At 51.1% G+C, this 139,741-nt stretch overlaps 7 protein-coding genes across 10 annotated transcripts in view; 2 read left to right on the top strand and 5 right to left on the bottom strand.

Moving 5' to 3' along the window:
* NUP214 (nucleoporin 214) overlaps positions 1–15,161 on the bottom strand; it is a 41,144-nt gene extending 25,983 nt beyond the window's left edge. For 2 of the 3 annotated variants that reach the window (XM_042830553.1, XM_042830554.1), the window contains exons 1-18: positions 14,530–15,161; positions 12,737–12,932; positions 12,005–12,156; positions 11,317–11,521; positions 10,642–10,712; positions 10,245–10,308; positions 9,429–9,532; positions 9,137–9,243; positions 8,681–8,747; positions 7,949–8,072; positions 6,419–6,580; positions 5,210–5,346; positions 4,899–5,086; positions 3,356–3,531; positions 2,655–2,746; positions 1,975–2,064; positions 1,478–1,627; positions 1,092–1,250 (exon numbers count right to left, since the gene is read on the bottom strand). In XM_042830553.1, the coding sequence (XP_042686487.1) occupies positions 1,092–1,250; positions 1,478–1,627; positions 1,975–2,064; positions 2,655–2,746; positions 3,356–3,531; positions 4,899–5,086; positions 5,210–5,346; positions 6,419–6,580; positions 7,949–8,072; positions 8,681–8,747; positions 9,137–9,243; positions 9,429–9,532; positions 10,245–10,308; positions 10,642–10,712; positions 11,317–11,521; positions 12,005–12,156; positions 12,737–12,932; positions 14,530–14,571 (2,286 nt within the window). In that variant the 5' untranslated portion in view covers positions 14,572–15,161. Of the gene's footprint in view, positions 1–1,091; positions 1,251–1,477; positions 1,628–1,974; positions 2,065–2,654; positions 2,747–3,355; positions 3,532–4,898; positions 5,347–6,418; positions 6,581–7,948; positions 8,073–8,680; positions 8,748–9,136; positions 9,244–9,428; positions 9,533–10,244; positions 10,309–10,641; positions 10,713–11,316; positions 11,522–12,004; positions 12,157–12,736; positions 12,933–14,529 lie in introns of all 3 variants that reach the window. The other variant, XM_042830552.1, reaches the window with a different exon arrangement.
* Positions 15,162–15,260: 99 nt separating this feature from the next.
* Positions 15,261–27,135, bottom strand: AIF1L (allograft inflammatory factor 1 like). The gene is made up of 5 exons (XM_042830555.1): positions 27,055–27,135; positions 23,104–23,170; positions 19,884–19,925; positions 18,603–18,765; positions 15,261–17,234 (listed from the first exon to the last, which is right to left on the bottom strand). Exons 1-5 carry the CDS (start codon positions 27,130–27,132, stop codon positions 17,147–17,149), a joined length of 438 nt encoding a protein of 145 aa, XP_042686489.1. The 5' UTR covers positions 27,133–27,135; the 3' UTR covers positions 15,261–17,146.
* A 1,539-nt stretch (positions 27,136–28,674) lies between these two features.
* On the bottom strand, positions 28,675–42,700 carry LAMC3 (laminin subunit gamma 3). Its single transcript, XM_042830854.1, has 29 exons — positions 42,337–42,700; positions 39,612–39,745; positions 39,222–39,392; positions 38,716–38,846; positions 38,045–38,211; positions 37,704–37,892; positions 37,328–37,445; positions 37,152–37,250; positions 36,881–37,017; positions 35,583–35,696; positions 35,259–35,457; positions 35,004–35,116; positions 34,639–34,857; positions 33,465–33,653; positions 33,151–33,396; positions 32,801–32,954; positions 32,580–32,722; positions 32,326–32,504; positions 32,113–32,251; positions 31,543–31,748; positions 31,374–31,450; positions 31,081–31,215; positions 30,713–30,857; positions 30,442–30,603; positions 30,172–30,274; positions 29,892–30,091; positions 29,659–29,805; positions 29,397–29,496; positions 28,675–28,925 (listed from the first exon to the last, which is right to left on the bottom strand). The coding sequence occupies exons 1-29, from the start codon at positions 42,698–42,700 to the stop codon at positions 28,675–28,677; spliced, it is 4,731 nt and encodes a 1,576-aa protein (XP_042686788.1).
* Positions 42,701–50,969: 8,269 nt separating this feature from the next.
* Positions 50,970–61,835, top strand: FIBCD1 (fibrinogen C domain containing 1). Its single transcript, XM_042830963.1, has 7 exons — positions 50,970–51,341; positions 55,316–55,792; positions 56,552–56,711; positions 57,384–57,520; positions 60,644–60,740; positions 61,189–61,368; positions 61,576–61,835. The coding sequence occupies exons 1-7, from the start codon at positions 50,970–50,972 to the stop codon at positions 61,833–61,835; spliced, it is 1,683 nt and encodes a 560-aa protein (XP_042686897.1).
* A 3,404-nt stretch (positions 61,836–65,239) lies between these two features.
* Positions 65,240–65,680, top strand: LOC122166893 (pyroglutamylated RFamide peptide). Its single transcript, XM_042831013.1, has one exon. The coding sequence runs from the start codon at positions 65,240–65,242 to the stop codon at positions 65,678–65,680; it is 441 nt and encodes a 146-aa protein (XP_042686947.1).
* A 2,846-nt stretch (positions 65,681–68,526) lies between these two features.
* ABL1 (ABL proto-oncogene 1, non-receptor tyrosine kinase) lies at positions 68,527–133,926 on the bottom strand. 2 transcript variants are annotated; one of them, XM_042830527.1, is made up of 11 exons: positions 133,259–133,926; positions 91,030–91,203; positions 90,020–90,315; positions 84,818–85,090; positions 80,994–81,078; positions 80,453–80,630; positions 77,950–78,134; positions 75,764–75,916; positions 75,091–75,180; positions 74,685–74,849; positions 68,527–72,183 (listed from the first exon to the last, which is right to left on the bottom strand). In XM_042830527.1, exons 1-11 carry the CDS (start codon positions 133,392–133,394, stop codon positions 70,484–70,486), a joined length of 3,435 nt encoding a protein of 1,144 aa, XP_042686461.1. In that variant the 5' UTR covers positions 133,395–133,926; the 3' UTR covers positions 68,527–70,483. The 2 variants fall into 2 exon arrangements, with proteins under 2 accessions (XP_042686461.1, XP_042686462.1); XM_042830528.1 differs by lacking the exon at positions 133,259–133,926 and adding an exon at positions 98,057–98,337.
* Positions 133,927–137,584: 3,658 nt separating this feature from the next.
* EXOSC2 (exosome component 2) overlaps positions 137,585–139,741 on the bottom strand; it is a 4,417-nt gene continuing 2,260 nt past the window's right edge. Inside the window, exons 7-9 of the mRNA XM_042830962.1 lie at positions 139,105–139,281; positions 138,789–138,917; positions 137,585–138,389 (exon numbers count right to left, since the gene is read on the bottom strand). Of these exons, the coding sequence (XP_042686896.1) occupies positions 138,309–138,389; positions 138,789–138,917; positions 139,105–139,281 (387 nt within the window). The 3' untranslated portion in view covers positions 137,585–138,308. The remainder of the gene's footprint in view (positions 138,390–138,788; positions 138,918–139,104; positions 139,282–139,741) is intronic.

Raw genomic sequence — 139,741 nt, 5'->3', positions numbered from 1 at the left:
TCAGCATGAACACCCCTTTAATTTGCATTTCATAAAATGGAAACGAAAACCACATTTTGTTTCAGCTCATCTCAAGAGAATGTTCACTGAAGCACAGAGATGAACCAGCCAAGTAATGTTGTTTGGCAAGGATTCCACTGCAAAGGTTTTCAAGATACAGCATGAAATTCTAACGTATCAAAGCCAACCTGAAACCAAACCCAGCACTACTGCAAGCTCTGCGTTACACATAACAAGGCGCTCATTTCCTCTCTTGCAATTACAAGCATTATGTGTTGACAATAGAGTCAATGCTGAGCAGCCAATCAATATGCCTGGACATCACAAAAGCCTCTGGGTTGTTTGGGTTTTTTTTTAAAGCTTCATTAAAAACTAGTATGAGAAGCCAACCAAGTGTTCATCCAGGTGAACAAGGGCGATGCAAACTGAACAAAAACTAACTCAGTAAAGCTGCCCTTCTAGCAAACTTCCAGGTCAGCTTCCTGAAGGCTCTCTCTTACACACCAAACCACTTCTCTCCCACTCTTGTGATCCTTTCAGCATCAGTGAAACATGCATTTCAAGGTTATCATCTCTTGAAGTAGCAAGTGTAACCTTTTCACAGAGAAATACAAGACATCAAAGAAGGCATAAAATTCAGACTGTGAATCAATCCACCAATCCAGGTGAAAATTAGAGATGAGACCTAAAAAAGTTACTCTGGATCAGCTGATTCCTCCTAGCACTATCTAATAGCCATTGCAACAAAGATGACGCTCAGTTATGCCTTCAGCCTGCCAGTCAAACCTCTTGAGAGGAATTTATCAGTGCACAAAAGTAGATTTTTGCAGGGCACATTCACTCTATTTTTCTCAGGGTTAACTAGCGTTCTCATCACCAGAACTGTAACAAAGAGTGCAGAAATTTTGACTCATCACTGCTAACTGCATGCAGTGCAAACTTGGGGAAACAAAACTAATCACACTTACACTACACTGCGTGGAAGGAGCCAATACTGAGGGCAGAACAAAACCACTGGCAACCTGCACACACAAGTCCCACTTCTCATATTTAAAGCTGTAGATTTTAAGCTGGTTACTCATGCTTCATACCTGAAGTTGAGCTTCACTCTTGGGATCCAAAGGTTTCTTATAAAGTAAGTGCAAATACCCCAAGCTACGATTCCGCTCATTCTGCTCTCTGGCCTCTTCTACCCCTGCAAATCCTTCCAGCAAGGTTGTTTTCAGAGTACTAATATCTCCATGCAGTGACTGCAAATAGAACAGATGGGATAAGGGTATAAGCAACATTTTTCCACTGCCATCTCTTAGACGAAAGCTTCTGCAAATGTTCATCTCAAAGAGCAAATGCATATGTTGCATGCTTAAGAGGTTCAATCTACATCTGTTCAACCTAGCAGGTTAAGTGGAAACATCAGGTGACAACAGTCATTTCTGAGGAGTTAAACAGCTTGAAGATACTCAGTCACACTTCTCACCTCGGTTGTTTCTTTAATTTCCAAGAGGAAGGTGTGGAGATCATCTGACTCAGTTCGCAACATTTTCATTTCCTCTGGAGTACCCACTTGGAAACAGGCTTTGGAAGTCCTGGCCTTCAGCTCCTCCATTTCCTTTTGAAAATGTGCAATCTGCAAAGTAAAGAAGTAAACGCAGCCACAAACCAACAGCACAGTCTGGAACAAAGCTCACAGATGTTTCTACAAAACCACCAACACGTCTCACTTCATAATCAAACCAAGAAATTCTTCTTGCAAAGTAATAGGAAAGAATACCCAACTTTTCCAGCACAGGGATTGAAATTAAAGATGACTGAACAAGACAAACAAACAGCATTATCACCTTCTGAAAATCTTCCATTCTGGTTCCTGAACTACTGAAAGACATCATCAAAATGCTTGCAAGTTGAAAATAAATGCTTCAGCTTCTAAACTAAAGAAAATTGCTTCGAAAAAAAAAAAAAAAAAACAAACCTCACCTCCTCTCTGATTCCTGCTATGACAGGGTCTGAATCCTTCCACTGGTGGGCAGGTTTGTCTAAAGCAGTGCTGGAGAGTGCTGATTTGCCCTGAAGAAATAAACAAACAAACAACCCCACACACAATATTAAGTATGCAGTACTAGCAGGAGGGAGCTTTGAATATTAAAAAGGCTGCTGTTAGAACTCCAGACACTGGTGACCTGGAGGACAGCTGCCATCATCATAACCATTTGTTCCATCCTAATATAAAGGCACATGCACGTTCAAAGTAGTACTGCAGACAGGTGGCTAAAGCTTTGTGAAAGCAAGGGAAACCTTTATGAGCTGCTCTGTATTACATTTTGATTTTGTTATCTAGAATTGGGGTCTCAAGATATCCTCAAAGCAACTCTTGGCAGCTGATTGGCTGGAAGAGCTGTTAATTGCTCATTTCCATAACAACAGTACGAAACAGTTTCTACAACTCTGATCATGGCAATATACTGTGAAGTTTTGTTTTTCAAAAGTCATGCAAGGAACACAACTGTGGTCCCACTGACTTGCAATTTTTATTTATGTCATGTCTAAAGCAAGCCAGTTCTTTGACCTAAGGTTATTCAATTAGTCTAAGGAACTCAAAGCAATTCAAGGGCTATGAAAGCATTCACCCACTAAGAATCCACTCAAGTTCTCATTACCGGAGTAGAGCCTGGTTTTGCTGCAGAAGGGGTGATTTTGGCTGTCTTCTGGAGTAAAGAAGCTGCAGGCACGTTTTGAGCAGGACGCACCACTGGAATTTAAGAACAGAGGGACAGTAATTTATTAATCTATACTGAGCATGAGAAAACAGGTTGTGATTAGACAGCCACAATCACCAATGTCAAATCCAACAGCAATGGGCACCTCTGAAAAAAAAGAAAACATCTTTAGGTGCAGTTTTATTGCCTTCAATTTCTCTGTTAATAGCAACAGCCCTACTCTCCATTACCTGGCCGTTCCATCCCTGAAGGAACCCAAGACCCCCAGTCACACAATATTTCAGAGGAGGAATATTATTCTGTCAACAAATGAACATCATCTAATTTAAACTCACTTTTCAACATCTTGAACTCTGGACACTCCATTTGCAAAACAGAGTCAAGATTCGCATGACTGCCCAGAAATACTCTGTAATCATAGCAGTGTCAGAGAGCACTGAAAGCATCAGAACTTCTGGATAAGTTTAAAAAAACTGAACATATTATTTCAATGCAGAAAGTTGTTTCTGTGAGGAACAAACGACAGAAATGGAAAAACTTCACACTTTCAATATTAAGTCCATGACAGCATTACAGTGTGCAGATCAGGACAACTGCTGCAGGAGTCAAAGCAACAGTTACGCATCAGCGGTGCAACCTACTTGCAGCAGGTGCCAGGGTTGAAGTCTTCAGTGGTGTGGTGGGAGAGGCTGAGAGAGTCATGGGCTGACTCAGAGGACCTCCAGAAACAGTTTTTGAAGTGGTTGAGAATGAAAACATGGTGGAACTGGTAGGACCGCTGCTGGTAGCCGGAGATGAGGTGTCTACAGCAGTGAACCTGCAGAAGAAAGCAGAGCGTTTGAGTTCTGAGCTGCTCCAAGCTGCTTCACTCCATCTAAAAGAAACCATTAAGCTCTAACAAACAAACAACCTCTGGAATCAGCAATGACTTAAGCTCCAGACCCAAAATTTCACGTGTAGCTTTTGGAGATGGTGGAAAGATACCATCAGGGATATTTTGGACTATCTGGAACCATAAAGTCTGCTATCATAGACCACCAGAGAAGAAAAACCAAACGACAGTCCTGCCCTGTTTCAAAATGTACTTCTTCATTTTGCACAAAAGCACCAACTATAGCAAGTCTGAGCCACTCCTCAGTACCAGCCTCACAACAAAGCTCAAAGAGAAACTCCGCAAGAAAATATGAACTTCCATTCATCTTCAAACTTGGGCCCTCAAGGCAGCAAAGTTGAATATTCAGCCATTTCACAAGCGTATCATTTGCTTTATACACAAAATATGAAATTTAAAAAGCCCTAAGAGCTGCCAACAGATCTCAGTGTGGCAAAGATTATTCTAATTACAAAATAATCATTTGAATGGTCAGAAAATTCCTAAAAAACATTTACGCAAAAATTGCTCTCCACGAAAAGCAACTCCAATTAACACAGCTCTGTTTCAAATCTCTCCTTCTGAAAATGGGAGCAAGCCTCAGGAGCTGGAGGGAAGAACAAGTACATGAAATCGAAGAACTTGCATCATTCAAATCTATTTTGCCTAGTTCATAAACAGTACCAGCTCTCCTTCAGCTGCCATGAATGGCTCAGCACGAACAGGCTTTGAAGATTTCAGGCCCTATGTCCACTGAGCAAGCATCCAGTTAAAAACCATGTTGTAATGGCATCTCCTCCATCCAACACAGTGGAAAAGAAATTTATCACCTATGGATATAGCCTCCTCCAGCTCTGCAAATTACTCTTCAGGTTGGAGATAAGGAACCTTCACAAACAGTAAAAAAAACTTGTGCTACCACCGCTACACTAAAAGAGCTACAAAAGTTTTCAAGTCCCACTGTTTCCCAAGAGTCTTTAACACGACTTATCTCAAACCACAGCATGGAATTATTGTTTCATAACATGCCTACAAACTAAAGACATGAGAAAGCTAGGACTCTGGCATCTTCCCCAACTAACAATCTGCCCATGAACATCATCTCTAGCATGAGAAGCGCTGAGGCTTCTCACAGCCAAGACAGTCTTAGATAAGAGGAGCTTCCTCAAAGCTTTTTTGGGAGTATGGAGAACAGCTGTCAGGGCAAAAAGCCAAAAACCATTGTGTGATGTTCCAGAACCACCACACATTGTCCACACCTGGACTGTTTTAACAACTATCCAGCCACTGCACTGCAGCATCTTTTTACTTACTTCTCATTGAGATTCACTTTAACTGAAGAAGCCGAAGGGGCAAAAGAGGACTTCTGTGCAGCAGGAGCTGTGGAGTGTGGCAGCCCAGGTGAACTTTCTGCAGATGGTTTCAAGTTCATGGATCCGAAGGAGAAGGAGGTGGCTGTGGCTGCAGTGGTGCCCACAGAAGGAGCAGGTGTTATGGATGCCTTAGGAGAAGCAGAGGAGAAAGAGAATGTTGCTGCTCCTGTCAGACTTGGAGCCAAGACTTCCTTGGAGGTATCAGTGGCAAAGGGGTAAAGTGGAAGTTCACTGTCTGTAGAGCCAGGCACCTTTGCATTTGAAGGTATAAAGGAAAATGCAGCTGCTCCATCGCCTGCAGAAGGCTGACTTGGGGCAGGAGAAACAGCTGGTACTGCATCAGGCTTTAAAGAAGTTGGTGGAGTGGTCGGAGCCGAGACAGTGCTACCTGCAGAAACAGAAATAGGTAGAGTCTCATTTGGTTGCACTAATGGCAGAAGGTACTGCAAGGCCAAATAGTATTTCATGGAACAGTTAGGTACAACCTCATTCACTAGGCAGACAGTACAGTGAAGAAAAGTGAGGAGGGAAGAGGGCTTCTAGTCCTCACCTCCAGCACATGAGTGCACAAAGCCCAAACTGTGATCAATACTGCAGTTTACTTGCATCTAACTAGGTTAATATTGCCTGGAATTCCCAGTGAAGAGGTTTCACATTTCTCCATTGCTTTTGATGATGTTCCTGCTATGTCACATAAAAAAGGCTGTCAGCACACAAGACAGCCAGCACTGCAGAGAGGCAGGTTGCCAAACAGATGCATTCTGTTTGGAGAACAAGAAGCAAATGCAGGAAAGAAAATGGTGGCTTTGCAATTATTACTGCACACATACAGAGGAGCAGAACAACCAACTAACCTGTCTACCCCAGAATAAGAAACTGTCAACTTCACATTGTATATGGTACTCAATATACAGTCAGATAAAACTACTGCTTTTCATCTCCTGATACTGTTTTCACAGTGCTGAAGAAAGCTGTAACTTAAGTAAGCTCTCTCTGCAGCCAAACATGCTAGTTTTGCCATGGGAGGCCACGATAAGAACACAGAGAGGAAAACCATCACCCCTGGGAAGCATATCGACCCTGCTCCAGGTCTGCACAGCATCTGATCCTCGTCCCCAGGTGGAGCCTGCAGTCACTGCTGCAGTTCCAGTGGACAAAAGGCCTCCTAGAATTGCCCTGGCCCTATTCCCCAAAGGCTGACTGCATAGAGAGGTTTAAATGCACTGTCTGAAAACGGCCTGAGACTCCTTGGATGAACAGGACTATATTATTTCATCTGGATGTACAAGAGATGGAGAACTGACTGGTGAGCACAGAACACCCAAGAGCTGTTCCCACTATCATTATAAATAAAAGCAAACAATGTTTCCTGTGACTGCAAGTCTATCTGAACAACAAACAGACGAAGATGACAAAGATCCACAAACGCAAGTCTTTCCTTAACCCACTGCAGCACTCACCTGGTGATTTCGGTGCTCTCTCTCCTGCTGTTGGCAACGGCTCCGGGGTCACAAGAAGTGATCTGACCCCTGGATTTTGATTGATCATGTAAAATGGGCACAGCACACCATCCGTAGAGAGCAAGATGAGAACTGGTGCTGGAGGAAGGGTCTTCTCATCACCTGCCAGGGACCAGATGCATAAGCCCAGCAACCAAGGTTTCTCCTCCTGTCCCTACTCTCATCGGCACCATCTTGAGCTAGAGCCTGCTTCAGTTCAAGTATGCTCAGCACAGTTAAAGGCCCCAAATATTCCTAAAGTATTTTCTATGAAGATTAAACTCTACTCAATATAAAAAAAGAGCAAATATAGAACGAAAAGAAATTCATTTAAATATTAGCATTTTTTTCATTGGTTGCTGCAGTGAAAGGCCACATGCCTCTAATACTGGCTCTGTTTGGGGAAGGAAAACTCCACATGGAAATGTGTTCTAGGACAATTATACTTCCTTTCTGATCCAAACTTGCTGCAAAACTGTAAAGTCAAATGATGTGCGGTCAAAAATGAACTGACTGCACTCAGTGAGAACAGAGTTATCAAAAAGCTTCTCCAAAAACCTTTATTGAAAATCAGAGGCAGCACAACCTGGGCTTAACGAGGCTGCTCAGACAGATTCCTTAAGCCAGTAAATGTATAGGTTAACAGAGAAAATGCTTCAAATTCAATTTTGCATTAAAGCTTGACCTCAATTCCCTACTGTGGGTTGTCGTTCAGGTAAAGGCTGTTGCAGTTCCCAGATAATCGGCACCCTCCTGTGCTCTTCAGGAACACAACTACACTACCTTCCACTCTGCCTGAAGGCATCTATACTTTAATGTCTCTTAGTTGCAAGAGAGAGCTTTCAGAATTCACTGAGGTACAGCACAATAGCTCAGATGTATCTTCCACTTCAGCCTCTGACAGTGTGCTTTGAAGAGCCTTCAGGCAGCACAGGAGGTGCACCAGCAACGTAACCAGGTAGATGCAAAGCACAGCAGGGTTCAGTTAGCACAGGCCCTGTGCTTTAATGCAGAATTAAAACCTACAAAATCACCTCAACGATCCTTGCTTCTTCATGCTTTGTAACCAATCCTTTATTTCCCCTTTAGACCACTGCAAACATACTTAATAAAAAGTTCTACAAAATGACAGAAGCTACAAGCATCATGAAAACCACATAGGCAGTGTGAAATTCCTAATAGAATATGACTCTTAAGCTCATTATTACCCCAGTTCTGTGAAATGCAAACCTAAATGAGATGCTTTCCCTTCCAAAGCTGTTACTGCAGCATCCCAGCCTGCTGCAAGCTTTCAGGAAGAACTGCATCTAATATCTGAATCCTTACAGAGATGTAGGTGTGCTGTGGACTTCCTATAAAACTGTAGGACTGATAATGTATCAGTCCCACTTTCAGAATAATCTGCCAGGCCCCTAAAGCACTGGACTGCTTCTCAAGAGTATCTCATATACTGCTACTATTGGGCTACTTTAGAAGACTAACAAGACTTACTGATCGGGATAGGCATGTTATTGGTGTAGTCTACAGCAACACCAACAGGCAAAGTATCATCACTTTTATCTGTCACAGGAAGTTCTGCTCTGCTGGAGTCCTCCAAAATCCACGATTCCCAGTTCTGAAAAAAAAAACAAAAAAAAAACCAAAAAACCCAACACCTAAATTATTATTCTGGCTATTTTCCTCTGTTCAGCCTTCTTCAATACGTTAGTGTAGTACAACTAAAAGATCAGACTGCAAAAAGTCTGGAGAGCATCTACCTGAACTTGTCAGATAAATAAACAGAAGAGAACTGGCTGTCATTTCTTCCATGGCACTGTGTGTCAGATCTGAACTCAGACTCAAGGGCAGATGCACTTCATGTTCTACTTCAACTGATGACCATGAGCCACTTTTTATTACAGTGAATTTGACCACATTTTTAGACTAAGTAAATCATGAAAAATGGACTTGTGGTACTCGGTTCACAACGTACAGTCTTTCTGTTTATCCTTTGTGTCATTCAGATCTCTTCTTCTAAAGTTTACATTTGTCTTCATCTTTTGCACGACCTGAACGCTTTGGATTTTGTTTGATTGGTTTTGGTGTTTGTCTGTTTGGTTTGCTTCTTAAAAGCATACCATGCTGTCATGTTGCAATTATCTAACTTACAGAAGTTTTACTTGCTTACATTTTCAAGAAAAAGGAGGTACATATACATAAATGCAGCAGGAAGAAAAGCCTTACCTGATCTCCTTGCCTGGCAAGAATGCTGACTTCTGTGGAAGCGGCCGAAGCTGCCAGAATTAGATCCCTGTAAGGATGGACACCAGTAGGTTATGACACGTGTGACAATCCATGCAAGGTTTAGCCCTGCAAATCATTATCATCTATCCAAATTCATAATTAACAAAGAAGTTACAACAGTATGAAGCAGACTATTCCTCCCAAGACGAAGGAAACACCATTGGCTCCATCTCTGTACAATGTTTGCCTTTTTTTCCTTTAAAATTAGTCAGCGTACATTGTCATGAAAACAAAGGAGAAACTAGCCATGCTTTCATAAAGCATTTTCAAAGTGGCAACTTCATTTGGCTCATGTTCAGGTCTTACGTAGTTTACAGGAGGGAGAAATACTACAAGAAGCACAGACTGCTCAGACATGCACAAGGGCAAAGCTTTGTCATGATTCTCACAACCCACCATTCCTCAACATAGTTGAGGTAGTAATGATGTTGCCTTTCAGCACAGCTTCCATAACAAGGTTCCATGAAATTCACAAACTTTTCTGGTCGCTTCTCTTCCTTTTTCTGCAAGACCAACATTAACAATTTACTGCCCAACACAGAAATTAATAACATAAATATGACTTCATGGAGCTACAGTAAACTCAAATTCCAAATGACATCCACAATAAAAGCAGGTTGCCACTGTCATAAACCGATAAAGAACAAGCAAGAAACTTCTCTGTAGCTGTGGCTTGTTGGTAACTCACAGGCAACAGTGCTACAACCACTTCTGGAGGAGTTTCCAGTGTCCCATCAGCAGCTGCATACACAATAGCAAAGACATATGTGCCAATCCACAGCACATCCAAAACTAAAAGAGAAGGAAACAAATACCTCAAGTCAGATACACTTCAAAATACTTTCTTGTAGGGCAATTTTAACTGTGCACAAAACACACAAGTAATGTGACACTGCTAGCAGATAAGGAATCACTAACTGCTAAACTACAAAGATGAAGAACTGTAATGATCTGTCTGCACAGCATCAGTCATACTAGCAGGAAAACTATTTATTTCCCAGAAGTTCCAAATACAAAACCAAAGCAAATGTTTGATTTGCCTGCTGACAACGCAGGCCAAACAGCACCAAGTGTTTCTAAAAATGGATGACAGTCTGGCACACCCAAATGGAGGGTTTCTGCTTTCTGAACAATCAAATGTCAAAGCAGTAACAGAATCATAATGAAGAGATGAAGCCCACACCAAGAAATACAGTGGATTAATATCCAGAAATCTCTGTGTTGAAGGCAGATTGCTGTCACAGTATTATCACATCAGTAAGCACAAAACTAATATTTCAGATGTGTATTTACAACATTTTAGAAACAGATCAACACTCTGGCCTACAGTTAGTTTTCCTATGTGACCCAGGGATAAAACACGTAACTCTTCTCCCAAATGATTAAAAAAATGATACTGTCATTATGTAAGCAGGCTACAGGATGTAACTAACAATAACAGTGGATGAATGAGTAGAAATATTTTAAAGGAGGAAGCAAGTTAAAAATAAACAGAAAGATTTACCTTTAACAGGATTGTCTGCCTGATAAAAGGGAGGATAAGGGATTACCTTCTTCTCTTGCAGATTCTGCAAATAAAAATCCTTTTAAGTACTAAGAAAAAAAAAAAACCACCAAACCAACTAAACTGTAAGCTTTGGAGAAACTGCAAAGAATTGTTTTGTAGTGACTCGCTCTCTTGTTAACACTCATCACATGCCACGATGAAGTCACTACATTTAAGTGGCAGGTGCACACCTTAAACTAAACCCAGCACTGGTCTAAGATACTTTCATATTGCTGAAGTGCTTGGGCACGGCTCACTACACGCCACCCAACTCAAATTCTGTAACTGAAATGCAAAAAAAATCAAAGCACATTGCAAACTAGCAAGCAGGTGTCTTAATGGCAACAACACTTACAGGCAGATACTGCACCACAGTGCCATTTTGCCTCCCCACAGCCAGTTGTTTTCCCTTTGGGCTCCAACACACTAAACAGAAAAGAGAGCTTCATCAGCATTAAGGAAGTGTAGAGTTACAAGGTCCCATAAAGCAGGACCAATAAATTAAAGCTGCTTTTTTTTCCTCTGCAAAACCCTTTGAATCTGAATACAACTCCTGTGAATATCACAGTCTTGCCTTTTAGATTACAGACTGACAGAAGAGCTGAAATTCTTAATCCTCACACTAACTAAGCTGCAAACAAGTTTAAACTTCACTCCCATGTCCCTCTGTACAGCTTTATATTGCCCTATAGTGGAATATATCCAGTTACATTTCAAACATACACTTCAGTTGACTCAAATATATGGGGACAAGTTAAAATCACAGCCAGAGGCCTAAGAATTATATTAGAGCAGTCAGAAAGATGCACCATTGTGCTAAATTTGGGAGAGAGGAATACAGTCAGGGGTAATTATCAGTGTGATTATATTAGCAGTTTTTTTCCATAGTCTTAGGGAGTTTAAACCCTTCTGTTCATGACCTGTTTTAATTTTTTAAGAACCTTCTTCCTGAGACACAAAGCTTGTCTTCTTCCACTTGTGTTTCCCCTTCTGTCCTTAATTATCCAACATCACCTTACCCCAAACTCACCAGAGGTAACAGCCACTGAGGGAGGCAATGTGGCATACACTTTCACAGAGTCTGTGACCTGCAGGACAGAGATGCTGCCATCGGACAGACAGACAGCCACCATGGTGGGACTAGCAGGGTTCCACTTCAGGTCATTGACCATTGCTGCACTTCCTGAGTCCTTGGCCAGCTTGTGATAAGCAAACATACGCTTCTGCTGTTTTGCCTTTTAGGAAAGGAAAACGTTTGAGACAGTCCATGCTGAGCTCAAAACACATTTCTCATAAAGTCATAATCCAAACCAGTTTTGGCTTACCTATAAATTAACAGCTGACAGAAATAAGTGAGGCTTTAAACTAAAGAGGGTAGATTTAGATCAGATATTAGGAGGAAATTATTTACCTAGAGGTTGGTAAGGCATTGGAACAGGTTGACAAGAGAAGTGTTGGATGCACCTTGAAGTGTTCAAGGCCAAGCTGATGGGGCCTGGAGGAGCCTGCTCTAGTGTAAGGCTGGAACTAGATGATTTTTAACATTCCTCCTAACCCAAACCATTCTATAATGCTAAGAAGCAGATTTTGAGTTTAATAAAAAACTTCTTTACAAGATAACTCCCACAGGGGCAGAAAACACCACTCAAGGCATGACAATCCCCCTGATGTAGTTTAGGGAAGTAAAACAAAACACTTTGTGTGTGTGTACAGCTTACCTGATTAAAGAGTGTACGGACATCAAAAAAGCCAATGAAGGAACCAATGTCACTGGACATCATACAGACAGACAAGGTGAGATTATCACAGCTGAGAGCCAAGTGCTGCACTGGAAACTTCATGGGAACTGAAGTACTTTGGACATTCTCCACTTAAAAGACAAAAGATGAGGAGGAGAGGATGAAGTATGGATTTAAACAGCAAAAATTTTTAAAACAATGAAGTTAGAAGTTTATGCAAAAGACATTAAGCATACAGTATTATAAACAGTAGCTATCAGAATGGATGTAGAAAAATTCACTGAGTGAAAGCAAAGCCCTTCATCACTAGCAATATAGTCTTAAAAGTCTCAAATTTTTTATAAGAGAAAATGGCACTTTCATTCCTCTGTAGCATGGAGGAAAAATAAGTGGACACTTTCCAGGTTTTACTCGTGGTACATACACAGGGATACTTCAAGTAGCACCGTTACCAGTGACAACATGAGAATGAAAACCAAGCAGTTTTTATTGCCAACAAGTTTTTTTTGCCATTAAATGCACTTAGGTAGTGAGGTGGCAGAAAGCCATCACTTCCTCTCCTGTAGGACAGTCCAAGTCCAAGCTTATTTGGGATGAGAACCCTGCCCTCTCTCCTGTCACAAACATCTCAGATATACACGTAGTTTCGTGGTTAGAGACAGGTCTCTAACAGCACATACAAAGACCAGGACATATATAAATGTGTCTTACCAATGCTATTGGGATCTTCTCCAAGCTGATTTTGCATGAGAAGATCTCTAGTGTGGAAGATCTGCAGGCTGCTTCCTCCACCAGCAAAGACCAGGCCGTATTTGTTAGACACTACAAGGAGGCTGCACCGCTCTTTGGGAAGATCATCAGGAGGATCAAAGATGCGGACCTTCTTCAGAGCTCTGAACTGAAAATCCTGTTGGAAGAGAGTTCAAAAGTAGCTTTATGTATGCTAGTGAACATAAATGGCTTACTTCGGTTTCAGCTTCAGCTGAAAAGTCTCTCCCATACTCATGCTATTGCTGGACATTTTATCACATTTTCTGTTCTGCCTACAAAAAAAAAAAAGACTGAGATCACAGCTTTGCTGTTATTGGAAGCACTGGTTGAAGCTCTGTTCTACACAGCAGCCTGCTTTCATAAAACTTGTAGGAGCTGAATCTGTTTCAGACATTTAACTCCTCTCAGAAACACACCTGAAACAGGGAGAAGAAAGAGAAAGGAACAAAAAACCTTGTTGCCTAAAAGTTACAAAACACACAACTACTTGGCTCATCTTTGCTAGCTACTGTAGTTTATCATACACAGAACAGATACAGTTCTTCCACCCACCACCAGCAATTACTCAGTACAGACTTATTTTGTGCACTCACTCATCTCATAACTTATACTGTCTTTATGTAAAAGGAGAAAAAGAAGAGAAGGTGAGAAAAAATAGAAAAGAGAAGGTGAGAAATACAACTGTAAAAACATGGCTTTAGAAACAGTACCTGCACTATTACTAATGCAAAACTGTGCTTACATCAAGAATGAGCATCTCTTCTCTAACCACTGACCACAGCACTGTACTTAACATCGTTAACTCAAACCAAGCACGTGATTCTTATTTCTTTTCGCCAAAGCACAGAAAAACTGCATTTCTGCAATCTGAGGAACTGCAGGAACTCAGAATCTTCTGCAAAACAAACAACCCAAATCTTTAGTTTTGAAAGTATCTGTGCACAGAGACTCAGAGGGCTGGAGGAACGTGTGCTGACAGCCTTGTTCTGCTCACACAGCCTCACAGCAACGCTCTGGAACCACACGGGTGGGCCTGGCTGGCAGCACGCAACAAGACTCCAACTGACAGCAAACACAGAATCACAGAATTGTAGGGGTTGGAAGGGACCTCCAGAGATCATCGAGTCCAATCCCCCCTGCCAAAGCAGGTTCCCAACACCAGGTAACAACCAGGTAAACCTACACCAGGTAAACAACCACACCTGCTCAGGTCTGTTGTTCTCTCAAGCATGTGCTCCCCAAAACAAGGCTCACAGCCAGGAGGGCTCCAAAATGTATCACTCCTCTGTCTAGGTGAGCTCCTTATACCCCTCCCTCCAGCTCTCCCAGTGTTTCAAGAAAACATATGGAGCCTAAAGCCTCCCCACATACTCCAACTTTACCAGGACACCTCTCCACTGCGCCCCGAGCCAATCCATCCCTCTTCCACTCCACAGCCTTGTCCAGACGCTGCCGAGAAGCACTCAAACGCACCCCAAACCGTGCAGAGGATCCCCAACAACCCCCCCAACACCACGAACCACACACAGCCCCCTCCCCAGCCTGTTAGGCCCCAGTGACCAAACCCCCCCCGGCCTACCACCCTCACAGCCCATACCAAACAGCCAGAACCGCGCTCCGCTAAGGGCCCTCACAGCCCCACAGGCTCTGTCACCCTCCTCACGGCCGGGGTCGACCCACGAGTACCAAAGCCCGAGCCCGCCGGTCTGCCACCCCCTCAGAGCCGAACCCACCTTCATCTCCCGCTCGGGGACCAAGTCTCCATCCTCCCCCATGCTGGCAGTGCCGCAGCCGCGGACCCGCCCTCACAACAGCGCACAATCGCGGAACTCCGCACACCACCGAGGAGCCCCGCGCGACGCTGCGCTCACTTCCGCTTCCGTCGGGGCCGCTCTAGACACAGCCTCTCTATGGTCGGTGGCGACCGGAAGTGCCCCGCAGTCCTCCACCGGGCGTAGTGTGTGCCGATCTTGGCGCCGAGCCCGCCCTCGCAGTTTAATAAAGCCTTTATTCCTTGCGTCACGAAGCTGGGGAATGCCTCGGCTGCTTCTCCTACAGCACAGCGCCGGTTGGCTTTGCTGCCCCAGGAAGAACCGCTCTCCATTTTGATAACCCACATCAGATAACCTCAGGCAATTGCTTTAAGAGCAGAGAGGATGAAAAAGTAATCTCACAGGGAAAGAGCTGCACGTGTCTGCTCCCCATAAACACTCATTGGAACAAGCACTGCCACCTGTTTTCTTTATAGAAGGTCAGGCTGGCTTTCAGGTGGTGCCCTCTGTATTTTGTAACGTGAACTCAGAGGCACTGGGTCAGTTCTTAGTGATAAAAATCAGTCCAAACCCACCTCTGGGATCTGCTGGAGGGGTTTATATTAACCAACATGGAAAACAGCTCAGCTAATCTGCAACCAATCATTTGGACCAAACTTCGGAAAAACTGAACTAAACACACTGACACGGCGTGGCTTCAGGAGATTTATTTTCAGTCTTTAAAGGAGACTGGTGCTGCTCTTACAATTTTTCTCTCCATTACAGTTTTGGTTATCATGCGGACAGTAGTGAGAATGTTTTTTCTTTAAAAGTGCAGCCTTTGGCAGGAACAATAAGCCTAGGCAAGTTAATCATCTGTGTTTTCCTTTAAAAACTATTCAACCGATTTTAAAAAGTTCAAAGCTGCCAAGAACATTTAAGAAAAACGGGGAAAGGGCAAAGAGCAAACATCTGGATTCCAGAAGTTGTGCGAAGAGCAAGATTCACTGCAGTAACCAGAGTGTGGGCAGCACAGTCCCTGCACTTAGTCCACACAGTCATCATTAGTGGGTAAGCTTTGGGGTTTATACATCAGGGAAGTGTGTCTGGTAGTCCCACAGGACCAAGCTGAAACACATACAGAGCAGTCTGCAAAGTCAAAGAAAGCAGCTGCATGAAGAAAGATCTTCATCCACAGCTGGTTTGGAAAAGCTCACAGGGCTCACAGTTTGGGCACCTCTAGCTTCCTTCTAATTTCCTCCAAAGCGTTCCTGACGGGCTGCAAAGGCATAACAGCAGGCCTGTTTCTACACTTGGACAGTGAAGTTGTTCAGCAATTATGCTCCTGGTCTGATCCAAGTAGTTTTATCAGAAAGAGGATCATAAAGTCGCTTTAATCATCCCCACTTGCTGGTGTCAGACTTCTCCCTTCCGAGAACAGGACTGCAGCTTGGCCTTTTGCAGATTAGCTCTGTGACTCTCTGCTTGCCTCTTTTGCTACGGTTGATCAACAAGTCTCATAGGCCGAGAAAAGCAGAACAAACCCTAAACCAGGAAGGGGCAGGGGGAAGGACCTAAAGCTAAAAAGAGCAATGCACCAGTGGCTTTTCCTCAGATGAAACAGACTTTGCAGAACTTATTCCTGTAGTCATGGCTCAGTTGGATTTATGCATCAGGGTTGCAGAGACAGCCCTGAGTTTGTCTGCATTTTGTTCACAGCTCCCATAGTGAGTTCTTGCCTTTGCCTTGTAGCCAGCCATTAATACAATGGACACAATTTCTAATCTCATTTCTAGTAGGAGCTAGCAGGACACTGTCTGCATGGTTACTCACAGAGCATGTTCCTGCTGACAGGTTAGCTCTGATCCTGTCCCTAAGGCAAACCACAGAGGAAGGACCCAGAAAATTGGCCTGAGAACAGAAGGGCACCGTGGCCCTACTGCCTTTGAGGGAGGTGGGGACTTCAGGCAGTGACTTCTGAAAACGTGAACACCTGTGATAAGCACTTTGTTCAAGGTGAAGCCCAATGAATGTCCTTTAGCTGCTAAATTCAATGAGAAGTGTTCCCTTACAACATCGCAGCCTCAGCAGCTGACAAAGGTCTTCCAAAAGTAGAGAACACAGGCACATCAGGGACATCCCATGCTGATTGTGTAGAACTTGCTCCTGGAGCTGAGGAGGACACAGATCCAGGACTAGGGTCTAGACTCCGGTCAGGAAGCATAGGACAGAACAGAAGGCACTTATTTGCACCCATGAAGCTGCTATCTGATAGCAAGTCTCTTCAGGAACCTGCTGTGACAAGCACAGCTCTGAATCCATCAGGACATCATCAAGAAGGGCAGGGGAAAGAGTTAAGATCACAGGACTTTTTTTTGGTCTCACATTATACTTGGTGCTACAGCTTCTGTCTAGGAAATCAAGTTAGCTAGGGGATACTGCAGAAAGATGCGAGCTGGGGTTACCAGCTTCCCTTGCTGTTCCTCTAAGGCAGGTTAGTTGAAAACTAGGACTGTTCACAGTAAAGAGTAACAAAGCACAGGTAACCTCCGTTACAGACCAGCAAAGCAAACAGTGCCAATTTTCCAGCCTGTTCTCTTCAAGGGAGGCTGGCTATATCTCTCTCCGGAGGTGGACCGGAAGGTTTTGGGTTGCTTTCATTGGCTTTTCCTTCAAACATCATGACCCTGAAAAACACAGTAGATAATACATATTAAAAAAAGCAGGTGCATTTTCACTCATCATTGAGACTGGGATTATCTTACCTTCTATGCAATGGCCATCTGATAATTACAGAGGACAGAAGCCAACAGAGGGCAGTGCTGCCAGCTGAGCCGGCAGCTTTGCTTTCCCAGCAGCTTCAGGAAGCGAGTTCCCAAAGCCTCTGCTGGTTTTCCTCTCAGAGCCCAGAGGATTAGCACGTTTTACTTAGCCACTTCCCAAATGCCCTGGGTGCACACTGCATGCTAAGTGCTCCTAAGCACCATCCCTGGCCCACCTTGTGCATAACCATCCAGTAGAACATTCAAAAGTCAAGCCAAACAACAGCAATTACAACCAGAAATAGGACAGATACAAGGAGCAAGGCAGTAGCTAGAAGAATCCCAAGCATTTTGCAACAACCAGTGCTGTCTTCCTCCCTAAGGACTGCAGCTACGCTGGGAATGCCAGCTGCCAGGCTGGATCAAAGGAGTGCACTGCTCTTGGGACGAGTTTTACATTTCTGCTCCTGCTCTAAACACTGCTCAACACACAATGGGGCATCTGTTTGTTAGCAAAAGAAGGGACCCATCTGTGAAAGCTGCCGAAGTTGGAAGAATAGATGATATTGGGCTGGCAGCAGGCTCAGCCTGCTTCAATGAAGAGAGGAACAGAGTTGTCAGAAGAGCGTGTGCTTGGAAAAGGAGCATCCTGATATGCACTGAGGGGGAGAGAAGAGATTGCCAAAAGAATGTAGCAGCTCAGAGAGACGTCCTTCCTCCCAACCTGCCCAGAAAGCTGGCTGCCTTTTTAAAGCTCTTTTCAGAAAGGGGCAGGGGGCATGGAGAGGAGCGGCTCCTATTCATGGCGGGCAGACAAAAGCAGGATCAGCCTCTGTGGCTGAGAAAGGAAAAGACAGGCTTCAATGGGGTGGAGACAGAGCCAAGAAAACCCACCCTGATACCAGAGGGAGCCAAGTGAGCGGTGGGAAGCCATTTGTTACAGCAGGACTTTGAGAGCCCTGTTGAGAGGGCAGAGGAGGCCGTGGGAGGCGAGTGCTGGCAGCTGGTAGCACAGCAAACCTCCCTCAGCACAAGCCAGCCGTCCCAAGCTGGTGTCTTCTCTCCACCTACCAGCTCAAGTTTCAAAAAAATCAGGCAGGGAGGGAGCATTCTGTGGGTTATAGGAGCCAGCAAGACCATCGTTTGCTGCTCACGTCCTCCTTCCTGTTGCACAAGGGTTCTCCTCTCTCCCCGCACCACCCAACAGGCACAGCTCCAGCTCTGCCAGGCAGGAGAAATTTCTCTTCCCAGCTCCCCCAGCACCTCCCCCATCCCTTCCTGGATGGCACTCACAGTTTAAGTACAGCAGAGCGTTTGCCAAGCATCACGTTAACGAAGTCCTGGTAGGAGATGGTCTCGCTAACCCCTCCGGTCACCTCAGAGATCATCTTCTTCAGCTCTAGATGGGTCTTCGGAACACCCATCTTCTCCATCATCCTTTTGACAGACATCAAATCTGCAAGAGTGAGGCATCAGCACTATTGAAAGATAACTACACTGCACCCGGACCAACCTGGAGGCACAGGCTGGAGCTCGCAGCTCACCTCTTCACTAGGGCTGATGGCACGAAGCTGTCAGCTGAAAGCAGAGAGAAGCCCTCAGTGCAGCCCCATTGCTGTATGGGCAGCAAGGAACAGCACTTCCTATTCATGCAGCTCGAGAATAAAAGAAAAACATACTGTTGCAGAAGAACAGTGCTTAAGAGGCACGTAGGGACACCGCTATCGAGCTCAGAAAGCAGTGCCAAGAATCACAAGGATGCGGAGGGAAGAAAGCAACACTGAGGTTAAAGCTGGAGACAAAGAGGCTCTGGGAACAAGCACTCCTGCCTGGCACTGCAGGTCGTTTCCTTCCATTGCTCTCACCAGGCCAGAGTCCTGCAGCCCCTTCCCACCCGGAAGGGCAGCACAGCAGGGCCAAGCTCCTCTAGCTCCCTGGGCTGATTTCAAGGGCTGATGGAGGAGGGGAGCCAGGAAGGAGCCTCCTGCAAGGGTTAAATGCAAGCACTTGCCCTCAGGTGTCTGCTCCAGACATGGAAAAACCTGCATCTTTACTTTACTTCTGCTTTCCAGCCCCAAGGCCCTCTTTGCTCAGCCACACAGCCACTTCCTCTCCTTCCCTCCACCTCCACCCCAGCAAACAAGTGCTTCTCCACACCACAAATGCTCGTGGTTTGACACAGCTTCCTCCTCCAGGCAGGCAAAGCCCAGGGAGAGCCCGAGCCCTGCAGCTTCCCTGCTCAGGAGATGCTGAGGATTGAAAACAAAAAGGCCTGAATGGAGAAACAGAATGAATCATTAAGAGCAGAGACACTAAACAAAGCATTAGGAGGAGATCAGCACTGAGAAAACTGAGATCACAAAACAGGCAAAAGATTGAGAGAGCCAAGAGCAGAGCCTGCAGAGCCAGGAAGCCTCCAGCTGGGCTCCAGGAGCTGAGCAAGGCTCGTCCCAAGAGCAGCCCATGATCTTCCTCCCCAGAATCACAATTGCAGAGGGGAGCAGCAGTCAGCAGCAGACACCCTCCCAGCAGGCTGCTGCTTTTCCAGCCCAGTAATGTCCTCGTGTCACTCACCAATCTCGCCTTGGTTGTTCAGGTCAAACTCCATGTACTTCTCTGGAAGAGACATAAAAGCAAGTTAATGGGTCAGAGCTGCTCTGGCAGGGAGACCCAGAGCAGGGGACAGCAGGGCTTTGGAGCAGTGCCTGCTTAGAGCAGTTAAAACAGGAGGTTTGAGCATAGACTGATGCAGGTCAGAGAGGGAAATGATCTCAAGACCCAGTTTTAGCACCCTTATCTCGAGTCCAGCGCTCAAGAGTTAAGCATTCTTTAATTATGGCCGCTTTTGTTTGAGCTAGAAGAAAACACTGGCACAAGAACAAGGTATCAGCTAGCCATGGGTAGCCTCAAAAGGCTTCCAGCCAGAAAAAACAAAGCTCCAGGACAACCTCCCAGAAGGAGTAGCAAGAAAAGCAAAACCCTGAGCACTCCCAAGACAAATCTTGATCGGATTAGGAGGGGATTAAGTGACGTCGTTTCCTGCAATAGCAAGGGACAAACTGCATGGCCCTCTGACACCATGCTGCTCTCCAGAGCAGCACCTGCCAGCAGAGATGCTCAAGGACCACATGAAGAGGGCAAAGCCAAAATCATGCTTAGGAGCAGAGACACTGGAACTGCTGCTTGCCCTTCCAGCCTGGTGTCAAACTTCCCCACATCAGGCAGCTCCAGTGTCCTCAGAGAAGTGCAGCCTGCAGACAGCAGCCTGGACAGCTCTGCAGGAAGAAAGCTGGCATGCCACAAAACAGCACTGAGCTAAGCCAGGAAAGGAGGATTTCAGTCCTGTGCTGCTTCTGATCTTTGCAGAGGCACACCTATGTTTCTTACCCCTCCTCTCCCTTGCTAGTTGTTGCCCATTTAGACTGTAAGCTTTTCAGGCAAGGATCTGTCCATCTTTCAGACCTTACAGCTCCTTGCACTGCAGGGCTCCTTGCCTTCATCACCTCAATTCCGCTAAATGAAAGAGCAAGATGCCTGCTGCCATCATCCATCCATGCACAGCTGGAAAGATCTCCACCTGCCCTCCGGTTAGCACTCAGCCCCCAGAAGAGCCTCTGAGGACTCAAATTAGTTGAGAGCTCCCAGGCTGCTCCACTCCCCAAAGGAAGAATCCCTTTGCCTTGGTTCCAGGGACACCAGCAAGCAGATGAGCGTGAACTGAGAAGCAGCATGCTAATTTAGGGAGCCGAAGGGAAGCAGGGATATTTCACACATTGGAGAATGCCCCAGGACTTGTGCTGGGTGAACCAGGCTGGTGTGCAGCCCCAGGCAGGAGGCAGAGGAGCTGCTAGGCATAGTTTCACATGGTGGACTGCTGTCATGAGCTCAGCAGAACAGGTCTATAGGAGTACAGGAGCTAAGCAAAGCAGTGTATGCTTCGGACAGAAACACACGCCTCTCTTTGAGCACTAAGCAGCTCATTCTAGATGAAACTGGGCTGTCACACACATGTTCTGGGGGCCAAAGCAGCTCTTTGTGCCCTCCCCCCACGCGCCCCCAGCAATGGCCCTGTGCAAATGAACTGTCACCCACAGGCAGGGGTCAGTGCTTGGGAACACAACCCCTGCTCTGCAATCTCAGTGCTCAGCACATGTTTTCCTTTCTCCTCAGCTGACACTGAGCCAAAGGCATGGAGAACAGAGGAGCTTTACATCACCATGCGTTAAGCCTCAGCTCACACATTTGTTTTTCCCCTCTCACCCCAGCTGCAGGGATTTGGTGGGGCAAAGCTGTCCTGCAGTACCTCCTCCTCATTTACACAAACACCAAGTGCAAGTGCAGTTACAGAGCGCAGAGGCTCCCAAGGCTCCTGCTGGGGAGGGGAGCAGAAGAACTGCAGAGAAATGCTCCCCCCTCACACAATGAGCCATTGTTGGAGGAGATGGAGGCGGTGTTGCAGAGCAGGACAGCCACAGAGGCAAACTTAGGAGGCAGCAGGAGGAGATGCCAAGGGCTCCTGTTACAGGGAATTCTGTGCTCATGACCTAGGGCTGTAATGCCTGAAGAGCCCCAGTTGTGAATGAAAAACACAGTAGGGCTGCAGCCTTGGTTGGGTTTACACGGTAAAGCTTTGGTACCAGAGGGGCCACATCCTCCTGAAGATCTCATCAGATCAGAGCCAGCTCCATAAGGGACACATTGCTGGACCAGAGCTGAGTCGCCAGTAATGCTGGTTGCACTCTGAGTATATTTAAGAAAGGGAAAAAGCTGTGCAACAGCAGCTGAGAGCCCACAATGGAGCAGGCAGTCCCTCTGCAGCCCACACAGAGCAGATCTCTGTGTGCAGTCCATGGAGGAGCCCACAGTGCAGCAGGTGGATGTGGTCTGAAGCCATCTTACAGCAAAAGAGCCAGACGGCAACACAAAGGATGGAGAGCACAGGAGGTTCCAGCAGGGCAAGACAAAACTCCAGCCAGCTTTGCTTTCTCCATGTTAGAATTTCTAGCCAAAATTCACAAGGAAATAGCAGACAATGCCTGAAATGGAAGGAAGGTCAGGCTTGGATTGGCTGGAACCAGCCTGAGGACAAACCTGGAGGGCACTGACACAGAAGGCATGTTTTCTCAGAGGCCGTGGGGGAAATGACTGCCTCAGCCACTGCTTAGGAACAAACTGGCTGCACTCAGAACAGCCAGATTTTGTCCTTGACATACTCAGGGGTACAAACTCCAGAGGACACCCAGCAGAACCAGGCTTTTGAGCTGTTCTTCCAGCCCCGAGCCCAGCAGACATCCAAACCTAAGCCCCACACTTGCTGAAAATGGACCTGGACACGCTTTGGGCAGGACTGGATTAGTGCTGTTGGTTCCAGTACTGATGCCTTGGAAAGAACTAGAGCAGACTGAAGAAACTTTGAGGGAGAAAAACGCTCATTCAGGATGCAGGGAAGAAGTCCTCCCACCAGCTACTGCCTCGTCCATGACAGCAGCCAGCTTGACTCAATACTGAGGCAGCAGCTTTCCTCTGGGGGCTCTCCCACGCCGTAGGTTGTGCAGCAGCAGCCGCCTGCAGGCAGGATGTCTGCATAGTGACATGGCCCTGCCCTGAGAGAGCAAGTGGGGGAAGCACAAGGACTCTGGTGGGAACAGCACCTCCAGGAAGCTTCACTGCATCCCAGTGATACGGGGGAGGTTTCCATCTCGGCTCAGTCCCTTCTGTTACTCAGCAGAAAATCTCAGGCTGAAGAAAAGGATCTGTTCAGAGCAAAATGGGAGAAAAGAAAACCAGTTCTCACCTTTGAACACTGCCAGCTTCTCCTCCAGATCTTCCTCATCACTGAACTTTGGGTCACAGAGAAATTCCTGGAACAGTTAAAAGAGTAACCCCAAGGTTAGTGAAAGGAAAATAGCCTGGAGGGCATGCCTGCACACAGTGCTGCCCAGCAGACCTACACAGCTCTCAGACAGCCACATCTGAGCAACTGTGCCAGGAGGGTTAAAAATTAGTCTAACCCCTCTGTACCTTGCCATTAACTGCCTCCAGTGCCTCTGACTTCTCACCTGCACGACACCCCTCATACTCCTTCATGTTCATCCAAAATTTCAGCTCCCAGCATCTCTGCTCAAAGCATGCGCAGCACAAGGACTGGGATCCTATTCTGAACAAGGACTCCTGTTCCTGGCTGAAAGCACTCATCTCAGAGTTTAAACTCTTGGGTCAACACTGGGGGCTAGCAGATAGAACATGCAGAGCCTGCAGACTACCATGCACCCAAGAGGGCAGGAATTGAGAGGGTAGGAACAGGGCTCCATTTATCTGTCTACTCATTTTTCCCTGTTACGCTGCTCAGTGTGGATGGGAAATCCCAGGTCAGCTCTGGTTGCTCATCCCAACCCAACCCCTGAAAGTTCCAGGTGCCTGAGAGCACAGAGCAGAGCATGCCCTGCCGGCCCCACCACCGTGCCCCATCAGCATCATGGTCCTGCTCCTGCCCTCCCACACCGCCCCGCTCCAGCTACTTAATGACTCGATCTGTGTTCAGAAACAACACTGCATTCTTCAGAGCAGAAGTCATTAACATCTGCACAGCTCATGCACTGCTCGTCCAGCACAGAACTCCTCCAGAGGCTCGAGTGGAGAGAGCTGAGGCTGTTCCCTGCTCTGTGCATGTTACTCACCAGTTACCCATGAGGGCAGGATGGGGTGGTCCCTATGAGACAACAGGTAGCAGCCAGTGCTGGTAGTACTGGGACAGCATCACACCATCACCGTGAACCCAGACAGATGTCTCTGCTACCTTGCAGATTCCCAAAGTGACAGCAGGGACCCTGGTAACTAAACCCGTGAGACACAGGCTCTCTTGCACACCGTGGGCATCAGCTCAAGCTGAAAGCTGTAGGGAATAGCAGTGTTCCCAGTTCCTTCTTTCATTCTCTTCAGCCAACTTGCTTTTATTGATTTCAGCTTTTTCTACCCAGGGATATCATGTGCCTGCCCAGCACAAAGGGACAATTGGGCTTTGAGACCTGGGTTCAGCCCAATGAAGTCACCGGAGAGCAGAGTCGTGTTACCCACTGAACAGCTTCTGCAAGAGGGCATTGCCAAACCTCCCCGAGAACCAAAATGGAGCCAGAGCATCACCAGGTCACAGCTCCCTCCTGCCCTGTAGGAGCTGCACACATGGGCAGAATAGGGGATAGGAGAGGAGAGTAGGGGAAGGCAGGACAACTGCATCCCAGTGGGTTGAGGGAAATGCACCTGAGGTGTCACAGCAGGTACAGCGCAGGATGGGGGACACCAGGCACACCTGGCACCCAGACTCCATTCATTTCACTCACAGGGGAACTTCAGCTGTTCCAGCTCAAAGGGAGCAGTATAGTTCAAAGGCATTCCAGCCAGCATATTGTATACAAGCTGCCCCACCACACTGATAAGGCCAGAGCTCACAACAGTGCACGGGAATTCAGTCCCCAGGGCCGGTGACTCAATCACAGCCCAAGCAGCCGAAGTTCCTCCCAGAGCCCTTTGCTAACATGCCCATTTTAGGGGGCTTGTTCTATTAATAAGAACTGCTTAAAAATAAGCCCAGCCACTCCCGAGCTCCTGCTCTTTCATGGAGAAAGAGACATATCCAGGTAAGGAAATCCAGCCACACAAATCTCAGCTACTTGCAAAACAATCTGTGCGATGCCAGATCCTTCTTCACTCCTCAGAAAGGCTCCAGTCAGCAAGCCAGGCTCTCCTGTGGCTGTTTCCCTGCCTCCAGAAGCTGGAAAGGGGCTGATGGATGCTTGTGCCTGTCCTGGAGCAGCAGGCACCTGCTCCCCACCAGGCTGAGCTCCCCGCAGCCCAAAGCATTAGGAGGTGAAACCAGGTTGCAACTAATCTGTGCTGGGATTAGGCTTGCCACCTTGATGCACAAGGCAGAATAACGTGATTGCCATTCCCAGGAAGACGGAACAGCCAGCAGGGGATCCCAGAGGAGCTGTTGAGAAGAGCTGCTGGAAGGAAGAGTCCAATGCTGGGCTCAGCTGGCTTTCAGCAGCACGTGTGCACTCCAGACACTGCCTGCCTCCAGACCCTTAACTGAGTGAGAACTCTGGGGTAGAAATCAGCCAGGAAAACAGGGCTGGGTGGGAGCTGTTTGTTGGGATGAGACAATGAGATTACGCCCGATAGAAATGTGGAAATCATTTCTATGAGGAGTAACTCTCCTGGTCTGCAGCCCTGGGATGGGGCTTGGAAAGCCCCCTCCTTGACTACAGCCACAGTCAGCCAGCTCTGCAGCTGGGTGCTCCATGCAGGAGCTGTTCCTCTGCATGGCTGCTCACAGCAGCCCCCACCACCAGCATGCAGAGTCCAGTGCATCCCTGTGGGGTTTTCTGCAGTGACTGCTTGGGGTCTGAGGGCAGCTGCTCCAGTCCCCTCTCCCAGCACCAAGACAACACACAGGACAGCAAGGACACAAACAAGTAGATCCCATCTACAAGAACAGGGAAGTTATGTAGCTTGTTTCATTTTTTGTCATCCAGACCTCGCCAAGAGGAACAGCCTGCCAGAAGCAATGGCTGCTTTGAGAGAACTAGAAGCTTATGCCCTGCATGAGAGGAATAGAAGCTTCCAGGGCACAGCCCTGGGCATTATTCTGCAGTGTGCACTGCACTGCACCTCATCCCCACAGATACTGCGTGCGGGAGGATCCTACACCCACCCCAAACCAGGCTGCAGGACAGCCTTGAAGCAGCAGAACTGCAGTGATGGGCACAGCAGCCTTCCTCCCAATCCAAGTGGGCAGCATCCCCTATGGGAATGCTTGCAGACCACCTGCCCCTGTGCTGGGGCACCTCACCCACTTCAAGCAGTCTGTTACAAAGGCTCTATTTTAGCCAAGTGCTCCTATTACCCTGCAGCACCTCCTGGGTTGTAATCACCTAATTCCCTCCCCAGTGACCTACATAACCTCCACCTCAGCTCTCAGCCCTGCTGGGAGGAACACACTAGCACTTCTCCTTGTCCAGTTAACACAAGGGCAAAGCAAAGCAAGCCCACTGCCGCCTCTGGGCTCCCAGCTGGTGCAGCTCTGATTTCCCCACCTCTAACACAAAGAAGGCACTGCCTGCATCAGCAAGGCATCATCAGCCTCACTTAAAAGTGACCCTAAGCGATCTTGTTTCAAGGTTAAAACCTTCTTTTCACCCTCAGAATGGCTCTCAGCCAGAAGGGACACCATAAGCCATGGCAAGGCAGAGGTGTGGCAAACCCCCAGCTCAAGGAAGGGACTCCACCAGAGCCCGCTGCCCAGGGCACACAGCTCAGCACACTTTGCCCTGATCCAGGAGCTCCGTTCCCACTGCCCAAGGCCTGAGAATCACTCAGCAACTTCACGTTCCCCTCACTGTGATTAAAGAGTTAAGAACCTTGGAGCAGCTCTTCGGAACAGCCAAGAGAGGAATTAAAAGCACCTTATGCAGGGAGGGGAGATTGAGGAACAACAGCTCCCATGGCTGCTGGGCTGCTTTCCCAAAGGGAACTTCACAGCATGCAGCACAGAGCACCCATGGGATGGGTGAAGAGCAGCCGGCTCGGAGGGCAACCTCATAGACAGAGGGGAAGGAGAACCACAGCACGCAGCGCTCCCACCCCGCTCCGTCCATTTCCTCCGGGGGGACACCTGCCGCAAGTCGGGGGCAGCTGGGAGCGGCTCCACCTGCCTCCTCCCGACCCTCCCGCAGCCCCCCGCCCGCACCTTATTGATCTCCTCCAGCCGCCCATCCTGCGGGGCACGCCGCGGTCCCCCTCCGCTCGGCCGTCGCGGAGCCGCCATCGCGCGGAGCCGCCCCGTCCCCCGCCGCCGCCTTAAGTAGGGGCGGGCCGGGCCGGGCTGTAGGGCCCCCGCCCCCGCTGTTAACCCCTTCCCCGCTCCACGGGGAACGCGAGCCCGGTGTCCGCGGGATGGAAATCCGCAGGGAAGTACAAATTTCAAGAAAGAAAAAGTGAGGAAACGGCAGAGCGGCACCCACTCCGCTCGCGGTACTCCCCGACGGGCGGGACGTGACCGAGGAGGGTCGGGAAGACGGGAAAAGGACGGGATGGGGACGAGAAGGGGACAGTCTCCCCCTAGCGCACAGCCCGGGGGTGCCGGGGGCATTGCTCCGGCCGCAGAGCTCCGAGCTGCTATCTGGGAGCAGCTGTGCAAAGTACGTCGGTGCGCGTTGCACCTCGCGCAGGAGCGCATCGATGTGTGTCCCGGCCGGGATCTAACAGGAGGCGGCCTTCAGCCCATCGCATCCCCGGCAATCTCAGCGAGACATCGTTTTTCTAAGTGCTGCATTAAAGCGTCCTTAGCAGGAGGCGGCGAGCAGCGTCCTGCACCTCCCCGCAGCTGCGTTAAACCCCAGGGGCATCCCTGCAAAAAGCAGCAGCAGCACATGTACAGTGTGTGCTCGTCCTGCTGCCTTGCACCCGGGGTGGACGGGCAGCTCCGTGTTACACGAAGAACTTTTAATGGATACAGCTGTAGGCAAGTGTCACCGGCTAAAAAAACAGTGCCAGGAAGAGCAGGAGGGAGGGTGAACCACATCTCCAGCCATGCACACAAGGCAGGAGCTCGATGTTTCTGTATCAGCAAGCTGGTGTGCTAAGTAGAGACATGTAACTGTCTTCTCAGGGAGACAGCAGTGCCTGTGACTCCTTGCCTCCCAGCCGAGCCGCATCACGCTGTGCTCGCACTGCTGCATGGCTTTGCTTTTGCTGAGCACGGAGCCCCTGCCATTATGCTCCTTGGGCGGAAGGAGGAGATGGGTTTGCTCAGGGCATGAAAATGCTGTGCCCTTTACAGACCTTTGGACCAGCAGAAGATGGAGGTGGGGGAATCCAAGGTCTGGGGCAATGGTTTTACAATTAGCATCACATCAGACTTCAGCAAACCTGAGTTCCTGTGCTGTGAGCAAAGGAACACAGGTAAAGCAGGTTAATGAGTGAATTGGGCTCCAGCCTGTAATGGACCTCTGTGCTGCAGTGGGGAAGGAGGGACGGAGGGTTGTGTCCAGTGGGGAAGATTGGTGACAGTTCTTTGTTCTCTGCCTGGTGAAAGCAATGCTGTGACAGCTCTGTCCACACCTCATGCATCCCTTTGGCTGCTTTGTCTCCTGGCCTGAGGGGTGGAGCTGGTGGCTGAAGCTATGCACAGGGCACTTGGGATGCTAAGTAGAACCAGTGTGGGTAAGGACCTGAGTGCAATACTGTATGGAGGGCATTGTAAAGAGCAGAGCAGCAGGAGGGATGATGCTGGTAAAGTGGGTGTCCTTCACTCTGCTGGTCACCGTTGAGGGCAATGGGAGGTGTTGGGGCAGCAGCCAGGGACCCATCACTGCCACTTGGAGCAGCCTTCAGGGAGGCTCCGCAAAATGTCCTCCAGGTTCTGTTTGTCGGCCAAGATCTCCACCAAGTCGCTCTCAAATGCCCGGATCCTATCCTGCTGCAGCTCTGCCTCCTGCTGCAGCTGCCTGAGCCGCGTGGCCAGGGCTCCTGGAGCACTGAGCCGCAGCCGCAGCCGCTCCAGCTGCAGCCGCCCGGCACCCAGCACCACCTCTGCCTGCATGCCTGACTCCAGGCCTCCTGGGTGAGGTGAAAAAGTGAGGGTGAGAGACAGGAGCAGGGCAGGATGCAGCCATGCTCTGAGCATCAGCACCAGCTGACTGGGAGGGAGCCGGTACAGCAGGGCATGGAGGCAGGGCAGCGATCGCAGATAAGCAAATACCCATGGCCTGCGCACATCTTTCTCTTACGTATGGATGATGATTTCTAGCCCTTACCTCAGTCTGCTCCTCTTGGAGATGACAAGGAAAAGCACTGTCCACACACCAGGCACGAGCACATGCTCTGCACACCCCAATTCATCCTACACAACGGCTTTCCCTGACACACAGCCCCCCAGAAGCTTTGTGGGTCCCAGAGCCACCTCTGGTGCAGGGCATCCAGCTGAGCCTGGACAGTGCTAATCCCATCCCCAACCCCATAACTGGCACATCCCTTCCCCCACACCCCCCAGCACACCCTAGGCCCAATACCCAGGGCCTCAACTCTCACCCAGGCTGTGCAGCAGATCATTCAGGGTCTCGATGTCTGCCATCAGTGAACCCCGGGCTTCCTGCAGGCTTTTTGCCATCTTGCTCACCTCCATCCCCACCTTGGAACACAGAGACACCTGGATCAGGGACACTGGTGACCCTTGGCTGGATCAGACAAGGAACAGCCCCAAGGCATTCCCTATTCTGTGCTGCTCCTGATGCTCTGTGCTGCAGACAAAGCTCCTGGACAGGATACAGCCACACGAGGGGACCTGACTCACCTGCTCTGCCTCCTCCAGGCTCCCCCTGAGCTCCTCAGCCACGCGCTGCTGCTGGGACAGCTGCTGCTGGGTCTCGTTGACACGTGTGGTGAGTGTCCTGGTGTGCTTGCGAGCCTGCTTGCTGCCCTGCAGCACAGCCTGGGCCCTCTGCCAATGACAGAGGTGGGGACAGTCACCCCAGCAGACAGCAGCGGGGGGTCCTGCTCCCTGCACCCCAATCCCTCTGCTCAGACCTTACTGCTCTCTGCAGCAAAACGCTCAGCCTCCCCTGCCTTCTTCCTGGCTGCGCTGGAGACAGACAAGGAGTTTCCCAGCATTTTCTCTGCCTGTTTAATCTTCTTCTGGGCCTCCACCATCGTTCTGTCCCGCACTTGTGCCATTCTCCTTCTCAGGGCAGCGCGACCCTTCCGATGCCCCAGCACCTTCCTCATGCCTGCAGGGACAGCCAACCTTTGGGCACCCAGTGCAGGCACCCAGGCTGTGAGCAGAAATGTTCTGCCCAGAGACTTTTACCTTCCAAGCTGCCCAGGAGGGACTCTGCACCAGAGATCACTGCTTTCGCCTGTGAGACTGCTGAGGTGGACAGATTATGAGCAAAGCCGGCCCGGTCTTGGAGCTGGGGATGGGAGGGCAGGAGTGAGGCTGGGGAGAGGGCAAAGAGCTGCTGGAGCCCCAGCTCTGTGCCTTGGATGGGATGCAGGAGAAGGATGCACCCAATATGCCCACATCTCCAGCTGGCACAGGGCTTCCCCATCATTTATTCTGTGGCTAAGCAGTGATTACCTGTACAAAGCTTTGAGTGCCCTGCAGGTCCCGGCGCAGCTCAGCTGCCATGCTGAGAGATGCTGTGATGCTCTGCCAAGCTGCTGGCTCCTGCGCCTGCGCTGTCTGCTCCAGTGCTGCCACCTCCTGTGCCAGGGCCCCAGCTTGCACCAGCAGCACCTGCTGTAGGGAGAGAGCTACCAACAACTCCAGGAGGGCATCTCCCAGCACAGGAGAGAGCAACACTGATGGGTACAGTATGGGATGCAAACAGGAGCTGGATGCTGCTCACCTGCCCTGGAGCAGTCACCTGCTGAAGCTTCTCGGCCATGCCTACATTTGCCTCCTGGATGGCTGTGAGAGCTCTCCTGGCTTCCACTGCCACCTCTTCCATGCCAGCACCCAGCTCCTTCCATGCCCACTGAATTTCCTCATACCTATGTGGACAGGATGCCATGGGCACCCAGAGCCAAGCAGTGCTTCAAAGCACAAGTGGCAGCTTGGGACATGCGAAGGAGTCTGAAACACTCCCAGCATGGAGCCCCCTGGCTCTCCACTTTGCAGTGCTGCTGTGCAATGAGTTTGTCGGGACTCTGTCATATCCCCAGGCCTGGGGGAAGGGAATCCATTGCCCCACTCCCCCCACTGCCAGCTCCTCACCCAGCCTCCAGCTCCTTCTGTGCCTCATGAGCCACTCTCCCCTCCAGCAGTGTCCTCAGGAGCTCATGGCTGGTGTTGGAGGCACCCAGCGCTCTCTTCACTGCCGCCTCCACCTGTGCTGCAATATCCCCATGCCTGCAGGGACAAGGGGACATGGGGAGGTGTCACTGGGACTGGTCTCTGTATACTGGCATCAGACAGGGTCTGGGATTCCCTGTTTCCACCACCACCAACCATGAGTGTATGCCAGGAAGGTCCCAGCACAGCAGTTGTCCCTGTCGTGCCCAACATACCTCTCTGCCAGCACCCGTGCCTCCATTGCCAAGCGGCTCCAGTTGGTGGGAAGCAGGGGGATCTCCAGGGGAATATCCTTGCAATACAAAAAACCAGCAGTGAGACCCCAGTGCCATACCCACGTGGATCTGCTGCCCCAAGACAGCCAGTACCCTCAGGAGCCCGCACCGTGGCAGCCAGAGTGTTGGTAGCATGCAGGATTTCCCTCTGTGCTGACTGCAGCACAGCCCTGATCTCTGACAGCAGTGTGCAGGTCTTGGTGGGTCCCTGGCTGGAGCAACCACTAGCCCTGATGGCATTGCTGAGATGGCCCCCTGCAGTGTTCAGCATCTCTGACAGCCGTCCCACCTGTGCTGAGAGCATGGCATGGGCACCTGTGGGCATATAAACAGCTGCTTAGTGCAACTCCTGGCTGTGCTGGCCCCCATGGGTGCTTGGGGTTGAAGCACCTGCAGGATGGATGCTCAGCCCACAGTGAAGCCCATCACCAGCTGCCCCACAATAGCTGTGAGGTTCATCCCTGCCCTTCAAAGTGCACCAATCTGCACCTGGAATTGGCCTGCAGCACCCCACAGTGTTCTGTGCCATTGCCCTCCCAGGCTGTCCTCCCCATCTTCGTCATCCCATTGCTGACACAGGATCCCCTTGCATCCACCCAGTCACATCATGGCACCCAGCTTCCCTGCAGGGATGACACAAGGCTTTCTGCTTCCCAGCCCCAGTGGGGCTGCCTCTTACCTTGCAGGAGGTGTTGTGTGCTCAGCCCATCTCCCCGGCTTGCATCTCCCATCTCAAGGGGTTGCCCCAGGTGGAGCTCACAGCCCGGTTCTTGCAGCCATTCCTCCACCTCCTGCAGCTTCACCCTGAGCCGCTCCACCTGCAAGTGAGACATGGGGGCATGGTAATGCAGCACGGAAGCACCACACCACCTGGGCAGGGCATAGGGCATACCCCATCCTTCACCAGCCCATAGCAGGTGGGACACAGCTGGCAGCTGGAGCTCGGTGGGTCAGGAAAGAAGTTGGCCTGGCAGCGGTCGCACTTATAGCCCACAAAACCGGGGCGGCAGAGGCAGGTGCTGTTCTCATGGCACTGCGTGCTGGCGGAGCCCAGCAGGGAGCAGTTGCATGCTACAACGGGGGCAAGAAGGTGTCACACCACAACTGCCAGCCCCATGCTTAGGGCCGAGCTGCCCTCCCCGGTACCTCGGCAGCCCCTGGCTGAGAAGCCGAAGAAGCCGTGCTCGCATCTGTCGCAGCGCAGCCCTGTGACACCCGGCTGGCAGGAGCACTGCCCCGTCACCGCATGGCACCCACTGTCCTGGGACCCCACCGGGTGGCACTCACAGCTGTGCACCAAGGAGCAGAGAGTGCAGTGAGCAGGCACTAAGGAGTGAGGCACAGAGCACCCGCTGTGCCCCACTCACCTCTTGCAGCCCACGGCAGCCTGCAGCCCATAGTAGCCGTGCTGGCACAGCTCACAGGTTCTGCCCAACACGTGTGGGAGGCAGTGGCATTGCCCCGTGCCTGGATCGCAGCCCTCCAGCCCCAAGGCTGAGCCATCAGGGTTGCAGTTGCACGCTATGAAGACAAAATGCTGCTTGCACCCCAGCATGAAGCAGTGCAGAGAGGGGGCAGAAACACACTACTGAGATTTCATGGCTAACACAGCCCGTTGCTCAGCCTCTAAACCCAGTGGGTATCCCTTCTGCCCGCCCCATTGGGAGGGCCTGGGCTGGGGTGGGGGCAGCAGGGCCAGTCCTGGCCATATACATACGTGCACACTTCCCAGCAGGGCTGGGGGCCAACGCATCCCCATAGAACCCTGGCTGACACTGGTGGCACTGCTCTCCTGTTGTGTTGTGCAGGCAGCGCAGGCAGCGCCCGGTCAAGGAATCGCAGTTCCCCACGGCATTGAGGTCCACGTTCCCATGACACTGACAGGGGATGCAGGGATGCACGGGACCTCTCTGCCCCAAGGGGTCCCCAAAAAATCCATCATCGCACAGCTCGCAGCGCTTCCCTGCAAAGCAAAAAGTGTGCAGAGGGGTCCAGCTGAACCGCAGCCCCCTCCCCACATCCCAACCTCACCTCTCTGCCCTGGAGGGCAGTGGGTGCACACCACCTCCCCACTGCTGGGCAGCTGAGTGCAGGGTGAACCATCAGGGCACGGGCATGGCTTGCAGTCATCGGGTTGCCCGGTGAAGGGGTTGCCATAAAACCCGGGGCTGCAGCGCTCACAGGAGGGGCCCTCTGTGTTGTGCAAGCAGTGGCAGCGCCCTGTGAGATGAGAAATGGAGACGTGGTGCCAGGAGGGATTTGCAGCTCCTATCAAGGAGCCACGCTGTTTGCATGTTCCCAGAGCAGCCAGTCACACTTTCCCCCCCTCCCCTCCCCTTGCCCAGCTCTTGTTTGGAGGAGGAGGATGTTGTGCAGGCGTGAGGTGGGTGCAGGCAGCCACAGCATCGTGCCCTAAGTCTGCCGGCGCCTGCAGTAATGGACAACACATTTCCCAGCGCCGAGCTGCCGTGCTCTCAGCCTGGGATGGAAAACACAAGCGGGCGGCTGCGACCCAGCGGGGAGCGAGCGTCTCCTCGAGCCGAGCTGGTGAGTCACAGCCGTCCGCAGTCAGCTGGGAACTGGAGCAGGAGGAGGAAGGATGCTCAAGGACCTCCGCCTCCACACAGATGCTTTGCTGATGGAGAGGGGTCGGAGGGGTTCAGGTGACAGCAGGCAGGTTGTGCAAGAGGGAATGGGCATGTTTCCTTTTTTCCCACAGTTAGACAGGGACGGTCAACTGTGAGCAAAGGAAAAGCAGGTGGCAGAAAGGAGGGAAAAAAACAGCAGAAGGAAACAACACAGGGGCCAGGACATCAAAGCTCCCAGGGCTCAACCCTGTCCCAGCAAGATGCAGGCTGTCTGCAGCCCGGTGTTGTGTATTGCTGGCAGAGCAGAGGCACACACTGAACAAAATGTTTCTTCCAGCCTTTCTCATCCTGCCCATAAAGTTCTGTTGTTCCTTTCCACGTGCCCGGGGTCCCATCCGGGTACTGCACACATCACCTCATCTGCATCTCTTCCCAGCACCGATCTGTGCTGTTGCTTGCTGTAGGGATGCACAGGAAGCCAGGCAGCATCTTTGAGCCTCTGCTCTGTGTTTCCCTGACCTCCAGGATGGCTTCCAGCATTCCTCAGAATAAGCAAAGACACAGATGTGCTCCCCATGCACACTGTGATCCAGCAAGCAGAGGGACCGGGTGCGCACCTGAGAGCGGCTCGCAGTCCCCATGCTGGTTGCAGGTGCAGGGCACACAGGTGACAAAGGGGCCACCGAAGGGGATGTCCCGCTTGAAGCCAGGTGCACAGGATTCGCAGAAGGACCCGGTGTAGCCAGAGGGACACGTGCACTCCTCCACCCATCCTGCCCACATGCCTGCACCTCGGCGAGCCGATGTGAGCTGCACCCGGCTCAGCCATAGCCTGCCTGCAAGGGGGGAGAGCAGCGTGGGGATGGGGGCATGCACAATGGTCCCAGCTCTCTGTTCTGCCTGGAAATGCTCCATAAAGCCACGGGTTTAACTGCTGTTCTCCTGTTCCCAGCTCTATGGGACGCTGCCCACAGCCACCCACCTGGCCCAGGGCCATGGCTCACACTGAGGCGAAGGGCAGTGAGGTTGGAGAGCAGGCGCTGGAAGCTGAAGGCTGACAGCAAAGGCTCTGTGCCCTCCTCTGCCTCATGCAGCCTGTTGGAGGAGGAGTGTGGGAGGAAGGCTTCAGTTCAGCTACCAAACTGTGACCTGGGCACACAGAGCAATCCGCGGTATCTCAACCCCCACCATGGAGCTTCAGTGTCCCAAAGTCACCCCAAGGAGCACCACGGCACACCTGAAGGTGACAGTCTGCTTCCCATCCTGTGCCTGGCTCTCACTGCTGGACATGGTGACCTCCAGCCCCTCACCCTCCAGCACCAGCTGGACCCCAAGCAGAAACATCCCACTTTCTGCCCTGGTTCCATTCCCCTCCGTTCTCAGCAGCAGGGACAGGGGCTGCCCGTAGCTCAGACGCTGGTTCTGCAGAAACTTCTCTGTGGGAGGAAAGGGAAAGAAAATCTGAAGGACATGGATGTACCACTCTTATGGGGCCTCTGGTCCCACTTTAGCAGTGGGATGTCACACATAGCGGAACAGACCCCAGGAGCCCAGCACATACCCGGTGCACGGAGGTTCAATGGCTCTTCTTTTTCCCACTCAGTGCCAATCTCCCCATCAGCCCAGTGCAGAGGCACTGCCACATCCCCCACAGCTGCAGCCCAGCCTTCCAACCCTATGGGACAGCACAAAGGAGAGCAGTGAGCCCCCATACCCCCAGCACCCCAGTGCTGCTTTTGGGGCTCCACCCCTGCCCATGAACTCCTCTGGTCTCTTGCCAGGAGCCAGCACTTTGCATCGCCCAGCTTCACCCTGGCTCTGTGCTCTCCCAGTGGCCCTGGCTGCCTCCATCCCCCCATCCTCATCTGTTTATTTGCTTAGAGTTGGAGGAAATTGTTATCTTTAAACTTTTGCCCCCCTGCTTGTGCTGCGGCACCGTGGGCTGGAATGTGCAGGAAGCACAGCAAGGGACGGGGTGTAATTGCATTACGGTTGGTTTCCTTTGGAAATCAGTGAAACTCTCCCCCGCTCTCAACAGTTATTTATTTCTTCCAGCCCTGCATGCCCTCCCTAACAGAGCAGTCCCAAACTGGCGAGACCACAGGAAGGAAGGGGAAAAGACACTGCATGAAGCCTGGTTTCCTTTCCAGGCTGTGCAAGACAGGACAGCAATTGGCAGCGGGGCTTAAATGCCAGCAGGATAAATGCTGGCTATGTGTATTCAGCTCTGTCTGTGCTTCAGGGTGCAGGCAATGCAGAGCTGGACATGAGTACCCCTCATGTCTACATGGTTACCCATGATGGGTGCCCATACCGTGCCCCTGCTGCACAGCAGATGGCATGCTTTCCCCGAGCATCCCACATCCACACACATCCCTGGATGCCAATGGGGAGATCCCTCAGCCCACCTCCTGCCCTGCCCTAGTCCAGCCACAGGTGGGGAGAGGAGGGAGGTGAACTTCCCTCCACCATTTTTGTTTGTAACATTCTGACCCTTCTTTTAGTGCTCTGGCAGTCCTTGGTGTGTCCAGCCCTGCAGTGCTCCCCAAGCCATGGACAGAACACAGAGGGATGGAGGGATGCCCTGAGGGAGAGCCTGCCCCTTGTGGAGCTGGGGGCAAAAACAGAGATTTGACAGCAAAATAGAGAAAAAGCAGATAAATCCCCCTCCCAACCATCAGCATCGGTGACTCCCAGGCAGGGTACCCAGCTCCAAGGAGGAGGGATGCTCAGCTCCGAAGAGGAGGGATGCTCTGTCCCAAGGAGGAGGGGATGCTCAACCCCAGCCTTTCCTAACCTTCCTGGTTTCCTGGCCCAAGCCCATATCTTCCACCTCATCCGGGGCCAGGAATTCCATACCTTCCCTGAAGTCAGAGTGGATATGTGTCACCTCGTAGCCATTTGCTGCCATGCAGACGGCGGAGTGGCCATAGCAAAAACAGCTGGTGCAGCCAGTGGGGTTGTGGGGCTGTAGGTTGAACCAGCCGGGCTGGCACCTGGTATAGGCATGAAACAAGATCACATGGCTTCACACGGGGCAGGCAGAGCTGCAGGGAACCATACAGCATCCCGGGGGCTGATCCCAGGCTGGAAAGGAGCCACAGCTCCATCCTCATCCCGCAGTGCTTACCTGTTGCACAGGTGCCCCTCCACCCTCTCCTTGCAGGTGCAATGCCCAGTGTTGGGGTCACAGGTGCCCACGCTGCCCGCAGGGTCACAGGCACAGGGTCTGGCCGGGCCAAGATGTGGGTGTAGGATGAGCCCTGGTCCCATCCCATGTCCCAGCACGGCCAGGGCCCCCCTCACCTGCAGCCACCCTCGCTCAGGCTGTGGTAGCCATCCTTGCAGCGCTCGCACTTCCAACCTGTCACGTTGGCTTTGCAGGTGCAGGTCCCTGATCTGTCACACTGGGGCCGCAGGGAACCTGCAAGGACACGGCCAACCTGAGCTGCCCACAGGTGGGCAGGTGACGGGAGGACCCTGTGCTCGAGGCCAGGGCCAGGAACTGTGCCATGGCAAGGAGCCCACCCCAAGCAGGGCGAACCCAACCCCCTGCATAAGCCTTTTCCCAAATTCCAATAGACGAGCTTGGCAAAACACAGTGGTGCAGCAGCCCAATGGCACAACCCAAGGTTGGGGAGCACAGGAACGAGCCCTCCCCTCCTGCCCACACCCCACACACCTGCGGGATGGCAGTGGCAGGGCTGGCAGGCAGCCTGCTGCTCCCAGCGGTAGTGGTTCTGCCGGCACTGCTCGCAGCGGGGCCCGGCCGTGTTGTCGCGACAGTTGCGACAGTGCCCCCCGTGGCCGGTGCGGCGGAACAGTTCCGCGTCGTAGAAGCATTCCTCCGAGCGGCCGCTGCAGTTGCAAGCTAGGGGGGGAGCCAGGAGGGGCGGTTGGGGCCCGTGGGGCTCGGATGAGGATCCTTGGGGTGATGCTGTGGATGTGGTGCTCCCCAGCCAGAGCAGCCTTGCTGGATGTGTTCCTCACCACCACCACGAGCCCAAGGTGGGTGCTACTCACGGAGGCACTCGTTGGCAGCCTCGGCGGTGCCACGCGCCCACGGCCGGTCCTGGTAGAAGGGCTGGCAGTGCTGGCAGTCGGTGCCGGCCGTGTTGTGCTGGCACACGCACACCAGCCGTCCTGCCTCATCCGGCGCGCACTCGCCGGCGTGACCATTGCATTTACACCTGCAGGAAACCCGAGCTGCTCTGAGCGCTGCTGAACCGGGATGGTGCTCGAACTGTTGTGCTGGGGTGGCCGTGTCCCCGAGGCGATCCCGTATGGGAGGTCACACGCTGAGGGTGGCCCATGAGGAGCATTAAGCAGCTCCAGCTGCTGCAGCCCAGAGGGCTCAGACAGAAACGGTGCTCCGCCCAGCCCCTGTGCCCAGGGGCAGGCAGCTCTCAGTGGGGTGGAGTGTGATGTCTTGCGGCTGGTTTCCTACCTCCCTGCTTGGGGAAGGGCACAGCACAACCCCAGAGCAGCACTGCTGATGTCTGTGCCCCACATCGGCCCCCAATCCCACTGTGGGCTGCTTCAGCTTCTGAGGCTGCAGCCTGTGTCAACCCCTCCACAGCGCTAGGGTCCCATCTGAGTGGTTTGCTCCTCAAAATGCAATTCAAGCTCTGGAGCTGTCTCAAGCCACATGCATGGTCCCAGGACTCTCCCTGCAGCCCCATCCCAGCCCTCACCTGCCGCCAACAGAGAAGTCGGAGATGGCATAGTAGTACGACTGCAGCACCTTGGGGTCCTTGAAGATGTCATCCCCAAAGGTATTGAGGCGGTTCAGGGAGATGAGCAGGTCGGTGACGGTCACCCACTCCTGCAGGGGACATGGGGAAGGTGCCCTGCAGATAGGACTGGGCCACCAGTACCAACCCCGATCAGGGCACATCCCGCTCCCTTCCTGCCTGCAGGGCAGCACAGGGGCTTTTCATGGCATCATAGTCTTTAAGTTTGGAAAAGATCTCTCAGATCCCCAAGCCCAACCCACCCCACTGTGCCCACTGACGCATCCCTCAGTGCCACATCTGCATGGTTCTGGAACACCTCCAGGGACGGTGACTCCACGGCTCCCTGGGCAGCCTGTGCCAACTCCTGACCACTCTTTTGGAGATGAATTTTTTCCTAATATCCCAACTATTTCACCCTGGTCCCAGGGCTCCACGTTGTCACTCCTCTCCCACCCCACTGGTACCTGCAGCGTGGGACTCCCATCGAAATTGTAGGCACTGGGACGGCCCTCAAGGGTGGAGAAAGCCACGTTGCCACCACTCAGTGGGGAGATGTCACTGAACTCGTCGGTGCAGAAGGCCACCTGCTCGTCCTCACCTGGCCGCAGGTACTGCCTCTGCCGCTTCCCGTAGGTCTTAGAACCATAGAATCATAGAAACACTGAGTTTGGAGAAGACCTCTGAGCTCCTCAAGCCCGAGCCCAGCCCATCCCACCATGCCCACTGGCACATCCCTCAGTACCACATCTCCACCGTTCTGGAACTGCTCCAGGGGCAGCGACTCCACCGCTCCCTGGGCAGCCCATACCGATACCTGACCTCTCCTTCAGAGAAGGAATTTCCTAGTATCCAACCTTCTCACAGGACGCGCTGTAGAACTGGAAGGGCACCCAGGGGCCACCGGAATGGCTGCGCTTGTAAATGGCGAAGCTCTCGGGGCGACTGGTGTGGAACTTCAGGCGCACGTAGGTGATCTCGTAGGACTTTCCTGGGGACACAGCCACCATGATGCCTTCCTCTCTCATCCCAGCTGGGACAGTGGCCAACAGCACCGGGGCCAAAATCATCCCAGTGCTACATCCCACGTGGCTGCTGGCATTTTCCCAGGGTGGGCAGAACTCGCCATCCATCCACCTGGATGCCACTCCCCAAACCCTGCCCAGCCCCAAATCAGCTCTTGACTCTACTGCAACCTTTGCATGAAGGCAGCGGGTAGGTGGTGTGGGCCAGGAGCTGGTGCAAAGCCAGGGACTAAGCAGCAGCTGGGAACAATCAGGTCTTGGTGCTCATCATCATCCCCCATGCAATGGGGAGAGGGTCAAGGGCAGCCCAGGGAGCTGCACGCCAGGACCCGGCCTTGCTGCTGCCTTTATTGGGCTGAAGACAAACAGAGGACATCGATCCCTGGGGTGGCCAACGCAGCTCTGAAATATCTTGAAAGAACCGCTACAAAGAGGGAGGGAAACTACACCAAAGTGAACATCAGAACTGCCTAATTGCCACAGATGAAGGACCGGCTCAAAGAGCGGATTGCTCCATCGCAGCACCGCTCCTGACTGCGCAAAACAATTAGCTGTGAGGTTTTGGCTTTATTTGAAAAGATAATGAGTTGGGAATGTTAGAGGGGTTATTCCAGGACTAGGAAAACAAGCCTTTAATTGGGCCCATATGAATACCGTCGCATATGTGCTGCGACTTTGCTGCGGGGGAGCTGAGCCCAGCCTGGCTACCGGCACTGGGGACACGGAGACTGGGCCACCCGCCCTGAGGTAAGCGTGGATGGGAAGGTGCTGTGACAGCACGGCTGGGCTGCTCCAGGATTACCTCTCCCCAAAGCCCCCAGGACATGGCTGCACCGATGCTGGTGGGATGCCCCTGTCCCAGCCCCACAGGCGCCCGTTCCCAGACAGCGTGGCCCCGGGGGACCCTTGGCCAAGCAAAGGGGTCGGGAGAGGGCTGGAGCTGTGAGCTGTGTCAATAAACAGCCCCTGCCCCAGGGGACCCTACTGCAAGGAGGAGGTCAGGGGGCCCACGTGGGGGCTGCGGCAGAGAAAGCGCGCTGCGGTTATCCCAAGTGATGCGTGCTTTTTTCCAGACAGTCCCTTTTGTTGGCCAAATTGTGTTCTCTTCCTTCAAAGAAACCCAGAGTGCAGCCTACGATGTCTCCCTGGCAGGGAGCAGGGCTGGCACACTGCTGGGTGGGGACATCAGGGACAGGAGTGTGGGTGGCAACAGGGGGGGATGGTGACCAGGGCTCCCAGCTCCCCAGGGAACTCCGGTGCCTTTTGCTTTTCCAAATGTATGGGTATGGTGGGTTCCTCCCTGATGCCAAGGCCAATGCAACCATTCTAGGGGGTTAGTGATCCTCTCCAAGTCCTGCAGACTGTAATGCACAGCTGAAGACTTATTGAGAAGTGAGATTCAAGGGAGGATAATCTAATTAATGCCGATCAACAGCATACAGGTAAACACAGGTCTCGTCCAGCTCACCCTGTACCCCATTTAATAAGCTCCCCAGGCAGCTCCCCTACACAGCCTCATGAGTGAGCTGATGGGGGCTCAATGTGTAGGGTCACAGGCCCATCACTGCAGGCGTGGGACTCATTTGGGGCCACATCCCAGGGGCTGCAGGGTTGGCCTCAGCACCAATATTTGGGTTTTTCCTCTGTAACCCATACGTAAGCATTAAAACATTAAAAATTGTCTGCAGCTGGGGCTAAAAATGGGGCCCAGAGGCAATGGAAAAGGTCAGGCAGCGATGTGCCAGGCACTTTTTAGTGTAGCAAGATATATGGGGCACATAGAAACAAGGAGCCCGGGTACACGTGCAGAGGGAAGCACTGGCTCTGGAAGGGATGCAGGGAGCTTGGTGCCGTATTACAGCCTTGAATGGGGCTGCTCCAGCATCGCTTCTCATGTGCAGGGGGAGCTCGGAGCAGACGTCTGCCTGCTTGCAGGGGGCTGGGAACACAGCGATCCTGCAGGGCACACACCGACCCACTGCCTGTCTGTGCCACAGCCCCTCACTGCCTCCCTGCAGCACGCCGACGGCAGGAGACAGCAGAGAACCAAGGTTTTATAGTGCTGGCCAATAGCCAAGATAGTTTAGATGGCAGCAAAACGCAGGAAAAAAAAAGATCCTTTTTAACATGCTAGGCATGATCCCACAGGCTGTACGCACCCTGCAAGCACAGTATTTAAAACAGAGGGTCGGCTCACAGCTGGGGAACCCTGCCAGGATTGCGTGGCATTTACAGGGCTGTGAGTCCCCTAAAATATACATGGCATCCTCGGCACTGTGTGGGGATGAATGGGGACGGGGATCCGCACCCGCAGCCTGCAGGGCTCCTGCTTGCCTCCTTCCCTGTAAACCCACATCAGCTTTGCAAAGAGGAGCTGGGGAGCACACAGTGCACACGCACGGGCACCGCTGTCCTCTCCTTGCAATGGACCAGGAGATGCTCTTAGCAATGAGCTCTCAGCAAAGAGCACCCTCCCTCCTTGCACCCCACAGCCTGCACTGGGCACGGCGCACCTCCTTCCATCCCAGCGCCCCACGTTCCCCTCTCCCACACCTACCCAGGTGGAGCGTGATGTTGACGGAGTTGGGATGCTGGATGCCGAAGGCCATGGACTGGCTCTGCCACCAGGTGCTCTCCTCCTGGCTGTGGAAGTCGGTGAGGAAAGAGGCGTTGTGGTGCAGCAGCGGGTCGGCGGCATCGCAGCGCTGGCAAAGCTGGCTGGCATCGCGTGCGCCCATCTGCAGGCAGTAATCCTCCGGCGGTGAGCCGCACGTGTTGGTGACCAGCGGAACGCGGCCGAAAGCGGCGTTCTCGAAGACGGGCACGCAGCGGCGGGGCTGCCCCCGGGGGTCGTAGCAGGGGGACGAGCTCACAGCGGCCAGCACCGTCCCCAGCAGGGCCAGCGCCCTGAGCCGGGCCATGGCGAGGATCGGCTCGCTGCGCGCTGAGCCTCCTCCGGCTGGCACGACGAGATGGGATGGGTTGGGATGCGATGCAATGCGATGGGATGGGACAGGCCCCCAGCCCGGCGCCTCCTCTCGCTCCGAGGTCCATCTGCTGGATGCTGCTGGGAATGTCAAACGCTCCCTGCGCGGTGCCGGCAGTGGGGCTGGAGCTCCCCCCAAGGCCACGCTGAGCCCCACAGGTGGGGCTGAGCAAGCTGCAACCTCCCCAGCTGGTGCATCCCAGCCCCATCACTTCGGGAATGCATGGGTTTGGGTCTTTGGCCTCTGAGCATCTCCACTCCTCAGCAGCAGAGATGAGCCTGTAGCAATTCCCCACCTGTTCACCGTCCCCTCAAATTCATGGAGGCTGCCGATTTTCTCACAGCCTGAAAAGCAAGGAGAAAGTGTGAAAGGCTTTAAAGCACCACTCCAGTGCCCTTTTCTCCTCCCACCTCACTGCTCTCCACTCTCAGCAACCTTCTTGGGACATGGCTCTGTGATCCTCCACACCAGCACCCGCAGGTGGGGGTCCCAACCTTGATCTGCCATGGCGACAGCCCAGTCCTCTGAGTCAAAATATGCCTCCATAGGTGGGGAAATCTGACCCCCATATGCTCCTCAAATCCCTTCAGAAGGGGATGCTCATTGCACACAGCCTGTGCCAGGACTGCGGCACTCTCCAAACTGCACGTGTTGGACCCAGGCAGACAGGACAGCAACTGCAAAGGGTCCCAGGCAGGCAGGGATGGTGCCATGCCTCACCCTTCCCCCCAGCCCCGCTCTGTGGTGTTGGTTTTGCAGAATTTGGGTGATGGAGGAGCCCCACATCTCCCCAAGCTCCGCTAAACTGCACTGCCCACAGAAACCCGGGAAATTTAGCCCTCATCTATAATTTAAGCTCCTTTCCTCTCCCTTCTCCTCTTATTTATTTTATTCTCCTCTGTGCACAGTGCAGGGAGAAAGCACCAGAGGGAAGCTGTGAATCAGAGGTCCTCAGCAGCAGCTCCCGCAGCAGCGCCGCTTCAAAGCCCCATTACCATATATTGACCCAGTGCTGACAGCCTGATCAGCTCTGCTGGGAACGGCCAATTTCCCACTGCCGAGAGCTGAGCTCCATCTGCCTGAGAGCCAACAGCCAGCGGCAAAGGTTTGGGGGGAAAGAGGAGGGTTTCCAGCTCAGTATTCACCCCTAGAGTCTGTAGGGCCAGTTTCAAGGAGGGAATCTGTGTCTTGCATGGTCGAGGCTTGTTGGGTGTTTTGCTGCCCTGCTCAAACAGGTAGAGCACCTCCAAGGGGACCCCCAGACACTAAGTGCAGCCAGATGATTTCCCCACCATTCATCCTCTCCTGCAGAGGGCTTTGGGATGGAGTTGTGATGCTGTGCAGTCAGGGCTGGAGGCAGATCCAGGGATGCATGCATTCATGCAGTGTACAGGAGCACCCAGACCCACAGCGGTCTGTGAGGCCATCACCCAGATGTCACACTCCTGTATCCACATATGTCCAAATATATCCAAATATTTCCTGCACCAGATCACTCCCTTTTCTTTGAGAACAAGATGATGGAGGCATCTTCTCTCCCACCTCTGGGCAGTGACTTCACGTGAGAGCTCTCATGTCACCTTGCCATGGGCAAGCATCACCTTGTCAAGAAAAATAGCTAAAATTGGTTATGGGAATCCCTCATTCTTCAGGGCATGGAAGAGCTGGAACAAGGGAATCCAAAGGAGCCATCAGAGCTTGGGTTTGTCCCTGTCATCTCAGCACAGCAAGACCCAAACTCTGCATACAGAGCTGTGGTCTGAGCATGGTGAGGATGTGGGGACCACGCACTGCCCCAGTGCCACCACCCCAACATCACTGCCCCACACCAACCTGGCACCTCACAAAGGTTAAGAGCGGTGGAGGCGGTGAGGAGCAAACGTTCTTCTGATTTGCTTAATGAACGTTAATTAAGAAGACAGAAGACAGCAGATTCCTTCAGGGGAGAGATGAAAGGCCCCGTTAATTAAATCCGGAGAGTGCGCACGGGGCCGAGTGATCCGGCTTCTGATGGGAGCTGACAACGCAGCACCGGGGCAGCAGAGAGGTGTGTGAGAGCCACAGTTCTGACCCTCCCACGGCCCCATACAAAGGCAGGGATACAGGGACAAGGCAGTAAGAGCACAGCATGGGGACTGGCTCAGTGGCCCCATCCCGCAGGGCTGGGATCCCATCCTTGGTGAAGACGTTGCCAAGCAGCGCAGCGTAAATAACTGTGGAGCGTCTCTTCATTGCACTGGCTTAATTTGTAAACCTGAACTTTGCAAAATGTCACAAAAACAGAGAAATGGGAGGCCTGGGATGAGTAAATCGCTGTTGGGAGTTCCCCAGGATGGTGGCAGTCGTGTTCCTGCTCAGTGATGGCACACAGCGGCCCCAGCTCAGAGTGTGGGGTCATACATGGCACTGATTGCAGAAAGTATTTAATTAGTATGGCCATAAATATAGCCCAAGCAATGCCAACCAGGATGCTGCAGCATCGCAGGAAGCTTTGCCAAGGCAGCAGATGAGGGAGGACAGAGGCAAAGCACAGCACTCAGTCCTGCTTTGCCCCCACCTCACCATGCGTTTGGCATTGGAACAATCTGGAAATACCTTTCCGGAGGCAACCATGCCCAAATTCTCTCCCTGCTCATCACATAGTGGGCAGGAACATCCCAGCTCCCTCACACCATGAGCTCACCACATCCTGCACGGGGCCCTGGGACACAGGGTGACACCAAGCTGATGCTGTCCCAGGACTTACCTCACACATCTCACGTTCCCCAAGGAGCCCAGCAGTGCAGGACCAGCCCCTTCCAGGCACAGCCAAAAAAGCCTTTTCCCTGCCTGAGCTCATCAGTATCTTAATGACACCAGTAGAGAAGCTTCAGAGTCCCTAATCGCTCATCACATTACGGCTGCTCACAAGTGAGGCCAACCGCTGCAAACCTCCTCTCAGCCTTTCTAATTAACGAGCAGGAGCTTAGGCTCTCCCAGCCCAAAAGCAGCATCTCAGATAAAGTCAGCAGCCTCCCTTGATAAACCCTATTAATGGGCTTGTTAGCATCACCTGAAACCGCCTCATTTGCCAGCGAGGCTCAGCTGTCTGTTCTGCTCTGCCTCCTTTTTCTAGTCCGTCCGTCCATCCATCCATCCATCCATCTATCTATCTGTCTGTCCGTTCATCCATCTGTCCATCCATCCATTCACTGACACAGGAGGTGGCGGAGTCCCCATCCCTGGAGTTGTTCCAGAGCCCATGGAAATGTGGCATGGAGGGACGTGTCCATGGGCATGGTGGGACGGGTGGAGGTTGGGCCTGGGGATCTGAGAAGGCTTTTCCAGCCTTAATGACTCTATGATTCCATGATCCATCCATCTGCCCATCCACCCATCCCGCTGTGGCAGGAGTGGTGGATGTGCCCAGCACAGCAGCCCCTATCCCTGTATCTTGGTGCTGTGCCCTGTGTGTCCCTTCTCTAGGAGACCAGTGGCAGCTGAGCAGCAGCAGATGCCACCAGATGGTCACCCCACCCAGAGACCCTGCTATGCAGATGACCGGGGCAAGGCACAGAAGCCCCTTCATTTGCTAATTGAACCCCCCGGCCTCCGTGCTGGTCCCATGTGGGGACAGGAGTGAGCTGGGGACAGCAAAGCTCCTTGTGTGCCATTGCTGTGATGAGCTGCATGATCTCAGCGCTCGGCTGGTGATGGCCCTCCCAATCCTGCCATCAACAGGAGCTGGACCACGGTGCTCTGTGACAAATCAGGAGCTGCTGTGATACCTCTGACTTTAAAGCAGGAGAAATAACCCCCATAACGCGATTCACCGTGTCTTTATATCCCAAAGCGTGCTGCCTGGGCTGGGGCGGGGGCTCCCGTTTAATATTCTGATGGAAAACAGCGCCCTGATCCAATTACCACAGGGATTTGGGAGCACTCAGCAGCTCACGGCTCAGACTGGGGCTGTTCTGATGGCGATTCACCCCAATAGCAGCTGGGCTGTATTGGGAGGGACTGGAGGGAACTGGGAGCTTCGGGCAGGCAGAGCATCGCACCGAGCTGAGCTCTATGCCAACATCCCTGCAACTTCCCCCGAGGGCAGGGATCCCTCACACAGCCCTGCTGTAATCCCACATCACCAATTCCCACTGGCAGCCACGAGAAAGCGCCCTCAGATGGCAGCATCAGCGTGGCTGGAGGGTGAGACGCTGCTTTCATTGCCCGTCGCTGTGCACTGAGCAAGCAGGAGCAGCACAAACCCTCCACACACACACACACACACTCGTTCTCCCCCTTTATAATTGCCGTTTGGTCATTTTTACCACCGTATTTTAGATCAAGCACAACAAAGCCCATTCTGGTGCCAGGAGTGATTTATCCCTTTCAGCACTCCATGACCTGTGGACATATTTCCCAGCCTGCAAATAGTCAGGAGGCATTCCTTAACCAACAAAACAAAGCAAAACAAAACCCTGTTGTATTATTTTCCCCACATCAAATGTTATTTTTTCAACCAACAGAATGTTGTTTCCAGGCTGAGCTCCCAGGAGGTGGGATCCCATCCCCATCTGCAAGTCCCATTGCTAACAGCTGGGGTTTGCCCTCAGGTTTTCCTGCATCCCTCAAGCGCCCTGCTGCCAGGAGGACAAAACACTCACAAACCCATCCAGGAACCAAAGCTCTGCCCTTCAAAGCCTGAACGCAGGGGATCACAGAGAGGCAGCACAGGGAAGTTGCTAGGAGATGGGGGTTTGGGATGCTGGATGCCATGAGCACGGAGCCCTGAGCACCTTGAGTGGGACCCACATCAGTTCCACCACCCCCCCCCAGAGGCTCCAGCTTCCCACAGAAAGGGAGGATTATGGAGAATCAGCTCCGATCGATCTCTGCAGCGGTGGAGAAAAAAATAAAGGAACAAAAAGAGATTTCTCACTCGTGGAGGATTTGAAGGGGGTTTGTTGTGTTTGGAAGGGGAAATAAAGGCTGAGGGAGGGCTGTGCACAATGGGATGGCACCAGGAGCACAGCGGGACCCCGTGATGCTGCGCTCCATGGGGTGAATGAGCACAGCCCACTGGATCCAAAGTGCGAGCAGGGCACGGGAATGGGGTGGGAATGGGATATGGGGTGGGTATAGAGTGGATATGATATGGATAGGGGTGGGCATGGGATGGGTATGGAGTGGGAATGAGTGGCTATGGGGTGATTATGGAGTGGGTATGGAGTGGGTATGATATGGGTATAGGTAGCTGTGGGGTGGGCATGGAGAGGGTGTGGGATGGGTATGGGGTGAGCACAGGTTGGGCATGGGGTGAGTATGGAGTGGGTATGGGTGGCTATGGAGTGGGTATGAGATAGGCGTGGAGTGAGTATGGAGTGATATGGGAGGATATGGTGTGAACATGGGGTGGGCATGGGGTAGGCATGCTCTGCACCCAGCACAGGGGCTTTTGGCTTCTTCCTTCTCAGGTCAGGGCTCCTGGCACAGAGCAAAGGAGCAGAGCTGCACATCCCGTGGCCCAACGCTGCCAAGACCCACACAAAGTTCCCAGCCTTGGGGGAACACATGGGACATTAAAAAAGGATGTCTGAAGCCCAAATGTCTCACAGGGTGATGAGCTATGGGGACGCACTGGGATGCTGTAGGGTCAACCCATGGCCCTGTAGGCTGTCTCAGTCCCCATTTGCAGCACAGCTCACCTCTCTGCCCTGTTAGAGATGCTCAGTTTGCCCATTCCTTAACATTCCCATATTTGGGGTGTTCAGAGAGTGCCCTGCGCCCTGCCAAAGAGGAGAATCACAGACTCACGGCCACCAGACAGGGGATGTGAGACAGGAACCCTGCAGCCAAACATGAGGAGCCCCCAGGGGCTCCCTGGGCATTTTTGTGACCCAGATTGGCGTCGCCCCATGGCTGCTTGGGATGAGGCTCACGCAGCTCCTTTGCATTCCGCGCTCAGCAGCCATGCAGCGCAGGGGCGAAGATCTTTGAAGGCTCTGCCCTTTCATTATTAATATTATGATGATGCCTGACGCCGCCTGTGTGCAGCGACGGCTCCCGATGGCACACATCCAAGCACAGCACTTGGCTCCTGGCAGCCAACCCCGGCCCCCAGCCCTGCTCAGCAATGGGGGAATCGCTGTGAGATGGGGATTTCTGCCCCTCCAGCCTTGATCCAATGGCTGGAAACCCGTGGGCTTTGTGCCTGCAGACACCCATCCCCTGTTCCACTGTTCTGCGGGTGCAGACCCCTGCCCCAGTCCCATCTCAGGGTGTCTTGCTGCCCTCAGGTCTGTCCCCATCTCCAAAGCATGGGGCCGACAGGAGCCAGCTGTGATGCATGTAGCTCTTCTCGCTGCCTCCAATCGCAACACAGAAGACAGCATCCAAACACGATATCGAAATGCCGTATTTCAGCACACAGCTCTAATCCCAAGTTGCTTTAGTCATTTTTTGCCCCAGGCCCAGCCCGGCACCCTCAAGCAATGAGGGCAGAGCCTGTTCAGGGCGGGCAGAGCCGCAGCTCCCAACAGGACCCACAGCCTCACATCAAACATTTCTCCAGTTTTTGCCCTCAGGCCATAGCCTGAAACATGAATCATGCCACGCTTGCAGGATCGATTTGCGTTGGGCTGCCAGGAGGAGCCCTTCCCCATCCCACCACGCTCCCAGCCCTGGGGTGCTCCCCGGGCACCTGATCCCATGTGGCACAGCCCTGGGCTCTGGGGCCGATGTCACCATGCCCTGCAAAAGCCACGCATGGGAGCAATGCTGCCAGCAGGGCTCAGTCATCTGGGGGTACCCCCTCCTGTGTCTTCATGGTGGGTGACATGAGGCAACACAGCATGTTGTGAGTCAGCAATGAGCCCAAGCCATGTGTACGGGGAGGGCTCACCTTGAGCATCACTCGAAGCCCCCAAAGCATGCAGAGCCACCAATCCTGCACCCACATCCCCAGTGGGCACCCTATGGGGATGCACCCCGGGCACAGCAGGGCTGCATGGCATTGCTCCCCGAGTGTCTCCTCCCATCTCATGGCAGCACCCATGATGATGCTGAGGGTTATGTCAAGGTATGTTGGATTGCAAATTAAACTGCGCGGTCCTGGCTCCATCTGCGGAAAATGAGTTGCTGGACTTGGAGAGTGTCCAGTTGCTCAGCACAGCGTGCCTAACACCGAGGGCTGACAAGCCACTGAATCACTCCTCCCCGCGCTGCCAGGCCGCGTGAAGCCAAGATACATTTCTTTTTAATGATAAGTTTTTATTGTTTGGAGTTCAGCTCAAGCAGCCCCCTGATGCCTGGGGCCTCACGCTGCCAGAACGGCACAGACTGCCACGGGTGGAATGAGTTGGACGGTCTCATCCACTGGAAGGAGCTGGGCTGCTGGCCATCAGCATCACCCTGTATGTCCACACGGCATCACCAGAGCCAAAGCTGGGAGGTGCACCTGGCCAGCAGACAGCCAACGTTTGGTACCATGCGCACACCGCAGAGCTCCGTTCCCCTGTACCCCTCCTGGAGGGTTCTCCAGTGGTTTCTTGGCAGATGAGGCTCCATCCTCCCCCCGCTGCTGTGCTCAGGATGCTCTCTGAACCTCTCAGCAGCTCCTGCCTGCAGGTCAGACATGCGGCGGATGAAAGATTTAAGGGAGGTGCCGCAAAGGGATGGGAAAGAAAAACCACATCCCAGCTCGGAGCGGTGGCGGTAAATCAGGCGGGCACTGCTCCTTTGGGCTGGAAACGGTGGGATTTGGGCAAAACGCCTCACTCGGTGGCAATGGTGGGCACATCCACATGGGGGGGGTCCTGCTGGTGCCCCTCCAGGACAGCACTGTGGGTTTTACCACCCATCACTTTCGCTAACCCTTAGCATTAAGGCCTGGGCCAATGTTTCCAATGTTTTCCAGCTGGGGGGGCCGACCCCAGAGCCCCCCTGCCCTGCCCAGATCCCTCCAGCCACTAAGGGCAAACCCACCCGAGGGACACAGTGGTGCTGAGCCCCCTGAACAAGAAGTGCTGCCCCCAGGATTGTGGCCGTGGAGATGGGGTGAACGAACAACCCCAAATCGCCTTACCTGCTGCGGCTCCTCCAGCTATGCCGGCACATCTGGATCTGGAGTGGATCCGGAGTGAAACCGGAGCAAAATCGGAGTGATTCCGGAATGAATCCAGAGCGGATGGAGCTGCTGAGGATGGGATGGAGAGGGGGGGTTGTTATGTCAACGGGGGGAGCCGACGAGGATTTCGGGGGGAGTTTGGGGGCGACGCTCACCTCACCCTCTGCCCCTACCCGCGGTCGGAGGGGGGGGGGGCGGGGCGGGCGGGGCGGGCGGGGCTGGCGGGGAGGGAGGGAGGGCCCAGCCCCACGTCCGTGCCCGTGTCCTCCTCCTCCTCCTCCTCTCCCTCCTTTCCCTCCGCCGCCGCCGCCGCCCGTTCCTCCCTCCCGGCGAGGAGTGCGGGGCGCGGGGCGCGCTGGGGCGGGGGCTCGGGGACTTCGGGCCGAAGTTGGCGGCGCGATGGGGAACGAACGCTGGAAAACCATGGGAGGAGCCTCGCAACTTGAGGACGGGCAGCAGGAGAAACCGCAGGTACGGGCCGGGGGTCCCACGCTTGTCCCTCCCCCACCCCACGGTAACTTCCACCCGGGGGTGAGCGGCCCCCCCGGCACCGGCAGCATCCCTCGGGCACCGCTCCGAGTCCCCGCCCGCTGCATCCCGCATCCCCCGGCTCCGTGTTGATTCCCGCACCCCCCTCCGGCGCAAGGGCTGAGCGTTGGGCTGGCAGCGGGTGAACGCTCACACCCGGCTCGAATGGACTGCCGCACATTTTAACTGCTTAAATCACCTCTTAGAGGGGATTGCGAGTCCTGGCCGCGCGCTGCAGCCTCAGCCAGCTGCCTTCCTTATCTCCTCCGCTTCCCAACCTGCCACAGCCAAACGCCGGCTGGGTTTTGGGCAGAGGCCGGCGTCGCGCTGGGGCAGCGGTGCGTGTGTCGGAGGCTTTAGCAGGGCGGCTGCACGTGTGCCATCTCCTCCAGCCGGAGCCATTGGGGTGCGGGCGGCATCCGAACGTGGATCCGCGGCGCGCAGGCGGCAGGTAGGGGAGCGTGGCTGGGACGTGGGGCTGCCTCGCACCTGCTGGGGGGAGGAGGACAGGCACGGAGCGCGGGTGAGAGACGTGGGAACGTGGGAGAAGGCGAAGGAGCTGCTCCCGACCGAGCCTGCGAGCTGAGGGATAGAATCTCCCTGTTTTCAGCTCCGTCTCCCGGCTACCATCTGCACCCGCTGCTGAGGACAGGGGATCCCCAGCAGGAACGCGCTCATCCCCGTGTCCATCGTTTCGTTTTCCCTCTTCTCTTTGGTGAGGGAAGTGCATTCGGGGCTGGGCGTCGCAGCACGGAGCTGCTTGTTCCTGCACGTCTTTGCAGAGGGAACAGAGTTTGCTTCCAGCTCCCGGAGGCTCCAATGGAAGCCTGTCCCCGTGTGCGCTCTGCGCCGCGCTGCACCGCGCTGTGCTGTGCTGTAGGAGCTCTGGGGAGAGCAGGCGGAGGGATGCAGCTCGGCTGTGCCGCGTCCGTGCCTGGGAACGAGAAGAGGAGCTGGGACGGGTAGGGTGCAGAGCTGGGCAGGAGAGCAGGTGGAGAGGAACTGGAACAGAGCTGCATCAGCCCAGCGGAGAAGGGGCAGAGCAGCTGGGATGCACAGTGAGCAAGCCGTGGGATGGACTGGCCCTTGCTGTCCTCTGGCTGGGCTCCTCTGGAGCCAGATGAACCCGGTAGGAAGAGGGATGGATGGGCTGCAAGGAGCGCAACCGGGGTCCTGCTTCATCCCTGGCTGGCACGCAGCTCGTGGGGAGAGCCCTGGGGCTGCCCCATCCCGTGGCATGGAGCTATCCCAGCGGCCCTGCCGAGTTACAAAGAGCCGTGCCTTTGGCTGGAATAAAGGACACCTCCTCCTTGCAGAGCATCCCCACGGCTCGGCGCAGCCTCTCCCACCACCATTCTCTGTTCTTGGTTCCAACTCTGCTCCACCTGCCTGGGGACAAGCAGCCTTCCTCTCTCTGGCTCTGCTCTGGCTCTCCATACTGGAGTTGCTGCTTCTGCACCCACATGGCTGCTCGTGTTCCTGGGGGCCAAAGAGGATGGGATGCATGGTGGGGTGATGATGGCACCCCCAGTCCCAGGATGCACAGAGCCCGTGGGCAGCTCACACCACACAGCTCAGGTCCCCTGAGTGTAGGAACAGTGAGTAGGAGCAGCATCCTTGGTTCCTGCTCTGTCTCTGTGCTCTCTGTGCAAACAGAGATCTGGGCTTGGCCTCGGCAATAGGCAGCAGTTCAGCCTGGCACTGCTGCCAGCAGATGTCAGATCAGAGGCCACTAGAATTCCTGGCATCCTGCACCCAGTCAGGACTTGTGCTGGGTTTTGCATTGCTGCATCCCTCTCGGCCCCAGCACCATGAGCAAGTTTGCAGGAAAAGCTCTGCTCACTTCTTGGGAAGAAGCAATGTGGGGACATTGGCCTGCTGGCAAAGAGAACAGCAGGGTTTGTCAGCAGAGGGATGACCTATGGCTGCTCAAAAGCAAGAAAATCTGTGAGCTCAAGGCCGTGCAATGGGCAGAAGAAAGCCCCAGAGCTCCAAGGAACGCGGTGCTGGCAGGGCTCCATGCTGGATGCTGGGCACAGTTTTGCTGAGCAGGGGGCAATGAGAGACCCCAGCCCCAGCTCAGAATGCTCCAGGTGCTGCCGGAGGAGTTTCCCTCCTCTCCCACCGCAGGTTGCCAGGTAACACAACCCGCCAGCACAGCGCTGGGGGACGGGGAAGGCTGTCACCACTCAGCATCTCACAGCTGCAGACAGGGGTGCGTGTTGGCAGAGGGGTCGTCCCCTCACTCCTGCACCCAGCAATGGCAGGAAGATAACAATGTCGGGGCTGGAAGGCTGGAAACCAGCAGCGTTCCCTGCTTAGATCTCAAATAACTCGACGTTTCCCCCTTCCCAGCAGCCGTCCTGTCCTTCTGCATCTGTGCTCGCGGGGTCCCAGCTGTCCCCATAGGGCTGCCAGTGATATGCGTCTCTGCTTCCTTCTGCCACTGCTCCATCCTGTGGGGAGGGCTGCCCTGGGGCTGAGCACCACGTGAAAAAAGGCAGAGCAGCCCTCGGGCTGTGCGGGGCAGCCGTTCCATCCCCACATCCCCCGCTGCCGCAGCCGTGGTCACCTTAATGCAAATGGTTGCGGGAGCGTGAATGAAGGGTGCTTGAAGGAAGGTGTCACTCCAGATAGATGTGCACGGGAGGGGACAGGGCTTGGGAAATCTTTGCAGATGCAGCAATTTTCTCCTCATTCCCGAAGAAAGTAGTCTTTGTCTCTCCAAATAGGCGGCTTTCTGGCAGCGCTGCGATTCCCTGTGACAGCTGCACCGGGGTCAGGGGAAAATCACCGCCCGTGTCCCGCAGGTGTGATGAGAGGGGGCCGGAGCTGATGGGCGGGTGGCAGCTCACACCCTCCGTGCTGATGGCTTTGCAAGAATGGCACTCACTGCACCCTGAGCAGCTCCTGCAAGCTGAGCCTGGGAGCAGTCGCTCCTCCATTGGGTCACATTGGGATAGGATCGTAGAGCAGGGAAAAGCCCCGCTGGGAGCAATCCCCATTGCTGCTCAGCGTGGCTCCAGCTTCCCCACACCTCTGGGAACATCCCTCTCTCTCCCTTTGCTTTCCCTGCTGTCCACACTGCGGGGCACAGCACGGGGATTCTCCCTTTCCCTCCCTGCATTCTCACATTCCCAGGGCAGTGGGGAGCCCACCTACATCTCCTGGGGCTGGTGCTGCTCTCCCTGAGCATTATGCCTTCAATAAAACATACAGATGGTCACATGCTGCTCTGCTCACCCTCTTATTATTATTTCACACCCGTGGCTCCCAGGCGGCTTCAGCAGCTTTGCTGGCTGAGCTCACCCATGCCCTGTTGGAACCACAGGTTTCCCTGCTGTCCCCACGCTCCGTCCTGCAGCACTAAGCCAGGGTGCAGTGTGACCTCCCTCATTGCCAGAGCTAGAGCAGAGGAGCAAACCTAGCCCATGCAGAATGTTACCCCCAAAACCCCACATCCTGACCTCTCCAGAGCCCCCTGGGCACAAGGTTTATGTTCTGGCATAGTTTTGGGGTCTGCCCTACATGAGGGCATGAAGACAAAGCCACCCTCCAGGCTCCACACAGGGACTACAGCACTTTGCTTTTGCGATGGGCATCTCTGCTTCCACTTCTCTTTGCTCCATCCTGTGGGCAGAAGTCCTTGGGGGGTGGGCTTCACTTCTCCATCCCATTGCCACAGCTGATCCCAGTCCCTGTGAGGATCTGAACCCACCTCTTGGTGGAAGGGCTCTGGGGTGGGTCTGTCTGGATGGGTCCTAATGGCCCCTCATGGTGATGGGTCCATCTGGATGGGTCCCGGTGGCACCTCGTGGTGATGAGTCCATGTAGACGGGTCCCAGTGGCACCTTGAATGGGTTCTGATGGCCCCTCATGGTGATGGGTCCCGACATCCCCTCTCTCTGTGTCCCCAGAGGATGAGCTGTGGCTACGTGCTGTGCACCGTCCTGCTCTCGGTGGCCGTCCTCTTGGCAGTGACAGTGACAGGGGCCATCCTCTTCATGAACCACTACCACACACCCGTCACCGAGCCTCCGCCAGTCATCAGCACCAACCCCGAGGAGGCCAAAGCGTTGGTGACCATCGAGAAAGCCGACAGCTCCCGCATCAACATCTTCATAGATCCCAACTGCCCCGACCCGGCGGGCAGCGTCGGGCGCCTGGAGGGGCTGCAGGGCTCCCTGCTGCGCGCCCTCGCCGAGCACGATGCTGAGGCCAAGGCCACCAAGGGCCAGCAGAAGGCCCTGCTGCTTGGTGTGGCCGACGAGGTGGCCAAGCTGGTGACGCACGCAGCGCAACTGCGAGCTGACTGCGATGGCCTCAAGAAGGGGCACAGTGCTATGGGGCAGGAGCTCAGCGCCCTGCAGAGCGAGCAGGGCAGGCTCATCCAGGTGGGTGTCCTCATGTCCCCAAGGCATGGATCCTGTTCTTTATGCAGGGAAAAGCTGTGGTTGGGGGTTGGTGGGGTTTGGAGCTAGAACAAGTTCAGCTCCATGCCCAAGGGCTGGGGGGTAGCTGTTTGGGGTGTCTGTGCCCTAGACCACACGGTGGGGGATGTCCCTTCCCTGCTCAACCTGGAACCCTGCTCACAAATAACTCCTCTGCCTCGTTCACCACCCCAAACCCAGCAAAACCTTACCAGGGTAAGCCGGGGAGGTTCTGTTGGGCATCACAGTGAGATCCAGAGCATGGCTGGATGCTGAGCTCCGCGACGTCCCTTCTCCACTCCACTCCCAGCACCACTGCTCTGCTCCCGCCTGCCCTCACCTCACAGAGCTCTCCCAGCCGGGTCACCTCGGGGGAAGGCAGAGCCTTAGGACGCAGCTCCTCCCAAAGTCCCCATGTCCCGGCTGCTCCTTGTCCCCAGCTGCCCGCAGGCTGAGCTCAGGAGCTCTAGCTTCCAATGCAGTGATGCATTGGACATCATCTGGGAGCAGACCCAGGGGAAAAACATCACCCAAAATACCGTGTGGGCTCTGCCACGGTTCTGTGTCCCCACCTCGTATCCTGGCTGGGAAAATTGCTCCTACAGCTGTTTGAAAACTGGGAGCGGGCAGAGCATGCATGGGGATGGATTTGCCACTTCCTTGGAGACAAGAAGGTCTGAAGTTCCATTTAACCCCAACCCATCACATGTCCCCCTCCTGCAGCTCCTCTCAGAGAGCCAGACCAACATGGCCAGGCTGGTGAGCTCAGTCAGTGATGTGCTGGACACGCTGCAGAAGGAGCGTGGCGGCGTCCGGCCCCGGCTCAAGGCTGACCTGCAGCGAGCCCCAGCACGGGGAGCACGGCCTCGTGGCTGCTCCAATGGTGAGAGATGAAACCCCGGCCCTGGGGAGGGTGTGCCATGGGGAGGGATGAGCCATAGGGCATCTCCCAGCTCTCTACCGGCCAAAAGGGGAGGGAGAAGGCAGTTGGGATGGGGAAAGCAGCCTGCAAAGACAATGGATATGGTAGAGGGAGAAGAGGCAGGAGGGAGACGTGCCCACAAAATGGGTCTCTCGCCATGCAGCCCCCAGCCCCCCATCAAACGGCCCATGCAGCCACCACAAAATCCACATTACTTCTGCTTGCTCCTAGCATCCATGAAGGAGAAGCAAAGCCAGAAGTGACCCTTCTCCTCTATTTGGATGCAAGCACTGCGGGCACACTGTGCAGCACCGGGAGCAGTCACATTCATCATTGCTGTGCTGAGATGGGGCTGAGTAAGCTGCCCTGGAGCCACCAGCACTGTGCCCATGGCCACCTCCAGCCATCAGCCCCCTGCTCTGCTGGGGTCCATCCTGCCCCAACCACCCCACAGGGACACGGGGACGGTCCCTGCGTCCCTCCCAGCACCACTCAACCCAATCCCTGGAGGGAAAGGAAGGGAAAGAGCAAAGCAGCGAGGTTGGGAGCCTGAAGAAATGGCAAGCCTTGAAATTAGATCATTAATTAACCAGCCTTCCTCTCATCCCACCCCATCCCTGTGTCATGCTGCAGGCTCCCGGCCCCGGGACTGCTTTGACATCTATGTGAGCGGACAGCAAGAGGATGGGATTTACTCCATCTTCCCCACACATTACCCCTCGGGCTTCCAGGTCTACTGCGACATGACGACCGACGGGGGCGGCTGGACGGTGAGCGATGTCCCCAGGCTGGGATATGGGGGCTGTGGGTGGGAGATGTCACTCGATGTGTCATGGGGATGGGGCTTGGCTGCAAGCAGGGACCTGGCGAGGGTTCAGCAAGCTGGAGCTTGGGGTTGGGCTGTTGGGTTGTGCCATGGTTGGAACTCGTATTTCATGGCAATGGGGACAAAGGGACCCCTACAGCACAGAGCCAGGTGCTGGTCTGGGGCCATTGACACCCCCTGGCCTCCATCACACCCAACATCCCTCAGCCCAACATAGAGGGCACAACTGAGTGGTGACCATCTCTTTCCTCCCCTTTTTTATGGAAGCACAAAGAAAAGCTCCGTGCACTCACACCCTCCCTCCCCCCCCCCCATAGCATCACCCACCCCAGCTCATTTGTGCACCACTAACGAAGGGGTGCCCGGGGGCACCTCTGCTGCTGTGCTGATTAACTCTCCCTGTCCGTTTCGCTTTGTGCCATGGCTGCGACAGCCCCGTAATCACAGTAATGCAGCAGAGGGCGACAGGGGGATGCAGCCACCCCTCACGTTCCATTGAGTGCCCCCAGCCTGGGGGATGTTGAGCACCAAGCAGAGACCCCAGGGTGGTGAATAGGGGTGACAGGCGGCCTCTCCACGAGGACATGGTCCAGCACCCCTCCAGCTGGGCGCTCTAGGAAATAAATCCCCACGATCTGCTTCCCTTAAGCAGCTTTGAGCGGTGCCAGGAGGCAGCTTAGCCCCCCTTCCCCTCCCCCCCATTGCCTTCCAGGGGCTGATGAGCCTTCAGGCTCGCTCTACCCAGAGCCCACCCAAGCAGACCTGAACATTGGGTTCGCACTGGGGAAACCAAGGCACAGCACAGCAACCCCACATCCTGGGGGTCAGAGAAGACAAAGAGGGGACACTACAGTTCCCAGGGTGTAGAGGGTCCTTGCAAATCCCATGCACTGCCTCCCCCAGCCACACACTCAGGAGCTGCCTGAAGAGCAGCCCAAGGTGATTAGCCAGACACTCAGAGGTTTATTTAAAGCTGCTGCAGCTGGGAAGGCTCCAGCAGGGCCAGAAGGGTGCAAAGGGAGCAAATGCACACCGTGAGCTCCAGCCTTGATGGGGGTCAAAGGACCAAAGCCTATGTTGCATCCCAGCATTACGGGTCAGAGCATCCTGCACTCTGCCACCCCCTGCCTCATGGCACGGCCCAACCCGGCTCCCAGACATCCCCATAGGCTGTGGGAAGGGGGGCTCACCCATCCGTGGTGCTGGTGCACATCGGGGCCCACAGGCTCCAGGTAAAGATGCTGTGGTACAGAGCCTGGGAAATTTCCCTCCCCTCCCCTCCTCCTCTGGAGCCGTACTTCTGACATTTGGGCTTATTTGCATGTGGGGAAGTGGGTGGAAGCAGCTGAATCCATTTGGGCTCGGGAGCTGCTGAGCTAAGCCTTCAGCTGCAAGAGCTGTGGCAGGAGATGGGGTCCATTCCCAGCTGCAGGGCCACCCATCCCCAGCCAGCTCTCTGCTCCCAGCCCACGGGAGCATCTGCATCGCCTCTGCGCTGCCGTTAATTGCAGCTCACCCGGGGCTGACCGCCTCGCAGCACGGGGCAGCACGCTGATATTCCTTCCTTCCCTCTTTCTCCCCCCCCCCCCCCCCACTCCCCGACCCTCCGCTCCTGGCGCTTTATTAAAGCAATAACGGTGTGACGGAGGGCGGCAGCACGGCCTTCCTATCGCCTGAAGACGCTGCTTCGTGTGCCGGGCTCTTTGCAAACTCTCAGCGCTGTTTCATCACTGCCAGGCTGCGCCTCAGCATCTCCGCCCCGCGAGGAGCGGTGCGGTGGGGACGCTGACCCCAAAGGAAGGTGGCACTCCTCCTTTTTTTCTTCATTTTGTCCACTTTCCCGGTTCTGTGCCTTCCCAGTGCCTCCTGCCCCGCTCTGCTGAGCAGCCAGGCAGCGAGCCGGGGCGATGAATATTTCAGCCTAAGCTTTAAAGCGGGGAAGGAAATCCTTTTTGCTTAAGAGGGGGCGATGCATATTTCATGAGGAGGGAAGGAACGAGCAGCCCGTGCTGTGAGCACAGCCGGCCCCGCTTCCCAGCTCCCCTCACCTGCAGCCCTGGCCCCACTTCCCCTCGTGCGTCCCTCTGCGGACCCTCAGAGCCCGCTCACCAAAACCCATCGCTTCCCTTCCCCGTCCGCAATGTGAAGCACGAGGAGGGACCGCACACAAACTCGGGGTGCAGCTTTCCCAGCGCAGGGTGCGGGGTTCTGTGGGACTCCTGCAGCCAAACGTGGGGACCGTGGGGCACGCGGGGTCCCTGAGGTGCCGATCCCAGCCCAAAGCTGCCGACAGCTCGGTAATCGCCGCGCCGCGCCGGGGCTCGGCTAATGAAGATGTGTCCCGTGCGCTTTCCCGAGCAATTGGCCTATTTACAACCTCGAGTCAAAGCCGATTAAATGAGAGAGCCTCAGCATCACCGCTGCCGCCTTCCCTGCGCGGCACGGCGTGGGGAGATCAGCTCGGGGCTCCCAGCCAGCCCCGCCGCCCCCTCACCCACCGAAAGCCCCTTTAAATGGGCTTAGCAGCAGCTTCTCAAGCGCTCAGTGCAGGGATTAAAATTAAGGCTCTAATTCTAGAAGGTAAGTACAGCAGGATCGGCGCTGGACCAGCGCCCGGCCCCATCACACCCGGCCCCAAAGCAGCCGGGCGCTGGGTGTCCCACGGATGGGCAATGGGAAAAACAACACATATGGGTGCTTCCAAGGTCAGGGGCAGCTCGGGGAGGTGGCCCAGCACACAGCGCTGCCTCCCTGCCGGCTCTGAGCATCGCAGCCGTAGGAGCGCAGCGCTCCGGGACCATCTCGCCGGCTCCGTTCTCCTCCAGGCAGGTTGGAGCGGCCAAGTTTAATGCAATTAATCCAGGGCTGGAAGCTTAATTACGTTCGAATGGTCAGACGGGGAGCAGCATTTCTGGATCGTTGTCAATAAATCAAACTCCAAACTAAAGATAAAAGAGGACAAAACATACAGGGCGTGAGATGCTGATGAACAGAGCGAGGGGAAAGGGGAGGAGAGAACAGCTGGGTTGAGCCCGGAGCTGCCCTGCCTTCCCCTGTGTCTTCCCAGGTGTTCCAGCGACGGGAGGACGGCTCTGTGAACTTCTTCCGTGGTTGGGAAGCCTACCGGGACGGCTTTGGGAAGCTGACAGGAGAGCACTGGTTAGGTGCGTGGGGTGTCCTTTGCAAACAAGTGAACCAATGCACTCCAATGGTCAAACCAAGGCACCCTGATGGCCAAGCCAATGCACACAGTGACCAAAGCAGTGCACCCAATGGCTGAGCCAAGGCCCCCAATGGCTGAGCCAAGGCACCCAGTGGTTGGGCCAGCACACCCAAATAGCCAAAGCAATGCACCCAATGGCCAGAACAGTGCACCCAGTGACTGAACCAATGCACCCCAATGGCTGAGCCAGTACCTGTGTCTTGCATGCCGTGGTCAGGCAGCCACAGGGAGTTCAGGGCGACTGCAAGGGTCATCGGTAGGCAGGCGAGCGGTGCTGCCATTTGCACATGGGCTGCACACGTGTCCTTGGCCAGGGCAGCGAGGGCTGGAAGTGGGGATCAGTGCATCCCAGGGACCCCCCTGTGCCCTACTCACCCCACTCCATGTAGGGCTGAAGCGGATCCACGTGCTGACGGTGCAGGGCAGCTACGAGCTGCGCGTTGACCTGGAGGACTTCGACAACGGCACCGCCTTCGCACACTACGGCAGCTTTGGTGTGGGGCTCTTCTCTGTTGACCCCGAGGAGGACGGGTACCCCATCTCCATCGCTGACTACTCGGGGACGGCAGGTAGGGCCCCTCAGGGGACCAAATCCCATCCCCGGAGCATCCACTGAGAGCTGGAAGCTGGAGGGTGGCTGTGGTTGAGTAGCGATGAGCCCGAGCGCCCTATAAGGCACCAAGAAGCTCCATTGAGGTGCACGGGGCTTTGGAAGCCACCCCGAGGGCAGGGATAGGGGTGGGGAGGGCCCTTCACGGCTCCTTTACCTGCGGCAGGAGATTCCTTCCTGAAGCACAACGGGATGAAGTTCACCACCAAGGACCTGGATAACGACCACTCAGAGAACAACTGCGCGGCGTTCTACCACGGCGCCTGGTGGTACCGCAACTGCCACACCTCCAACCTCAACGGGCAGTACCTCAAGGGCCACCACAGCTCCTACGCCGATGGCATCGAGTGGTCCTCCTGGACCGGCTGGCAGTACTCCCTCAAGTTCACTGAGATGAAGATCCGGCCCGTCCGGGAGGAGAATTAGCGGATGGACCGAGCCCCTCCCTGACCCCTGCCCTTCCCACTGCCCCGTGGTTCCTCTCTTCCTGGTGCACCCCATGCCACCATCCTGCCCTGGGGTCCCGTGGGAGCATCTCTCCACTGGGGGCGATGGCTTTGTCCTGACCCCATGCCCTCTGCTCCCCACTGGGATGGGCGTCCCCTCCCTGGGCCACACCGGATGCTCGCGGTGCAGTGGGGACTTGGGGAGCAGTGCACAAGGAGGGGAGGGGATGGAGGGGCTGGAGACCATTTCTGGGGCGCAGAGCCCCCACGGTGCTACTGAGGACAGGGAGGGCTCTGCTGGGTTGGTGCTCACACGAGTGCCAGTGGTTCCTTCTCTGCAAACATTCTCCTCTCTGTCTTCCGAGAGGGGAAGGGACACCTACAGACCTCACTGCCCCTGCTCGTGGAGCTGCACAGCACATGGGCACAGCGCTGCAGGGATGGATGCCCACAGCCAAGCATGGCACAAAGCTGTGCGGTGGCATCAGCAAAGCAGAGAGCAGGAGGAAAAGGAGGAAGCAGGGAAGGCACAACCCCCAGTACAGCTCTGCCTTCCCTGCACAGCTCCTGCCCCGGATGCATGATGGGTTTTCACCATCCAGAAGCTGTGACCTTGCCCTCTGTTTCAGCAGCACCCCCACAGGGCCCCCCGCCCGGCAACCCGCATTCATTTCCATCCCCGATGAGCCACGCTCCAGCTCTGGCTCTGCACCTGCAGATATTCAAAGCCTTTCGTTTCTTCAAATCCCATTAAGGTTTTGCAAAAAGCAGCCCTGAGTGGGGCTTAGCATCTGCAGGGCGCTGATAACGGGGCTGCATCCTCAGCCCACCAGGCACTGTGCTGCTGAGGGGTGCAGCAGCCCCGGCCCCATAGGAACGGGAAAGGCTCCTACAAGGACTTCAATGGGTGCTTTTGTCCAAAACCAACACCAATAAAGCTGGTGTGAGGGGAGGGGAAGCCGGGACCCCCTGCACCTTTGCATCATTTCCCGCAGCACTGAGGATACAGCCCCACAACAGACCCCAACCCCATGGAGAACTATTGGAGCGCCCCGAGGAGGGGAGGACAGACCCAGAGCTGTGCTGCGCGGGGACCCAAAGCACAGTGAGATCAAAGGTTCATTTCTGCACTTCTCGACGTGCTCCTTTTTTTAAGCCTTCCCCTGCTCTCATTCCACACTGGATGAGTGCTTCCATCTGGGCGATTCTCCATCCCTCTGCCCCACGGGGACCGGAGACACACGATGCGCTGGGACCACCCTGAGCCAGAGACATTGCACTGCTCACATCCAACCAGATCCACTGGGGGGGCCCAACACCCCACAGAGGGCAGCAGCCCCCCAACTGCACCCCAAGGGTCTGCAGGGCCGTGCCCACCTTTGCTGTTAGCTCATTGATTTCGGTGGGTTCATATAGCTGGTTCATATAGCATTTGCCTTCGGGAGGAACGACCCAGAGCCCGTGTGTGGGGTCCTTGTGGTCCTGAGCTCTGAATGGACAGGAATGGGGTGTTGTAGTGTGTTGGTAGCACTTCCCTGTGTCCTGCCCCTCCCACCCAGGACTCCCAAACGAGTTCGTTTCGCGTTGCACGAGAGGTATTCCATACAGCCCGAGATGATGGATTTTCCAGGATGAGTGCTGGGAGTGCACATGGCACTCAGTAACCCCAGGCTGGCATGAACCCACTCCCAGTGCCACCTCGCCAGGGTGGCCATGGGGACATCAGGGGACGGCACAGCTGCAGTCTGGTGCTGGGGACTGGAGGGGAGGCGTACGGCTCCAGGCCTGGAGCACGGCCATGTCCCTCCCCGCGGCCGTCGCGTCGTGGTGCTGTGCTGTGAGGTCTCCATTGTGTGTGAGTGGTGTCCAGCGCTGTCCATGTGGACTTTCTGAACTCCTTAATAAAAGGAACTCATCGTTACTGGTGTGCTCTCCTCTATGGTCACAGCACAGGGACACCACCAGAAGGATAGAGGGAGCTGGCAGCCCTTTAGGAACCCCATGGGGAACCCAAACCCAGGGGAAAGCCACAATGTGCCAATGGGCACAGCGCTGAGTGGGGTCCCAGCTCCTTTCAACCACTGCTCAGCCCCATCCCAAGATGTGGGAGGTGACAGCCAAGTGCCTGGCGCTGGAGACCAGCTGGGCTGTAAGCATTGGCCAGGCAGGGTGGGAACAGTTGGGCTTCTCTGTGTGGGGATGGGTCCTGAGTGGGTGTAGGAGTGCAGGAGCACCTGCAGGCTCTGCACACCCATCTGGACCTGCAACGACAGGCTCACATCGCGCTGCAGGTGGGAGTGCTCGTGTCCCCAACCGGCGTCACTGCCGCTGGCTCCAAGCCAAGAGCACCGGCTCCTGCTCAGCCTCTCCTCCAAACGAAGCCACAAATGAAGGTGGCTCATTAACCCTGTTGTAGTGGCTTGGCCAGCCCCATCCCCTCTGTCCCCCCACCTCCCTGCAGCAGCCCAGCCTCCGGCAGAAGGCAATTAGCACCCGCAGGTATTTAATGGCCAGCTCAGCCCGGATGCAGGCAGGGCAGCGCAGAGCTGGGCATCGCCCAAGGCAGAGAGGTGAGTGATGGGGACAGCAGAGACATCCCTGGGCTGCAGGAGAGGGAACACCCCAGGATGGGATGGGGTTGGAGCAGGGCAAGGCGCTCCCTGTGTTTGGCTTTGTGCTGGGAGTGCCCAGGTCAGGGGCAAGGTGGGATGGAGGCACGGAAAGCAAAGCCCATAGCGGGAGGGGAGCTGGGACCCACAGTGCTTTGGGCTCAGAGGGGTCTGCAGGAGAGCAGAGCACCCAGATGGGGGCAGGTGCCCCATCCCCCAACACCAGCAGCAATTTTTAAGGCAGCATCTCCTGAAAAAAAATAATAATAATAATAATAAATTAAAACTCCATTCTCCCTCTCTGAAGTTTTGCAGAGCTGCCCAAGGTCACCCAGGCACCGCTCAGCCCCATAAAGCAGAGCGATGGCTGCAAGCTGCTTCCCCTGCACGCATTAACGGGGCGCTGCGGGTGGCACCTGAGCGCTCAGAGCTGAGCACTGCTCAGGTGAACGCACTTAAGCCCTCCCTGCAGTGCTGCTAAGAGGAGCACGCGGCTGCAGCTCCCATCAGCTGCTCCCATCAGCCTGCCCTGCTAACAGCCCCGCGCAGCCAACCCGAACCGTGCCAGGCCTGGCAGCGGACCAGAGCAGGGACTGCAGGCTCGTAGAGAGGAAGAGAGAGGTCAGGAGGAGAAAAGATGCAGGGAGAGCAGCTCAGTGAGAGTTTGTAGGGGTGCCGGAGGGGTTTTCCTGCTTCTTTAAGGGTTCTGCAGCACATACATGGGTATCTGCCCCATAGCAATACTGGTACAGAGAGGGGATGCTCCACAGGAGAGATGCTCCATGGGAGGAAGCCCTTGATGCCCCCAAGGATGCTGAGCACTTTGCCATCTCTCTCCCTCCCTGTGTCCCCCCAGATGAGAGCATCCTACTCGCTGTCCTGCTTCATCCTGCTCAGCCTGGGGGCCTGCTGCCCACCCCACGAGCCCCGACACCCCGAGGATGTGCTGGAGCCACGCTGGCGAGGAGCGGTGGCTGAGGCCACGGGTCCCTGTGGGTGGGCAGCCCCGACGTGGCGGCGAAGCGAGGAGCTGGGCACGCTGCTGGGCATCGCCCGGGTGCTGCGGGGCTACGGGCAGCAGCACAGCAGGGGCCCACGGGGACGGCAGGAGGGCTCAGAGAAGCGCGGCGGTGGCGGCACGCTGGGGGACCTGGCTGAGGAACTCAATGGCTACAGCAGGAAGAAAGGTGGCTTCGCCTTCCGTTTCGGGAGGTGAGGGCTGCGGGGTGAGCTGCATCCCCACCGTTCCCGATGTCTCGCCGTGGAGCAAAGGAAGCTGCGGGGTGGCTGCCGGGGTGACCTGGGGAGGGGAGGCACCGCGTTTGCTTTGCACTCAGCCCTGCCCCACATCTCCCAGCCTCAGAGATGGAAGAAGAGGAGGGAGCCCTGCATCCCTTCCTTGGGGACACGGCGTGTTGGCCGGGTCCCAGAGCTGTGCGTGCCATGCTGGGACTGCTGTTAAAGATAGAGGGAGGTGCAGTGCAGGGGGTGATGCTGCAGTGACAGTCCCCGTGGGGACAGCCCAATCACGGCCGTGGGTGTGGAGCAGCGCTCTGCGCTCTCCTTCCTATTAATGAGAAGCCCCTCCGGCAGCAAATTCTGCTTAGTGTCACACTGCCACTTGCATGAGTGAGCTCCTACGTGCCAATCCAGACACGGCAGCGGGGCTGGAGAACATCTTACCCCTAAGACATCCACATGAGAGCACGCAAACCTGCCCCGCACCGACCCGATGCAGCCATCCCCAGCGGGCGGCACAGCACTGACTGACCTCCAGCATCCCTGTTCCCTCCTGCCCTCACCCACATTCTCCCATCCAGCCCAGCAATGCAGGAACACCTGGTGCAGAGAGGCTGGAAGAGCCCCGGCTGCCACAACCCTGTGCTCTGGTTCCCCAAAGGCAGTTTGGAGAAGAGCCCCCCAGCAGCCCCAGCCGTTCTGCCTTCTCCTTCAGGCAGATTTAGCACTGCCAATGCCAACACTGCCCTGTGCTCCTGCTAAGGCCGAGCTGTCGGCAATCCCAGCTCCAGCTGCCTCGCTCAGGAAATTCAGCACCAAACGATGCTCCTGTTTCAGTGCAGGCGCAGAAGTGCGGCAGGGCAATTATTTGCAAGCGCTGAGTTGCACCCTCAAAACCAAAGGCTGCGTCAGGACTCGGGCGGGGAAAAAATAAAACATATATATTAAAGAAATCTGCCTCCAAGAGGTGCATTGAAACATCCATCAAGCAGACAGAGCACTGGGCGCAGCAGGGCTGGAGGGGCTGCAGGGAGGGGGACAGGGGTCCATGGGTCAGGGGTGTGGGAGGGCGGATGGACAGACAGACAGATGGACAGACAGAGCAGGGAGCGTGGGCGTGGGAGGGGTAGGATTTGGGGTTTGCAGGGATGCAGGTGGTGCTGAGTTTGGCATGGAGGGGGGGGCTGAGTGTGGTCCCCCAAATCTGAGCTCTCCTCTGCTCCCCAGGAGCCCCCCAGCAGCACAGGGCTGTGGGCACACTGCTTTCCCTCAGTGCTGGGGATGGGAGGCTCTATCGATGTTTCTATGGCAACATTTCTTTCGTCCTCCTTTTTTTCCAAGTGTTCGTAACATCAATAAATATGCAGTGATCAATTTTACCCTGTGCTGGAATGGGAGGGAGGGGAGGAGAGGAAGGGGACTGTTTGGGAGCGGGCTCATCATCCCAAAGAGGAACGGGGTCAGAACAGCATGACAAAGCCACGTGCCCAGTAAGGGAGGCTCTGATTGAGGCACAACCTTTCTCTATGCTGTTTCAAAGCAAAAGCCAACGCTTGCTGCAGTGCTCACCTGGGGCAGAGCTGCACAAGTGCCCACAGTCGTCCTGAGATGGCCCTGTGCTCTGGGCAGTGGGTGGTGGGGAAGGGGCTGCACCAAGGGACACCAGGAACCCCCAACCAGGATCCCATCACCTGGGTTTGTCCTCATCCCTCTGTGCTGCCGGCACACAGCAGGCACAGCAAAGCTCCCAGACACGAGTGGGTGCTTGGCTCGGATTGAAGAACGGCCAAAGGACTCCTAACAAGGGGCTACAGCATCCCTGCATCACTGAGCACTGATGGGACCTTCAGCAGAGGTGGAAGGATCAGTGCACATCCAAGGGCCAGGCAGGGAGCTGCACCCATCAGTGTGAGCAGTGCTTCACACATCTCCAGCACCAACCCAGCTGGGGAAAGATAGTTGCACACAAAACACTGACCACATTTTCCATCTTATGACAAGCAACTACTCAAAAAACAAGGCAGGATGACATTAAAGGGAAACTTAAAAGAGTGAACATGGTAATTTCGAAGGCACAAAAAGCAAAACAAAAACACAAACACAGCTATTTTTCCCCTAGAGCACTCTCACTTTCAAGCTCAATAGCCTTGAAAATTGGAGCAATCAAACTGTTAAATGCATCGATCTGTTAAATCAACTCCTACTGTACTCGGCTAAATTTAGCCTTTAATCCCTCTTTCACTCCCAACTCCAGATCCCAGGGCTTTCCCCAGCTGGGTCAACTGACCTCTGCCTTCCCACGCCAGCAGACCAACCCAGCAAACAGGGATGGATCCCCAGGAAGGACCCCATGCAGGCGGAGCTTCTCCATCTCAGCCTACAGGCTCTCAGCATCCTCAAGCCTGGATCCAGCCCCACACAACCCCAGCCAGGGCTCCTGCTGAGCTCCCATACCCCGTGCTGGGGCTCAGAGTGCAGATTGATGAGGGGGTCAGAAACGGGGTGACCTGGGACGGAACCCAAAACCACCAGCGAGCAACCGCAGAGCCTGGGGCACAGCGCTCCCACCTGCCCTCTCTTCCTTCTCTTCCTGCTTTGCCCTCTGGCATCTCGGGCTGATGGTTGGACTGGATGATCTTGGTGGTCTTTCTGGCCTTAGCAATTCTATTATCTTCATTTCTTAAGGCACAGCATCTCCTTTCAGACACTGCTTGGCACCCAATACCAACCTCAGTGCCACCCCCCCTGCCCAAAGGTGCCCTTCAGCAGAGGCAGCTGGCACTGAAAACATTTGTTAACAGGCAAACACGGGTTTTCCTCAACATTGATTTATTTTTAAATACACTACGCAAGAGAGGCCGGAATAAAAAATGAATCAAAAAAAAAAAAAGGTAGAGAAAGAGAGGAGGCAGAATTGAAAGTCATGTACAGAAACAATCTGTACTGGACCAAATTAAAGAGGAAACAACCCCCTTAAGTATCGCAGAGATGAAGGACAGAGCTATTTACACACTGTAAAAAAGACAAGTCTACAAAAGTAGTGTAATAACGAGATACAAATGTATAATATAGTGGCACAATATGTTATCAAAGTAAAAACAGTACCTCCAGGAAAGAGACAGTCCAAGGTGTTTTGTTTTCTCTTACATTTTTAAAGGCAGCCTGTGGCAGAAGTGTGTATTTTCTTTTAAACATTTGTCATGGGTTAAGTCAGGGCTGTTTGTGAGGGCGAGGAACGGCGTGAACACACAGAGGGAACTACTGGAAATCATATACAAAACGTCAGTTCCAAAGAGAACAGCATAAAATACAGTTGAAGGCAATCAGTGTTTAAGATACACAAGAGGGGCCACAAAAGTTACGGGGAACAGGACACAGAAAATATGTTTTTTTTTTCTCTTGTTTGGAACTGTTAAGAAGTTAAATTGCACTGTTAATAGCCCTAAACCTTGCTTTTTCACTACAGTCACAGGTCACAGTTAGTCCCCAGCTGTGTCACATCAGCTGGGAAGGTTACAGGACCGTGGGCAGGAAGCCCAGCAGCCTTGCTGTCATCATTTTGGGGCAGTTTCCTTGGGAGATCTGCCCAAAGAGAGGTGGCTGCAGTCTTCACAGAGCCTCACACGACGGGTGCAGCCACACAGCCATGAAGGCGATGACAGTTCCAACCCCAAGAACCGGCGTCCGAGCTCTCCACAGGGAGCTGGCACTGGCATGGCAAGGGAAGGGCACCAGTCTCAACAGGAGCACAGGAGCCAGGCCCACAGAACAGAAAAGGCTGCAAATACAAGTAGAGAAACAGCAGTTCTTGCCCGTCGGCGATGCGCAAGCTCAACTGAAGCAACTGCTGCAGGCACAGTGGTATCTTTGAACTCGGCCCAAGCTATCCCCTCCTGTCACCCACAGAGCAGTGCTGTGCTCAGCACCGCCTGCTGCTCCCACACCTCCTCTGCCACCCCCTGCCCCGAGCACCAGCCTGAATAACGCCAGCAGCGTCCTTCTTCAGCCCTCTGCCAGTCCTCTAGTGCTACCGGGGGAGATCTGCAAATGCTGCTGCATCAGTGGGTGCTGCCTGCGACAGTTTGAACCCAGGCAGCTCAGCTGAGCTCAGCAGCATCAAGGAAAAGCTGAAAACACAGATACAAAGGGCAGCAGGTGGAATCATAGGAAGAATGTGAGTAAACATCACTTGTAGCATTCTATCGTTCTTTAAAGTCACATTAACAACTTCCCACCCCCCCTCCTCTCTCAGGCTCCAAATCTGTCGCATGAATGCCAGGCTAAATGTCAGACTCGGGCCAGGGATGCATGCTGCAGCTCTCCCAAGAAATGCAATAGGTATATTGCTATTCAGACACTCAGCCTTGTGTACAGTGGGGCGGAGGGGCAGAACGCAGTAGGAAGTCCTCCTGAGGAGGATGGCATCTCAGCGTCCATCAGTCTGGCTTCAGTCTTAACGTTTTGTCCAGAACAATAAAATATTAATAAAAAGGCATGACGTGACATCAGCACTTAGACTCGTAGTCCACAAGGCAGGAACTCCACAGATAAGACGATTACAAGTATATGAAACACAGGGAATCTGGGCTAAGAGGGTGAAAGTGCCTCTTGAGCACAGCCCTGCTCTTTGGAGCTGGGGCGTCCATCAACAGTCTGCGCCTTCCGCACAGCCCAGACCCAAACGCCCCAGTCCTTGGTCAGTCCACACATGCTGTTACTCTCTCCACAGTTGACTTTGGCCCACTGTGATGTATTATTTTTTTTCCCAACCTGGCTTCTGCTACCTCTGAACAATGTCGCTGATCTCTTTCACAGAACTGAGCAGTTTGCTAAAGTCCTGCGTGGCCGCAGAGCCGCTGCCAGCCGTCGCTGGGCAGATCTGAAGCTCTCGCAGGTTGTTCTCCAGCTTATTGATGGCCTCCCGAAAGGCAAATTTGTTCCTCATCTGCTGTATGGAGTCCACGTAGCTCACGCAGAAGGTGTAGAGGTTCTTGCCAGCCTCCAAGACAGTGCTGTGGCTGGCCATTTGTTCAGAGTTCTTGCTAATGGCGAGCCGTAGAGCCTCGGTGCTTTCCAGCACCACCCCTTTGGTGATGGCGCCGCTGGCAATCCTCTCTGGGGGCTGGCGGGTCTTCCGCAGAGAGACCCTGGTGGATATGAGAGGGATGAAGGCCGTGGACGATGGCTGGTCCCCCCCCGGGGCAGAGGGTACAGATGAGGAAGAGGCAGCTGAGGTTGCTGTGCTCATCAGCAGCTTTGTAGAGGACTGTGGCTTTGGTACAGAAGGGATCCCTAGCTTTTTCACACCTTCCCCCGACTGGTTTGGCTTGACAGCTTCACTGCTCACAGCATCTGCAACCTGAGTCAACTGTTTGGATTTAGGACCAGACACCACATCTGTTGCTGCTTCGTGGCTGGGACTGTGAGATACTTTTCCAGGCTTGCCAACAGAGGATGAAGACAGTGGAACCGGAGGGGCTGGCTTCAGCTTCGATAACTTCCCTTTGTCCTTCCCTGCCAACTCTGAGGTCTGCTTGAGCCTCCTCAGCCGCGGCTCCTCGACAGAAGCTTTGCTGGCACCTGCAAACGCAGCAGAGTTGGGTTTGGCAGCAGAACCTTGGTCCGTTGTCGCAGTGGTACCTAAGGCACTGGATTTGACTCCATCGTCCTTGTGCAGCACGCTGGAGGAAGGGGGGACGGCGGGTTGCCTACGGCCAAGTTTTGGAGTCAGAGTGGGCGGGCTGGAGCCAGGACTCGACTCCGCATCTTTGAACACATCATCAGTGGTCTCTTCGTTTTTCTTAAGCAGCCGTGGAGGGGGGGTCACCGTCCCCCTGACAGCAATGTCAGTCTTGGCCTCATTGGCCCGTTTTCGAGGCAGCGCTGGCTTTTCACTTTTGTGTCCCCCAAAAGTGGAGGAATCAAACTGGCGTCCTGTGGACTGCAGATCCCGAGGCAGAGTCACAGATTTCCACTCCGTGTCCTTTGCGCCGTGGGGCACACAGGAGGCTGAGCAGGACCTTAAGAAACGCTTGCTGGAGTTGGAGCTGCTCTCCTCCTCACCAGACACCCCCCGGCTGCTGCTCATCGTGCTGGACTTCTTCCTTAAGTGGGGAGACAAAAACCCAGAGTTCCCAGCGACAACCCCATTGGTGACACCAGCCCCGTTGCTTGGGCTCTGGAACTTGGAGGGGTCAGCTGCTTCTGTGGGAGGAGCAATGAAAGCTCCATTGCCAGCATCCCTGCACTCCTCCTCCCCACCCGCCCTGCGGTCCGAGTGGCCATCCATCTCTCGGAAAGAGCTGCTCCGTTTCGGAGGGGTAGGGGCAGTCTTCTTCTTCTTCTTGATAAGGGCACTGAACAGGTTGGGCTTTTTGTCTTTTGGAAGCAGCCTCTCATCTTCATTCAAACTGCTCTCCAGGGCCACTCTCTCTTTCCGTGGCAGCAAAGGAGAAATAGCAGGTTCATGGTCCAGAGGGTCTGCAAGGGAAAGAAAAGAGACTACTGAGCTTTGCTTCAACAGCCAGGAGAAGCTGCTTTCTTCCAGGATCTAAAGCATTTCAGCACCTCCAAAAGGTGCAGGTTCTGAAAAGAAAACCACCCTCGGACCAGGAGTAATGCAAGTACAGCTACACTGAAGCCCAGACTGAACGTGATCCCTAATGCCCCACACACTCACCTGCCAAACTACGCTCCCTGTAGGATTCTGGAGCAACTAGGAGCAACATACAACCACAAACTGTTTACGTTCAGATTCCCATCCTCGCATCTAGAGACTTTGTCTGAACTTCATACTGAGAAGAAGACAAATATAATGAGGCTGCTTCTTCAGTCCCTGTGAGGTTGCTGCCTTTAGAACAACTGACCCTCTGAATTAATAAGAAATCTATGTAATCCACCCTTGTTCTTTTAGCTTCTGATACTGCTAACCTCCTTCCCTGATGTCATTCTTCATAGGGAATGGAAATAACTCTTTCACAAGCAGAAACCAAGACTCCCTTGGCAGCTGAATGCCTCAGGTCACATCACCACGAAGATCAGCGCAGTAGTGGAGGGGAGTGGGAATAACAGCCTCCTTCAGCAGGACTGCTCCAGAAGGAAGCGGTGGGGTGACCCTTTCTCCACTTACAAGAGGTATTTAAAAATGAATAGTGGTTTATAATAAATTTATACTGAGTCCTGCATGTCTCTGTATTTGACTGACTGGGGGTCTCATTGCAGGCCAGGCACTCAGATGGCATGCTAATTCAAGAGAGCAATGCCTTTAGGGCAGCATATACATTTAGAGCTCAAGTAGGTAGTAAGAAAGGAGATGAAGCAGACACATAGATCAAAAGAAGGCAGCTTCTCAGTCACATACCGGTGATCACCATGCAGAGGGCAGGTTGAGGAGGGAGAGTTAGAAGAAAAACAGCCGTGTTCTTTGGGAGAAGAGCATGCTTCCAAAGGACCGAGTGCTGAACCATTCATATGTAAACTGAGGTAGACCTCAACAAATAGAAGAGCTGCTACAGCTCTTCAGGTGGCCAGGGCTGTACTGTGACCAGACACAGCAGAGCTGTGGGGACCCAGGGAAAACCAGCAGCTTTCATTAAGGACCAGCTTCCAGCCACTGGACTATGAGAACACTGACAACCGAACAGGAAATTGCAATGAAACCTCTATGGGAAATGTGTTTTTCACAATAAAGACTGAAATAATAACCAGCATAATGTTAAAATCACATTATTCCTGCTGCACTCGAATCTCTCAAAGTCCTTAAGTATTTAAATGAAGCTATTTGACTTCAAAGCTTACAAAACTAGGCAATTATGCCTCCCATGTACAGCAGGCTGGATTTACCACTGGTCCTTAACACCATGTTGCATTAATTAAGTTACAATAAAAATACAGGCATACTGTGCTCAATATTTAAATCTTTTTCCAAAAGAAACAGAAGATTCCTTGTATTTTCATTAGAAAACAAGTCAATTCATAAGTCAGTACGTTCCTGAGCCCTTCTGTAAATAACTTTCTTTTCTCTTTAAGTCACTGACACCTTTCCAACATTTTACACTCCCCCTGTGTTGTTTTTTTTCCTTCTTTGTTGAAAGGTACATTTGCTTCTCAAACATGTACCACTAGGTGAGTTTGTCATCATCCAAAATAGGTCAGTCATACGTATGGTCAGACAGGGTGTGTTTATCATGCACTGTATTTTGTTTTTATCTTGCTCTTTTTCAAGCAAACTGAATACAAATCTACTGTATAAATTCAGTGTCTTACCACTGCGTTCATTACCTCAAAATGGAAGAGAAATGCTTGGAGAAACTGATTGAATAGAGTTTAATTTCATGGAAGATTCTGTAAATACCTCTTTGTCCCTTGCTGCAATTATATTTGGTACCTGCCAAGAGTAATATTCTTCACTGCTGCAAGCACAGAACTGGTATGATGAAACAGTGAAGAAACCTCCCTTATGGGGCTTGCTAAACCTGAGCAATCGTGCTGCTTTAAATTATGCAGTGTGGTAGTGTAAAGAGGCTTGAACACAGCAGATTACCCAGGGCTCGGATGCTGTGGGAGATCCCACTGATAGCTCCTACCAGGGAATGGGAAGAGAATGTGACCAGAGGGCTGTGCTCAGGCTCTGGTCTATAGGGAGCTGTAGGCAATTGCCATTAAGTTGAAAGAACTCCTAGGATTTCTCTAAGCAACGGCAGGTATAGCACCAACTGCTCAGCCAGCTATGGATTCACACTTCCAGATGCTCTATGTTTGTATCTGGTCCCAAGATTAACAGCCTGCCTTTCTGTAATAAGCGATAAAAGGAGTTCTGAACGCAGGAAAGCAAATCCAGCAGCCTGCCACCCAGAAATACAGTGCTGATAGACAAAGATGGCACCTGTTTTCAGACGTGGCTTTTCCTAGGCGAAGACCTGGGCATGCCTTTTGTTTTTCTATTGTTTCCTGAAGGAATAATGACTTTAATTAAAACCTACCACATTCCCCCTGGCCTCGAGCATGTGCAGTCTCCAAGCCCTCGTTGGCATCTTTGCTTTCAGCAGCTCTCCTGGATGTTCGTGTCTTGGTTGGTAACTCTGGGGCCTGAAGGAAATTGCTCACTACACTCCTCATGCCCTTCTTTCCCAATTCCTTCTCCACCTCTGCAACGCACAGAAGAAAAAAAAACAGATCACTGTAATACACAGAATATAAAAACCAGAGCACTGCTCCGAGTTAACTGCACAAAAGAAAGGAAGCAACACAAAGAAGAAGATCCTTAGGGCTGGTCAGCCATTTGGCTCGTTATATCTAGACACAGGCCCCTGTGAGCTATGTGCACAGTCCATGACACAGGTGCCCCCTGTCCCTGGAACTGCCAGCCCCAGAGGGCCCCAGACCTACCATCAGATATGCTGGATTCCTGAAACATCGTCTCAAACGCCTGATGGATCTCAGCAAAAGAAGGCCTGTCGGAGGGGCTCCACTGCCAGCCTGCAAAAACACCAGCACTGAGAACTTCCTACCAGCACCACACAACCATTAGGGCACAGCAGGAGGTGCCAGCTATCACAGTTCCTTTTTATAAAACGGCTGAGAGAAAACACCAACATGGAAACGCAGTGCGAATGGTGCTGGGCACCTGCAACCACCACTGAGCCAAAGTAAGGGCAGGGGAGGAGCACCTCAGGAAGTAAAAACACCACATCACAAGTCCCATACCAAAAAGCCACGGTGGAAAAGCAACACCCAGCCCCTTAAGAAGCCCACCAACCTCCTGTGCCACCCCTGCAGCACAAGTTTTTCTGTAAGCGGTCAGGAAAACGGAGGAAAAAAAAACCTCTGAGCTGAACAACAAATCTCTCCCCAAGGCCTGTGAGCTCCCAGCAGGGAAGAATGGCTGGCTTCACAGTGCTTCCATCCTTTGGGGAAAGCAGCTTTAACCAAGCATCTCCACACAGCACTGCATCTTCACTAGAACCAACAGAGAGTTTCTCATTTCTGACCAGATGCAGCCACTTTCATTGCGTTTCCAAAGAGCCACAAAGCAGCATTTGCAAAGCTGAAGAACACTTACATGCTCTCATGAGCTCATACACTTTCTCAGGACAGCCTTCAGGGCGCTCCATGCGATAGTCTTTCTCCAGCAGCTCATAGACTTGAGACAGGTCGATCCCAGGGTAAGGGGACATGCCATAGGTCGCAATTTCCCAAAGCAGAACACCAAAGGCTGCAGTGGGCAGAAAAGAAACAAAAGAAAAAAAATCAACAAACCTTGTTTTCATCTTAAATTTGAGAAGACTGTTTAGTGGGAGCAGTCACTAAACAGTGCAGCACACTTAAACCAGCTCTGAGTGGCTCAGACTCCATGCTCAGCATTAGCTTCACTGTTAAAGCAGTGGAACAAGCCCCTTCGTCAGCACAGACAAGTCTCCTGCGATATGACAGAATAGAATTAGACTAATTTTGAATGTATCAGTTGTCTCAAACCTGAACGCCTTGAGATCCTTCAAGTCCTATTAAAGGCACAATTAAGAGACTTCACAGTGGATTAGCTGAAACTGTTTCACTGCAGCACTGCAGTCTCTCTCTCAGTTTGACAGCTCCTCTCATCTGCAGTCTCTCCCTAGAGGACTGGCACGTTTTAATAGCTCAGTGTTCTTTTGGGGTGCCCTTGTTCAGCTGCAGACTGGAAGGGAAAGAGGGGCCTGGCAGTGAGAGCAGATTTTCAGCAGATGCGACCAACGGGACCAAGTCTGCGTGAGACATTTTGGTCACAGGGAAAGCTGAGCAGAAAAAGGGAGAGCACAAAAAGGTTCTTGAAACAGGAGAGGCATTCAAGTCCCCAGACTCAGTGGGGATGCAGGTCAGCACCGGGGTCAGGCAGCTAACCCAGGAGTCAGCCATGCAGAATAGACTCAACACCAGTTCAACAACCTGCATGTAATTGGTTCAGTCACCCTATTCTGGTCTTAAACTGAAGAGAAAGCGATTACAATTCTGCATAAGTAAGGAAATCACATCACATTACATGGTAACACCACCAAGGGCAATTTACATTAGACATTTCTGTGCACAATTTTCTTTGATTTCTGTCTCGGGGCAGCGAGGTGAAAAGCATCTAAACCCTGGCATGGCCAGCAGCAGCCATGACCTCTGGGGACAGCCAGCTCGCTCCGATCAGATCCCCAAGTCCACCGCACTGACTGTCACTCTGCAAGGTCACACCAAGCCTAATTAAAGATACCCAATATTCCTTTCAGATCTCCAGGACTCCACCACTGCAGTACAGCAGGGCTCCCTGCAGCCACGCGGCCAGCAGCGTCACACAGCAGCTTGGAGCAGAAGAAATGCTTAGCTCAGCTCCCTCATCTCCAAAACATTGTGTGTCAGCCATGCCCTATGAGATCCCTCAAAACAAAGCCTCTTCTCTGCACCGTTTCCTCAAAACTCCAGAGAACTTCACTGCTGCTTCACCACTGTCTGATCTTTTAAATGCACAGCAGATGCTGGGGTAACGTTTTCAAAGTGCCCCTGGGACGAAGTCCTGCAAACTTGTATCGTATGTCACCGGGCACTTCTGAGAATTTGACCAGTAGCTATGGGAGAGATATAAAACCCAAAGAAAGGCTGATAAAAAAGTAGAATGAGATTCTCTGCAGTCAGATTTCATAGAATTTAGCTCCATTTAGCTAAGCCTAGTCTTATCATCAGCACCTCAGGGCTCTTCAATAACCATTCGTCATCAAATTTTCTCTCTGTTTCTGCTCATCTCATTCCAAAGATTATTCTTTTAAAATGCAGAAAGACGAGCTCGGAGCTATCACCAGACAGACAGATACACACATAATTTTTTAACATAAAATGAACCAGATCCTCACTTTTCTCCTTAAAGTAGTTTGAAAGTTCCTGGCGATAAAGCAATATATTGCTTCACAGCTCTGTGCCAGAGCTCCATCAAGTCAGCAGCACAGCTGCCCTGCAGCCCCATTTCATACAATTCTATAAACACCACGGTGTCCTTTGTTTTCATACTTGTCAATGACTCCAACATGCAAAGCCAGGCCTGCATCCTCAGTTCTCCACACCAAGACCGACTTGGCAGAGATTAATTCCTGCGCTCTGATACAACAACGCAGCTCAGAGAGGGGAGCGTGCTCTCTCCTGAGATGTTTCGCAGCATCCTCAGTTCACAGCCCAAAACAGGACAGGAAGGCTGCACAAGACTATCACCTGAATTAATTTGCTCATGCAAATTCTTACCCCAGACATCAGATTTAATGGAGAACTTGTTGTAGGCCAGGCTCTCCGGTGCTGTCCACTTGATTGGGAATTTGGCCCCAGCGTGGGCAGTGTACGTGTCACCTGTCATCAGCCTGCTCAGGCCAAAGTCTGCCACCTTCACCAAGTGGTTCTCCCCTACGAGGCAATTTCTGGCAGCGAGGTCCCTAAAAACAAGAACAAAAACAGGCAATGAGAAGTCTATCCTGTCACTTGTAGCAAGAGCGAGGAAACAGCAAGAGGCAGCTCCCAAAAAACCCGGGCCTGCATGTGATGATTTTGATCAGGGGATTACACAGAAATTATGCAGCTCTGCGCACACATGGAAGAGGGAAAGTTATTTTCCATTCCGGCTTTGTAAGACTGTCAGCCCAACTTTTTTTTTTTAATGCAGAACGAAAGCTCCAAGAACCCCCTCACTTTCAATAAAAGCTGCCACCCTCAGGATAAAAATAATGTAAAGAAATGTCAGTGCTCAAGTTATCAATAGCTGAGGAGGAGCGCTGAATTAAAGACGTCGCAGCGCCTCCCCTTCTTGCCCACCTCCCCAGCGCTTCCATGACCCAAACACCACCACTCACCCTCCACAACTCCTCTCCCAGTCCCCGTTCAGTGCCAGGTTTAACTCCCTCCCAAGTGCCACGTATCTCACAGCACAATGTTTTGTACCATACCCTCCCCAAAAAGCCACGGGTGACCATAAGGACTCAGTGACAGCACCCACAAAAGCAGCAACCCAGCTGCCTAGCGAGGAGGCAGGACAAAGCCTGTGTGGGCAGCTGCAGGACAGCAGTTTCTTCTTACTCTTTCAGCCCTAATCTTCAAACAAGAGTAGTTCTGCCCTTTTCAAACTACCCTGGCCTCTGCTATCAGTACTTATGTTTCCAGAAGGCTGGATTATAAGCAGATTGAGCCTTTCCTCCATGTTTTTTCACCCTGGCAGGTGAGAGATGCACACGTTGCATTTGCCACCTCCCTGCTCAAACATGCTGCCAGCATCCTCAGCAATGCATAGAAACGTAAAGCACAGAAATACATTTCTCCTAATACCAGGTTTCATTAAAAACACTTTTTCAGATTATGTTACATTGAACTAAAAATTGATTCTACCAGAAAAGGTGAGATGTTGTCTAGATACGAGGCAGACTCTGCTGTTTCTTTTGCTTGTTCTGCTCAATGGGAATAAATTAGGGGGAGAAAAAAGTACATCTTACTAGAAGGCCATTATATTTTCACAATGTTTTTGAATGTATCTTCTTATCAATCCCGATTACTACAATGTATGTCTAAATAAAAGCTCCTCTTCATAATCAAATTCCTCCCCCTTCCTGATTCATTAAATGAGGTCACAGCCCAGCATTTGAATTCACGGATGTGAATTGTGACAACACTCTTAAAATAATTGGGTAGGTGGGTATGGGGGTGGCTGATAAGGAAAAATGCTACTATTTATTTTAGATAAATGGGTCATCAGAAATAAGATGAATTGAAATGAATGGGAGAGCAGACAAACGGGACTCACACAAAGCAGATTTTAAAGCTCACTTCCCACAGGCTGAAGGGAAGGAATACTTTCAACAGAGCAATTCAAAGGGTGGAAATTTTAATTGCAGCATCACCGTTTGCTTCATTGACTGATAGAAGCATTTAAACAGCTCCTTCAGGCAGCAAAAGCAACACATGTCTGAGGAACACCGAAAACTTTACACGCGATCTTCATATTTGCCTCTATAAAAAACATGTGCTAATTCCACATTCTAGCTAATTGGGCAGGAAAGGTCACACTGTGGCACAGAGAACATCTTGTATTGAACTCAGCAGCTCTCATCTCTCACACAGGATGTGTCATTATATTGCTAGGAGGTCGCTCCTACAGACAAAGAATGCAAAGCTCCAGCTATAATTGCAGCACACTTAAAGGTCAGAGTCTTTGGGACTTCAAGACTGCAAAGACATTATTAAAGTCAAATAATTTGGACAATGGTGGACAATAATCTCTACAGAGGAGGAAAGAAGTGAAATAAACAAGAATGGACACAGGGTGAGGTGGCACTAAGAGGGTGGCTTTGCTGTGAGCACCTGCACACACCCAGCAGTGTCACCTGTCTGCAGCAGCCTTTAATGGCTGTTGAAATCAAGGAAGGAGAAGAGGCTTATGTGAGCCACTAAGAGCCTGTTACTTGAGGAAGCATTTATGTCTAAGGCGTTTGTTCAAACTGAAAAAGCACTGGTATGTCTTTAACCTATGTCTGCTTCAAAATAGAAAAAAAAATGGAGAAAAGCAATCAGAAGACATCCTGTAGACAGGTAGAAGAGCATCCTATAGACAGGTCAACACACTGCACCAGAACATAGCAGATAGACAGGGTGTTCAACATAGGACACGGGATGCAGCTGAAGGGAAGGCTGTGACAATCTTAAAATACATCAGGAGATGTAGATTCCGATTCAGATCGGATTCAGGAGCACTCAGTGCCATTCGTACCTGTGGATGAAGTTTTTCTTCTCCAGGTACTCCATGGCTGAAGAGATCTGGGTTGCCATGTAGAGCAGCACCACTGCATTGACCTCCTGCCGGTTGCACTCACGCAGATAATCCAACAGATTCCCATAAGTCATGAACTCTGTGATGATGTAGAAAGGAGGTTCCCGTGTGCACACCCCTAAGGACCAAGACAAAGTTCACTATCAGTACCTGAGAGTATCAGTGACCCTTCAAGTCTGTCATCTCAGGCAACGTATATCTCTAATGGCTGCAAACAGGGGGACTGCACAGAGAATGAGTTTTGCTTGGAAGTGGTTAACAGAGGATTTTAATTTCCTGCTTCAGGCTCTGGCAACTTAAAACGTTAGGGAGACGAGATCATTAAAAATCATGCATTACCGGTACAAATCGTGAATTTTGCCAGACAATAAGAGCCTGTATTTAAAGCCTTGGTATGGTAAGCAGCTTATCTGCTCCTTAACATCCATATCACTGCACAAGGGTTTAGTTCAAATCCCCCTGCTTGGTATTTATCACTTACCTAATAATTGCACCAAGTTCGGATGCTTGATCTCCTTCATTACTGCAGCTTCTTTCAAGAACTCTTCCACCTCCATGGTATCCTCCTGCAGAACAATAGCAAAGCTTTGGCAAGGACAGCGTGCACAGAGGAGGACACAAAAAGAACTGCAAAGTGACAGCATCAGCCCCAGTTCTTTCAAGGTAGTTTTTCCCTGTAGCCACATCACAATGCCAGGGAGCAAGGAACATTTTTTGTTTTGCTGGGGCTTTTTTTGTAGGATTTTTGTAAAAACACGTTTTTATCACTCTTATTGTAAGGGAGCTTTTTTGGGCAAGAAAATCCATATCCCTTTTGTGAAGGGCCTCTCACAGGACGACTCAGGAGTTGAAAAGGAAAAAGCTCAGCGCGCTTGTTCCTAACAAGAAAAAAAACCCACACAGAATCAACAGCACGGAAAGAAATGAAACAGGAACAGAATCAAAAGAAAGCCTACACCCAAGCTAAGGTCTGAGCCACTGCTGAGATGTAAGCCCCCAGTTTCAGTGGGTCTGAGCAAGAAAACCCCACTGCAAAGAGAAGCACGGCCAACAGCAGGGGAATTGAGAGCCCGAGGTTTCACAGATTTCATCCCTGGCATTTAGAGCCTGACCCATGACGCAATGGGTCTGGGCAGATGTGTCACTGCCTATTTGTTGAGCACCATGAAGTTGCTTGGCACAACAGAAAGCTGAGGAAGATCCGATCTTGCTCAGAAGATACATATTCTGAAGCAAATATACCCCCACGGCCCGAAGGTCATTTCAAAGTGGTGCAAAAATACAGATCCATTCCTAAAGCAATGTTTCTTTCTAAATCCATATTTTTTTTTTTCATCGGTGGATTAATGTTGACAGCCTACATGGACGAAGTGTTTTAAGGAAGGATTGGAAAGGATTTACTGCTGCTGGTGAGAATGATAACAGTGGGCTGCTGCTGTAAGATCCAGCCAGCACTCTGCTCTGCAGTTAGCGATGAGAGCCTCTTTCAAACAGCTTCAATCCATCATTCACTATTCGTTGCCAATTAGCTTGATTGGCAGCTGTGTTTTTCTGAACACGCTCTGTCAAAACGAATCGCCCAAAGGTCCTGGGGAACAGAACTGTAAACCATTTTCTTTAGCAAAGGAAACAGGGTTAATAATCCAGGTTGCAAAACGACCCTAAACACGCACTTATCTTATGTATGCTATGCAGGCTGCACAAGGCTGTTCCTCTGCATTGCTGCTCCGTGGTTTTAAATCTACTGCCTCTCACTGACCAAATTAATAGGAAGGATGCATGCAGAGAATTACAGTAACAGTGATTTCCCTGAAAATCTGATGGCAGAATTTTACCAGCTTCCATCTTCTGCTGTACAAAACCACAGAATAAATAAAACAGTTCCAGCAATACGGTATTTTCCCAGAAAAACAGGGCAATGCCTCAAACCTGCACTTGCACAAAGCTCACTAAGGAACAGCTCCATGCTGCCCCATCTGCTGGGGTAAGAAAACATTAAATAAAGCTGGGCAGCTCCCAGCAGCTCAACCACTGAACAGCCCTCTAGGGAACCGAGTTTGGGGCACAAGCACAGCAGGCTGCAGAATGAGCACAGGCACTGAGACAGGGCACGATGCTCCAGTGCAGTCCCTGCAGCCCTCCTGCCACTTTCAACAGGCTCAGGAGCAAAAAAGCAAACACAGAGCACGTCGTGTCATGGCCACAGACCCTGTGAAATCCTGCTGTGTCTGATGCAGGTCGCTGGGTTTCCCATTAAATATTCCTGTGGGAACCATCTACACCCCAACACGCTGCCTAGCATTTGCCAGTTGCATGAGGCTGAAAAAACAGCCTGTGCTGCATTTGTCTTCTCGTGTGATCCAGGCTCTGTGCTAGCTGTAACACACAGAAAACTGAACGACAAATGGGTGCTGCTGAGCACTGCTCCACAACATGAACTGCGTGGATCTTCGGTGCCTTCAACCCTCCCTCCCCTCCATCCTTCTTCTGGAGTAGACAGGGAAGGAACAAGGAGAACCGTGTGAAGCTGTGAAAAACATTCTCTGGCAGAAAATGAAGCGAGTCACTTGAAGCTGCCGAGGGCTTGTTTTCCCATGTAGAACTGGAATATAAATGCCATTTTTAAGTATCGCCCAAAACTTTGAAGGCAGCTGTAGCCCCACCTGTCAAGCACTAGACTGATGGATTTAAAGAAGGTGGAGTATAAATTTGCTTTTAAGGATGGTTTTAGTGTGCATAATTGCAGACTGAAGTGTTTCTTAACTCTCTTCTTGGTTCTTCCTGCATTCCCCAGTGGCACACACTGTTCCATATTACATTATGAACCACTTTCAGTCATGTTTCATTAAATATTTATTTGATGTATTCGAAACAGTCATGGTCTGTACTGAGGTTTCTCCAACGCACAAACAGAGATTCGATGGCACTACGCGTCGTTTGCCTTTCTTGATGGGTTTTAGAGACATGGTACAGGAATGCAGCAGTGATACTCCGGTACAGACGAGGGACAGGAGGCATCGGGGATCCTCACATCAGAGCCAGGAAGCAGAAAGAAGACGCTGCAGCAAACTGAACGTTCCGAGAAGCAATCTGTCTCTCTCATGTATGGCGTGGACTCTTTGCTCCCCCTGCTCGCAGCCCGGTCCCGCCGCACAGCGCTCCGAGCAGCCCCGCAGTCCCCGTGCGGTGGCCCTAACGCTAGGTGTCACCCGCTGCCTGTGGAAGCTGCTGCTTCTGCTCTTCTCCACTGGGGAGCCCGAACGGGAATCTGCACCATACACAAAAGGCCAAAATGGAAATGCTTTCTGCGGCCATAGCAACCCAGAAATACTGAGGTTGCCGCTGTTCAGACAGCAAGGAAGAAATATTTTCCCCGAATCCAGGCAGTTTTCTCCCCCTGACACTATACATCTATACAGCTCTCTGCACTTCTAAAGTTCCACTGCAAAAAAAAAACACCCATCAAAACCCAAAAAGAAACAAACAAAAAGCCCTCTTCTGTTTGTTTCTGCAAGACCAACCCACACGACCATGCGAGGATAGAAAACATGGTGTCAAGTTAGCATAAAACTTCTATTAAGCAATCAAATGCAATGTGTGTGGATGGTGCCAGAAGATCTCAAGACACATTTATAAACATAAATGAATTAAGCAATGACCTTCTGAACTCAGAGCATTATTTGCATTTCAAGAGGCAAGGAGACCAAGACTCAGGAATAAGGGAGCAGAGCCAGAAGCAGAACTGATTATCCAGTCCCTCATTAAGCCCTCTTACGAATTTTAATACACTTTAGCTTGGATGCACTTTTTCCTCCTCTTATATCTTCTGATAATAAACAGCTGTGAACAATTGCCTAAGACTACTGGGTACAAGGAGCTTGTCTTTTGGGAAAGAAGCCACATGAGACAGACAATCAAAGCATTAAGAGTTTCCCTGAAATACAGGCTTTGAATTTTATGTTGGCTGAGTCACAGTCCCCAACCTTCCTTAACACATCGACTTGTGTTAGCATGTTCACCTATGATCAGCACACCTTTGCCCCCTCTTGAACGCAAGGGATGCCACAGCAGTACCTCTCTAAGATTTCATCTGTTCTAAAGCAAAAGCTGCTCTGTTAACACCCTCCCTTGCTCAGTTTACACAGAGAATCATGAACTCATCAAGTTATTTATTATTCTAGGCCAAAGTACAGAAAGGCACAGCCATCACCAACCCCAAATTGTCACGTGGGGCTGGAGGAAGTCAGCCAGCTTGAACTCACTTCCTGCTGAAAAGGAGACAAACAGGACTGCTCAGGGTCCTACCTTTAGGGTCTTCACAGCCACTGTGAGGCTGTACTTCTTCCAGACTCCTTCATACACCTCTCCATACTGCCCGCCGCCCAGCTTGTGCTTCATAGTGATGTCAGTTCTCTCTATCTCCCACTTGTCATAGTTTGGAGACACCCCGTAAATAGTGGGCTTGTTGCGCTTGGGCGCCGGGTAGTGCAAAGTGGTGATGAGCCCATCTGCTACCGTTGAATGATGATGGACCAACTCTGCCAAGGTGTTGAAGCGGCTCTCTGAAGAGACGTACAGCTAAGGGAGCAAGGAGAACAGAAAGCTCAGTCACGTCACTCACACTGGAGCATCCACATGCAGAAACCACGTTGTGAAGTCACGACAGAGAAGCCCCGCATCACGTCTGCTTGAGCTGCAGCACCACGAGCTCTGCAGAAGCCTGGAGCTGAAAAAGATCAACATCTGCATGGGAAGTGCACAGATTCTAAAGAAACAGGCACGCTTTGCTGAAATAGCATGGGAGGAATGACTGCAAATAGCACTGCACTGGCATGCTGTTGCTTGAAATGGTTTTCTGGTCTGGTCAGTGAGGGTTGTGGGATGCTTCTCAACAGCAGGGATTTCCTACCTCTGCGTCTTGATCACATTATTATTATTTCAATTATGACATTTTACCTTCCTATTGTATGAAGTTTCAATAACAAACTGGTAGCTTCCCTGCAGTTGGCATAAGTAAGATAGCTGGCCTGCTGCATCCTTGTCATGGGCACAGATCAGTAACAGAAATAAAACTATTACTGAGTGGGGATCTGTCGAGACACATTGGTAACCCATGTTTGTTACCTTTTAACATCTAAAGAGAAGCTCCATTTTGAGCCTAAAAGCTTATGGTAGGCAATGGACAAGTGATTCCCTGCTACAATTTAGTACTTCCAATTTCACACTCAAGATCAATCTTCTGCTACAGGAGGTGACAAAAGCCACAAACACAGTAAGAACAAAGTGGTGCTGGTAGCACTTGATGGAGAGGGAGAAACCTTCTGACTCACTGGATATGTACTAAACAGTGCAGTCTGTGCATGTGCAGCATCCATCTGTCTCATTTTGCAAGGCAGGGAAGCTGACAGGGATGCCAATCATTCCCAAATCCCAGACCTGCGGCCAAGCACTACTTCCTCCACCCAGACAGAATGCTTGGATGGAGAAAGAAAACACATCTGTGAAGTTCCAGCAATAAGTGAACATGTCTAACAGAAAATGGAGATGCATTTGCAGAGAGGGAAAAAATGTTTGCAGGGAAGGAAGAAAAAAGGTCAACCTTGAGGAGTCTTTGAACTGGAGACTGGCAGATTCTGTATAGATGCTCCTTTGCAAGCTTCTATTTACTATAAAAACGAGAATAAGAGGCACTGGAGAAGAACAAATGTTCTGAAGGTTACATGAGCACTACGAATAAATACAGAAAATGAAAAGGTGAGTGAAAACAGCAGCTGCATCACCTAGGGCAGCCAGAGTGACAGAAGAGGCCTCTCAGCACCCTGCTTCCCCAACTCCCTGCTTCAGTTTGTGAAAATCAGGCAAAGTCTTAAGGATGGATGGTGACAGCATTGGCAGCAGTTGCTAAATCACACATGCCATGGACATTATAAAAAGAACTGCAATGGTAAAATGCTCAGCTCAGACACACGGCATCACCCCAAGAAGACAAAATACAGGAGAGCACGACCCACAGATTGGTCAGTGACTGCTACAAGCTGTAGGGTGACTGCTGGCTTTCAAGCTTTGCCCTTTGCAACAGAGCAATGCCATCTGTAAGTTTTCTGGAACATGAGCATTATCCAACAAAGGCAGTGACACTGAGAAGCCAACCTTCCTGCTGCAGAGGAATCACAACCCCCATTACAGTGGCAACGGCATCCAGGCTCCAGGGAGTGGGAGATGATGCACAGTGGCCAACGTGCCTGTAAATCACTTGAACAAAACAATTACCTGCTCGAACCTGAACCATTAACTACTCTGATGATAACCTATTTATTCTCCTTTTGCTACATTTGCTGATGGCAAAGCTCCTATGGAAGCTCTGGAAAACAGAGGCGCTCTGCTGGGGAGCCAGAGCTCAGTTTCTAACCAAACTGAGTCAAATATTTTTTTGGTAAAGTAACTGGATCAAACCTCAACACCTATCATGGCCGGGCTGAAATCACCTTAAAAACAGATGTTCTGAGAACAGAAGGGTGCCAACTTAAGAGAGACTCTTACAGCTGCATGGCAAGAAGCAAACAGTTCTTCAGACCACCGAGTGTTTGCCAGCACAATCAGAATGTAAATCAATGTCAGTTTGGGAAGAACTTGCAGGGTGAGCAGTGGAACAAGCTGTTCCCGTGTTACACCGAGGACTAAAATGTGTAAAATGTGTATAAAAGTGAGGATAGATGTGCCAAATTGTGCTGAACTCTTGGATCACCTGGAATATTAAGGAACCATGGAGAAGGAAGCTGTCCTTGCTTTTATGTGTGTTATGTATGTATGCCTGCATCTCACAATCTCAGGATCTCACAGAAATGAGAAATATTTCTATTTTTGTGACAGATTATACGATCCTATGAGAAGGAAGTTAAATAGATGGCCAAAGGTTTCACAGCAAACCTGTTACAGGTTGGGGAGCAGAACTCAGGATCACCATGTCCAGGCCATGGGACAGCACTTCATGCCACACAAACATAAATGAAAAATGAACAAAAAAAAAACATCCACCCACCACACATGCTCATTTTGGAGGCAGTTTTTCTCCCCCTGGCTCCCTGACTGGAGGTAGGGGTGCTGATCCATGTGAACCACATCCTTAACCCAAAGGGATTCCCACCCTGCCATCAGCCAACAACCTGAAAAGCCTACACCAAAAAACTGATTGAGATTCACAGTAAAGGAGCTGACCTGCATGAGTTAAGCCATGAGCTAAGGAAGGTTCCACAGTGAAGGAAGCTCCAAGAGAAGCAAAACACGTCCTGTGCCCCTAATACTGAGGGCAGCAGGATTTCACACAGTGGCTGGGCAATGCTGTTTGCTCAGTCTGGTTACTCAATAGAAATCTTCTACTACCAAGTCAGGAAAACCAAGTGCTCTGCTCCACGGAAGTGGTTTACCAAATGACTAGCTGCACCATGCCAGCCAAATCAAAAAGGTCATTTTGAGTGTCTTATTTAAATAATAAAAAAATAAACACAAAACATTAAGAGGTGGTCCGGAAGAATATGTCCCATTAAAATGGGAAAGAAAAAAAAAAGGCTCCCTGAGGAACTGATGCTGAATCTCAGTGCTAAACTGGTGCTAAAGCTAAGAAGTACACATCTCCCATCTTTCCCTCTTCCTCTTTCTTACAGCAAAAAGACAGCACAGGGCTCTGCGATGCATGGCACACCCCACGCCAAGCAGTTGTTGTGCACACTTCTGTCAAAGCTCTTTGCTCTCACAGTTGCAGGACACAATCCACCAAAGCCATTCACCCTTCCTGCAGCACTTGCTGACGCTAAGCTCCTCAGACAGGCTGACTAACGATACAGCAGGCCGTGGCAGCCCCAGGTGCCCAGGGAGCTGGAGGTAGCAGCTTTCCTTCTGCAGAGCCACACAGTGCTGCAACACGGGTAATGGAGCATGACAGCAGCAGCTCTGAGATCCAGCAGCCTCCATTTCACGAGGGGAAAGCAGAGATATTGGCTGCCTGTACTCCTCACCCTCACTAAACTCTGGCAGGTGAAAGGAAGAGCGGCAGGCTGGAGGTGGGCCACAGAGACAGCGCGCTGCTGCCCAGTTTGTTAACACAAATGGAAACAAATGAGACTTAACATGCCAGGCTGCTAATTGCAGCGTGGCACTCCGTAATTCCCTTCCCTCGGCACACGGCCACCTCCTCCCAAAGCCCAGCACTCGCTCACTGCTGCTTCTCTGTTTTGCATTTCCAACCACCACCGGCTGCAGGTCTGTTTTAGTGCATTGTGCTGACCTGCACATTTTATCAAAAAACACCAATTCAAGCAACTTTGTGGGAAATGAACAGTTGACCTGAGCAATACAGAGCTGAACAAATTATTGCTTTGGGGGGATAGAAACGGCTCTGCTGGGATGAAAGCCTTCATATGCCGAAACCTCCTGCAGTTAAAATGAAGAACGTGCCATGGCATGAGGGACACAGGCTTATTTACACTGACTGAGGGAGGCCGGGCTTCAGAATGTTCACATGTGCACACTGCTCATCTGCCAGCATCAACGTGAGTCAAAGGGAAATCAGCTACAGGGACAGCAGGAGGAAGGATACTGCAGGTCACCACGCACAGCCCTGAGCGTGCAGCACATCTGCAACTCACAGTGCTGATTTCGACCACAGAGCGTCTACAAAGGAGGAAAAAGGAAGAACCAAAGCACTGTAACTTGGATATATACCACTTTCAATAACTGTCAATTACCAGGTGCTGGCAAGAGCCTCAGCAGCCATGCTCCAGACCCATGCTGCAACTTCTGCAGAGGATCTGAAGAGATAACGCTCACAATAGATTCATTAAAAACAAGAATTGCTGAAACCTAATGCCAGCCAAAATGTTTCCATGAAATTCCAACAAAAATCTGTGGAAAACCTCATTCTTATGTTAACATTTCTCTGCAGCATCCATTGAAACGCAGCACAGTTGGATGAGATAGAATCTCATAAAGATAGAAAAGAAAGAAGATGACACTGGAAAAGGGGTCCATACAAATTAGAAGGTGCCTACCCATTTTCAGTGGTCACATGGAAATACTGTGGAGAAATTAAAATAGTTTAAAATGAGGCTGAATAGTTCAAAAGGTATTCTGTTCCTAAACTTACAGGGCTATGAGCAACAGGCACAGACTTCTCTGATTTGGCACTCCTAGAGGTTCTTTTGAACATCTGTAATGAAAATCCATTGCCAGATAGCATCTTATTGATGGTATCTACTGCATTCAGCTCTGATGTAGCTTTGGGATGGCAGTTTGCTACTGAGCTGTGTTATATCTCAGCAGCTGGCTAAAGGAATAAGCGTGTTTCATCACAGCCCGGTCAGAAGCTCACAGTTCATTATAACTGCGGATGCTGAACACTGTGATCGGGGCTCACAATTGCACGTTTCAATTATTACTCCTCGACCTTGAGCACTAGTGCACAAAGCACTCCAGCAAGGTTTCCTCTGGCAGCACTGGCAGCCTGCAGCCTACCTTCCCATCGGACGCAGTGTTTATTCTGTAGTGGTACACCCTTCCCTCGTAGCGCAGTGAAATTGATCTCTGTCCTGGGCTGCTCTCACTCTCTCGCACGAGAAAGCTGCCATTGATGCCGCTGCTCAGGAGGTACTCAGCAGCATTACGTGACACCGGTCCGTGGTACCAGGAGTGTTTCTCCAAACTGTTCACTGGGGTGATGTAGTTGCTGGGTACCCAGCCTTGTCCATTCTTCGTTTGGGCCTCACACCATTCGCCATTATGATTGTAACCCAGGACACGAAGCTTTTCACCTAAGCACAACCAGAGAACACATTTAGACACAGCAAATCTAGGAGCAGAGTAAAAAGATGGATTATTTCTGGCTTACAGATCGTTAGAATGGGTATCTGACTGAGCAGGGACCATGTGTGTCTCTTTAAGTTTAAGTGGACCACTGAAGCCAAATAAAATGACATGCATGCTCCAAGGGTCTGTGAAATTTTCATGCAGTTCTGCAGCAGTTCTGATGCTGTCTGAGCTTAAAAAAAAAAAGATTCCAACAAATTTTATTTGAGCTGCGTTGGCTCGATGGGGCTAGACCAGGAATGGATAAATGGCAAAAATCTGTTCTGATTAGCAAGCAAGCAGACTTGAAGTGCACATAAGGAATGAGAGGATCAAGTAAGAAAACACTGCATCTGCACAGTCATTTTTCATAGCAGGACTGCATGCTGGAGAACAATAAAAATGACAAAGACCTGCATCTGAAGTCAGCCTACTTCAATTTCTCAGCTCAAATTCTTAGTTCTTAGTGGAGACCTCCTTCTGACACAATCTTGTCCAATGCAAAAACCTCAAATAGTTTTAACCTTTTAGAAGGTTGACTTCAAGAAATATTTGTTTAAGAAGAATTCCCACAGTAAAAAAATTCCACAGTGTGTAGCATATAACTCGGCTGTTCCACTGTGGCTTTCCTTTCTGTGCTTCTCGCTGATTCCTGATCCCATCCTGCACAATTCTCTTACCTTTAGTTATGCTGAGAGTGTTGTCCCCACTCGCCACAAAATCATACAGTGCAACAAAGAGGTGGGGGTCATTTTCACTGGGGCAGGACAGGAGGTTCTCCTTGGAGTTCCAGCGAGCGGCTTCACTCAGCCCCTGGGGCTCAAAATCTGACACGACTGGCCTCTGGAGGGCTTCTGCAGGAAGAAAGGGGAGAAAAGCAGGTTCATTCTTGCTGATAAAAGCCATCTGCTTAGCCCTCGTGCTACAATTTTTCTAATTTTCTCAACATCCGTGTTCCTCACATATGGACCATCACTGACAGCAGATCTCCTGCACATGCACACAGTGCTGTGGCTGCGGAGCCCCTTCCCATCACATGAGCTGCCTGCTCTGGCCATGAAGCAGAAGGAAACCCTCTGCCTGCAGGCAGTGCTGCTCACGTCAGCTGCTGGCTCTCCATAAATCCTTCAGTCTTACCTAAGTGCTGCAATGGTTAGACTTGAAATAAGCAGACACCTCTAAAAGGTAAATCCCTTAATTACCCTATAAATGAAATCACCGGAACTTGAAACACTGAAAGTCAGGCAGGATGAGATTTATAAGATGTGGTGTACACAGAGTTAGATATGTATTTTTGTAGTCTATACTATTTTTAATCATCTCTCCTCTTGTTTAAGTAAAAGCTGGGCCATTTCTGTTACCTCTCTGCCACCTGCCGCTCTCAAGAGAAGCACACAGTGAGAGTGTATGCTAGGAATCTTACAGGCCTTGAGAAGAAACCGATTCCCAAAAACTGAGCTTCAAACGTGCACAGTGAGGCACATTAGGTGTGTAATAATCAGTCAATATCAGGCATATCCAAGTAGGTTGGAGAATTCGGTTCAGCTGCTTCCTGCCAGTCCTTCCCTCCAAAGCCTGGGGAAGGCTGCTGGGATGTCACCAGGAGGTTGGCTGCACATTGTGCTGATGTGTCAGCCCAGGGGTGACCGCACAACGCACATCCATGCTTTGGGGATGGGGCTGTCAGAGGCAGGAGATCCCCTTTCAGAAAACGAAGCTATCAGCACTTTACCACACAAACGTAGCTGGCAGGCGGCTGTGAGCAGCAATGCTGCCCAACACAGCACACAGCAGGCCCTGCGCCTTGTGGGCTGACCGTAACCTCGGCAAGGAAGGAAAACGCCTGCCCCGTGGGGTCTGATTCAACAGGAAGGCCGGAAATCCAAGGCGGGCTCCCCTCCAGCACAGCCAGGCCCATGCGCGGCCCGGAGAGGGATGAGGGGGGAGAAGCTTGACGGACTGTGACAACACGCGCTGCTAAAGGTCTGGGCCCCTAGAGGAGGCTATTAGCAGATTCAGGACACAAATCTAAGATGCAAAAGAACTGGAGAGGACAGGTCTGTCTGGGTTCCCCATACAGCCAGCTGTCGGCAGCATTCACCTCTCTTTGCGACACCCCTGGTAAATCTGCCCAGACGTGAGCACGCTTCAGAGCAGCAGACAGTGCAGCTCATTCACATCGCTGCTCAGAGAGCTGGTGGTGCCCCAGCCCCGCAGGCACCCGAGGTCAGGGGATGGCTCTGAGCACCTATGGAGCCGTGCTGTCCCCGTCCATTGAGGGGAGTGGGACACGATGGCCTTTAGGGGTCCCTTCCGACTCAAACAGTTCTGTGATTTTATGACGAGAGTCTTTTCCAACACACTATAGCTTCTTCACCACCTACACTGGTCTTATCTACAGCTTCACAGCTCCACTGAGCCCCTCAACAGACCAGATGTCTGTGTTGAGTCAGCCCAGCTGCTGTGCCACAGGGCAGTGCCCTCACTCGGTGATGCGGCAGGAGGCAAGTCCAGCTCCATTGGTGAGCTCTTTGGTTATCATCCAGCTGAGATTCCTCCAGGCAGCCACAAAGCTTGCTGCTGCATCTCTGCAAAACCACAGCTTGATTCCATCGCACCGTGCTCAGGTGGCACCTGGATGCCTGGGAGGAGTCCCAGGGCAGCAGTGTAATTCAGCTCCGCACTCGCAACAGCTAAACACAACTCTCCAATAGTAGACTAGGAAATGAGAGAGCAAGAGCTTTGATTTTGAGGCATCAGCCATATGGATGCCTTTTTTTTTTTTTTTTCCCCCCTGAATTAAGTCTGCACCAGGAGATATTTATGTTTGTACACCAAAAGATTTCATAAGCATAGCTATCCCCTGCTAATTACTGTTTATGCGAAGCCATGAATCACTGCTAGGGACTGTGTAAGAAGTTCTGTGATGTGAACAGTGCTGGTCCTGACCAACACAAGCAAATTCCCTTAAAAATGTAAGTGAAGGGTTGGAAAAGAGGCAGGAGCACAGCATGACAAGCAGCTCCGCCACAGCTGACTGCAGGGCAGTCCTGGGGGGAAGGAGGAGACCTCCTGTCTCCCTGCAAAACAAACATCCTGTGCTCTTACAAACTGTGCTCGCATTTTTTCCACAAGGTTTCCAAAGCAAGGGAGAACAGAATACACTCAGTAATCTCTTTGGAGTCGAAGCACATGCTGTCTAAAGCTTTTCCTCTCCTCACCTTCCTCCTTCCTTCCTTTTCCCCTAAAAGAAATTAGGATATGGGGCAGAATCACTGCAGATTTAATGCACTCCCAAAGCTCCCAGCCTCTCTGTCCCACTGATTTCCTTACTGGTCACTGACAGATTCCCTATCCCTGATGGAACAATATTATCTTCCAGGAGAAAGGACCAGCATCCACAGACAGCATCTGGTTCCTGCTTCATTGCCCACACACAAAGAGGGCCCACAGTCAAACGCAGTGCTTTGCCTTAAGAAATGCTAAGTACCCTCAATGGCATGGCTTCTCCCACTCCCACTGAAAGATCATTCCATTATCTTCCACCCATTGCTAATTTCTTTTTGGAGAGTTCACTCTTCTATGAGCCTGCAGGTTCCACTACAGCTCATTCATTGGGTATTTTCCATTTGTAACCCTTTAGCAACACAGTAAATACCATCTTCCACCAGAGAGATGATCACAGCTGTGGATGCACAGAGAGGAACAGTGGATCTAGCAGAAATTCAAGAGTTTATTTTTAAGTCTGCTACTAAACTGCTGCCTAATCTTAGATCAAAATATCTAAGAGAAGAAGGGGAAAGAGTGGCTAGATCCAACTGAATCATAAATGACACCTCCGTATTTCTGAAAACTTCAGAAATGAAGCTTTTGGTTTGGTTTCTTTACACAGCAGAAGTGGTGAGGTTTGCCCATTTCAGAGCCCTGGGGAGGGGCAGCACTGAACAAGAACTACAGAGGTTTGGAGCTGTAGTGCCCCATCTTCTTTAGCAGCTCGGGACTGAGAAAGGCAGATGAACATGAGTCTGCGATGATCAGTTTTAGGTCTGAAGACAGCTCTAGTTGTATGAAATCGTAATACTTTTCTCACCACAATCCATGGGAAACAGTAACAAGCATCACCAGCCAGGTTTTTTTAATAAGGATGGGACAGGCAAGAACCACTGCAGCAAGCACACAGCTAGCAGGCCACTACAGAGCCAGAACACTTATTTAAAAGCAAAAACTCTACTGAGAGATGGCAGATGTGAGGCCAAGAGGTGAGGAGCAGAAAACATAAGGAGGACACAAACAGAAGGCTCTTCCCCGGGAGGCCATGGCTATGGGCTTCTCCTCCCCGAGCTCCTCTGCTCTGACTGTAACAAAACACACTGAAGAAAAAAAAAAAAAAGATATATGGGCAATCTGACAGCTGGCAGGGCAGAAAATGCTTCGGTTTGAAAACAAAGGGCTTGAGTAGTGCCTCTACACCAGTTTTCAGCTTCAGAGAGGATGCTGACAGGTTTTAAACAAGGTTTCTGCTTTTCAGTGGTAGAGCAAGCCCAAAAAGGCAGCGAGACTATTCCAGCCCCTATTTGGGACATGGACACGTTCTGCTTTCCAGATCAGATTGGCAGCAGTACTTGCTGTGCCTCGTCCCTTCTACTCTTTACCCTTTCTTGGTGTGAAGTGAGGGTGGAATTATTCAGTTTGGCACAGGCAAAAAGGAGGAAGCAGATGACAGAAGTTCAGATATCTCACATTTAACAACAATATTTACTAGGGGGGGATAAAACTGAGAGCAAAAAACGGCCAGCTTAAAACACGAGCACGGAAGCTCAGTAATCACACAACCAGTTCAAACGTATTTTTGATCACGTTAAAACAATCTCCGAGGTCTCAGTTCAGCCAAATGCCAACACACAGCATGCAGGGCGGTCTGCCCACACTCTGCCATGGCACACAGAGCCACTGAGGTTGGAAAAGCCCCATCACCACCCCAGGCCCAACCCACGTGCCCACTGACACATCCCTCAGTTCCCATCGCCGTGGGTCTGACACACCTCCAGGGACAGCGACCCCAGAGCCCCACGGGCAGCTGTGCCAGCCCTACACCGAATTATTCCTCCTGCCACAGCACTGAGGGGATGTCACAAAGCATCCTCCTTCCTGCAGGTTGAGAACACGAAGCTCTGCGAACCACCACAGACAGAAACCTTTCAGACTGCTTGGCCAACACACAGGTTGGTGCACCTACACACTGGGACTTGGAGCAGCCTCACAGTGTTCTGAGCCTCTTCTGCAGACCCCAATCTCAAAACAACACCTTCAAGAAGTTCATTTGCTAATTCTACAAACTTGATTCTCTGAGCCAGGTGCTAGCCATCACACACACTGTCACACTGCTTTTTTACAAAGCACGAAAAAAAAAGAAGAGATTGAATTAGGTAACATTCTTTCTATCCTCCCAACTGCAAATGGTTTGCCATATAACCAACAGTCCATTCAACCTCTAAGCAGTTCTCTCTGCAGCTTCCTCGTCTACTAAAGCAACTCAGCTTTCCTCTCATGCCTACAGCAGCTTCCCATACAACAAAGACAAGAGCAGAGTAATCCTCCAGTGATATCACTATAATCTCCATAATCCTTCCAGAAGCTCCAGTAAGACATGCAAGGAACAGCCCAGCCATGTCACACTGCTCCCAAGGATGTGTCTGATAGCCTCAGCACAAGCCTATCCCCTCCTGAGGATCTGCCAGACTGCCCTGCAAGCTTCAGTGGTTTCCACCCAAATGAGCCCCACCTGTAAGAACCTGCTATCTAAAGCCTACGGCAGGCAGATGGCTTTCACTTGTGCCCTCACACTGGGCACTGGCACAAGCTCCTACTGCTCTTCTGCTCAGCCCTCTCCGCAGGGCTCTTAACCTCACCACAACCTGAATACAAAAGCTGTGTGGGGCCCCTTCAGCTGTAGAAAGAAATAACAGAAAGCACTCCTTTGTTTTCCCTTCACCTCCTGCTTTGCTTTCCAAGAAGTCCACCATCAGAGCATCACAGTGGGTCCTGCTCTATCTGTGTCCTAACAGCTGCCACAGCAGCAGGGAAAGCGCATTAAGATCTCGGTTGTGGAGCTTTAACACACCCTTGGGTGCTGGCTGCAGTTCTGCCCCGTGCCGTGCTGAGAGAAGAGGCTGAGCTGCTTTGACAGAAGTATGTTTTAAAGTTTTCCAAGGCTCATTTCCCATCCCTTCATAAAAAAATATATACACAGCCCCGGTCTCAGAGAAGGTGAAGGTGAAAATACCACAGTATTTACTGGGCCTGATTGTGTTGTTAACTCGATACTGCCTACATGGAGCAAATCAAACTGCGTTCTAATCCTATTATGCAACTGCATTGCAAAGTGGGGAGGGGGAGCGGCTGTAGCACACACAACAGAGAAACCTTGGACAAACAGCCTGGGTAACACCCTGTAACATCAGCTCCAGCTGGGCCAGGGGACCACAGCACCAAAGCACCAACGTGCCACAAACAGAGGTTTGGAGCACCTAAAAGCTCGCCCAACCATTTGGAACGATCAGCACCGTTCACACATCCGCCCATGACCATGTTTGTGAAACTTTTAAAACGGATTGAAATAGATAAGAGAACTGAGCGAAAAAAGCCCCTTGACAACCGCCAAGTTATTCAGAGCCACTGCACGCATCCCACGAGCACAGCCTCCTGCTATGAGATCCCTTCGGCTCGCTCTGCCGTGAGCAGCCATTTGTAGTTTTTCAGATTCCTGAACTATGAATTTGAGGAACATTTCTCCGCTGAATATTCGAGAGTTGAGCAAGAGCCGCCGGCGATAGGCTGCGCGCGGTCAGGTGGCTGCATTTCTTCCTTCTGATTTGATGAGTTAGCAAAGTACTCCTGGCACGCAGCTTATTTTTACCAAAGTTCCATCCAGCGACACAAAAGAAGCCGAGGAATGCATGGGCCCAACACAGCACAGCGGGCTGTGGCCTCCTGGGGCCCGGCCAAAGCCCTGGCATTGCACAGAGCAAGGCCACGGCGGAGGGGACGCAGCTCCCGGGTGGTGCTGTGCCCAATGGGACCAGGCTGGGCTCCCCTGCACATCACCTCCAGCCCCAGGCACCCAGCTCCAGCCCACCACGAGTGTTAATTCACGTTTCAATTCCTACAGTCACAGGGGTGATTCAAATTCACTTTTTCAAAGCGATCACCCAAGTAAATTCAGCTGTATGGCCGCCTGGGAAATGCCAGCAGAGAGGGACAGCCAAAACGAACCAACAGCCTGCGAGTAACGCACATGGAAAGTACTTTGCTGTATTCAGCAAGTTGATTTTCATCTAGATTCTCCTCCATAGCCCAGAGTAACTTTATTCCCTTCACTCCAAGGGAAGTGAGATCCTTCTCCGGGCACAACTAAAGCCCAGGCCCACGGAGACGGCTTTGTTTGTTGGATCGGCCATGGGATCACTTGACATTTCACAACCATAAATGGTAGAGCCAGGCTCCCTTTGTATGCTGCGCTTAATGAAAATCACCTGGTCCCAAAGTCATGCACACACAACCCCGCGGCTCCTGGGATGGCAGTGGGCTCCCAGCTCCCCAAAAAGCCTCCCCGTATCCCCAGAAAGCGTCCCCGTACCCCCGAAGGGCTTCCCCGCATCCCCAAAAGGGCCTCCCCGTGTCCCCAAAGGGGCCTCCCATCCCGCTCACCTTCCAAGTAGCAGCTGGAGGAAGAAGAGAGCCCCTTCTTCGACTTGCAGCCCACCAATTTCAAGCAAATCTCCAACATTTTCATTTGTTAGAGTTTGGCCTCAGCTGTACGGTCTCCTTTCTTCCTTTCAGCTCCTCTCGCTCAAAGTTACCCGGTAGAAATGCTCCCCGCACCACTTAGAAGGGCAAACCCGAGAGGCGCAGAGCCCATGGGGCCCGGCTGCGCCCCGGCCCGGACAGGACTGCAGCCATCCCGCTGCGGCAGGAGGGCACGGCGCTGGGTGCTGAGCGCTGCCAACAAAGGGCCCCCTTCAGCCTCCGCGCCTCAGCTCCGCGCCGGCCTCCTGACGGCCTCCTGACGGCAGGCAGCAAAGCTACGCCCTCGCTCCTTAACCCTGCTGCTGCCGGCTGGGGAGGCACACACGTTCGGCATCTGGATGTTCCATATCGGCACGTATTCCAGGTAGGTAGCTGTTGATAAAGGAGACCGGACTGGTTGTGCACACAGCTGCGGGGTTTTTTGTTGCTACAAGATCCCCATTCACTTCCCAAAGCTTGTGTGCTCAGAGCACGAGGTGCCCCCGGAGCAGAAAGGCCAAGGAAGGCCCACGCGAGGTTACTGGCTGCCTCCTGCTCTTCTGCTTTCCAGCACCTGAGGACCCTGCCATTGAGACAGCCAACTTCCACCACTCTGCAGATGACACTGCTTCAGTCTTCTGATCCACGGGGCGTATGCTTGGCAAACAGCTTAGAAAGAAGTGGTCAGTCCTCAGCCCATGCAGAACTGCAGTAACAGCATTTGTTTAAATAAAGCAGCCACACCACTTCTAGCAGAGAAGTATTTACGGTAAGGCCAGCACGGCCTTTGAAGTGCTTTCCTCCTTCTTCTCAAAGATAATATAGACATTCCCATCTGACAAAGCAGGGATGAGAGAATCTCAGCTTCCTGGAATTCAGGCAACCATGGGAAGAGTCAAGGTGCAGCTGGTGCTCCACCTGGCTGCGTGTACACCGGGGACCACGATGCCATCCCCAGGGCTTCTCTTCCTCTCTCTACTCCTAGAGGAGGGTTTCCATCCCATGGAAGCAAAAGAGGCTCAAAGGAAACTGACACCCCCCCATTTGCTCCCTGCCCACCTAGCTTCAGAAGGCACTGACACAAAAAGACAGTGCAGAACTGGGAGAAATAAAAGAGCAGCTAAAAGCTGAGCTGGCCATCCTGTGCTGAGGCCCACATCATGCTCAGGGAACCAGGGTGAAGCAACATTTGAAGAGCAGACCCAGCATCATGCACGCAATGTCTGCATATGACGAGCATCCCCCTCCTGCCTCGAGTTCAGCCCCAGCTGTAGGAGCGTGGAATTCCCATAAAATTCCCCTGGAAGTACGGAGGCAGCAGCACCCAGCCAACACAATGAGGGTTCCTACAGCAGCATCAGCAGAATGGAGGCAGATTACTCTCCTGGTGAACTCCTGGGGTTGGTATTCCAGAAGAAGAATGCCTCGTTTCAAATTAAATTAACCCACTTGCAGAAGAACCTCGCTATTGGAGCAATGCTTCCACTCAGAGAGCTGAGCACAAAGAGCTATCCTGGGATAATTTCCTCTGTAGATAAACCCTAAAATTAATTTCCTTTATTGTTCCACACAGACAAGCTTGTGTGGTCTCTCTGCTACAACCTTCATCCCTCTGTGCTTCCTCATTTGAGTCATGGCAAGCCAGACCGTAAATGCTTCAGAGCAAGCGCTCTCTGCACTTACTGCATGCCATGAAATTAGCTGGCGATACACAAATAAAAGCCACATTGGCAGTGTCACACAAACGCTGTCACTCTTAGGGCTGACATCTATTAATCCCTCTTATGTTTGTTGTATATGCATCTTAGAGTAAAATCTGTCATGAAAAGCGTGCAGACTTTTGGACTATGGAGTGACTAATGCAATCTTCAACTCGGTCTCTCTGCTACAGAATGGCAGAACAGTTTTGCTTTGCCATACAGAGCGTGATGCCTTCCCTTTCCCTTCCCTTTTCTAACCTTTACCTTCCCTTCCTTTTCCCTTCCCTTCCACACAGGCAGTTCAGCCCCAAGCATCACCTGTCCCCAGGCAGCCCTGACCTGCACTGCTTTGACATCCCCTGGTACAAGGAGGGCACAGAACACAGCCCTGCAGATGTGGCTTTGCCAGCTCCAAAGAGGGAAATAATCACTCTTTTCGACCTGCTGGCTGCGTTCTTGCTAATGCAACCCAGCACACCATCAGCCCTTATTGTTTATGCTCATACATGAGCGTAAGCCTCTTTAGCCAACTGCTTTAATGTCTGAGCTTCTTCTAAGAGACTATTTTATTCATCGTGTTCTTAAAGCTGTGCAACATTTGAGGACAGCTTTCTCCAAGTGAGCGATCACATCCACACGCATGACAGCAGCAGTGAAAGGACTGGGCTCCATGAGCAGAAAGTGAGTTTTGGCCTGGTCCCACCCCACTAACAGCTGGAGCCAATTTTCTTGTGATACCATTAAAAACAGCTTGAGTGCTCGTCACCCGTTTAAAACCAAACCTTCATTTTAAAACACTCTTCTGAAGCACAGAAAGATGATGCAGTTGGAAGGCACAAATGCTGGGGATTTTCTCATAGGTGCATTCAACTTGAAGTCACTTGAGTTGGAGCCCAAAACAGCGGGCAAAGGAAAGGGGCAAAGAAGACTACCAGGAAAAGAGCAATATTCCTTACCATTATGGATTACCTGTGCCTTATCTAGCTCTTCTGTAACTGCAGCTGAGAATTTCCCCACAGGTGTAAAGGAAATGAAGGTAGGCTGTAAAGCACTCTGCTGTCTGTGGATGCACAGAGCAACAAATAACTGATTCACATTTGTAAGATGCATTATTCTTATCCAGTCCAAAGGTTATTTGTAATTTTGAGCACCCATGGGTCACTCTATTCTGATGAAATCCCACAGCCACATGACACATTCTAACGCCATTACCTGATTATAGATCTATGAGTATATGGAAATGATCAAGGAAACCTATGTTGAAATATACGAATGACACAGCGTGTGCTACAGACCCAGCTGTACCAAAGCTGGGCTTTTTTCTGACAGCAAATGCAATATTGCCAGTTTTCCCAAGGGTGCTCCATTTTGTCTGACAGATCTTGCTTTCCCTTTGGGTTCTCAGATCCCCCACCGCTACACTTCTCCATCTACCCTTAGATACTCTGGAATCCAAGGGACAACATCACTTCTTCCAAGGCACCCAGACAGCTGCTGCTTCCTCATCAGTGGCAGCACTGCAGACAGGCAGTGACGCCCATGCTTTATTAGCAATACCTGCCACATCACAGGTGAGGGTGAGAACAGCCCCTGCCAGTGGCTGCACATGGAGTGACTGCATGAGCTCACTGAGACTCCCCATGTTTGCTCACACGCATAAGGAGAAGCGACCAGGACGCTGAAAGATCTCTGGCTGATGCTTTTTTGGGGATCAGGAGGAATCACTGAGGCCCTACCAGCAGCAGTGCACACACAAGGACAGGCTGAGGCTGCTTTCCGCTCTGTGCCATGAACCTTTGTGCCTTCAGAGGTCTGACTCCCCCCAGCTCTGCACGAATGCCGCTGCTGTTCTCCTGCATTTTGTGCTGACATCTCTGCCTTTCCTTCTTCAGTCCCTGTTTGGAATGCTTATGGAGGCCAGTACTCTACCTCCATTTAAAGCTCTTCTCAAAGCTCAGCTGGCACATTTACAAGAGCATATATCACTGCTAGTTAAAATAACACATTAAAACCAAAACCCTCTCACTATGACCTCTTTAGAGCAGGTATTCCCTCTCCTACCCCCCTAGCAGCCCTCCATCACAATCCTATCAAACAAAGGTCATTCAGGTCAACACCTGAATGCAAAGACTCCTCCCTCCTTATTCACTCAGCCAGCTGAGAACCAAGAGCCCAGAGCTCTCTGCCCGTACAGTGAGACATCATTGCCTCTGGCACCTGGGAAGAAACAAACCCAGCAGGTTGCAAGGAGCACACTGCATGCACCAAGGAGACAAGAAAGGTTTTGCAATACAGCATGTGCATTTGTTGGTTTTGCTCCTTGATTTAACAGATGTTTGTTATTTGCAATCTTCAGGACCGAGGACTCGCTGAGAAGTGGTGGGATTACAGAGACGTGCAGCTATTTGAAATTCCTTGCAAGCAGCAGGGCAGAATCCTCCTTTTTAAGGTAGCAACAAGGCAGAGGGTACTGCTGAATTCCTCCAGAGTGGCTGACTTTGGGAGACCGTGCAAGAAGACCTGTGAGCTCCCCAGAAAGCTGCCTGTGTCCTTGGCATTTGAAGCCTGTGAGATTAAACCAAGTCCAAAGGGGCTCTTTATAAACCTCTGAAAGTTTTTGGTCTCTTCCATTAAAAGCTTTTTAAAACATCTGCAGGCAATGAAAGAGAAGAAGGCACCTTGCAGCTCTCAGAGCTGAAAAAACGGGGGCTTACCTGAAGGACACCAGACAACACAAAGCACCCAGTTGTGACTGCTCAACTTTCATCACCTGGTCGGGGTGGCAGAGGGAGCAGGCAGGGAGAGCTGCTGCGGTGGGCAGAAGACAGCAGCTTAGCAGCATGACCACATGCAGCATCTTCTGCCAGCCCAGAGCAAAGGGCTTAAAGCCAACACAGAGCCAGAAAAGATGCATACTTGCAAAATATCAGAAAACAAATTTTTTGCAAAGTTTCTTTGCCAAATCCTGACTCATAATTTGAGTGGGAGCATTTCCTTTTTTTTTTTTTTTTTTTTAAATTTAATTTATTTAATGAAAAAATACATGGAAATGCAAACAAAAAGATAAAAGCAGAGGTTAAACCGAGGTGTTCAAAGTTGCTGACTTCACAGGTACCTTGTGCAACCCCAGCACGTTGCCCTGAGTGGCCAGCAGGACCAGCACAGCCTGCTCTGCTCTGACAGCACCTAAGCAGTTAATTCCTTCCACTCAAGAGCTGAAAAATCTGCCAAGGCAGAAGACCAGGCCTCGGAGATCAAGTTACACATGAGGAGGGGGTGGAAGGGGAGAGGAAGAAATGAAAACAAGTTCTCTGAGCGCTGCGCTGCTTTAGGCTCGGCAGGCCCAGGAGGGTGGGGAGGAGGCAATATTCCCCCGTGCTGTCTTGGGGCAGTGAGCAGCATCACGGACACGTGTGTTGTTGTGGCTCCAAACCTTCCATTCAAGCAGCAGGAAGCAGCCTGCACTGAACACATTAGGTCTGGCCAACATCAGGGACCTTTTCATAGAACCAGAGAAGGTGTGGGTAGGGAGGGCCAGGACTGAATGGCCGTCACTGGAGCCGATGAAGCACCTCTCCTCTCACAGCACCAACCCCATCGTGCTGCACGGAGCTCGGGGCACAGCTCATGCAGGGGGTATCATCAGTCCCAGCATCAATCCAACTCCACTGCCCTGAACGTCGATGTGTAACGAGGTCCCACAGCAGCGAGCAACAAGCTGGCTCTGAGCAGGGCTCGCTTCTCAGCCCCGTTTCAGGGCAGGACTGCAGAACCTGCGAGAAGCCCTGGGCTCCCTGCCCTGCTCTGCTGCTGGCAGCATTCAGCAAAAATGAAGAAAATGGAGAAAATCTCATGTAACACACATAGGAACAAAGCGCCTGTCACTGTACAGAGATAACAGTTAGCTTCTGAAAAGCCTCAACGTCCACTGATAAAAGCCTTCATGGGATCACAACACGTGCTTCCTGAGAGTACTGTTAATCATTTGTATAACTGCTATTAAGTACAGTCAGTGGTGTTTTAGTAAGACAGTGCCTTCCAATCAGGCATTCGAGTTTCAGCCAATTCATTCACAGGAGGATATATTTTTTGGAGAAAATTGAAGTGCTTAAAAAAAGAAAGCAACAGAAAAACCAGCCCCATCTACAATGACTTCAGTTAGTGCTTATCCACTTTCAGCTACCCTCGACCTTCCTCAGGTTTGTAGGTGAAATGCCCGGTGCTCCACAGCACTCATTATTCCCAGTGTACGAAATTAAATATACACTACCAAGAAGGAAAAGCTTCCAGTTAATTAGCAGTGCCCACAGCAGCGATCCCCAGCCACCCCAGCACTGCACTGTCAGGACACAACATGAGGAGTTGGAAGAGCCGTGCTGGGGCCGTGACGTAGAGGCAGGAGTGTTCTGTTCTCTGGTGAACGTGGGGGCCAACAGGCTCAGGCTCCAGCCAGAACTGAGCTATCTCACCATGGAGAAAAGCAAACGCAGACATGTACACACCTCCGGCTCCAAGGGCAGGAAGAGAAGCATCCATTTTCAGGCACTGCTGTGTGTAATGGGGTGGGGTGCAGCACGAGGCCTGCTGCTGAATCTTCACAGCTGTTTGAAACGCTGCTGTTCATTCCCAGACATTAAAAGACAACATTCAAAGAAGCATTTTAATGTGAGGGGTTTTTTTGGGTTTTCTTCTTTTGAAGAGAGGTAACAGTCCCTCCAGGCTGCACCATGAAAACAAAGCAAAAACCCAAAGCGGGCTTCATCAGAGCACAAGTGTTTAATTTAAATCCTTTCTGAATGAGTTTCCTCCGAATGTGTAGGATGGAATACTTGTCGTATTTACATTGAGTTAGAAAATGGCATGAGATTCTAGAATGCCTCCCCATTTTCTCCTTTTTCAGGTACAGGAGTTATGCGAGACAGCAATGAAAAAATAAAAAATGAGCATAAAAAATGACATCTGTGCTCCTGATCAGCCATAACCCCAAATTCTGCCTTATCCACACGTTTTGAGCCAGCCAAAATTCCTTGCTGTTCACTCCCTCCTTCCCCTACCTGTCTGCCTCTCATCAGAACCATTCACAGAACAGATACATCACATGTGGGCTGAGGTTTACAGCTGCTGTCATGAAGAAAGACGGTAGATACTTTCTGCCGGTGTAGAAAGTAAAAGTGGTAGGTAAGAAAAGGTAGACCAGGTAGAAAATAAAAGTGCACAAGTCCAACTGAACAGCAGGTTGCCATCCTGCAAGCTTCCAACCTGCTCCATGCCAAAGGAGGTTCCGTTTAGATATTAGGTAAATTTTCATCTCAGAAGGAGCGGTGCTGCACTGGCACAGCTGCCCAGAAGTGCTGGGGTCACCATCCCCAGATGTGTCCCAGAGCTGTGGGGATGTGGCACTGAGAGACGCAGTGGTGGGGTGGGCTGGGGTTGGACTTGGGGATCTGAGAGATCTTTTATGACTCCATGATTCCGGGAGCAGGGAAGCTATGCCTGAGCCAACCAGAGGTGGGAATGAGAGAAGCAGGCCAGCTGGGCTCTGGTGGGCCACAAGTCCCCAGTTCTTCCCTACTCAGTTCAGCTCAGCCTGTGCGAGTCCTGCTTCTGGAACACAGCCCGGGGATTTGCAGAGGGTGAAAGAGCTGCAGTGTTCCCTAATCCGCTGGCGATGTGCGTGTTAGTTAGGGTGTCAGCAGAGCCTCTCTTAAACTTCATCTCAAAGCAGGAGGAGGTTTGGGGAAAGAAGCAGATGAGACATCTGCAGCAGCTCTGGTGTGGAGAGGGGACGAAGGCAACGCGTCGCCCATAGCGCGTGTGCGAGACAGCGTACTGACAGGGAATGCTCAGCTGTGCAGTGCTGCAGTTATCAGATCCAGAAACACAGAGAGGAAAAGCCCTGCAGATTATGTGAGCTCTCATCTTGTAATTACACCTGGAGCTCTGGATAAAGGATGTCACCACGCTGCTGGGAGGATTAGCAGGTTATCGTTTTGCAATGAGCTGATAATAGCTTGCTTCGCTTTTGCTTGGTGTCAAACCCTCACACTTGATCTGGCTTTTAAGATGAAAAATGTTTTAGGAAAAAAAATTAAGGGGAAATTATCCATTCAGCTTAAACACACACTCATGGAGTAGACACACCACAGCTGTATTCCCACAGATTTCCCTGTAACTGCAGGCAAAGCTAACACCCTGCTTGCGCCTCCACTTTCTCTAAGTGTCAAAGATCCTGGTGCCACTTGCCTTCAGGACAAACCACCCACCACACAGCAGGGCCCAGCCCCCAGACAGGCTTCCCCAAACTCACAAAGGAATGCTTCATTGGCATCCAGGAGAAAGAGAAAGGTTTCCCGTGTCAGAACACCCAGGAGCTCCTCCCTGGGGAAACAGGAGGAGCTTGGATCGCACACCCAGCTGCTCCACATCAAGGTGCAGGGGCTCCCCCAGGTCTCCAACAGAGCAGAACAAGTGAAATTCAGCGAGCTCTGCAGCACAATGTGCCCCAAACCACTTCAGTGAGAAACCTGCGAGGAGTCACCAAACCTGCAATGCAATAACTGGAACAGACTAAAGCTTCCAGCAGCGCCCATTAGCAGCAACTGTGTTTTCTGGAGGTGCCCTCCTCCAGCCTCTTGTAGCATCGCAAGAAAAAGCAAACATGAACGGCACTGAGGAGCAGCCCATCCTGAAACCACTTCCAGGAACAGGGGTTGTTTGAATAAAATCCATTAAGTGAAACCATCTGTATTAAGGGTCAAACGCCATCTGAGGCTGACTGTACAAAACCAGCCATTCCACAGCATTTGGGCTGTTATCCCTTTGTGTTTTTTCTTGAATGCGATCAATTAGTAGCAGAGAGGTGTTACGAATTAACCCTGCAGCTCCAGAGCCCTGGCTGCTAAGGGAAGGCTGCAGTCAGAGCTGTGGCCCAAGGAAGCTCCATGGCACAGGGCTGCAGGCGGCTCCTCCCCAGCTGCGTCACTCGGAGCCAGCCGGGCGGATGCACTGGATCCCAAGAGATGTTTCTTCCACGCGGCTTGCTGGCAGGAAGGAGGTGATAGAAAAGGTTTGAGGAAGGGAAAAGGGTGGCTGGGAGTTGTAACAGTGATAAAAGCACGTTTTAACCTGTTCCAGCAGGGGGGTTTTAGTGGTGGAATACAGGAGGATTCAAAGATGGTTGGCCATTGCTAGCGATAACAAACAAGAACACGGGGGCAACCAGCTCATGGCAAGAGGCTGGAACTGATGATCTTCCAGGTCCCTTCCAACCAGAACCAGCCTGTGATTCCGTGGTGCAAAGCTCAAATGTTCAACATTTACACGAAGTCTGCAAACAGACACCTGGCTCTGTTTCAAACACATGCTGATCCCCTCCCACCCCAAAGGATTCGCACAGCCCTCATCCAGCTGATCTCAAGTCTGCTTTAATTGGAGCAAAAGGAATGGCAGGAGATCCTGGGTACTGAGCTGCTCCAGCACTTGGTCAGACAGTGAAGCATGAGCTGGTAGCAGGGCACAAGGAGGGCAGGGTGCCACACAGGAACCTGCCCATGGCAACACAGCCCATCCAGGCACCCACTGAGGGTCTGATAAACTCCAATTAGTGCAGAAATATTTCCCAATGTATCTCTAGTGAAGTCAGATTGCAATCAAATATTGCAGCTGCAAGGGCAAAACAAAAAAAATAGAATAAAATAAAAACATGAATCTTTTTTTTTCTTTCTAGAAACCAAGCAGATGGTGACGATGGAAGGGAACACTACAGTTCTTTTGTTTCCAACAGAACTGCCAGCAGAAAGACCCAAAAAATAGCTTTTTCATTTTAAATATTTTTTTCAAGCATTTACACGCCAACATGTTTCATGCCTGGCCGTTTTTTAAGCAAATATTTAACAGATTCAACATAAATGCAAATACCAGCTATCAAAAGTCAAATTGCCCAGCTATGATGTAACGAAATAGCTTTGCTTTATGGGAATGAGGTCACAGGCCTGAAATATGCCTTAGGAGTAACAAAAAATCTTTCACAAGTTGCAAAATGGTAATGCAATTACTCACCTAACTCTAAAATTTGATAGATATTTAAATTCAACGCTGAAGATATGAGTAATTAATTTGCATAAGCATTGCTGAGAAGCAGACTGTTCTTCAATCACAATGAACTAATGGAGTTCTTATGGTCTGAATGTTAGCTACAGCAAGAGAGCTGAAGCCAAACCATCACACTGAGGCATGTGTACATCACAAAACGTTGTTATATTCCTGATGATGAAGTGTCAGAACAGCCCACAGACACAGAGGAATGCACTGATCAATAACACCACCCAGTGGAAGCAAACTCGAGGAATGGGCATTCCCAGGGAGAGGCAGCAGGTGGAGGGGATGCGACTGCTGGCTGAGGAGCCCCCTTCCAGACATTGCCAGGGGAAGAACTGAGAGCAGGACGAGTTTTCACTTAGTTACACAGAGCAGAACGAGGGACAGCTGCTGTAAGTGGTGTGCCTGGTCCACTGGGGGCATTTCTTCAAGGTTTTTTGTATTTTCTACCATCTCCAACCAGGAAGAATGGTCTCGCTTTGTTTTGTATAAGAAGATGTTTTGTAAGTGAGCAAAAAAAAAAAACCAACCAAAACATATCCAATAGAGTTTATGAAGCCCCAAATCTTATCTAACTTCCCTGTTCTGTCCCTTTGTGGGTATTTTCCCCCCTCCAGAAATACAAAGATAAACTCATCTGTGGTTTGGAGGCCCCCAAATACCACAGCGGTTAGCATCACAAAGTTTTCAAATCAAACCACCAACAGCATCACAACAGATTTGTGTTATTTCACCTGCAAGAAGAACAGAAAACATTTCAAGGACAGCATCACAGAATTGTTGAGGTTGGAGATGACCTCTAAGATCACCAAGTCCAACGCCAACCCCCCCCACTGTGCCCACTGACACAGCCCTCAGTGCCACATCCCACATCCCCACGGCTCTGGGACACCTCCAGGGATGGGATTTGTGACCCCACCGTTCCCTGTGCAACCTGTGCCAGTGCATCACTGCTCTTTTGGAGAAGAAACGTTCCCTAACAACCAACACTCGCGTAGCACAATGTGAGCCCATCACCTACTGCTGTTACTGAGGAGCAGAGGCCAACCACACCTCACCACAAGCTCCTGCCAGAGACTGTAGGGAGCAGTGAGGTCTCCCCTGGGCCTCTTCTCCATGCTGAGCTATTCCAGTTCACTTCCATCAGACTCGTGCTCCAGACCCTTCACAGCTCTGTTGCTCTTCTTAGTGCTCCAGGGCCTCAGTGCCCTTCTTGCAGTGAGGGGCCCAAGCAGCAAAACCTCCAGTGCTGATGGCACCAGGAGCAGTGAGAGCTCCCACCACCTGCACCCCACAACCCCCACACAGCGGGGTTCCTTCCTAGGATGGGCTCCTCTCGGGCACACAGCATGGCTGCAGGGCACAGCTCCTAATTGCAGGATCCCCCACACGAGGACGCTGGGAGCGGTGGCTGTGCCAGGGGCTGCCCCCTGCATTCCTTCCTGCCCCTCCCAATAAGTTATTCCTTAACGTACCAAAACATGCACAGAAATGAGGAATTCATGGAGATTCCCTGAATACCAAAATTCTGAGTATAATGGCAAGCAGAGCTAGCTGAACGCCCTCCTCCAGCTCCACACCCTGCCCCGGGTGGATCACTGCTATAAAGCTTCGCTTGTATTTACAGCAGCAAAGCCCTCCACCAACCCCTTCACCACCAGCGCCTTCCATGCACGCAAAACATCCCTGAACCAGGCAGCGATCTCCAATGCTGCAACTTTAAATCCGTCCCCATTTCCTCTTCCAAGTTTCTGTTTGAGCCGTTACAGCTCCCTCAGGACCCCACTGACTCACTGCATTTTCAGGATGACGCAAGCATGCTCTTCTGCACAGCTTCAAAACAGGCTCCAAGCGTTTCCAGTCACAAACTGACCACTGAAGATCCCTATAAATCAGGTGTTCTCACTGCACAGCCATCACCCCTGTGAAGCAGGGAGCAAGCTTCAGTTTCTTTTCTGATTGGAAATGTATTAATCACCACTACTGTCATTCCTAGGCAATACTTCTAGGAATGCTCAAGTTTCCACCCTGAGATCCAGTGGAAAATAGTTCCCTGCTGATTGCACACCCAGCAGGGCCAGCCCGCCTCTCCTGCAGCCCAGCACTGCCTGTGTCACCTTGCTGTCCCCTCATGCACTGGGTATCCATCTCCACCCCCGGGCTGCAACCTCTCTAAACACCCTGAAAACACAGCATCCGCCCCAGCTTCCCCACACTGGTTCCCAGTTCCCTGGTTCTACCTGCAGCAAATCTGGGAAGTTATAAAGGAAAAATGTTCTGGGAGTGCTCATGCCAAGGATGGATACTACACAAAGAGCTGAGCAGTCACTGAGTGGAAAGGTGAATGTGAAAACATGAGACTGGGAAGATTTCTTCCATGTCTAGAGCTTAAATTCCCTATTCCTTACGAATCCCTTCACTCAGCTTCGCTTGCTCCTCCAACGGCTGCACACAAGACAGACCTTATACTGTTCTAGCATCTGTATCTAATACTGTATACTCTATCATCAGAATACTGTGCTGTATCTATGCTCCTCACAAGGATGGTAACAACAGCAAAACAAATGCTGGGCTCCTGACTTGGCTTTGCCGTCTGATAGCAAAGGCAGCTGAAACATTTTTTCTGCTTGCAGCTTCCCACATCTGTCTGCTCTGTGAGATGTCACTGCGACAAGAGAGCTGGGAGTGACAAGAAGATGTAAAACTGAACAATGAGTAGGAAATAAAAAAATCAGAGAGAGGTGAGAATGCCTCATTTTGTCAGCAGCACTGACACCACTAACCAAAACTTCCAGAAAGTGTCCTTCCTACACAGCCTTCTTACCCTCCTCAAGCCAGGTTAAGTAAGATGAATGTCTGGCACAAACCTGCTTGTACTTCACTCCTTACAGCAAGCAACAGAGGAAGTCTTCACTGATTTGTGAACCAAGAGGTCACAACAATGACTGGGGGATTATCTGCAAAGCAAGCTTTAATCCTTATTGTCAGTCATACAAAAGAAATAAAAACATATGCAGCACATCCTTAGCATTCTCTGTATGGGCACTGGGAGTTTTATACGGAACCAAACATAAAAAAATGCATTTGGGTAAGAATACTCCGTGTGGATTATGTACGACTATTCTTATCTTATATATACGATTACATTTAACTATTGGGATTTAATTTTGTATTGGTATTTGCAGGAATGACGGAATTGAGAAGCCTTTTTCTAAATTTCTCAGTCTCGTTGCTCACTTCTAAAGCAACAGAGAAAATAAGCAAGGGGCCACAAAGACGCAACCCTGCAGCAGGCTGAACGCATTGCTGTAGGAAAGCAGCCAGCTTTGTGACTGCTTGCAAGCATGCTCCTTCCCTTTGGAGTGGATTTGCAGCCCAGGAAGCAAGGAGGCAGAGAGGACAGCGATTAGCAAAGTGTCAGGAATTATGAGTCACGGAGGTGAGTCACCACCACATCCCCCCGGGGGTGGGATTTGGGATGAGTGCACCCAACTGCACACATTGCACAACTCCAATGGAAAAGAGGCCCAACTCCAGCCCACCCCACTGACACGTCCCCTGGTGCCACATCCCTATGGTTCCAGAACTCCTCTGGGGATGGGGACTCCACCACCTCTCTGTGCAGCCGGTTGTTTTACAGCCGTACCGCACCAATCTCTACCTTCACATCTGAAGCGTGGCAGTGGCCATCTCCATTCTATTCTTCCCGTGTCAGCAAGACCTTGAGATTTGCCCAGCAGCTTTATCTTATGCAGAAGTTTGTCCCGTGCTCAGCCTTCCCCCCTAGCCAAAAACCTGTGATGCTTGCAGAAAGCACATTTGAGCCATAAGAAACCCAAGTATGATGTGCTTTTATTATTGTTTTATCTAAGGTGAATCAGAGGGCGGTGAGGCCCTGGCACTGCTGCCCAGAGAAGCTGTGGCTGCCCCACCCTTGGAGATGCCCAAGGCCAGGCTGGATGGGGCCCTGGGCAGCCTGGTCTGCCAGAGGTGGTTGGAACTGAGTGATTATTAAGGTCCCTTTGAAGCCATGATTCCATGAAAAAAAGGAGAGGAATTCTGCAGTCTGGATCAGAAGACAGTCAATGGCTTTTTTGCTCCAGTAGAAGCTGTGGAATTTGGCCTGCAGTGCTTTACCCCAAGAAGCCATCGGATCTCATGACTCAGTGCATGCACAGCGATGGAGGCGGTGGGAGGAAGACGCAGGAGGACGGAGCTCTCATAGTAAACATCTGAGCTGTCTGCAGTCAGGGCTGTGCCATTAAAACGAAGCTGCTGCCGGTTTTCCAGTATCTTTTCCTCTGTTTATCTCAGTTGCCATGGCTCTCGCTTGAATCATCTGAACAAATTACATACACATGTTTCAGGCCACATTATTTCCACTCCCTCCACAACTGCAGCTCAACATCCACTCACCTGGCAGCTGCTCGCGCCAGGCAACGTCAGCAGCACGGCCACAGCAAACAGCTTCCCTGCCATGGCCAGCTGGGAACTGCCCATCGCTGCACAACGGGCCCATCAGTGTCTCAGGAAATGCAACAAAAAGGAAGAAAGCAAAAAAAATGGCATCCTGCTATCCTTCCCCACGTGGGCTCAGAAGAGCAGCCAGTGTAAAATCTGTACTTTAAGTCTTGCATGAGCAGGCGCTACATCAGCATCTGTTGTCTCCAACAAACCTGTTCAACTGGATGATTCCAGAGGAAGCTCTTGTCTTTACCTGGTATTCCTCTTATCCTTCCTACAACCCTGGGACACTGCTGCATATTCTAAAAACAAAAAGCAGCAGTGCTTTGACTTCATCAGGTGCTGTGCAGCTCTGCAATGAATTGAACAGAACACAAATTACCACGCTGTTTGTAGCACGCAAGACTTCAGAACACCAGCAAATTGATCCCGAATTCTTGAGATTGCAGATTTGCTCCAGGACTGTATCTACCAGAAAGGGTCTCCTGGCACCAGCAGCACGAAATCCACTAAAATAACTCAATACTAGACGGGTTCATAAATGTTTCAAAAGCCAGCGTGTTGCTGTGCAGGAGCACACAAAAGAGCGAGCTGCTCGTTTTTGTTTCTTCTGCTCTGACATTCTGGGAGAATTTTACTGGAGTTGAGTGAAAATGGAAGATAAAATACAGAGGAATTAAAGGATTAAACTTGCAATAAACAGAAGCCATGTTGAAGATAAATGCATACAATTTTGATGGCCAACATAAATCCCATCACAAACGTGGCAGTGATCATCCTTTTCTCAAAATGCAGGTTCTCCAAGGTGATGGATGCACTGCGAGATGCAGCTTTTGTGAGCTCAGAGCAATTCATTCAAACATTAGCATCAGCTTTCCTTGATCACAGTGGGCAAATGGAAAAGAAGAACTACAAAGTAAACTGCAGCACCTCCACAACACAGACTGAAATCGGTCTTTGATAGAGTAATTGTACTTGCTGTACTCCATTAGAAAATATGTTTGAAACCCAGCTAATGGCCAGCATAGCGGTTCACAGAGATACAGAGTTCCCATCCTTTTTTATTCTTTAGCTTTAGATAGAGAATGCAGAGAATATCTGCTCTGCACTGTGCTGGGACACTGAAATCAGGCTGTGAACAGAAGGCCCTGAAGTCCCAGCGAGAGCTGTATGAATGGCTGGGGAGGGCAGGGAAGGAGATGTGGAGTGGGAATGGGAGAGCCAGAGAGCCTGGCAGCAGGCAGGCACGGCCCAAGCCCAGCTGCTGTGCCTGCATGAGAAACTGGGGTGCTGCTGCTGCTGCCCTTCACAAGTCATTGGTACAGAGCAACTGCCTGATGGACAGAGAGGTGGCCCACAGGAAACCTGCTTAAAATGAATTTTCTTCATTTGGAAAACAGTCAGCTCATGAGCTCGCTGCCAAAACCGGATCAGTGGAAGCCTCCCTGACACCCGGAGTGCCTTTGTGCATCTCCGCAGGGAGCAGGGAACGGTACAGGAGCAGCCTGTGGGAGCTTGAGAATCTGTGGGTAGGTGTCCCCCCGGGTGACAGCCCCTCTGAGCAAGGCTCCAGCAGCAGGAAGCTGTCAGCAGGCTCCTTTTGTTACTCACAAAGCAGTTCCACCAGCACCTGATGTTCCAGGCGGTGATTTAAGGGGAGCTGATGATGTGACACTCAGAGCAAGCTGGCAAAAGAACTACCTATTTACAGCTGTAAGGCAGAAAGGCAGTGCTTAGAAACAACTCCCTGCCTACACAGAGGTGTGCAGAGTGGAGCACAGTGCAGGCAGTGAGCCCAAGCCCTCCTGCCAGCAGTGGTTTACTTGGTAAGGCTGTCACCATGCGGCAGTGCTACGAATGGCCGGAGTGCAACAAAACACAGTGAAGGCAAACATTCTTTGAGGAGGAAACTTCAGCTCCTGGGAGGGCTGTTCTTTCAGCACATAAACAAATACATTCGATTTCTGATCCTTAGAAGCAGGAGAATCGTTGACAACAAAGTCTGACGGCAGTGTTTCCTATGAAACAGCAGCCAGAGGCGTGCAGGAGGGGCAAAGGGAGGATGCAGCTTATTTCAAGGAGTCACAGCCTCCTGCTTTAACGTACAGCATGAGTCACAACGCAATGTATGACATCCAAAAAGATCTGCTGTGTTTGTTCTTTTTTTTTTTAAACTCTTAACATTTTCCCAAAGCACGAAAAAACGCCGTCTTTTGGAACACATATCTACAGAAAACATCTTTTGATGCTTTATCTATTCAGCAGGCTCTGCCTGTCAGCACATGGAGCTGTCAGCAGAGGCACCAGCATCCCCCCAGGGCCAGCTGCCATGGGCAGTCCCATCCCCTTAGGGAGCACAGGTCTGTGGGTTACATCCCATACCTGGAAATGGCCATCTGCAATGCAACAACAGAGCTGGTGCTGCAGTTTCTCTCTTCAGTTGCTTATAGTCTTCATATATTTGACATTGTTGATTTCTCTGTGTGTAACTGAAGGGGAGGGATGTTTCAAGGAGTTAGTAAGATCGATGCCAGCCACAGCCAACCTGTATGGGTCAGGGCTGCTGCTGGAACTTTGAGGAGTCAATTGGAAACAGTGACATTCTTGCCTGCCTCCCAGTCCAGAGCTGGTGTTCATTTAGCTCTATAGGGATCTTTCCTCAATCAGCAAAGTTGCCAGCCTTCGAGAAGCTGCACACCACGATGGGAGGAGCTCCATCAGTGCCCCCAAAGGACATCACCTATGGCAGTTCCCACAGTGCCTCCCAAGGACATGGCAGTGACCTCAAAGGACGTCACCTATGGGGATGCCCACAGTGCATCCCTTGCAGCAGTGCTCACAGAATAGCAGGATCCCTGTGTGCATTTGCCTCAAGCCAATACACAGGGCACGTCCCCCCCATCACATCCCAGGCTGCAGGCAGCTGTGTGTGCTGGGAACCTCCTCTTGTTCCGCACAGACCATGGAACATGGGAATAATTTCACTTACTAATTGCTCTGCTCTAGATTACAATAGCAATGCGAAGGAAACAGCTGCCAGCCACTCCTGAAATAACCAATCATTTCCACCAGCCTCCTCGTCTCATTCTCTCAAAAAAAATCCCTTTGCCATAGCAAACAGAGCTGGAAGCTTTACAGCTCCTGGAGGAAATCTTGCGTCGTGCCCAGGGACCTTTAGAAAAGCTCTGGCAGCAAAATAAATTATTTACGGCACTATTTCTGACAATACAATCTCCATAAACGATACAAGATTGAAGGGTTTAAAAATGAGTGCTTGTGGCATGGGGCCCGAGCGTGTGTCTAATAGAAATATTGATTAACTCCATTTCCACAGGCTCTGTAAGCAGTCTGACGAAAAGGAAAACTGCAAGTACTTTTTTTTTTTTTTTTTTTTACTCTGCTGTAGGGTAGAAATGGCACAAATCACTGCACCCATTCAAACTCAGCCCCATTAACGCAGTTCGGGATATTTAAGGAGAAAATAAATCCCCCAAACAATCCGTGCGCTCTCTCCCTGATGTTAATTCAGGACTGACTTCGCTTCCCCATTCCCCAAAATAACTCAGTGGCTGCAGGCTCCTGCTCCCAGCAAGGCTTCTGCTGCCACCTCAGGTTTCCCAGTTGGGCTGAGGGACGTGCAGAGGTCTGAGGACTCACTGGGGTCACCCAGGGAGGAAACTCATTGCCAGCACACAGCCCCACGCATCTGCAGCCCCCAGGGCTCTGCTCCAAGCAGCATCCATGGATACCAACCCTGTCCTTCAGACGTGCCCACCTTCTTGGCAAAAGGCACTTCCCTCCATTCAGAATTTGAAGCAACTCTGCTAATGAGCCCAAATGCACAAACTGATGCCCCCTGATAGAAAATTCAAGGAAACCCTTACGTGCAATTTGCCACTTTTCAGCAGCAGAATTTTCAAACATATTTCAGCATGCAATTCAAAAGAAAGGAAGCTCCAGGGGCTGTTTAAACAGAGCCTGCCTACATATTTTGTTTAAGGAAGTCTTTTCCTTTCGGCTGGAATCTGAAGGGTAAAACATGGCAGGCAATCCACAATGACTTTCCATCCTTAATGACTCTATGACCGCCAGCCTCAGTTGGCCCCAGCACGGACTGACTTCCCGTGCAGCCAAGGACAGGGCACTGCACTTCTCAATGCCTCAGCTCCAGCAAAGCCAGAGGGAAGATAAGGAATGGGGCACTGAGCATTCCCCAGCCTTCAGTTCCAGCAGGAAAAACAGAGCTCAGGAGCGCCTTTGGACTGGTTGGAGGGGGCCTTGATCTGTGGGGTTTTGCTGTTTTGCTCTCACCAAGCAGAACACAACTACTCAAAGAGCAATTTACCTTCCCTGAGCCACCACAAACACGCTCGACATAAAGCCCCATGAAACTGTGACATGACAAAAGCAAAGGCTGCAAACACAGCACTGACACTTAGAGATGAACAACGATACTCTGGAGAAAAGGCATTTTGCTGTAATCCAGCACTCAGTGACACTTGTTGGGGGCACAAGTGCTAACACATCCTACAATCACTGCTCCGCAGCACCGCTGAGCCTTCACCCCAGCACGTCTCCTGCCATCTGCACTTACACCTCAACCCAGAACCTCTCCCTTTTGCTTCCTGGCTCATCAAATTCACGCCCCGATGTTCCTCAGCTCCTCTCCTTTCCTGTCCTAGAGGAATTCAGGCTGTTGTAGACCTGAGATCCAACCCCCTAAGCCCACCTCTACTAATGCCCTTTGGTTCCAGAGCCCATCCTCAGCCATCCTCCTGCTCCGGCCTCACACCCACATTATCTCAGCTGCCATTTCTTTTTCTTTAAATTCTCCTATTGAAAACTTCGTGATTGTTTTCATTTTTATTTTCTCCCAGTGTACCAACCTCCTAATGGACATCCCCAATTAAACTTTAATTACGCCTCACACAAACAGCTGTTCTCAGACTGATCATCGCCCTGGAAAACAACCCACGGCAAGAGTCTGACCCGTTCAACATTTCACTGCAACCCAAGATCACACGGAGACGCAGAGCCCGTTATCTGACACTTACTCCAGCATTATTGATTTCTTTTTCTCTTTAGCTTAAATTACTTTGGAAGAGGTTGCTGTACCCTCTGAAGGAGAAACGCCTTCACAACCAGCCCAAAGCCTGCATGCAGCAGCAGCAGCCAGGGGCAGCCAGGCCAGGGGCGGCGGACAGCTGAGCTATGCCAGGAATGAGCCCAGGAACGCGCCGGGGTCACGGTGCAGCTCCAGCACCACCACGTGCAGCTCCGTGCAGCCTGCAGTGCCTGCACCAGGGCTCTCCCCGGGCCTGGGAACCGTGCAGTGGGCGATGACCCCCCACCCACTTCATCTCCATCCTGCTTAGCATACGCCAAGCACAATGAGATGCATTAAGGAGAGTCTCTGCTTTGCCCAGTGCGTGATGCGATTGGCACAATTACTTTTCCTCTAATTCTGCTGATAGCATGCAATTCTGTTCATCCTTTTAGCCTTAGCCAACTATTTATGTCAAGCTGGGAAAAAATGCCAGGCGCAGACCAGTGGGCAGAGGGAAGAGAATCCAGAAGAGGCTGTAAACCAATGTCAGTGCACTCCTCGCTTCTGCCCAGTCACACTCAGATTAACAGCGAGGTCACGGCGTCACCCATTCCTTTCTTTAATTAACCTCCACCAGGTACAACAGCAGAGAACCTAGCTATTAACCAATCAATAAAGCCAGGCACTAATTCCATGCCCATAACACAAACGTTGATGGGGTTATATAGAATCCAACTACCTGCTAGCAGGGGGCAGATGGGCCCTCCAGCATTAATGAGGCCACGGCCTGAGCACCGCATTTGATTTTCAGTCACATCGCTGCTCCCAAGCAAGGATCTAGCACGCACATCACTGCACTGCTTACCTAGCTCTGCTTGAATGGGAAAATTCATTATTCACTTAAAATTAAGTAACAGCCACAGGGCCCAGCGAGCAGCAGAGTGCCCCAGCACTGAAGACAGCACTGACGCAGATGAAGAACAGCTTCTGCCTTATGCTGACATCTCAAAACCATAACTCTCGGGTTAAGAATATACCGTCATTTTCTGAAGGGATTTGAAAGCAGAAACAAAGACATAAATCATTTTCTAATTGCTGAGCGGTGAACAAAGGCAGAAACCAACCTGCTGTGCCTCAGCTTCTCCAAAGGCACCCGTGGATGAACAGGAGTGCCGGAGGCCCGATGCTGACAGCCCAGCCCAGGAGCACAGAGGGATGTGTCCCTGAAGGCGGCCTTTCGGCAGGGCTGTAACCAACGGAAAGAACACGTATGATAAGAAGGACTCCTGGTGGTTCTGGCACGGCCATTATTTTCTCTTTAAGATGCCATGGGGAAAGTTTGGAAACATTTGAATGCGCCATATTGCTGGCACCTATTCAAATCAAGGCAAATATCAAACGGCTCGAATTCAAAGAGTAGACGAGGCTCACAAGCAGTGACTAAGCCACATGTTACGGACGTACAGGAAAAAGAATGACATTTCTTTACATTTTTTGCGCTATAAATGAAGATTTAATGGAAGCCCACGGAGACATCTAGAATTACTCTGTCCTCAGGCCAGGGCTATAACTGTTACAGCTGAAAAACTCAACTGGCTTTTGTCAGGAGTCAAACAAAAGAGCACAGAGGACCCCAGCTGGGACAGCTGGGCACTGTCACACTGTCACATGTCACCTCCCAACCCAGCTATCTTGTGATGAGCACACAGCGTTCCACACTGGAGGCCTCTGGAAGCAATCTGCTGGCCATGCTGGATTTGGGGAAGTTGTGCTTGCATTTTCTGAACTGACCAGAGACAGAAAGATTGTGAGCTAGGTAAACTGAGCAAAAGAATCCTGGTCAGAGCAAGTGACGAGCAGCAAGAGAAGATAAACGGGCCTTCTCCTTTCTAGAACGAGATGAAGAGCTGGTCTAAAAGCTTCTTACAATGACAGGAACGTGCCTTCCAATCCCACCAAAAGGCAGCATCTGCTGAGTAAACACTGCTCTTCTCATGAGAAGATGAGCCCCATAAACACTGCTGCCGAAAAGCTACTGAGCACAGCCAGACCCTCCATTGTGCACTGGCACTCCCTAGAGGCAACTGCCTGCATGGAGATGACTCGACCTCAATACCATTTATCTGTGCAACAGAAAGACAGCACAGTTTATGCATGCAGGCTTTGGGTTTATTGCAAGTTAATACTGTTTATCTGAACAGTGCCAACAGAGGTAGCTGTGGAATATAATGAGACCGTGATGGAAAGAAAGGCACAGCCTGAACTTTTCAGCCACAAAATCTAGGGCTGCGTGCAAGGACAATGTCTCTCTATTCCTCCCAGGTTCCTTGCCCCCCTTGTACACCTCCTTTTTGTAGTCAAGAGCTCCTTTCCCATCCCCTCGCTGCATCTTGCCTGACTTCTTTGCAGGAATGGCCCACTCCTGAGCTTGGTGGAGGTGTTTCCTGAGCATTAACCAGCTCTCAGAGCTCCCCCTTCCTCTGGAGCATTATGCCACAAGACTTCCACAGACATCCTTGGAGACAGCAGATCTGCAAGCTTGCCTTTCATCCTTCTCCCTGCTCTAAGCATCCTGAACTCCACCATGCCATTGTTACTGCAGCCAGGGCTGCCTCCAACTTTCCCATTCCCAACAAGCCCCTCAGTACAGGTACAAGGTCCAGCAGAACACCTCTCTCTGTTGGCTCCTCTATCGCAGGGAGAAGGAAGTTATCACCAATGCAACCCAGGAACCTCCTGGATCCGTTATGCCCTGCTGTGCTGTGTCCCTCCAACAGCTATCAGGGTGCCTGAAGTCTTTCCCCTGAAATGCCTTCACATTCAGAAGTGCAGCTATGGAGGGAGCTGCAATGCAGCCCCTCTCGTTAGTCATGTTGAGAGATCAGAAACAACTCAAGATACCTTAATTGCAAAGCCTGAAATATACTTTCACAGCTCACAGCGTCCTGGAGATGAGGTTAATTCATCAAGGGAATGAAAGAGCTGGATAAAGTTGTTAGGGATGGTGATCAGGGTGCAAATGCCATTATTAAGTTGAGAAGAAACATTTTAACTGACTGTTCTCATGATTTTTTTTCCTACACTGTTATTTTACTGTGAAGATGTTTGTTATCCCACAACAACAAAAAGACGATCCTGGATTTTCCCATCAGCACCCCCAAGTCCTGGAACAAGCACCCCAAGCCCATAAAAAGCGATTTCCTAAAGCAACAGTTGTGGGACATTAACAGATCCTTGCGTAACAGCTCCACATTACCCTGGGGCACAGAAAGGGCTTTTGCATGGGAGGCAGCCACCCTGCTCCCAAACACATGCTCTGTGCCCCACCAGAAGCCCTGCACCAGCAGCCATAAAACATCAGCAGCATTCAGAGGAAAGCAGTGTTAGCAAGCTGAGCAAGCAGAGATTCCACACCAGCCACCTAAGACAGACCTAATATAAGCCGTAAAACCAATTTCAGCCTCAAATAGGAAGGCTGCTTCTTTATACCTCTCTCTAATTGAGCAGGATAGCAAGCCGTCAGGACAGCGAAGGAAATCTGCTTTTCTACTCTCCTGGAGAAACGTAATAACACGAGGGCAAAGTGTTTTTTATCAGTTCCCCAGACTGCAAGAGCCGACTGCACCATTCATCAAGATGGGAATGGACCAGGAGAACAATCAGAAATCCATTAGCAAGCTGCTGCTCGCCTCCACGCTGCCTCGGCTCCAGATCAAATGTCAGCGTGCTGAATGGCTTACATTACTGGGGAGGAGGAAAGGGCCAGGGAATTGTTTCAAACCAATAAAGATATTATTACAATTTTTAGCTTTTATTAGCATGAGGGCAAGCATTTGCAATTTACGTTGTCCCTTGAACCAAGTTTCTCAAACGTGGGACAAAAGCTTCCAGCGTAACTGAAGTAGAGCAAAACCAACCCCAGTACTTCCAAGCTCAAGCCACAGTGAAAATTATGGGGAAAATAAAAAGGGAAATACTGAAGCAAGGCTGTTCTTTATTTGGTTTTAATATCCCTTTTATTAAAAATGCAGCTTTTATTGCCTGCATTCGGAAGCTCGGGCCCACCCGCAAAATACTGCAGGCAGGCAAGAAAACAGCACAGACTGCCAACACTGCTACTTACTAGCAGGGGAGAGACCCCAAATAATACCTTAGCTCACCACCAGCAGCTCAGCCCCACTCTGCCATGCTGCAGGCTGCTGCTCTAATAACACTCGGTTGCCCACAATATCTGACAGATCCCAAACACATCAGCTCAAGCAACATCCTCCCCCTGCCAGTCCTCCCTCCTCAGTGCAGGGGGATTCAGGCCATGTAAAAAGCAGCACAAACATCCACGGTTGTACACGCTTCTGTTCATTAAGAACAAACATCCGCACCATCGCTCTTTTGTTATTTGCAACGCACCTGAAAGCTATTGATTGAATTCTTACCTGGCACAGAGGCTAGAATAAGACAGGGCGTATTAGCAGCGCATCACATTTGGGCAGATTAGCTCTTTTCACATACTGCTGATTCTTTAAATATAATGAATAATTTAAAATAGGAAGCCTATGGAGGCAGTGAACAAAATTAGGAATTCTCCAACGCAAGCTGATTCTCATTATCTCTCACCTTCCAGACTCTAATTAAAATATCAATCAAATGTAGTGATCCAGGTAAAAGTCTTAAACCGCATCTTCGGTTCAATACCAGCAATTACTGTCATTGTCCTCAACTCGCTGAGCTCCTCCAGCGTGAGCAGGAATGACTGCAGCAAAAATGAAATGAAAACAACCACAGGACCTCAACCAAAACTTGTCACCTGCAGCACCTGGGTGACTTCTGAACAGAGACGTTTTCTCCTCTGAACCAACGGATGGGGGAACGACATTCAGGCTGGCAGCATTTCATTTACTAAACACCAGCCATAAACACTGCTATGTAAAGTTCTCACACTTGCTGTTTACTATAATCTATTTTGCAACTGCCCATCAGTCTGAGGTTGAGAATCAAGCAGCGTGCTCAGAGCCTGCAGCACTACCAGGTCCTCGAGCCCTAAAGGTTACTGAGCAAGGCTGACTGCACTTCCCACCATGTGGGAGATCCCACCTGCGCACACTGGGTGTTCTTTGAAGCTCACCTGCCCAGCTGCCACAGCTCACCTTCACAAGTGGAATGGTGAGGCAGCAGCTGGGATCACCTTCAGCCTGTGGCAGTTCTCCATCAGGACACGAGGAAGGGCACGGCCTGCCACCAGGAGCCACCAGCAGCTCAGGAAGAGGGCAGGCCATGCCAAAATGCCCTTTCTCACCCTAAAAAAGCCTCCCAGAGACGCAGCCAAGGCACGCTGACGCTGCCTGCGGAGCTCAGCACTGGGGACCGCCTCCAAGTGGCACTTGTAAAAATGCTCCGTTCATGTAAATAAGTCTTTTTTTTTTTTCTTTAAGAACAAATTAGTTGAGCGTTTTTGTAAAGTTATTTCATTTGTTTTCACTCCCGTTCATTTATTCCGATCTGCTGCACCTTCCCTTGGAGAGGTTATTAAATGCTCTGCTAATGGCCGCCAGCACTCATTTAATTCTTCTTAATGAACGTAAGAGCAAGTAGCGGAAGCCATTATGAAGGGTTTAATAAAGGGTGGGAAGGAATTTCCTAAAATTTATTGCCACAGGCTGCTGCTTGAAGATAAAATAAATGGTAATTGCTCGGAACGGGAAAGAGGAGGATGATAAAACGTCCCCAGACATGAGGGGGAAAAAAAATACCAAAATCTCAAAGCCTGAAGGATGGCAGAAGCAAAGATGGCCTCTGTGCAGTTCTCAGATCATCACCATCCTGCAGCCAATTCCTCTGAGCGCCGGCAGCGAGCGATGGGTCAGCTCACCAGGCCACAAAGGTAACTCTTCATACACAGTAACATACGTGGAGGGGATTCACAGAGCAGCTCATGACGGTGCTGTGTGCTGGATACAGACAGTGTGGGGGGAAAAAAATGGCTGCTGGGGTCAGAGTGGTCAGGAGGTACTGAAACCTGCGTGCTGAATTGCAGCAGCAGCAATGAGAGGCAGCAGCAGCGCTGCCTGGGTGCTGGCGCAGCTCAGGACCCAGTGGAACATCCCTGTGCCCATGGACTGACCGTCGTGCTGGGCACAGCTGTCCCCAGTTGTCACCTTCCCGAAGCACAGGAGGAGGAACAATCGTGTGCAACCACGGTAAGAAGTTGTCAAAGCAGCAAATTGAGTGGGCAAGACATCTTCTTCTTTGTACTTTGAGAGGCAGAAAGAAAGAAATACTATTTTCAAGAGCAAGCTCATGTAGCCCAGAGCTTAAAAGGTGACCTGAGAAGAAAAACAGGATTAGGCTTGCTCTTTTTTGCTACTTAGGGCAGACAAAACCCCTCTTAGAAAACTACCATTCTTCATGCCAGCTTTGACCATCTTAAAAACAGAAAAAAAAAAAAAAAAAAAAAGAGGATAAAATCCAATTTTTCTTTTTTAAATCTTTGGCAGCTCGCCTGCAAGCACAGACCAACAGCTTTTTTAGCAGGCAGCTCCAAATGACAATTTGCTTTTCTAAACAACGATTTCTGTTCCTTCAGATCAACAGTAGGATTTCCATAGTCTGATAGAACACAAAGCGACCAGCCAAGCTGCAGAGAGCATCCAGTGTGAAGATGGGAGCTGCTTCTCTGAGAGAAATAGCAACAACTTGGTAGGGACAAAAAAAAAGTCAGCTTTAAAACACTGGCAGACAAAAGGCGAGGAGCTACAAGGTGTTGCAAAATGTCACAGTGCACACTGCACCAATTTGCAGAGGACAGAAGAATAGTGGATAGGCATCTACCAGAAGGTGATGTCAGAGGAGAGTTTGTGCTTTATTTCCCACCCCTTAATGAAAAAGCAAAATGAATGATCGTATCATTCTGTGCATTGGCAGATGATCACAGAATCATGAAGGTTGGAAAAGGTCCCCAAGATCCCAAGCCCAACCCCAAACCATCCCACTACACCCCCTGACACGTCCCTCAGTGCCACATCTCTGCAACGCTGCTGGGATGGTGACCCCACCAGTCCCTGGGCAGCTGTGCCAATGCATCTCCATGCTGTTGTCTTTCTTCACGTGGCCTAACAGAGCGAGAAGATGCAACTTCATTGAATCACAGAATCGTCTGAGTTGGAAGAGACCTTTAAAGGCCATCTGGTCCAACTCGTGCAAGGAACAGAGGCACTGACGGCTCCATCAGGTGCTCAGAGCACAGCCCACCCTGACCTCGAATGTCTCCATTTATTTATGACAACAAAGAGCACTGCTTTGTTTCAAGTTGCAAATAAGCAGGTACTGTGCACTGCTGCTCCCTGGTGCAAGGATGAACACGGCAGTTCATCTGCCTCAGCACTGATGCATCGCTGGTCATATATACACAAATCCCAGTGACCCAGCAGGAAAGTGGGTGTTTTGTTCACCCAAGGACAGCCCCTATACTGACAGGAAGGGAAGGGAAAAAAATCTCAGTCACCCTTTCAGTCACAGCACGAGTTGGTGCCAGGCATAAAGAAAAGGTTGCACACTATGGGCTTTATTTTGGGGGGAATTATTTAGTTTGCTTTTGGTAGCACCGGTTTTCAGAGTCACTGGTGGGAGGAGAAACATAGGTGGCAGATGGGAAAGTGGGAGTGAAGGCTCTTGCTGCAGTCTGCCCGTGGCACACAGGCGGTGTTTCAGCATCCCAGGGGCTGTGGTGCAGGCTGGTGCAAACCGCCCGCACAGCAGGAAGCGGCACAAGGAAACCCTCACCTCCTCTCCTGCCTTATCTGCTTTTATTGCCTTGCAACCCCAGCCAGCTCCTGGCTTAATGGAGCCTGCTCACAATCACCCTCACAAGGGTGCAGCAGGCCTGGATGTCAGGCTGCTGGCTCACCTCTGCACAATAAGAACAGGACCTGGATGAGGTGCTGCAGACCGGTGCAGGCAGGGCTTTGCTGAGCAACCACATGGCAAGGAAGTGTCCAGGCCCAGGTGCACCCACTGCTGGCACACAGCCTCCCTGGGGCCGCCTTATTCCCAACAGCACTTCGCTTGAAGTAACACACTGAAAGCTTTCACTGTATTTTTTCTGCCTCATCAGTAAAGCGTTTGAGAAAAAGAAGGGGATAGCATCCAACCTACTCTTGGTAATCTTTCAGTACTTGAAAGAAATCCACTTGTTCAGCTTTGTATCCACAATTAATAATTATTGCAGTGTTGCTGCATATCTGTATTCACTTTAAATAAACGGGAATCTCCTTACAAGCCAGAAATCACTCAACAGCACTTCATCACGCACCTTGCTGAGGTCAGTCCTCTCCAAAGGACACTGCAGGGACCCAGCAACACAGCTGGGAGCCGGACACAGCACCCAGCAGGGCAGGGAGGAGGAGCTCGGCCCAAGTGTGATTGTGTGAGGCTGTGCCCAGCGGTCTCGAGGCAGCAGAGAGCACTGTTACTTGTGCTGGGTCACTTTTACTCCTGAATTTTTTAGTGGTAGTGCATTTTTAAAATTCAGCTGCTAGCAATTCCAATTTGAGAACCATAAAACATACTGTATTAATAATGGAAACATAAAATGCCTGTCTGATTCGCTCCAGCCCTCAGCCTCCTTCCCCAAAGGGCCTGATTTGCCTTAGGGGAGCATTTCGCAAGCAGCACATCAGCTTCCAGAAGCACAGCTTCAGCAGATGGAGCCTCAGCCACAGCTGAGCTGCTGCCCTTCCAGATCTGGAACTTAAAAACAGTGACATCCGTGATGCTACTTAAGCTAACAGCAGAACAACCAAGATGTGACTGTGAAATCAAGCACTCCATCCCCCCAGCCACACCTCCCTTATCAGCTGACTCAGCACCATGGGGTGACAGCAGCCCGGCCCTGTAGGACTCAGCCCAGGACAGTGCATCATTCCAGGGGCTGCAAACCACTGCATGCTGAAGCCCACCTCTTCCTAATTGGGAAAAATCGTGGGTGGCAGCGACGTCTGAGCTGGGAAGAATCTGCTCTGCTGGTGTCTGTGTCTTTCACCTCGACCTGGGTGTTATTCATGTCCCTGTAGCACTGACTTTGAGAGGAGGAAGGCTAACATGAGTTATGGAATTGGACCAAAAGCACCCCGTGTACCTCACTGGATTCATGTTGCTTATTTTGATAAGTGGAATCTCTCATGTTAGTGTTTTACAGTTCATAGAACCTTTAAGGTTGGAAAAGAAAAGACCTCTAAGGTCCCCAACCCACACCCACTGACCACATCCCTCAGTGCCACATCTCCATGGGTCTGGAACACCTCCAGAATCTCAGTTCTATCAACCCTGACCTCATCACCACTGCAGCACTGACCACTGTTTCCATCTAACGTTACTGAAATGCCACATTCTTACATGCAGCTGTGATGGCTCTTATTAGCACTGCACATTTTGCTAACCTAAGGACAGCAGCAGAGCCCATCACAGCAGCAGGTCAAAACAAGCTCCTGCAAGAAGCCCACAATGCCATGTTCAGAAGGCAGCCTGCACTGTCCTTGTCCTGATCCTGATCCTCAGCACACACCCCATCTCTAGCCAGCGCTGCCAACGATGGGAAAGGCATCAGTAATCCTTTCAATGACATTAAACAGACTGAAGTTTCCCCAACAGTTTTTCGCTCCCAATGATATCAAACACAAAGAGAAACACATGCAGACTTATGCAACAACCTTGCAATAATCACTGATAGCTGAGAGGTGGCAGCCCCTTGACATGCAAGCCTCTGCATGAGGCCACTGCTCAGATGTGACAGACAGACCAAGAGCCCAATGGAAGTGCAGCTTTGGCACTGAGTGACAGGCACAGCTTTGCTTTCCCTCTGGCTGGCTTCCAGTAAAGGACATTTATTTTTCATTCAGCAAATTTAGAGAAAATACATATAGCAAACATATTTGGTGGAATCCATCAGCCTTACAAAAGTAAAGGTCAGAAGGCAAGTAATTTTAAATGCATTTCTAATCCATCAAATTGAACGTATTTAAGAAGGAATAACAGCTCAGCATTAAGTCAGTTCCTCTCATTCAAGCTTTCCAAAGCTATTTGCAAACAGGAGGTGCAACCCCACAACAGCAGCTCTAAAATCTATTGCAATAATTCTGCCTAAATGAGGATGTACCTTCTTAACCAACATTATCCGTTGTCAGATTCACGGAGGATATGAAGACAGCTCAGAGCTAATAAAAATAATAAACTATTTGAGCACAGATATTTATAGCTGAAACTATTCTGCTTCACGCACTAAATCTTCTGAATTACAATAAAATTCTCCCATCCAAAAGTGATTTGAGTAAAACAGAGCACTGCTAGATTACAGCTCCTCTCTGGTTAGCACTGTTGTGACTCCATGAAAGTTTAACTCCACAATTAGTTTTGTGATAGCACTTCTGGCACTGGGACACAACTGTAAATAGCTGCAGCTACAACGCTGCTCTCTGCCATTCCCCACAGCCACTGCCAAGGGAAGCTCAGAAATGCTGGATACAATGCAGCAAAAGGATTTATGGCATTAATTCCTATACTGAGAGGACCACAGCATTTCGTGTAGCAATTAAAATACGTGTGTAATTAGAAGGAGTCTGTGCAGCGTAGCCATAGGGGGGAAATCAGATTGTGCAGAAAGCAACAACAAGCAAAAGGGAAGACAGCACTGAAAACTATTCTCTGTTGTTTTAGATGATGAAGAATGAGCTGGAATGGAGGTCGAGGTGATGAGGAAGCAGGATTTTCATATTAAGTGCAAAAGCAAACAACATCACCTGCTGGCCCTGTTCCATCAGAAAGCGAGCTGGGGGAGCTTACAGCTCTCAGGGTAACCAAGGAGATCTGACAGGCACCATTTCCCAAACTCACAGCTGTCCCTTCGGCCCCCAGTGCTCACTTCCCAACACTCCTTACTGCAGGGGATGCTCTAACTGGAGCACGTTATGAAAAAGATTCAAACAGACACCTAGCGGCCAGCACAGCCAATGGCAGCTCAGCTATCCCAAAAATCCAAGTGGAAAGACTTGGGGTCACTGCACAGGAGCCCAGTGCGGTCACATCAGGAACTGAGACCAGATCACTGGGTCACCACCACAAGCTGACAGCGCGGAGAGAACTCAACATAAACCAGGCAGCCCCTCTGTCCCTGGAAGGAGGACGACCCGGCTCCAAGAGTGACCCCCACACACAGCTGCTGGCTGGGAGGCTGCCCAGGGCTGCAGTCTGCCCCATACGGTGCAGCGCAGGTCCCACACAGCACTGGGATACAGCTCCCAGCTCTGCCCCGTGGGACTCTGCCAACCCCTCACTTTCGAGTTTCAGTCTTAAACTCTTCCATTTAAAATACCACACGTTGGTTGGCAGAAGTGCACGGAATGAGATGATCACTCACAGCCCCCGTCTCTGCTCTTGTGCCCTGCAGCTTCCTCCTGCCTTCCTGTCCTCATCTCCTCACATCACCTTTCTACTAACATTTGCTAACGACAAAGCGCAGAACCAGCACGATCTCTAAATGGAGCTCTGGCATACGAGCAACGGCGCTTATTCATCACAAAGGAGATGAGCTTCTTACACAAGCAAGGCCTCAGAGATCAGCACACAGAGCAGGGCTGCTCTGCCCATGCGAAGGATTAGCCTTTCCCCGGCCTCATCTTCCACCTTGGTGCGTGGAAAGCACTTTAGCAAGCCTGAGGCCCCTCTCCTAACACATCCCAACCCCAGATCAAGTTCTGCACAGGAGCTTCTTAGTGAAACTTGCTGGTGTTTGGTAATTGAACAGGAATTACAGTGAGAGCTTTGTATGATGGGAAGGGATGCAGGCAGAAGCAGTACACAAATCTGCATTGGAGCAGATGTCAGCATTAACCACATTAATACTGAATCGCATCAAAGTATGGATACACAGCAATGATCTCAAAAGCTGGGGATAATTCCCTCCTAATAGAGATGGAAATTAAAGTGTGGGAGCCTCCAAATCTCTGAGCTAACAATGAAAAAAGTTTGGTCAGTTTCGAACACCGACTCAGATACTTTAGGGAGGGTTTCCAAAGGGGCTTCCATTAGGCTGATGTTAATGATGCAGCTTCAGGAGAAAAGCCCAAAGCAGGAACAGTAGAGCAGTTCCCTTCCTGTCCCAGGGTTTGCAGCAGAGGTCATTTGCCCACAGGAGCAGTGCAAGGGCACGAGGCAAGGCCTGGAACCACCTGCATGCTAAAGAACAGAGATTAGCACGGAAGGAATCCCATTTAAACGACTTCCAGGCAATTGGAAGGCAATTGGCCACCTAATAAATTTGCACTGTGTATGAAGTAAACGTATTGTGATCACCCATAAGATAAAGGATAATAAAAACAAAGTCAGATTACACAACAGGTCTCCTGGAGCAGCTGGCTGGCAAAACTATGTTCCCAAGTCTTGGAGCTACCAATAATGTTTTGTCCACAGCTGAACAACCACCAGTTCCTCTTGGAGTTATGTATTTTGCCACATGGTGTGAAAAATATCCACATTTCATAAAAATAATAAATATCAATATGATTATAACAGCTCATGTATGTGGGTCACCGAGTCCTCAGGAAGGAACCAAAGCTCTTCATTTATTTTCATCATCAAAACAGTTGAAATGTAAAATTTAACAACGTAGAAGAAATGAACTTCAATCTAAAATCTCTTCAAAGAGACTTCTTACATCAACAACGTGGGCAAAGACACTTATAATTTATATCTCCCCCAGATATCATGGGGCTGATCTTCAACTGACAATTCTGGCAAGCTTATGCTATCAATCTATTCTGTATAATTAACTTTGGGGTCGCAGCGCTTACAAAAGAGATCTCCAGATTTGGCATGAAGAGTCCATGCAGCACTCAGCACTACAACCTCCCAGTAGCTTTGCTCCTTTCAGCAAGACAAACACCTTGTTTGGGCTTCCTTATCACTTTCTCAACCTTTCTCTTCTAGAAGAGAAAATACAGCTCACAGCTGAGCAGCCAGCACTGCCTGGCAGCACCAAGGCACAATGCAGATTCAGAAGGAAGCTCCTGCTCTTTGTGTATCTGGAGATGAAGTTTGGACAAACTCTGACACGTTCTGCAATGCAGTAAGAACATGCTATGATTTTTAACACAGAACAAGGAGAAGGTTATGTGACTGGGTTGGAACCTAACGATCCACTGCACGTAATAGGAAGCAGCATGTAAGACAGCCTCGTACCCAAATTCTCTTCTGAAGGCTTCCCCTCTCCTCCCCAGATCAGCAATTTCTGACTGCCACCACAGAACTGACACAAATGCCAGCAAAGACAGAGACGTACATCACAGCTTTAGCACCACCTGAACGACCCGTGCTTCAAACCACCCTAAGTCCTCATTACTAAATCCAAACCTCTCACTCCAACCCCACATGCCCACGGACTGATGGCTCTCATTCTCAGCTGCTGCCACAGAGTTTTGTTGAATCTGATGTCCCAGAAAGCCACAAGATGCTACTGGGCAACGTGATTCGCATTTAGAAAGTCTTTCCACTAGTCAGATATTGGGCCATGCTTCTGCTCTCAGCTAAGCATTCTCCAAAAGCAGTGACTACAAGTTCAGTGCTCAGCTGAGGAAAGCACAGCTTAACAGGAAAACACTGTCCTTATACTTTCTCAGAAGTTCAAGCTTGCAAATAATCCAAGAGCTGAAATAACTGCACCAAACAGCCTTAGAAGGACACAGCAGGGAGGATTCACACTGAAACCACCAAACCATGGTTCTGAGCTGCTCTACCAAAGACATTTCCATAACGGGAAAGCTACACTATGAAATACTGTTCTGTCCAACTACACATGGGCGGAAGGTCACTGTGTCAGACTGCATGTGCATTTCAAAAATGAGAAGTTAGCTATTAAACCAAAAAAAAAAAAAAAAAAATCAAGGAAGAAGAATAACCTTCTAAAGTGAATTTTCTTCCCTCTTTGTTTTTGCTAGGTATTTTAGAGTACCATTTCCCAGCTAGAAGGAGGCCCAGGCAGAGACAGGCAACACAGAACCCGTGGTGCAGCCTTCTGCCTGTATGACGAAGAACCACTTCACATTCTCAAAGGAAGAAACTCCTCCTCATGTGGATAAGCGACACTGATCTTCTGCAGTTCTCCTAACAGATGTACTGACCTTGACGTCCCCTTTCAAGTTCATTTTTTTCTAAATCAAGGCACTGAGGTCTCTCATGGACATATGGTACATGGACACTGTAGATTCTATCTTTCTTCACAAGTGTGCTGGGATTTACTGACCTCAGGTCATACCAGCAAAAAGTTACCATCTGCCTGGTCCTGTAAGATGATCAAAAAGGAGCATTTCTGGCTCTTTTGCTACATCAAAACACCAAAGACTGTGAGAATATCGTACCACTTGCACTTTGTGCTCACTGTATCTCCCCTGACCTTGAAACTCTGTCCAAAGCAGTACAAGCAGTGACCAAACTGGGGCCACAGGAGGGGTTTATCACAGCGCTGAGAGCCTGGTTTGGTAAAACCCAGGAGCAACATATCACCAAAGGGTTAAGTGACCCCTTGTATACCCTACCCTCACAGTAATTAATTTCAATTTCCAAACAACCTCAGCTCACAAACACTGTGCAAAAGTCAGAAGTAACACACATGTAACTCAACACAGTATTTACAGCAGTCCATACACAGCATCTCCGACAACACCTTTGCTGAACACTGCACAAGACTGCTTGGTTCCCTCCAGAAACAGAGAATGAGCTCAAAAGGAAGGCCCAGCTAAAACAAAACTGAGTCAAGGCTTCTCCTCTTAGTAATGGATGACATTCTCACACACAGCAAATATTTCCAGTTTTCATTATAGCTGATTACAGCTCCGGTTTTGTCTTATTCACAAATAAACTTTCTTGTGAGGTCAAAACTATTGAAGAAACCTTGTACAGATCCCATTTCTCCAGCCTCAGCTAGCAGCCTGGCGCCCGTCCTCTCAAGGACCACCAGAACGGTCAGCAATACCAAGCATTACTCCAAAAAGGATCACTGATACCACCTATTTCCACCTGCGTCTTTTGAAAGAGATGACTTCAGTTTGAAATCTCGTTTAAAAAAAAAAAGAAAAAGAAAAGAAAAAAGGCATCTGAACTCATTTGGAGTTCCACTGCGCTTTTGATTCGCTGTGTTTCCTGAGATTCTCCACCCCCTCTTAATCTGGGTCAGAGGGTTGTTGTACCCCTAACCTGGCCACTTGTGGCCTCCCACACTTAACTCCATGCCAGCACAAGTTACATATTTAACTGGCTATGAGAAACCGCAGACCAACAGTGCTGTAAGCACACGAAGCAAATTAACAAGAAACTACTTCATTCCAACCAGTTGTCACAACAGCAGCATCCGCAAACTTCCCAAAAGCAGTCCAGTTTTGTTTCCAAGCCCCTTTTGTAGAGATAATTAACAACACTCTTCACTCACAACAGCATCACCCTCAGCTGGCTGTGGTCTACACCTACGAAACAAACACTTCTCCAGGCCTTAATCCAGAACGCATCCAAGGCAGAAGTGAGAAGTTTATATGATGTTAAAGAGTTATTTCCTTGTATTTCATATTTAGCTGTGCCATAACCTCTTCCCAGGTTTCAAGTGATCTGACATAAGTGAAGCATTAACAAAAACAGGAGTTTTACCTTAAGAAGCAAGGGGGAGAAAACAACTCCCAAGGAGCGCAGTATGTTTGTATCTAACTGCACTTCGTGAAATCCACATCACATCCAACTCAGCAAATCAAAATCGAACCAAAAGTGAAACCAACTGAAATCTCTCACCGTGTTCCACAAAGACATTGCAGTGCGGGCCCCCATGCCTCGATGACTCCTTCTTCCCTGCTCCTTTGATGAAGTGCAGGGCAGGCAGACTCGGCCTCCTTTGGTCCCCAAGAACTTTTCCAGGCTGCTGCCCCATAAAGCAATTCTGGGCAGCCTCTCCCAGGACAAGAAGCTTCTGCAGAAGTCTGCGATCCCCGATCTTCCAGGCTGAGAAGGAGCTGTGAAAGGAGCACGTTGGGGTGGGATGATCTCCAGGTCCCCTTTCAGCCCTACAGTTCGGTGCTCCCGTGCACTGAAGCCACTGCAGAGGAGCAGCAGACGAGCACGGATCCTGCAGACAGCAGCGCGGCTCCTGAGGCGGCTTTATGAAAAAAAAACAAAACGGATTAAAAGTTCCAACCAGGCGTTAATGAGCGACGCCGAAGTTTCCTCCTGGAACGCGGCGTGTCGTTCACCGAGTCTGCCTCACAGACGCGAAGCCACGCTCAGGCTCACCCCGGGCAGGACACTCTCATTCCCAGGGACAAGCTTTCCTTTTTTTTCTTTTTTTTTTTTCCTCTTTCTCCTTTTCTTTTGCATAGCATTGGGTTAACAAAGGCCAAAGCAACGCGGGTCTGGCTTCACGTCCTCCCGGTGCCGCCCGGCACCGGCATCCCGGCTCCGGCTCCCGAGGCCCGCCCGCAGCTCGCCGTGCCCTCGGCCCCGCCCGCCGCTACCTCTTCCGTGGCCGGGCCGGGCCCGAGCAGGCGGCCGGGCCGCGGGGGGCCATGGCGGCGTCGAACAGCGGCTGGGCCCGAGCGGGAGGCGGCCGCCTCAGAAGGGCCCGCGGGCCGCCGGGCGAGAGGCGCGAGGCCGACCGCGGAGGAAGAGCCCGCAGCGCGTCCGCCGGAGGTGGGGCTGGGACGGGCGGGGCGGCATCACCGCGAACAGGGCAGGGCAGGGCGGGAGGAAGGGGGACAAAGGGCCGCGGGGGGCGGCGGAGCGCTGAGGGAGATCCCGGAACCCGCGGCGCAGCGCCGTCCCCGGCCGGCGGGGCGGGCAGGAAAACCGCTTCCGGCCACTCCTCCTCCGCCCGCCGCCCGGCCCCGCACAGCCGCGTCCCTGCGCTGCGGATCCGCGCTGCCGTCGCCTGGCGGGGCCGCCCTGCTCCGCACACAAAGCCTCCGGCCTGACGCCGGGCCGTAGGACGGACGGGGCGCTGTTCGCACATAGCAAAACGAAGTGAAACCCCCGTTGCGCAGCCCGCTGCGCCGTTAGGAGCGCGTTCCCTGCGGTGCGGGGCACACGCTGACACGGGAGATGCTGGTTTTTATGCTCCCGTTCACCTCGAGAACAGAAAACCAATGGAGCAGCGGGTTGAGGTCAGGGTGACTCGGTTAAAGCTCTGCTGTTGCTCTCACTCACAATAGAACACACAAATGCAGTTCTGCCTGCTGCTCAAGGTGCCCATCTGGACGTGGACTGCCTTGTTTGTACCAGCTCCTCCCTCGTGACAAATCCAAGCATCCTCCACGGCTCCAACACCATGCTCAAGGCCCCCAGGCATATTTTCTATCTCCCACCAACAGCAGTTGAAATGAAGTACTTCATTCAGGCCTACCAGATCGTCCACCTCTGCCATAGCAGCCATTTCTCAGCAAGGATCCCAAACCATTTTTATTGTATTTCCCTATCAGTGACTCAAACTGCAGGTAACTCAGGTTGTTTACACGCAGTAAAAAGAAGTTCTAGTTCCCAATGTGCTGGGACAAATCCAAGGCCATGTCTCTTCAGCTCCACAGAATTCCTCCACGTTTATCTCAGAGATCAGCTTCTCACTGTGGTGATGCAAGCTCCTTCGCTCTAGCACAGACCCTGTATGATCCCACAGGCTGGAGGAAACAGAGCTGAGCAACTTGAGAGAGAACTGTTAACAGGTTAGTCAAAAACACCATCCTTTACTGTAAACGTTATTCCTTTCTGGATACGACTGGAGCGTTTTGGATAGTCTTTATCAGACACCACAGTAGGACTGAAGCAGAGTGAACTCCATAAGGTATTTCAGTATGTTCTCTGTTTACCTTCCATAGTGTGTGAGTTGTTACACCTAACAGCTGCTATGATGTTCTGTCCATTTCCTCCATAACAATATATTAAACTTCTTTACAAATGCCAAACTTCAGCATATTAATTGCTGGTCCTCAGGAACCTGAGACGACCATTTGAAGGCTGCCTTTTGTCTCAGTGGAATTTCAGTATCTCCTCGGGCTTTGCATTTACACCATTCATGTGAACAGCAAAACTGCACGCAGATGATACAGAAGTAACATAATAGCAGCAGTAACTGGATTAACAATCCATTAGCACAAATCTGAAATCCCAGTGGTTATTAACTGGGAGTGAAGGGAGGGGTTGCTCTTCTCCACATTAGCACATGAATAAAAACTGGCACCAAGAAGCAGGACATTTATTTCTACAGATTTTGTGCCGTAGTTTCTGGAGACAAACTCACCAGTGCTTACACTCTTATGCGAACCTGCAATGGACAGAGGGGTCCTGGCTTTCCCATCCCACTTGCCAGACCTCCTCCCTCATCTCTGGTAAGCAATGGGGAAAAGCCATTTGCTATACTGTGGACTTAAAGCCTCTATGGATACTGTGAGCCTCAGCTTGTGAAGTGGATGAGCACTGCAGCTCTCACTGTTTAACGGAGAGACAAACCCACAGGGCTTCAATCACGTTAACAGTAAATGAATAAATCCTGCTGGGCAGGAACTTCTCTTAGATTCCTTCGAAACTGCTCGGGAAGTTTCTCCCTCCCATCTCTTTAGCCGCTGGTTTGCAAAGCTGCGCTAGATGGAGCTGCAGGAACTGCCAGCAATGCGCGCGCTGAAGCCCTGTTGGAGGATTTAGCTCTGGGCATTGCACGGCCCCGGCTGAATTTGCAGAGAACAGCAATGACCCCTCGTGGCCGTGGAGAAAAGCATCAGCATCGTCACCCCCATAGTTCAGAAATGATGAATAAGCAAATCTTTCCTGCTGGTGCACCAATTCTTAGGTCAAAGAACAAAAGTGCCAGGAACTGGATGAGTCACGTACTCATATCCTCAAGGCACTGAGCAGCTGAAGCAGTCTAGACCTTGAGCTCATTGTTTCTCAAGTTGAATATTCATTTATCGAGCATAAGCAACCAAAGTTGTTCATGCTGGGAAGTGTTGGCATGAGAGCCTACAGTCTGCTAAAGCTTTTAGCCTCTTTGTGCTGTTCCTGCCCACACAAATGTGGGTAATGCTGATACCAGCCTCACACACAGACCTGACAGTGTCACCATCAGGCTTTAGTCCTCAGCCTTTCCAGATCATCCTGTGAAAACAATCACATCCTCACTTCCTAGGGAACCTTCCCAACACTCTGAAATAACAGTTCCTGGACCTTGCATGGGACAGTCCACCAACACATCCTTGGAAATTTAAGGGCTATTTTATAGAGGCAGCATGGAGTGAAGTTTGAGTCTTGCAGCAGCAGAATGGATTACCTGTGTCCTTGCTTGTCCTCAGCCACTGAGCTCCATAATGCTCTGGTATTTAGGTAGCAGCATTGGTGGCAGGCACCCAGCCCTTGTTTTTTGGAAGGAAATGAAGCAGAGCTGCTGAAGATTACTACAAACACAATGCAAAGCTGCCACCTAGTGCTTACTCTTAACCACAGGCAGAGCAGTCTAAGCCAGATGAGAAGCAAGCAAGGGTATTTCTAGTTTCCAGGAAAAGATTGAGCAGTTTTCTTCCTTTAGAAGATGCAAGGCAAGATGAAAATTTGAAGTGCCATAACCAGACACGGGATAATTAGGGCAGACTTTTTGCTTTTTCAGTTTCTAACAAGTACAGCACAGAAGTGCATGCAGCTCTAATAAGAAATATACACACACCACATACAAACAGCTCTAATTCAGCTAATACCAGAGATCTGAAAGGATACTGAAACAAAAACATCACATCCGTTCTCAGGCAGGGAAGGCAGGTGATGGAGTGCAGTGTGCAGTGCACTGCCCTGCGATGTGGCCACCTGGCCAATGTCTACTGGGCTCCCCTTTCTCCCCTAACAAAGCTGCACGACACACCTTTCCTGCAAAGAAATCTTGAGAGAAAGTCACTATGAACAGTGCCAGATAATCTACTTACTCACCCCACATGGAAAACTTGGTGAAGAAGAAGGTGAACTGCTTGAAAAGGCTGAAGAACAACTAAAGAGGAGGCAAAGTCTCCTGGTAGAAGAAAACTTCAACCCAGCTGTAGTTCTCTGCCTAGACCAAATTTGAGAGCAAGAAAAGCCAAGGCCCGCACCAATGACTGACTATTTAAATTACAAGAACTTTATTGAAATGTAGAGCATTTCATAGAAAACAACACCAGAGCCTCCTCAGATAAAGAGCTCACCACATCACGAATATAAAAGGGACCAGCAGGATAAAGAGACTGAGAAGGCACTGCTCACCCATGGCTACCTGGCCCATCTGGACAGCCACGTCCAAACTCAAACCCTTAGGACACAGAAGCCATGAACAACAAACACACAAAACATGGCTCAAAATAGTCTAAGGACTCATACTTGTGAAGTCTCAAAAAAGAAAAAAAAAAAAACCCACACAAATCTGAGTCAAAGGACAGATTGGCAGATCTGTATCATAATAAAGGAAAATCAAAACCATTTTAAAAGCCTCTGGGGAGAAAGAAGCCAAGCACAAAACACATCCCCTCCTCCCTAACTTCCTAGAAGTTCAGGAGCACTATACACAGCAACAAGTGTCATGAGATATGTCCCAATTGCATCTGTGTCTTCATAAAGGTCAGGTATCTATTTCCCAGGCTGCTGCACTAAAAGGCTATTGTACTTAAGTACTATTTAGTACTATTGTACTAAAAGGGCTCAGGAGATATTCAAGAAGTTTAAACGACCAATTGTGGGAGTTTCTGAAGTGTGGAATGGACACTGGTGACTGGAACACTGATTAAAAAAAAAGTACTGAGAACCAAAAGCTGCCATGGTGGGGATTTTAAAGTGACCTCTTGTAGCACTACCCCTCCAGATCCAGCAACTTCTGTCGGGTTTCCAGAACAATCTCCTCCATCACCTCTGGTTTCAGAATGTCCTTGATCTGGAATGGAAAGAAAAGTCACATTGGCACCGAAGAGAAGTTACTAGCACTTGAAGATAACTTTGGGCTAACACCTCTTATAAAGACCATAAGAAATCAAAGGAAAGGCTAAAAGCCTTAACTGAAGGCCATTCTGCACTGACTGCAAGGCTCCCCCAGTTGGAGCTCTTGCTGCACACTTTTTCTCTGTGATTGTTTAAGTTCTACCAGGGTATCACACATGTCCAAGGCAATTTACGTCATGCATGAGAGCAGAAGTTCATGTTGTCACTACAAAATCTTTTGGAAGGGCAAAAGGAAGCCCCACCATGTAAATTACTGACTTCAACAGCGGCAGATTCAGCCTTCCCAATCCCTTCCCACGCTGTGGAATAAAGTAAACAGCACTGGTTTCGGTACCTGATGAGGAAGGGATGCCTCATAGCAATACAGGATGCTAGTGTCAAAGAGCATCAACTTCTGAGTAACCAGAGCCACAATGCAGTTTCGGAGCCGTGAGATCACCTCCCGGTCAGACAGGGGAACTGGCTGAGGAAGGACAGAGGAACAGAGATGAATACACAGGGAAATAATGCAAGCCTTCTGGAAAATAAACATTTTGCCACAAATCCAATACCACTTCTTGAACATCTTAAGTGATTCACATGCCTGTTGGATCACAACTAGCAAAACGTCACTGGTAGAAAACAGCTCATCATCTTCCCTGTCCCCTCACCTCTAAGTTGGTTGTAAAGCCCCCTGCTTCTTCATCTTTCTGTTCTGGAGTTGGGTAGATCCAGATGAAACCGTTGTTACCGAGGATCACGGATGCACCACAGGGCAAGTCATGGAAGTGAGTCTTCTGGCGTTTCACAAGGGAGGGTGAGACCTGAACAAGCACACCCTGGCCAAGCTGAAGAAGAGACCGTGAGGCTCAGCATGAGAGACAGTGTGCTGCCACAGGTAATAACCAGTCACCGACATGCACTCCACTCCTGGTCTAGGAACCAGTCAATTTAACATCATTTCCTGTGAAACAGTGAATATAAAACCTGCTTGCCTCTGGGAGTGCTGGGAGGATTAGCTAATGCCTGTGCAGTCCTTTGAAGATGAAGAATACTCTCAGTGCTTAGGACAAATGTTAATAATATCTTGATTGTAACTAGACATCAACCATCCTGCAGAAAAATGAGGACTGAGGGGCCCAATTTAGCAGAACACTTTCCCCCTTAATCCAGTCGCTGTCCTTCACCCTTTGTGCAAAAAGCACATTTTGCTTTCATCTTTTAAGTGCTAATACCCTCGGTCTGGTAATCCCAACTGCAGCCTACGCTCCAGTGGCCCCTTGGCTTATTTCAATGCGCAAAAACAGA

Source organism: Centrocercus urophasianus, unplaced genomic scaffold (assembly GCF_019232065.1).
Source record: "Centrocercus urophasianus isolate 14NV4802_14NV808 unplaced genomic scaffold, USGS_Curo_1.0 seq_34, whole genome shotgun sequence".
Lineage (NCBI taxonomy): Eukaryota > Metazoa > Chordata > Aves > Galliformes > Phasianidae > Centrocercus > Centrocercus urophasianus.
Note: the sequence above shows the minus strand (reverse complement) of the source record. Positions and strands in the feature narration are given on the sequence as shown.

What these genes read in the sequence shown, in the direction of transcription:
- AIF1L (XM_042830555.1), bottom strand. Translation starts at nt 27,132, where the DNA reads ATGGCGGCTCCGCGACGGCCGAGCGGAGGGGGACCGCGGCGTGCCCCG. An exon ending in GGCTGGAGGAGATCAATAAG is followed by an intron (nt 23,171 to 27,054) that starts GTGCGGGCGGGG and finishes TAACTGTTCCAG; the next exon opens with GAATTTCTCTGTGACCCAAA. An exon ending in CGCTCTGCTGTACTTAAACT is followed by an intron (nt 17,235 to 18,602) that starts GTGAGTGCCATC and finishes TGTGTTTTTCAG; the next exon opens with GGTCATGATGTTTGAAGGAA.
- LAMC3 (XM_042830854.1), bottom strand. Translation starts at nt 42,700, where the DNA reads ATGGCCCGGCTCAGGGCGCTGGCCCTGCTGGGGACGGTGCTGGCCGCT. An exon ending in ACAGCGCGTCCTGTGAGAAG is followed by an intron (nt 39,393 to 39,611) that starts GTTGGATACTAG and finishes TATGGTTCTAAG; the next exon opens with ACCTACGGGAAGCGGCAGAG. An exon ending in CCAACACTCTGGCTGCCACG is followed by an intron (nt 31,451 to 31,542) that starts GTGCGGGCTCCT and finishes TTGTATTGCAAG; the next exon opens with GATATTCCCCTGGAGATCCC.
- FIBCD1 (XM_042830963.1), top strand. Translation starts at nt 50,970, where the DNA reads ATGTCAACGGGGGGAGCCGACGAGGATTTCGGGGGGAGTTTGGGGGCG. An exon ending in AGCAGGGCAGGCTCATCCAG is followed by an intron (nt 55,793 to 56,551) that starts GTGGGTGTCCTC and finishes CCCCTCCTGCAG; the next exon opens with CTCCTCTCAGAGAGCCAGAC. An exon ending in GACAGGAGAGCACTGGTTAG is followed by an intron (nt 60,741 to 61,188) that starts GTGCGTGGGGTG and finishes CACTCCATGTAG; the next exon opens with GGCTGAAGCGGATCCACGTG.
- LOC122166893 (XM_042831013.1), top strand. Translation starts at nt 65,240, where the DNA reads ATGCTCCATGGGAGGAAGCCCTTGATGCCCCCAAGGATGCTGAGCACT.
- ABL1 (XM_042830527.1), bottom strand. Translation starts at nt 133,394, where the DNA reads ATGGGGCAGCAGCCTGGAAAAGTTCTTGGGGACCAAAGGAGGCCGAGT. An exon ending in CACTCTCAGCATAACTAAAG is followed by an intron (nt 90,316 to 91,029) that starts GTAAGAGAATTG and finishes GGTTGTGCTTAG; the next exon opens with GTGAAAAGCTTCGTGTCCTG. An exon ending in TCGAGGCCAGGGGGAATGTG is followed by an intron (nt 72,184 to 74,684) that starts GTAGGTTTTAAT and finishes TTTCCCTTGCAG; the next exon opens with ACCCTCTGGACCATGAACCT.